A 126,987-nucleotide genomic window follows, 5' to 3' on the forward strand; every position below is an offset into this window, starting at 1 on the left:
CATCTCCAGGTTAGGGTTAGGACTACTGGAGACCAGCATCTCCAGGTTAGGGTTAGGACTACTGGAGACCAGCATCTCCAGGTTAGGGTTAGGACTACTGGAGACCAGCATCTCCAGGTTAGGGTTAGGACTACTGGAGACCAGCATCTCCAGGTTAGGGTCAGGACTACTGGAGACCAGCATCTCCAGGTTAGGGTTAGGGTTAGGACTACTGGAGACCAGCATTTCCAGGTTAGGGTCAGGACTACTGGAGACCAGCATCTCCAGGTTAGGGTTAGGACTACTGGAGACCAGCATCTCCAGGTTAGGGTTAGGACTACTGGAGACCAGTATCTCCAGGTTAGGGTTAGGACTACTGGAGACCGCATCTCCAGGTTAGGGTTAGGACTACTGGAGACCAGCATCTCCAGGTTAGGGTTAGGACTACTGGAGACCAGCATCTCCAGGTTAGGACTACTGGAGACCAGCATCTCCAGGTTAGGACTACTGGAGACCAGCATCTCCAGGTTAGGGTCAGGGTTAGGACTACTGGAGACCAGCATCTCCAGGTTAGGGTTAGGGTTAGGACTACTGGAGACCAGTATCTCCAGGTTAGGGTTAGGACTACTGGAGACCAGCATCTCCAGGTTAGGGTTAGGACTACTGGAGACCAGCATCTCCAGGTTAGGGTTAGGGTCAGGACTACTGGAGACCAGTATCTCCAGGTTAGGGTCAGGACTACTGGAGACCAGCATCTCCAGGTTAGGACTACTGGAGACCAGCATCTCCAGGTTTAGGGTTAGGACTACTGGAGACCAGCACCTCCAGGTCAGGGTCAGGACTACTGGAGACCAGCATCTCCAGGTTAGGGTTAGGACTACTGAAGACCAGCATCTCCAGGTTAGGGTTAGGACTACTGGAGACCAGCATCTCCAGGTCAGGGTCAGGACTACTGGAGACCAGCATCTCCAGGTTAGGGTTAGGACTACTGGAGACCAGCATCTCCAGGTTAGGGTTAGGACTACTGGAAACCAGCATCTCCAGGTTAGGGTCAGGACTACTGGAGATCAGCATCTCCAGGTTAGGGTTAGGACTACTGGAGACCAGCATCTCCAGGTTAGGGTTAGGACTACTGGAGACCAGCATCTCCAGTTTAGGGTCAGGACTACTGGAGACCAGCATCTCCAGGTTAGGGTCAGGACTACTGGAGACCAGCATCTCCAGGTTCGGGTCAGGACTACTGGAGACCAGCATCTCCAGGTTAGGGTTAGGACTACTAGAGACCAGCATCTCCAGGTTAGGACTACTAGAGACCAGCATCTCCAGGGTTAGGGTCAGGACTACTAGAGACCAGCATCTCCAGGTTAGGGTCAGGACTACTGGAGACCAGCATCTCCAGGTTAGGGTCAGGACTACTGGAGACCAGCATCTCCAGGTTCGGGTCAGGACTACTGGAGACCAGCATCTCCAGGTTAGGGTTAGGACTACTGGAGACCAGCATCTCCAGGTTAGGGTCAGGACTACTGGAGACCAACATCTCCAGGTCAGGACTACTGGAGACCAGCATCTCCAGGTTAGGGTCAGGACTACTGGAGACCAGCATCTCAAGGTTAGGGTCAGGACTACTGGAGACCAGCATCTCCAGGTTAGGGTTAGGACTACTGGAGACCAGCATCTCAAGGTTAGGGTCAGGACTACTGGAGACCAGCATCTCCAAGTTAGGGTCAGGACTACTGGAGACCAGCATCTCCAGGTTAGGGTCAGGACTACTGGAGACCAGCATCTCCAGGTTAGGATTAGGACTACTGGAGACCAGCATCTCCAGGTTAGGGTTAGGACTGCTGGAGACCAGCATCTCCAGGTTAGGGTTAGGACTACTGGAGACCAGCATCTCCAGGTTAGGGTTAGGACTACTGGAGACCAGCATCTCCAGGTTAGGGTCAGGACTACTGGAGACCAGCATATCCAGGTTAGGGTTAGGACTACTGGAGACCAGCATCTCCAGGTTAGGGTTAGGACTACTGGAAACCAGCATATCCAGGTTAGGGTTAGGACTACTGGAGACCAGCATCTCCAGGTTAGGGTTAGGACTACTGGAGACCAGCATATCCAGGTTAGGGTTAGGACTACTGGAGACCAGCATCTCCAGGTTAGGGTTAGGACTACTGGAGACCAGCATCTCCAGGTTAGGGTTAGGGTTAGGAATACTGGAGACCAGCATCTCCAGGTTAGGGTCAGGACTACTGGAGACCAGCATCTCCAGGTTAGAGTTAGGACTACTGGAGACCAGCATCTCCAGGTTAGGACTACTGGAGACCAGCATCTCCAGGTTTAGGGTCGGTACTTACGAAAACACAGAGGACCCCAGTATCCCGAACAGCACCACGGACGCAGATAGCTCTTCACGCAGACTTGACGACACCCCTGCAGTTCCAGCTCCCTGCTTCCGATCTGCACCACGTAACTGCAGGGAAGAACCAGAGACCGATCAGAGACCGTCCACGGAGGTGCCCTCGCTCACGGCGCACCATAGACGGTGGGACAGTATTAGTCCATCTTTGCTTGTGGTGAAACCATGAACAGAAGTGTAGACGTTCATTTTGGGGAGAACCTGTGGTTGTGTGATTAGTTCCCACCTGCAGTTGGTGGTTCCGGTCTTAGTGAAGTCCGGCGGGCAGGGGGCGGTGGCGGCGGCGGCGGCGGCGGCACAGGAGGTGCAGGAGGTGTATAGAGCCATTCGGCTCTTGACATCACAACGGCCGGGAGCCTGACAGGGCAAAGAAACATGACCGACCAAACATCAAGCACACGTCATGTTGAAAACACAAATCCAAAGGGAAGTTAAAATGGCAGAAAAGTAGAAGAGAAATTATGCAAACAAAAGTACAGATACATTGGAATCGGATAACAACTCATTGATATTAAAATCCTCTAATTACAACCTTACAGGTGAAGTTGAGCACAGCGCTCTGATCTGCAAAGACTTGTGATTCAGTGCATTTTTCTACAATATTTTCTACAATAAGTGAGGGTGTAACAACTGTAGCTCTGTTGTCAGTGCCAACTGTCGCTCTGTTGCCAGTGCCAACTGTCGCTCTGTTGCCAGTGCCAACTGTCGCTCTGTTGCCAGTGCCAACTGTCGCTCTGTTGTCAGTGCCAAACTGTCGCTCTGTTGCCAGTGCCAACTGTTGCTCTGTTGTCACGGTTCCAACTGTCGCTCTGTTGCCAGTGCCAACTGTCGCTGTGTTGTCAGTGTGCCAACTGTCACTCTGTTGTCAGTGCCAACTGCCGCTCTGTTGTCAGTGCCAACTGCCGCTCTGTTGCCAGTGCCAACTGCCGCTCTGTTGCCAGTGCCAACTGCCGCTCTGTTGTCAGTGCCAACTGCCGCTCTGTTGCCAGTGCCAACTGTCGCTCTGTTGCCAGTGCCAACTGTCGCTCTGTTGCCAGTGCCAACTGCCGCTCTGTTGTCAGTGCCAACTGTCGCTCTGTTGCCAGTGCCAACTGTCGCTCTGTTGTCAGTGCCAAACTGTCGCTCTGTTGCCAGTGCCAACTGTTGCTCTGTTGTCACGGTTCCAACTGTCGCTCTGTTGCCAGTGCCAACTGTCGCTGTGTTGTCAGTGTGCCAACTGTCACTCTGTTGTCAGTGCCAACTGCCGCTCTGTTGTCAGTGCCAACTGCCGCTCTGTTGCCAGTGCCAACTGCCGCTCTGTTGCCAGTGCCAACTGTCGCTCTGTTGCCAGTGCCAACTGTCGCTGTGTTGTCAGTGTGCCAACTGTCACTCTGTTGTCAGTGCCAACTGCCGCTCTGTTGCCAGTGCCAACTGTCGCTCTGTTGCCAGTGCCAACTGTCGCTCTGTTGCCAGTGCCAACTGTCGCTCTGTTGCCAGTGCCAACTGCCGCTCTGTTGTCAGTGCCAACTGTCGCTCTGTTGCCAGTGCCAACTGTCGCTCTGTTGCCAGTGCCAACTGTCGCTCTGTTGCCAGTGGCAACTGTCGCTCTGTTGCCAGTGCCAACTGTCGCTCTGTTGCCAGTGCCAACTGTCGTTGTGTTGTCAGTGCCAACTGTCGCTCTGTTGCCAGTGCCAACTGTCGCTCCGTTGTCACTGTTCCAACCGTTGCTCTGTTGTCACTGTTCCAACTGTCGCTCTGTTGCCAGTGCCAACTGTCACTCTGTTGCTAGTGCCAACTGTCGCTCTGTTGTCACTGTTCCAACCGTCGCTCTGTTGTCAGTGCCAACTGTCGCTCTGTTGCCAGTGGCAACTGTCGTTCTGTTGCCAGTGCCAACTGTCGCTCTGTTGTCACTGTGCCAACTGTCGCTCTGTTGTCACTGTTCCAACCGTCGCTCTGTTGTCACTGTTCCAACGGTCGCTCTGTTGTCACTGTTCCAACTATCGCTCTGTTGCCAGTGCCAACTGTTGCTCTGTTGCCAGTGCCAACTGTCACTCTGTTGCCAGTGCCAACTGTCGCTCTGTTGCCAGTGCCAACTGTCGCTCTGTTGCCAGTGCCAACTGTCGCTCTGTTGCCAGTGCCAACTGTTGCTCTGTTGCCAGTGCCAACTGTCGCTCTGTTGTCAGTGTCAACTGTCGCTCTGTTGCCAGTGCCAACTGTCGCTCTGTTGCCAGTGCCAACTGTCGCTCTGTTGCCAGTGCCAACTGTCACTCTGTTGCCAGTGCCAACTGTCGCTGTGTTGTCAGTGTGCCAACTGTCACTCTGTTGTCAGTGCCAACTGCCGCTCTGTTGTCAGTGCCAACTGCCGCTCTGTTGCCAGTGCCAACTGCCGCTCTGTTGCCAGTGCCAACTGTCGCTCTGTTGCCAGTGCCAACTGTCGCTGTGTTGTCAGTGTGCCAACTGTCACTCTGTTGTCAGTGCCAACTGCCGCTCTGTTGTCAGTGCCAACTGCCGCTCTGTTGCCAGTGCCAACTGTCGCTCTGTTGCCAGTGCCAACTGTCGCTCTGTTGCCAGTGCCAACTGCCGCTCTGTTGTCAGTGCCAACTGTCGCTCTGTTGCCAGTGCCAACTGTCGCTCTGTTGCCAGTGCCAACTGTCGCTCTGTTGCCAGTGGCAACTGTCGCTCTGTTGCCAGTGCCAACTGTCGCTCTGTTGCCAGTGCCAACTGTCGTTGTGTTGTCAGTGCCAACTGTCGCTCTGTTGCCAGTGCCAACTGTCGCTCCGTTGTCACTGTTCCAACCGTTGCTCTGTTGTCACTGTTCCAACTGTCGCTCTGTTGCCAGTGCCAACTGTCACTCTGTTGCTAGTGCCAACTGTCGCTCTGTTGTCACTGTTCCAACCGTCGCTCTGTTGTCAGTGCCAACTGTCGCTCTGTTGCCAGTGGCAACTGTCGTTCTGTTGCCAGTGCCAACTGTCGCTCTGTTGTCACTGTGCCAACTGTCGCTCTGTTGTCACTGTTCCAACCGTCGCTCTGTTGTCACTGTTCCAACGGTCGCTCTGTTGTCACTGTTCCAACTATCGCTCTGTTGCCAGTGCCAACTGTTGCTCTGTTGCCAGTGCCAACTGTCACTCTGTTGCCAGTGCCAACTGTCGCTCTGTTGCCAGTGCCAACTGTCGCTCTGTTGCCAGTGCCAACTGTCGCTCTGTTGCCAGTGCCAACTGTTGCTCTGTTGCCAGTGCCAACTGTCGCTCTGTTGTCAGTGTCAACTGTCGCTCTGTTGCCAGTGCCAACTGTCGCTCTGTTGCCAGTGCCAACTGTCGCTCTGTTGCCAGTGCCAACTGTCACTCTGTTGCCAGTGCCAACTGTCACTCTGTTGTCACTGTTCCAACGGTCGCTCTGTTGTCACTGTTCCAACTATCGCTCTGTTGCCAGTGCCAACTGTCACTCTGTTGCTAATGCACACTGTCGCTCTGTTGTCACTGTTCCAACCGTCGCTCTGTTGTCAGTGCCAACTGTCACTCTGTTGCCAGTGCCAACTGTCGCTCTGTTGTCACTGTGCCAACTGTCGCTCTGTTGTCAGTGCCAACTGTCGCTCTGTTGTCACTGTGCCAACTGTCGCTCTGTTGTCAGTGCCAACCGTCGCTCTGTTGTCACTGTGCCAACTGTCGCTCTGTTGTCAGTGCCAACCGTCGCTCTGTTGTCACTGTTCCAACTGTCGCTCTGTTGCCAGTGCCAACTGTCGCTCTGTTGCCAGTGCCAACTGTCGCTCTGTTGTCACTGTGCCAACTGTCGCTCTTTTGTCACTGTTCCAACCGTCGCTCTGTTGTCACTGTTCCAACTGTCGCTCTGTTGCCAGTGCCAACTGTCGCTCTGTTGCCAGTGCCAACTGTCGCTCTGTTGCCAGTGCCAACTGTCGCTCTGTTGCCAGTGCCAACTGTCGCTCTGTTGCCAGTGCCAACTGTCACTCTGTTGTCACTGTTCCAACTGTCGCTATGTTGTCACTGTTCCAACTATCGCTCTGTTGCCAGTGCCAACTGTCACTCTGTTGCCATTGCCAACTGTCACTCTGTTGTCAGTGCCAACTGTCACTCTGTTGTCAGTGCCAACCGTCACTCTGTTTCCAGTGCCAACTGTCGCTGTGTTGCCAGTGCCAACCGTCACTGTGTTTCCAGTGCCAACTGTCGCTCTGTTGCCAGTGCCAACTGTCGCTCTGTTGCCAGTGCCAACTGTCGCTCTGATGCCACTGCCAACTGTCGCTCTGTTGCCAGTGCCAACTGTCACTCTGTTGCCAGTGCCAACTGTCACTCTGTTGCCAGAGGCAACTGTCGCTCTGTTGCCAGTGCCAACTGTCGCTCTGTTGCCAGTGCCAACTGTCGTTGTGTTGTCAGTGCCAACTGTCGTTGTGTTGTCAGTGCCAACTGTCGCTCCGTTGTCACAGTTCCAACCGTTGCTCTGTTGTCACTGTTCCAACTGTCGCTCTGTTGCCAGTGCCAACTGTCACTCTGTTGCCAGTGCCAACTGTCACTCTGTTGCTAGTGCCAACTGTCGCTCTGTTGTCACTGTTCCAACCGTCGCTCTGTTGTCAGTGCCAACTGTCGCTCTGTTGCCAGTGGCAACTGTCGTTCTGTTGCCAGTGCCAACTGTCGCTCTGTTGTCACTGTGCCAACTGTCGCTCTGTTGTCACTGTTCCAAACGTCGCTCTGTTGTCACTGTTCCAACTGTCGCTCTGTTGCCAGTGCCAACTGTCGCTCTGTTGCCAGTGCCAACTGTCGCTCTGTTGTCACTGTGCCAACTGTCGCTCTTTTGTCACTGTTCCAACCGTCGCTCTGTTGTCACTGTTCCAACTGTCGCTCTGTTGCCAGTGCCAACTGTCGCTCTGTTGCCAGTGCCAACTGTCGCTCTGTTGCCAGTGCCAACTGTCGCTCTGTTGCCAGTGCCATCTGTCGCTCTGTTGCCAGTGCCAACTGTCACTCTGTTGTCACTGTTCCAACTGTCGCTATGTTGTCACTGTTCCAACTATCGCTCTGTTGCCAGTGCCAACTGTCACTCTGTTGTCAGTGCCAACTGTCGCTCTGTTGTCAGTGCCAACTGTCGCTCTGTTGTCAGTGCCAACTGTCACTCTGTTGTCAGTGCCAACTGTCGCTCTGTTGTCAGTGCCAACTGTCGCTCTGTTGCCAGTGCCAACTGTCACTCTGTTGCCAGTGCCAACTGTCGCTCTGTTGCCAGTGCCAACTGTCACTCTGTTGTCACTGTTCCAATGGTCGCTCTGTTGTCACTGTTCCAACTATCGCTCTGTTGCCAGTGCCAACTGTTGCTCTGTTGCCAGTGCCAACTGTCACTCTGTTGCCAGTGCCAACTGTCGCTCTGTTGCCAGTGCCAACTGTCGCTCTGTTGCCAGTGCCAACTGTCGCTCTGTTGCCAGTGCCAACTGTCGCTCTGTTGTCAGTGTCAACTGTCGCTCTGTTGCCAGTGCCAACTGTCGCTCTGTTGCCAGTGCCAACTGTCGCTCTGTTGCCAGTGCCAACTGTCACTCTGTTGCCAGTGCCAACTGTCACTCTGTTGTCACTGTTCCAACGGTCGCTCTGTTGTCACTGTTCCAACTATCGCTCTGTTGCCAGTGCCAACTGTTGCTCTGTTGCCAGTGCCAACTGTCACTCTGTTGCTAGTGCCAACTGTCGCTCTGTTGTCACTGTTCCAACCGTCGCTCTGTTGTCAGTGCCAACTGTCGCTCTGTTGCCAGTGGCAACTGTCGTTCTGTTGCCAGTGCCAACTGTCGCTCTGTTGTCACTGTGCCAACTGTCGCTCTGTTGTCAGTGCCAACTGTCGCTCTGTTGTAACTGTGCCAACTGTCGCTCTGTTGTCAGTGCCAACCGTCGCTCTGTTGTCACTGTTCCAACTGTCGCTCTGTTGCCAGTGCCAACTGTCACTCTGTTGTCAGTGCCAACCGTCGCTCTGTTGCCAGTGCCAACTGCCGCTCTGTTGTCACTGCCAACTGTTGCTTTGATGCCAGTGCCAACTGTCGCTCTGTTGCCAGTGCCAACTGCCGCTCTGTTGTCACTGCCAACTGTTGCTTTGATGCCAGTGCCAACTGTCGCTCTTTTGCCAGTGCCAACTGTCACTCTGTTGCCAGTGCCAACTGTCGCTCTGTTGTCAGTGCCAACTGTTGCTGTGTTGTCAGTGCCAACTGTCGCTGTGTTGTCAGTGCCAACTGTCGCTCTGTTGCCAGTGCCAACTGTCACTCTGTTGCCAGTGCCAACTGTCGCTCTGTTGCCAGTGCCAACTGTCACTCTGTTGCCAGTGCCAACTGTCACTCTGTTGCCAGTGCCAACTGTCGCTCTGTTGCCAGTGCCAACAGTCACTCTGTTGCCAGTGCCAACTGTCACTCTGTTGTCACTGTTCCAACGGTCGCTCTGTTGTCACTGTTCCAACTATCGCTCTGTTGCCAGTGCCAACTGTTGCTCTGTTGCCAGTGCCAACTGTCACTCTGTTGCTAGTGCCAACTGTCGCTCTGTTGTCACTGTTCCAACCGTCGCTCTGTTGTCAGTGCCAACTGTCACTCTGTTGCCAGTGCCAACTGTCGCTCTGTTGTCACTGTGCCAACTGTCGCTCTGTTGTCAGTGCCAACTGTCGCTCTGTTGTCACTGTGCCAACTGTCGCTCTGTTGTCAGTGCCAACCGTCGCTCTGTTGTCACTGTGCCAACTGTCGCTCTGTTGTCAGTGCCAACCGTCGCTCTGTTGTCACTGTTCCAACTGTCGCTCTGTTGCCAGTGCCAACTGTCGCTCTGTTGTCACTGTGCCAATTGTCGCTCTGTTGCCAGTGCCAACTGTCGCTCTGTTGCCAGTGCCAACTGTCGCTCTGTTGCCAGTGCCAACTGTCGCTCTGTTGCCAGTGCCAACTGTCGCTCTGTTGCCAGTGCCAACTGTCACTCTGTTGTCACTGTTCCAACTGTCGCTATGTTGTCACTGTTCCAACTATCGCTCTGTTGCCAGTGCCAACTGTCACTCTGTTGCCATTGCCAACTGTCACTCTGTTGCCAGTGCCAACTGTCACTCTGTTGTCAGTGCCAACCGTCACTCTGTTTCCAGTGCCAACTGTCGCTGTGTTGCCAGTGCCAACCGTCACTGTGTTTCCAGTGCCAACTGTCGCTCTGTTGCCAGTGCCAACTGTCGCTCTGTTGCCAGTGCCAACTGTCGCTCTGATGCCACTGCCAACTGTCGCTCTGTTGCCAGTGCCAACTGTCACTCTGTTGCCAGTGCCAATTGTCACTCTGTTGCCAGAGGCAACTGTCGCTGTGTTGCCAGTGCCAACTGTCGCTCTGTTGCCAGTGCCAACTGTCGTTGTGTTGCCAGTGCCAACTGTCACTCTGTTGCCAGTGCCAACTGTCACTCTGTTGCTAGTGCCAACTGTCGCTCTGTTGTCACTGTTCCAACCGTCGCTCTGTTGTCAGTGCCAACTGTCGCTCTGTTGCCAGTGCCAACTGTCGCTGTGTTGCTAGTGCCAACTGTTGCTTTGTTGTCAGTGCCAACTGTCGCTCTGTTGCAAGTGCCAACTATCGCTCTGTTGCCAGTGCCAACTGTCGCTCTGTTGCCAGTGCCAACTGTCACTCTGTTGCCAGTGCCAACTGTCGCTCTGTTGCCAGTGCCAACTGTCACTCTGTTGTCACTGTTCCAACGGTCGCTCTGTTGTCACTGTTCCAACTATCGCTCTGTTGCCAGTGCCAACTGTCGCTCTGTTGCCAGTGCCAACTGTCGCTCTGTTGCCAGTGCCAACTGTCGCTCTGTTGCCAGTGCCAACTGTCGCTCTGTTGCCAGTGCCAACTGTCGCTCTGTTGCCAGTGCCAACTGTCGCTCTGTTGCCAGTGCCAACTGTCGCTCTGTTGCCAGTGCCAACTGTCGCTCTGTTGCCAGTGCCAACTGTCGCTCTGTTGCCAGTGCCAACTGTCACTCTGTTGTCACTGTTCCAACGGTCGCTCTGTTGTCACTGTTCCAACTATCGCTCTGTTGCCAGTGCCAACTGTTGCTCTGTTGCCAGTGCCAACTGTCACTCTGTTGCTAGTGCCAACTGTCGCTCTGTTGTCACTGTTCCAACCGTCACTCTGTTGTCAGTGCCAACTGTCGCTCTGTTGCCAGTGGCAACTGTCGTTCTGTTGCCAGTGCCAACTGTCGCTCTGTTGTCACTGTGCCAACTGTCGCTCTGTTGTCAGTGCCAACTGTCGCTCTGTTGTCACTGTGCCAACTGTCGCTCTGTTGTCAGTGCCAACCGTCGCTCTGTTGTCACTGTTCCAACTGTCGCTCTGTTGCCAGTGCCAACTGTCGCTCTGTTGTCACTGTGCCAACTGTCGCTCTGTTGTCAGTGCCAACCGTCGCTCTGTTGTCACTGTTCCAACTGTCGCTCTGTTGCCAGTGCCAACTGTCGCTCTGTTGTCACTGTGCCAACTGTCGCTCTTTTGTCACTGTTCCAACCGTCGCTCTGTTGTCACTGTTCCAACTGTCGCTGTGTTGCCAGTGCCAACCGTCACTGTGTTTCCAGTGCCAACTGTCGCTCTGTTGTCACTGTGCCAACTGTCGCTCTGTTGTCAGTGCCAACCGTCGCTCTGTTGTCACTGTTCCAACTGTCGCTCTGTTGCCATTGCCAACTGTCACTCTGTTGTCAGTGCCAACTGTCACTCTGTTGTCAGTGCCAACCGTCACTCTGTTTCCAGTGCCAACTGTCGCTGTGTTGCCAGTGCCAACCGTCACTGTGTTTCCAGTGCCAACTGTCGCTCTGTTGCCAGTGCCAACTGTCGCTCTGTTGCCAGTGCCAACTGTCGCTCTGATGCCACTGCCAACTGTCGCTCTGTTGCCAGTGCCAACTGTCACTCTGTTGCCAGTGCCAACTGTCACTCTGTTGCCAGTGCCAAATGTCACTCTGTTGCCACTGCCAACCGTCGCTCTGTTGTCAGTGCCAACTGTCGCTCTGTTGCCAGTGCCAACTGTCGCTCTGTTGCCAGTGCCAACTGTCGCTCTGTTGCCAGTGCCAACTGCCGCTCTGTTGTCAGTGCCAACTGTCGCTCTGTTGTCACTGCCAACTGTTGCTTTGATGCCAGTGCCAACTGTCGCTCTTTTGCCAGTGCCAACTGTCGCTGTGTTGCCAGTGCCAACCGTCACTCTGTTGCCAGTGCCAACTGTCGCTCTGTTGTCAGTGCCAACTGTCGCTGTGTTGTCAGTGCCAACTGTCGCTCTGTTGCCAGTGCCAACTGTTACTCTGTTGCTAGTGTGCCAATGGTCGCTCTGTTGCCAGTGCCAACTGTTGCTCTGTTGTCAGTGCCAACTGTCGCTCTGTTGCCAGTGCCAACTGTCGCTCTGTTGCCAGTGCCAACTGTCGCTCTGTTGTCAGTGCCAACTGCTGCTCTGTTGTCAGTGCCAACTGCCGCTCTGTTGTCAGTGCCAACTGCCGCTCTGTTGCCAGTGCCGACTGTCGCTCTGTTGCCAGTGCCAACTGTCGCTCTGTTGTCAGTGCCAACTGTCGCTCTGTTGACACTGTTCCAACCGTCGCTCTGTTGTCACTGTTCCAACTGTCACTCTGTTGCCAGTGCCAACTGTCACTCAGTTGCCAGTGCCAACTGTCGCTCTGTTGCCACTGCCAACTGTCGCTCTGTTGCCAGTGCCAACTGTCGCTCTGTTGCCAGTGCCAAGTGTCGCTCTGTTGCCAGTGCCAACTGTCACTCTGTTGTCAGTGCCAACGTTCGCTCTGTTGCCAGTGCCAACTGTCACTCTGTTGCCAGTGCCAACTGTCACTCTGTTGCCAGTTCCAACTGTCGCTCTGTTGCCAGTGCCAACTGTCACTCTGTTGCCAGTGCCAACTGTCACTCTGTTGCCAGTTCCAACTGTCGCTCTGTTGCCAGTGCCAAGTGTCGCTCTGTTGCCAGTGCCAACTGTCGCTCTGTTACCAGTTCCAACTGTCGCTCTGTTGTCAGTGCCAACGGTCGCTCTGTTTCCAGTGCCAACTGTCACTCTGTTGCCAGTGCCAACTGTTGCTGTGTTGCCAGTTCCAACGGTCGCTCTGTTTCCAGTGCATACGGTCGCTCTAATGCCAGTGTGCAACTTTGAGCAGTAAGCGCCGTCTCGTACTTCAAAAGGCGGGCGAGCAAAGTGATGAAAGTCATCTTCAACAGAGCTTCATCCTAGATTAGCTGCTATAGAGCTGCTATAGAGCTACGCTGCAGGGGGGCATCAACATTATCCAGTGAGTGTCCTATTTACTATAACTTAACTATAACTATGTAGTAATAACTATACAATAACGGGTCACTACCATCGTTTGGACATAGAAAGTGGTTAACTAAAGTCAGCTTTTTCCCTCGGTTACAACAGCTCACCGGTCCTTTCAGTCTCCTCATTGGTTTGATTAACCGCACGGATTGTTACTGATTACTTTTGTAATCCTGTATTTGACCCGGTCTTTGTAGGTTTTGACCGTATAGAAACGTAATTCTCGTCAGTTGTGTGAAATAAGACCTGGAAACAGGCGTTGTGGCATAGAATTGTCAAACTGGTTGTATTCACCGTACAAATTGTTACAGATTACTTTTGTAATCCTGTATTTGACCCGGTTTTTGTACCTGTTGACTGTATAGAAACGTAATTCTTGCCATTGTAAGAATGAGATGAACCTGCTGGATCTACTGCCCTTACTTTTTAACAACTGCTGCTTTCTATTATTTTACCTCTTTTCTTATTATTTTATTTCATTTTATTAATTATTTACTGTTTAATTTTTTCTTGCTGCTTTTAATGTTGATGTAAAGCACTTTGATTACCTTGTGTTGAATTGTGCTACACAAATAAACTTGCCTTGCCTCCTGTTTACAAAGCAGCATCAATCCCGACACCCTTGAACCGGATCCACACATCCTGTCTGTACAGAAACCTGGCAGCGTCTCTAACATGTTAGTTTTCTGTAATAACATTTATTTTTTTCTTGTTCTACAAGAACCGGACGTCCTCGGAGAACACTGACTGGCCTGGTGCGTTTAGGTTCCAAATGTTTCGGAGACTTGTATCCCTTTTCCACCAAACCAGTTCCAGTTCTGGTTCTGGTTCACAACTCGTTCAACTAGGAACCAGCTAAGAGCCGGTTGGTTTTTCCACAGCTCGGGTGCTAAGAGAAGCCACGTCAGTTACGTCTCTGCAAACGTCAGTTACGTCACTGCAAACGTCAGTTATGTCTCTGCTAACGTCAGTTACGTCTCTGCAAACGTCAGTTACGTCTCTGCAAACGTCAGTTACGTCTGTGCAAACTTCAGTTACGTCTCTGCAAACTTCAGTTACGTCACTGCTAACGTCAGTTACGTCACTGCTAATGTCAGTTACGTCTCTGCTAATGTCAGTTACGTCTCTGCTAACGTCAGTTACGTCTCTGCTAACGTCAGTTACGTCTCTGCTAACGTCAGTTACGTCTCTGCTAACCTCAGTTACGTCTCTGCTAACGTCAGTTACATCTCTGCTAACGTCAGTTACGTCTCTGCTAACGTCAGTTACGTCTCTGCTAACGTCAGTTACATCTCTGCTAACGTCAGTTACGTCTCTGCTAACGTCAGTTACGTCTCTGCAAACGCCAGTTACGTCTCTGCTAACGTCAGTTACGTCTCTCTCTATAAGATAAGGCCTTGCCCGCCTGGGCAACACATCAGCATTTGGCAGACTGGTTAGTGCAGTTGACTGTGGTCTGGGAAACTGTGGTTCGAGACACGCTCTGGGCACGACTTGTTCCCCACAGTTTTTTCCTTATTGTGTTATGGTTTTCTTTTAATATCTTTAACATTTCTAAACACAAAAACACAAAAGTGTCCTTGATAATTCAATAATACAATAGGTTCATGTTAAGGACATCCGTTTTAATTAGTTCCCCTTCGATTATGACATGTTATTAATGCTCAGTAGGCACATGAGGTTTGTTGTATTGTTATAGGTTTGCCTATGAGGCCTATTTCGTGTCTATTTTTGCACAGTTCACTAACGCATTGAGCTAGGAGGCTCAAAGCGTGTGTATCAGGAGGTGACTCTCATCCCCTGTGCCGAGTTTCAGATCTGTGTGACCTTCGGAAGTATCAAAGGTCACTGTGTGTGGTGCCTTTTTCGGGCCTTTTTTGTGTGTTTTTTGAATAATTCATTAACGCTTTGAGCTGGGAGGCTGATTTTTGACTATGTTGCAATGCAGAAGGCCCTTTGCTAGGATCTTTTGGTCCCGTGGCTGTACGACTTCCACAGAGGTAGTTGGCGTTGCAGAGGGTTCACAGAGTTACGTCTCTGCTAACGTCATTTACGTCTCTGCAAACGTCAGTTACGTCAGTTACGTCTCTGCAAACGTCAGTTACATCTCTAACGTCAGTTACGTCTCTAACGTCAGTTACGTCTCTGCTAACGTCAGTTACGTCTCTGCAAACGTCAGTTACGTCTCTGCAAACGTCAGTTACGTCTCTGCTAACGTCAGTTACGTCTCTGCAAACGTCAGTTACGTCTCTGCAAACGTCAGTTACGTCTCTGCTAACGTCAGTTACGACTCTGCTAACGTCAGTTACGTCTCTGCTAACGTCAGTTACGTCTCTGCTAACGTCAGTTACGACTCTGCTAACGTCAGTTACGTCTCTGCTAACGTCAGTTACGTCTCTGCTAACGTCAGTTACGTCTCTGCTAACGTCAGTTACGTCTCTGCTAACGTCAGTTACGTAGCTGCTTTGGTGCCGTTACAAAAGTTGAACTCCCAGGAAATCTAAAAATGACTAAATCTTACACCAGGAACTCCAAGTCCAGCTTTGGTGCCATTATTTCTTAAAAACAATGATTTTGTCTCAGCTTTGACGTTGGAACTCAAACTTAAAGCCAAACTAAATCATTTTCTCGACAAAGTTGATAAAGCCTTTAATAAATCCACTGTTTGTTTATGTCTGAAGACACTTTCTCACCCTGTTACATCATACTTCCTTCTACATGTCGAGACGGAGTTCCCTCGTCTCATTTCCTGGTTGGAACATCCTCAGTTCCTCAAGAGGAGTTAAAGTGGCTGCGGTTCAATGAATGAAGCATCTTCACTAAAGAGCTCATCGTTTAAAACACATACATTCGGGCAAAAAAGTTCTCCCACTTAAAAAGATGTGAGACGCCTGTAATTTCCATCACAGATTCACTTCAACCACGAGAGACAGAATGGGGGTAAAGAATCCAGGAAATCACATTGTAGGATTTTTACTGAATTAATTCGTAAATAATTGGTATTTTCTTGAATTAGTGGAACCACAGAATTCTGCAAATTACTTGGAAATTAGCTCACGTGAAAATGTAGCCAATCAATATACAGAGAAATTGTGAAAAAAGAGAAAATAAGTATAACTTAAAAGGAACAGAGATCTTTAAAACAAAAACTAAATTCAGGACAAAATTAATAAATTAATAAAAGGTATCAGTTTATGGAACAATCAATGCAACAAAGAACAAAGAATGCAAATCAAAAATTACATTTAGTAAGTGGGTTTTCATTTTTCTCTCTCTCTCGTTTTTCTTTCTCTCTTTTTAGCACCATTGTCATATTTTTTTTCTTTGAATCCAAAAAGAAAAAGAAACTATTTTGTGTTTTTTTATAACTTTGTTGTAGTTTTGGTTTCGTTTTTTTGTTTGTTTGTTTTTTTAATTAGTTTATTGGAGAGTGTTTTTTTTATTGCATAATTTGTAATTTAGTTTTTTATTATTACATTAATTGAAATTAGATTTCTTAGGAAAAAGGGACAGATAAATTAAGCTTAATCTTCTTTCTGTTCCCTTTCATTCAAAGAAAGAGATTTGTTGTAATTCTACTGAACCGTTTTGTTTTTCTTTTAATGAATGAAATAAAGAATGAAATAGAAAAATAGAAATAGAAATTCCTGGGTAAAATAAGTATTTGGTTCCTACAAACGAGCAGGATTTGTTACCTGGATTAATGACCAATGAGCTCGTCAGAAGCTTTGATGCTAAAAGTGAAATGTTATGGACGCTTAAAAAACTAAACTGGGATGATTTTCTTTGGAGCCGAAGAGAAACGATCACAGGTCGATACAGAGATTCAGTCTAGACGCTTAAAAAACCACCAACGAGCCAGAAACCTGGAGGTAGAGACGGATTCAGGCCTGAATTATAACAAGATCAGACTAATACCACCTTAACAAGATCAGACTAATACCACCTTAACAAGATCACACTAATACCACCTTAACAAGATCAGACTAATACCACCTTAACAAGATCAGACTAATACCACCTTAAAAATATATTAACAAGATCAGACTAATACCACCTTAACAAGATCAGACTAATACCACCTTAACAAGATCAGACTAATACCACCTTAACAAGGTCAGACTAATACCACCTTAAAAATGTATAAACAAGATCAGACTAATACCACCTTAACAAGATCAGACTAATACCACCTTAACAAGGTCAGACTAATACCACCTTAACAAGATCAGACTAATACCACCTTAACAAGATCAGACTAATACCACCTTAACAAGATCAGACTAATACCACCTTAAAAATATATAAACAAGATCAGCCTAATACCACCTTAACAAGATCAGACTAATACCACCTTAACAAGATCAGACTAATACCACCTTAAAAATATATTAACAAGATCAGACTAATACCACCTTAACAAGGTCAGACTAATACCACCTTAAAAATGTATAAACAAGATCAGACTAATACCACCTTAACAAGATCAGACTAATACCACCTTAACAAGGTCAGACTAATACCACCTTAACAAGATCAGACTAATACCACCTTAACAAGATCAGACTAATACCACCTTAACAAGATCAGACTAATACCACCTTAAAAATATATAAACAAGATCAGCCTAATACCACCTTAACAAGATCAGACTAATACCACCTTAACAAGATCAGACTAATACCACCTTAAAAATATATAAACAAGATCAGACTAATACCACCTTAAAAATATCAGACTAATACCACCTTAACAAGATCAGACTAATACCACCTTAAAAATATATAAACAAGATCAGACTAATACCACCTTAACAAGATCAGACTAATACCACCTTAAAAATATATAAACAAGGTCAGACTAATACCACCTTAACAAGATCAGACTAATACCACCTTAACAAGATCAGACTAATACCACCTTAAGAACATATCAGTCAGATAACAGAATAACAGTCAGTCTAATCAAATCAAATCAAACTTTATTTGTTAATCACTTTTCATACAAAATAAAAAATGCAACGCAAAGCGCTTTATATAAAACATAGAACTTAGTAATGTGATAAGATGAAGTTAAAATACGCACTAAAAGAGTTTAAAAGTATAAGATAAAATCCTAAAAGTAGGTCTGCTAAAACAAACACAAGAACCACTTAGAACCATAAGAGAATAAAACCTGAACACTCGTTAAAACAAGAGGATACGAGAAAGAATAAAAGGAATCAGCTAAAAGCCAAGTTAAAAAGCTGAGTGTTGAGCTTTTAAAAGCATCAACTTTCCTCCAGCAGGCTGGTAAATACTTATTTTTGTTGTGTTTTTGATATGAGGAATAGAATTCAGCTCAGAGTCAAAAACAACACGCAGGTTTTTTACACAATGTGATGGTTTAAAATCCTGTAGTTTTGGTTAAAGTTTCTCTTTTAGCTTCAGGACCAATAATTAAAACGTGTGTTTTGTCCTGGTTGAGCTGTAGAAAGTTCTTTATAACTAAAACACAGTTAAGAAGGGAATGTATGGTTTTGTGTCTTCAGGAGACGCAGAGATGGACAGTTATGAATCGCCATCGTTTAAAAGACTCACACAGTCGGGCAGAAAAGTTCTCCCACTTAAAAAGATGAGAGACAAAAACATTACTGTTTACTGAACGTAAACTAAATACTTATCCTCTGTACTCTACTGCCCTTATTCTTTATTATTTTACCTCTTTTCTCATCATTGTATTTAATTTTATTTGTTATTTAAGTGTACTCTTAAATTAAATACCTTTTGAAAACAGTGTAAAGTTATGGATAATCCCTGAATGCAGGAATTGTGACGTAGAATTGTCAAATTGGTTTAATTCACCATATGAATAGTTACAGATTACTTTTGTAATCCTGTATTTGACCCGGTCTTTGTACGTTTTAACGTATAGAAACTTAATTCTTACCATTGTAAGAATGAGATGAACCTGCTGGATCTACTGCCCTTACTGACTAACAACTGCTGCTTTTATTATTTTACCTCTGTTTTTATCATTTTATTTGTTATATACAGGACTGTCTCAGAAAATTAGAATATTGTGATAAAGTTCTTTATTTTCTGTAATGCAAATAAAAAAAATAAAATGTCATACATTCTGGATTCATTACAAATAAACTGAAATATTGCAAGCCTTTTATTATTTTAATATTGCTGATCATGGTTTACAGTTTAAGATTAAGATTCCCAGAATATTCTAATTTTTTTAGATAGGATATATGAGTTTTCTTAAACTGTAAGCCATGATCAGCAATATTAAAATAATAAAAGGCTTGCAATATTTCAGTTGATTTGTAATGAATCCAGAATGTATGACATTTTTGTTTTTGTAATTGCATTACAGAAAATCACAATATTCTAATTTTCTGAGACAGTCCTGTATGTTTTAATTGTGTCTTGCCGTTTTTAATGTTGATGTAAAGCACTTTGAATTACCTTGTGTTAAAAAAAAGTAAAAAAAAAAATAAAGTATTTTTGTGCCTGTAAACTACAACAGTATAATAAAATCCTGTAATGACGGCTTTTAGTTTTGTTTCCACCCCAAGAATTTAAGAAACATTTCTGTAGGCGCACCTGCCCGGGAAGTTCAGGAAACACTTCCAGGGTCTCCGGGAGTTTTCCCTGAACTTCCTGGAATCAGAGCAGCGAGACGCACGGCCGGTTTCCGGGTTTGACTCCTCCGGGTTTCTAAACCGCTCAAGACGCTGGAAAACTAGACTCTGTTTGAAAAACACCAGTGAGAGCAGAGCGGTGCCGGGGGGCCGGAGGTGAGTTACCTGGTCCTGACCCGCCGCCTGCAGGCACAGCTGCAGCTGCAGCAGCAGAAGAAGAAGCATCAGCATGGCTCCGTTCCTGGGAGACAGACGTCCCCAGACGTCCACAGACGTCCACAGACGTCCCGGCGGTCCGGTCTGACTGCGTCTCCGTCAGGAGTTGAGCCTCAAACCTGCTGCAGGAACTGCAGGAAACAAACACACTGATAACATCCTCCTCTGCGCAGGAAAAAACCACAACAATCAGAAACAATGGAGGAGTTTTCCAGCAGAAACGGGTCTCAAACAACCTGCAGAAGCGTCTCCCGCTGAGCGGTGGGTTCCAGGTGTGGGTTCCAGGTGTGGGTTCCAGGTGTGGGCAGGTTCCTCCTCTTCCTCAGAGCCCGCTGGTTAACAAACATCCACCGAGTGGCCGTCCTCCCTCGCTCTGGGAGTCCAGACGGAGAAAAGAGAAGCTGGCGCAGCAGGAACCTCCCAGCCAGAGGTCATATCTCCTCCTCCTGCTTCCTTTACCAGCGGCCGGCAGATACTGGTACCAGTGTTTCCCCGTCAGCTGCCACTACAGGAGGAAAAGTAGCGTTTATTCCCACGTTACAATCCCCTCTATGTGCTCGGAGCGGCTGCTCAGACTCCTAAACAGTTAAGACACATACAAACATGCAAACATGTCGTCCTGCTCGGCTGCTGCGGCGGACGGCGTCCCGCCGCTCGACTGGACAGTCAGGCTCAGTTATATTTCATTAGATATTCATTTATTTATGTTTAAATACATGTATATATGTTTATTTTCCTGCTGGTCCATGTGTGCAGTGGGCAAATGCAGTATGGAGAAAAAGCAGTAAGGAAGTATGCAGTATGGAAGTATGCAGTATGGAAGTATGCAGTATGGAAGTATGCAGTATGGAGAAAAAGCAGTATGGAAGTAAGTGTGGAAGTGGAAGTGTGGAAGTGTGCAGTATGGAGAAAAAGCAGTATGAGAGAAGCAGTATAGAAGTATGCAGTATGGAAGTATGCAGTGGGGAAATGCAGTTTGGAAGTATGCAGTATGGAAGTATGCAGTATGGAAGTAAAGTATGGAAGTATGCAGTGTGGAAGTATGCAGTATGGAAGTATGCAGGATGGAAGTATGCAGTATGGAAGTATGCAGTATGGAAGTGTGCAGTATGGAAGTATGCAGTGTGGAAGTATGCAGTATGGAAGTATGTAGTATGCAGTATGGAAGTATGCAGTATGGAAGTATGCAGTATGAAGTATGGAAGTATCTAGTATGGAAGTGTGTAGTATGGAAGTATGCAGTATGGAAGTATGCAGTATGGAAGTATGCAGTATGGAAGTATGCAGTATGGAAGTATGCAGTGTGGAAGTATGCAGTGTGGAAGTATGCAGTATGGAAGTATGCAGTATGGAAGTATGCAGTATGGAAGTGTGCAGTATGGAAGTATGCAGTGTGGAAGTATGCAGTATGGAAGTATGCAGTATGGAGAAAAGCAGTATGGAAGTGTGCAGTATGAAGTATGGAAGTATGCAGTATGAAGTATGGAAGTATGCAGTATAGAAGTATGCAGTGTGGAAGTATGCAGTGTGGAAGTATGCAGTATGGAAGTATGCAGTGTGGAAGTATGCAGTATGGAAGTGTGCAGTATGGAGAAAAGCAGTATGGAAGTGTGCAGTGTGGAAGTATGCAGCATGGAAGTGTGCAGTATGGAAGTATCTAGTATGGAAGTGTGTAGTATGGAAGTATGCAGTATGGAAGTGTGCAGTATGGAAGTATGCAGTGTGGAAGTGTGCAGTGTGGAAGTATGCAGCATGGAAGTGTGCAGTATGGAAGTATGCAGCATGGAAGTATCTAGTATGGAAGTGTGTAGTATGGAAGTATGCAGTATGGAAGTATGCAGTATGGAAGTATGCAGTATGGAAGTATGCAGTATGGAAGTATGCAGTGTGGAAGTATGCAGTGTGGAAGTATGCAGTGTGGAAGTATGCAGTATGGAAGTATGCAGTGTGGAAGTATGCAGTGTGGAAGTATGCAGCATGGAAGTATCTAGTATGGAAGTGTGTAGTATGGAGAAAAGCAGTATGGAAGTGTGCAGTTTGGAAGTATGCAGTGTGTAAGTATACACTATGGAAGTATGCAGTATGGAAGTATGCAGTGTGGAAGTATGCAGTGTGTAAGTATACACTATGGAAGTATGCAGTATGCAGTATGGAAGTATGCAGTGTGGAAGTATGCAGTATGGAAGTGTGCAGTATGAACGTATACAGCATGGAAGTGTGCAGTATGGAAGTATGCAGTATGGAAGTATGCAGTATGGAAGTATGCAGTATGGAAGTGTGCAGTATGAACGTATACAGCATGGAAGTGTGCAGTATGGAAGTATGCAGTATGGAAGTATGCAGTATGGGAGTATGCAGTATGGAAGTGTGCAGTATGGAAGTGTGCAGTATGAACGTATACAGCATGGAAGTATGCAGTGTGGAAGTATGCAGTATGGAAGTATGCAATATGGAAGTATGCAGTATGGAAGTATGCAGTATGGAAGTATGCAGTGTGGAAGTATGCAGTATGGAAGTGTGCAGTATGGAGAAAAGCAGTATGGAAGTGTGCAGTGTGGAAGTATGCAGCATGGAAGTGTGCAGTATGGAAGTATGCAGCATGGAAGTATCTAGTATGGAAGTATCTAGTATGGAAGTGTGTAGTATGGAAGTATGCAGTATGGAAGTATGCAGTATGGAAGTATGCAGTATGGAAGTATGCAGTATGGAAGTATGCAGCATGGAAGTGTGCAGTATTGAAGTATGCAGCATGGAAGTATCTAGTATGGAAGTGTGTAGTATGGAAGTATGCAGTACGGAAGTGTGCAGTATGGAAGTATGCAGTATGGAAGTATGCAATATGGAAGTATGCAGTATGGAAGTGGAAGTGTGGAAGTATGCAGTATGGAAGTGGAAGTGTGGAAGTATGCAGTATGGAGAAAAGCAGTGTGGAAGTATGCAGTATGGAAGTATGCAGTATGGAAGTATGCAGTATGGAAGTATGCAGTATGGAAGTGTGCAGTATGGAAGTAAGCAGTATGGAAGTATGCAGTATGGAAGTATGCAGTATGGAAGTGTGCAGTATGGAAGTGTGCAGTATGGAAGTAAGCAGTATGGAAGTATGCAGTATGGAAGTATGCAGTATGGAAGTGTGCAGTATGGAAGTAAGCAGTATGGAGAAAAGCAGTGTGGAAGTATGCAGTATGGAAGTATGCAGTATGGAAGTATGCAGTATGGAAGTATGCAGTATGGAAGTGTGCAGTATGGAAGTAAGCAGTATGGAAGTATGCAGTATGGAAGTATGCAGTATGGAAGTGTGCAGTATGGAAGAATGCAGTATGGAAGTATGCAGTATGGAAGTATGCAGTATGGAAGTATGTGTGGAAGTATGCAGTATGGAAGTATGCAGTATGGAAGTGTGCAGTATGGAAGTATGCAGTATGGAAGTATGCAGTATGGAAGTATGCAGTATGGAAGTATGCAGTATGGAAGTATGCAGTATGGAAGTATGCAGTATGGAAGTGTGCAGTATGGAAGTATGCAGTATGGAAGTATGCAGTATGGAAGTATGCAGTATGGAAGTGTGCAGTATGGAAGTATGCAGTATGGAAGTGTGCAGTATGGAAGTATGCAGTATGGAAGTGTGCAGTATGGAAGTATGCAGTATGGAAGTATGCAGTATGGAAGTATGCAGTATGGAAGTATGCAGTATGGAAGTATGCAGTATGGAAGTATGCAGTATGGAAGTGTGCAGTATGGAAGTGTGCAGTATGGAAGTGTGCAGTATGGAAGTGTGCAGTATGGAAGTAAGTGTGGAAGTATGCAGTATGGAAGTACGCAGTATGGAGAAAAAGCAGTATGGAAGTGGATTGTTGTCGTCTGTAACCATGACGACAAGCAGATGAAGCTTCAACATTCATAACCAATAGATTCTACATAGAAAACAGATCAGTAAATTACACAAGACCTTTTTAACAGAAATAGAAAACATACCTGATATAAACTATGTACATATTTGTGCTGATTAGTTTAGAGAGTTTAGATTAGGATAGAGTTTAAAATCTTACTGCTGGTCTACGACCAGAATCCCTGCTGGATCTGTTAGTTCCTATGAAGCTCCCAGACCCCTGAGGTTCATCTGGATCTGTTAGTTCCTATGAAGCTCCCAGACCCCTGAGGTTCATCTGGATCTGTTAGTTCCTATGAAGCTCCCAGACCCCTGAGGTTCATCTGGATCTGTTAGTTCCTATGAAGCTCCCAGACCCCTGAGCTTCATCTGGATCTGTTAGTTCCTATGAAGCTCCCAGACCCCTGAGCTTCATCTGGATCTGGTTTGTTGTGGTTCCAGAACCAGAACCGAGCAAGGTTCATCAGCGTTCAGTTATTCTGCTCCTCACCGGTGGAACAAACTTCCTGTAGACCTGAGGTCTGCTCCAACTGTAGATCCTTTAAATCAGGATAAAAACATTACTGTTTACTCAAGCGTACTCTTAAATTAAACTTACCTGCTGTACTCTACTGCCCTTATTTTTAACAACTTGTGCTTTTTATTATTTTACCTCTTTTCTTATCATTTTATTTGATGTATTTGGTATTTAAGCATACTTTTAAATTAAATACTTTCTGAAAACCGTGAATGAGATGTGTACCTGCGGTACTCTACTGCCCTTAGTTTTCAGCAACTTTGTTATTCATTTCATTTCATTTTATTCTTTATTTCATTCAAAAAATAAAAAACAATTCAATACAAATACAAATGTTCATAAATTGTGAATGAAAAGGGAGCAGAAAGAATAAGAATCTTATCTAATCTGCCCCTTTTTCCAAGAAATAAATTCACAAATAACATAAATTAAAATTTTTAAAAAAGAACAACTAAGTAAATACAAAACTAAAATAAAATAAAATTACCGCCGTCTATGGGGATGTCAATCAAACTTAACTAACATTTTCATTATATTTACTTAACATACAGGCTTTAATTGTTCTTTTGAATGTAATGTTTGATTTGGATTCTTTGTTTTCTTTATTCAGATTGTTCCATAAACTGATTCTTTCACAGAAACACAACGTTCCATCAATTCAGTCCTGAATCTTGTTTTTTTTTTAATCTCTGTTCCTTTTAAGTTATACTTGCTTTCTCTTTTTTCTAATCTTTTCTGAATGTTGATTGGTAAAGTTTTTCTATGAGCTTTAAACATAATGCAGAATACTATAATCTACTAATTCATGAAATTTCAACTATTTTAACTGAAGGAATAATGGATTTGTTTGATCTCTATATCGTTTTCTACTTATAATTCTCATGGCTCTTTTTTGCAAAATGAAAATTGACTGAATATAAATGTTTTACAGGCATTTATTTCCCCAAACCTCAACACAGTAGGTCAGATATGGAACAATCAGAGTGTTATATAAAAATGTACTGTTCAATTGTGTCTTGCCGCTTTTAATGTTGATGTAAAGCACTTTAAATTACCTTGTGTTGAATTGTGCTATATAAATAAACTTGCCTTGTCTTTGTCAGAGTGCGCACATTTGTTTAAAGTTCAGTTTTACAATAATAATAATAATAATAATAATAATAATAATAATAATAATAATAATAATAACTAGAAAATTTCCTCGCAGAAATTTGGAGAGTGCCACGGGGGGCTGCTGCCCATTTGTGTGCATCGCTGCATTTTTCAGCAATAAAGGTAAAGGACTCAAAACTAAGTCCGATGACACCACCCACGACTCTCTATGTCAAACCATTCAAAAGATATGGCAGTAATACATTTTATTTATAGGTCCCTTTCAGGACACTCAAGGTCGCCGTAATAAAGGACAATAAAAACAATCAATAAAAACATATTGGTGGACAGGTAGAGCTGTGTGTCATCTGCATAGCAATGAATGTTATATTTACTGAAAATACTGACATGGACTTTTAAATGAACCACAAGCTCTGCTTCGTCTTTCTGGAGACACTTAGACCCAAGATGGATGTCAAAGTAACAACACTGTACAGCACTGCCTCACTATAAATGAACTAGAAACCATTGTGAATCAAGATCTAGAGAGTGTTTCTAGCTGGGTGAAAAATAACAAACTAGTCTTGAATATCTCTAAAACAAAATGCATTATTTTTAAAGTTTGCTTATTGGTGACCCACGGCTGCCTCTATCAATATCAGGAACAGCAATAGAGCAGGGTATTCCAGGAAGCAGGTTCAACAAATTCCGAGTTTAAACCTGGATTAATTATGCAAGTTCATTTTAAGGTAAGATATCAAATCACCCTACCCTCTTATAAATCTGTTTAAGGGAAATATTTGACTTTTTTTTTACTCTCTCTCTCTTTCTCTCTTCTGCTCCCTCCCTCTGCTTTTTGCATTTGGACTTTAACTGTTTGAAGTTAAACTCGGATGTCCCTGTGATATTGTTGCACTGACATAGTGAATAAAATACGTTGCGTTTGTCAGATACGCTTTTTCTGCTCTCTAACTCTGCCGCTTGCTGTCCGTGGTGCAAAAAACGGATCTGTATTGCGTAAAGGCCCATTGGCTGAATTGACGCCACTGAGGGAGGAGACAGAGAGAAACTCAGAGTTTATTGAAGAAAACCTGCTAGCGAGCAGGTTAGCTTCAGAGGCTCAGTTGCCGTAGTAACTGACTCAGAGTTTGAGTTAACTTGCTTCCTGGAAATGAAAACTCCAGATTTCCCTCATCTCAGACTTAACAAACTCAGGATTTTCACTAAACCCGCTTCCTGGAATACCCCTCAGGTCAAGAAAACCAAACTACTTGGTGTTTTTTTAGTTTGGCCTTTATCTGATCTCATTTACCTAGTCTTTTTAGCTATTTATTGTGTCTACTTCTTTAGCTCTTTTATTATCTTTAAAACTTTAATCCATTTTAGTGACTTTTTATTTTATTTTATTTATTATTCATCTTAAGTTTTATATAGATTTCTCTAAAATTTTACTCTTTTAGGCATTTCTTACTTTCTTCTAATCTTTTAGTTTTTAGCTCCAGTGTTTCCTCAGGGGGGTCGTCCACACTGGGAGGTGTGCCTGCTCCGCCCATGGGGGTGTCGTCATGGGGGTCCCTCAGGCCTGGGTAGCTGGGGGAGGGACTCCACCTTCTGTGTGGGGTCTGTCCTGGTCTGTCCGGGTTGGGGGGGTCTCTGTGGCGATGCTCCTTGTGGTCGTGGTCGGTGGAGCCTCTCGGTGTGGACGGCCACCCATAGGTAGTGTTTTTCCTCACCTGGATCGTTAGTGCTAAGCCATGTCACCAGTCCACTTACTTTGTGTGTGTGTGTGTGTGTGTGTGTGTGTGTGTGTGTGTGTGTGTGTGCACATGTATATGAGTGTGAGTGAGTGTGTGTGTACGCGTGGGGGGTGGGGGGTGGGGTCGTATGGAATGTTTTAAATTGTGTTTTTTATTGTTATTTTATTCTGCATGTAAAGCACCATGTGTTGCATTTATATTGTATGATTTGGTGCTATATAAATAAATAAAGTTTAAGTAAGTTTAAGTTTAATGTTGGATGAACTGTTGTCACGGTCTAATCACATTGATGGGACCGTGTCCAAAATGGGAAGAGGCTTAGCATAGATTAGAAAAGTGCTCTCCTTATTTGTTATCCTCTATGATCAGTCAGGTAATACAGTCCTTGGTTTTCTGTCATCTGCAATAAGCTCCGTTATAGAAGATTTGCATTGATGTCACTTCCCCCCTGGACCCCTTACTCGCACTGAGTGGCAAAAACAGCTGCAACTAGTGGAGAAGACGGGATAACAGCCGATTATCGGCTTAAATTAGCATCAGTTACAAAGAACCAGTGGTCCATGGGCATTAATATTTGGTACAGTTACCAAGAACCAGTGGTCCATGGACATGAATATTTGGTACAGTTACCAAGAACCAGTGGTCCATGGACATTAATATTTGGTACAGTTACCAAGAACCAGTGGTCCATGGACATTAATATTTGGTACAGTTACCAAGAACCAGTGGTCCATGGACATTAATATTTGGTACAGTTACCAAGAACCAGTGGTCCATGACATTAATATTTGGTACAGTTACTGCAGCAATCCAGCTTTTTATCTTAAGCTTATTTTTCGTCAGTCTGTAAAACGATAACTCCAATTTCCTGCTAAATCTATGAGTACAGTCGATCGCACAACAGCTCTTTCCCATTTTAGATGTTTTCCAGTTGCTCAAACTGAAAGTTTACGCTGACACTCAGTCTTTCTGCCACTCAGTCTTTCTGACACTCAGTGGGCGAATCCCGCTGTGAAGTTGCATCTGTGACGTCATGCACATTCCCTCTATAGAAACATGGCAATCAATCAAAAACATAAAGTATAACACATAAAACAACAGTAAAGTGCAATAGTGAGGTCATTCCAGTCCCAACATTATTGAGTCTGCATGTCTGAAGAGGTGAGTTTTAAGGCGGGATTTGAAGGTGGTGATACAGTCTGACAGTTGGTGGACAGGTAGAGCTGGGTGTCATCTGCATAGCAATCTGCATAGCAATCTGCATAGCAATGAAAATGCATGTTATATCTACGGAAAATACTGCCATGGACTTTTAAATGAACCACAATCTCTGCTTCGTCTTTCCAGAGACACCTAGACCCAAGATGGATGTGAAAGTATTGGATCACTGTAACATAAGGGGTTTGATGTTGTAAGCAGGTCTCTGAGGACGCTAGCGTGAGCCCTGTCCCACCGCGGGAGGAAGTGAAGACGGACGAGCCGCGTCCTCGTCCCACCGCGGGAGGAAGTGAAGACGGACGACCCGCGTCCTCGTCCCACCGCGGCGCTGCCACCGGGACGGATTTCCCCGTCAGCTGACACGGCTAATCATCTGCTCTCAGAGCCAACAGGAAGTAATGTGACAGAACTTCCTGTCTGACTCAGACGGACGGGACGAGCAGCCACGGCGAGGCTGGCGTGACCGCAGGGGGTCAAAGGTCAAACTGGAAGCAGCAGAACAATCGCAGGAAGCCGGCAGAACGCCGACCTCAGCAGGAATCTGAAACCCTGACGGAGGTTTCAGTCCGACAGACAGACGTTCACACGCAGTCCAGGAACATCACACACCAGCCGTGAAGCTAATATCTACTTTAATATATATATATGTTACGGTTAATGTAGAAAAACCTAATGTGCAAAATAACCGTCAGGGCGGCTAATGTAGAAAAACGGCAGTAGTCGGTTAATGCTGTGGATGTGTCAGACCCCACACTTTTTCAGGGAGTGTAACGTTAGGCTTCTCCAACAGCCATAAACAGCCTTGTCAACGACAAGCATGTGCAGCATATGGGCTTCTTCCATTGGCTGCTACGCACCAACTGACCTGATTGGCGACTGTAAGTGACCGGTTTGAAGCAGGAATTTCCTCCATTCAACTGAACTCTAGGCTATTCTGTAGTAACTGGACTCTATCTACCAAATGAATTACGTTTGCTTAGTTTGTTTTGGTTTCATCAATTTGTGTAAATGGAGGAGGAGGAGAGACCTCATCTCATCATGATTCGGGTTTAGGAGCTTCACCTTCCATGAGAGAGACGCAACAACTGTTTGTCTGTTTTGGAGGTGCAAAGAGAAGGTGGAATAGATCTTTCCTCACAAAGACTGTCACACTGGATATTTACAGTACATTTCCCAGACCTCTAAGGCTGGTAGAGGTGAGTGCACTCCACTGAGCTTTGCCACCTCGGTGGCAAATTAAAATATGCCAAATTAAAAAAATTAAAATATCCCCACGATAAGTCATAATTATGAGATAAAAAGTCGAAATTATGATATAGAAAGTCATTTTATGAGATATAAAGTGGAAATTATGAGATAGAAAGTCGAAATTATGAGATAGAAAGTCATAACCATTTGATTTTTATCTCCAGTACTTATATCTTAAAGTCTGCATTAGGCTTATAATTAGGTTTGACATAATGACTGGTAAATCCATGGTGCTGAAACCTCAAACTTCAGAGGCCGAAGCCAGGCAGGACCAGCGGACCCGGCCCTGGTAAGACACCAACGCTCCCCCACCGGCCATCCAGTAGACGGGGGCCGGCCCTCCGAGCCGGGCCAGGGCCCCATCGTACCTCCACGGGCGCCCCCGGCGCCGCCAGAGCCCCCAGACGGAGGGGGAAACGGTCCAACATCCCCCCATTCATACTAACAACATAAGACATAGACACCTGGGAACCTGGTAGTTTTTACCACCTGAGGGTCTGACTAATACCTGGAACAATCATTACCATCTCATAAGAACCTGGTAGTTTTTACCACCTGAGGGTCTGACTAATACCTGGAACAATCGCTACCTGAGGGTCTGACTAATACCTGGAACAATCACTACCGTCCCATAAGAACCTGGTAGTTTTTAACTCCTGAGGGTCTGACTAATACCTGGAACCAGTGGTGTAAAGTAACGAACTACAAGTACTTCGTTATTTTACTTAAGTAAGATTTTTGAGAATTTGTACTTTTATTGATACTTTCATTTTTCTGTACTTTTACTTTTACTTCGTTACATTTTCAAGGAAATAATCGTACTTTTAATCCGCTACATTTAAAATTGGACACGTCGTTACTCGCTACAAATTAAAGAACAGCACAGCGGGGGCTGATTTATGGTTCCGCGTTACACCGGCGCAGAGCTACAGCGTAGGGCGGACGGGAAGGAAGGGGGGGCGCGTGAATATACCGAGAAGGAGCCGCAGCTCCCGGGAGAGTTGCGCCGCAGAGGCGGGCCGGAAGAACCGCCGAGTCGAGTACTGAAGCCTGAATTATGGCTCCGCGTTAAATCGACGCAGAGCCTTGGTGTAGAGTTGGTGTAACGCGGAACCATAAATCAGCCTTGAGCGGCAGCCGACGCGTGTCCATGCGCACCATTCTTTGATTCCACCCCTTCTAAGGTGGTTTTGGCATTTAAAAGTTCAAAAGTCTCATCCTTTATCAGCTGGGGTTGCTTAATGTTGTCTCTGCATACTACAGGCTGGGGGTGGACCTGTCAGCGGGGCCAATGGGGTACAGCAGCAGTGATGAGCAAAGGGAGAAATTAAAATGGGGTTAATGGAAACAAACACTAAAGGGGTCAGAATAATATCACCATTATTTAGAGTTGTAAGCAAATTCTTGGATTCTTCATTTCTTTGCAATCCTTTTGAAAATAATTTTGTACTTTGAATTTTGTACTTTGTACTTTGTACTTTTTACTTTTTACTTTTGTACTTAAGTACATTTTAACCCATGTACTTTTTGTACTTTATTATATTTAAGTTGAGGTACTTTTATACTTTTACCTAAGTAATTTTCTTAATGGGTACTTTTTACTTTTACTTAAGTAATTTTCAAGCAGAAAATTTGTACTTTTACTTAAGTACAATATTTTTGTACTTTTTCCACCTCTGCCTGGAACAATCACTACCGTCCCATAAGAACCTTAATGGACACAGTGTTGATTCTCCAGGAACTAGGACGGACCTGAGATACCACTTAGCAACGGGAGATCAGTAACAAACAGGACAAAGATTTGTTTCAAAGAATCAAAGTCCACAGATAGTTTCCTAAATCGTTTAATTAAGCTACAAATATTATCATTCAAATAAATAAATGAAAAAAGACGGTCGGTTATCCTAAAGTAGAAACTACTTAAATATAAATGCTACATTTCCATTAATTGTGAAATTGTAAAGAGATACTGGCATGTCCATCATCATCGTTGCATTTGATGGAGTATTATTTGAAGTTTGTGGGTGGATCCTCCCACTGCTTTGTCCTGTACTGATGGAGCCGTCAGCCTGCTGCCCTCACAGCCATGACCCGTCACCAACATGATCTGGACAGTTTCCAGCCCAGAATCAGAGACGACTACAGCCGAGCTCCAGAGGCCATGTTTTATTATTATCATTAGGGCCCGAGCACTGAAGGTGCGAGGACCCTATTGTATTTGTGGTGTTTATTATTATTATTATTATTATTATTATTCTGAGAAATGAATTGCCTTTTTGGAGGCCTTAACATTTTGCACACGCTTCAGGAGTCATGAAAAATTCCGTATTTTATGGGCGACAGGTCATGGGTCCACAAGAATGGGCTCTATAGCGCCACCTATTTTATGTTTTTCGACGAGCCCCACAATATGGTTTGACCTGCAGCAATGAGCGGATTGGCTCACAACTTGGTTTGTACAATCTAGACACATGGCTGACGCTAAATTACGAAGCTTTTAAGTTTTTACCAGAGGGCGTGACCGTAGTGATCCGGCGAAGTTTGAGGTCATTTTTAAGGCTCACCATCAAACATCAATTGGCTGTAATTCAGCAATACATGATTTGATGTGGTTGAAAACGTATGTGCATGATTGTAGGCTGAGCCTGAAGACATCTATGGTGGAATATTCAGGATCGGTTGTAGCGCCACCTGTTGGCACCAGGAATTGTCATGTCTTGTAGTATGCATCTGTGCTCCAAGCGAGATGAGAGGATGTTAAATCAATAAATGTGATATTTAATGGTTTGCATTAATGGGCGTGGCCTAACGGCTCAACAGCGCCCCCTAGAAAACTTTTTTCTGCCATAACGTTTGAATGGTTTGACATAAAGAGGACTAGGTATTGAGTCCTTGACCTTTATTGGCCTGAATTAGCCCCGCCCCTTCTTCTGATTGGTTGTCCCTATTTTCTGCTATAACTTTTGAATGGTTTGACATAGGAAGTCGTGGGTGGTGTCGTTTCTGATATGCTTATGGGGGCGGTGGCCGTGAGTGCAAGGGCCCGTTCATCCGTTCATCGCTGCTTGCAGCTTTATTTATTTCTTTATTTGGTATGGACATCACAATTACATAGGACAAACCAAATACAATGTTTGAGTGTTTTAGCATACATGCTAATTTGCAACACTTGTCCACAGGAGGCTTTTAAAAAAGTACAGACAATAAAATATACAATAAAATTAGAGGATGACATAAGATATAAAGCAAAGACGACATAGTTCCAGAGCAGAACCAGACCTGACCTGTTCATGCAGACCTGGTCCAGGTCCAGACCTGGTCCAGGTCCAGACCTGACCTGTTCATGCAGACCTGGTCCAGGTCCAGACCTGGTCCAGACCTGGTCCAGGTCCGGACCTGGTCCAGACCTGACCTGTTCATGCAGACCTGGTCCAGGTCCAGACCTGGTCCAGGTCCAGACCTGGTCCAGGTCCAGACCTGGTCCAGACCTGGACCAGACCTGGACCTGGTCCAGGTCCAGACCTGACCTGTTCATGCAGACCTGGTTCAGGTCCAGACCTGGTCCAGGTCCAGACCTGGTCCAGACCTGGACCAGGTCTGCATGAACAGGTCAGGTCCGGACCTGGTCCAGACCTGGTCCAGGTCCAGACCTGGTCCAGGTCCAGACCAGACCTGTTCATGTAGCCACTGTTGTTTAGATTTGAGCCATAGTTTGATCCTCTGTTGAAAATATTGCCAAAATATTGCTGCGTTTCTAATTTTAAATTAGTGGGTAAAGAATTCCAGAGTTTTGCACCTTCACAGAAAAGACAGACTCACCAAAAGAGTCTCATACTTTGGAATACGACAATATGGTGGAGGCCTGTGTGGTTACTCTACCAAATAACTACTAACTAATAATAACTAATAACTACTAACAAATAATAACTATTAACTACTCCCTAATAACTACTAACAAATAATAACTAACAACTACTAACTAACTACTACCTAATAACTACTAACAAATAACTAATAACTACTAACTACTACCTAATAAAGACTAACAAATAATAACTATTAACTACTACCTAATAACTACTAACAAATAATAACTAACAACTACTAACTAATAATAACTACTAACTACTAACTAACTACTTCCTAATAACGACTTCAGAGAACAGGGGGAACAGGGGTGTCACCTCCGTGTGCCGTTTCTCCGGTTTCTTTTTATTTTATTTTATCTCCTCTTCTGCATCCCAGTCATCAAAATTGTTAAATTCACCAAATACATTTAAAGAAATGACAAAATCCCTCATGTCTCCGTCCTGCGGTAGCCGGCTCTTCTTCTCTGAATCTCTGTTGCCGTGGTTACCACCTGGATCTGGACCAGGTCCTGGACCAGGTCCACGTCCGGGTCCAGAACCAGGTCCTGGACCTCCGTCTACCCCGAGCTAACTGGAGGTTCGGCGTCTCGTTGGGTTTTATTCTTCAGCTGATTAAAGAGGAACCAGAGAAACTGATGAGTCTCTCATCAATTAAAGTGATTGGTTCCAAACACAGTCGTGTATTCTGGTCATGTAAAGTTATAAGTGAATTTTGTGGAAACTCTGTCAGAGAATTGGAGAATATTTTTTGTGTTTCGTTTGATAAAAATCCACTGGTGTTTTATTTTATTACTTGTAAAAACAGCAGAAGAAATGAAGAGGAAAGAAACTCACTTGTTTTTAGTTTTAAGAGCAGCTTTAATGAAACAAATGACAAGAAATTGGTTAAAGGATGATCATTTAGTTAATTCTAAATGGAAGGATCTTGTAAATGACAAATATGGAATGGGAAAAATTACAATGAGACGTAGAAATCCAGTTTATATTTTTGAATAAAGATGGAAAAGATGGGTGAGTTAACAACAAACAACATTAATGAACAGAACATGATTTAGTGTTTGTTTTGTCTCTGAATACGTCTGTACTTCTGTCCATGTAGTGAATATAAGGAGGAATATATATATATATATATATATATATATATATATATATATATATATATATATATTTATATATATATATATATATTTATATATATATATATATATATATATATATATATATATATATATATATATATATATTTATATATATATATATATATATTTATATATATATATATATATATATATTTATATATATATATATATATATATATATATATATATATATATATATATATATATATATATATATATATATTTATATATATATTTATATATATATATATATATTTATATATATATTTATATATATATATATTTTATGTGTGTGTGTGTTTTATATATATATATATATATATATATATATATATATAAATATATATATATATATATATATATATTTATATATATATTTATATATATAAGGATCCTCAGAATGAAATCTGATACGTATCGACAAAGTGATGTATATGTATTTTTTTTTTCATGTGTGTGTGTTTTGTTGTTTATTTTATTCTGTTGTCCTTATATTTTCAAAAAAATCCAAATAAAATAAAAAAATAAAATAATTATTGATTCCCGATCAAACCAGCACCAGGTTCTGGTCCAGACCCGACTCGTGGACGCGCCGGTTAGAACTTCTTTACAGCTGATGATGAAACTGACGACAACGTAATCCGTCTCATTTAGGTTTAAAAGGTTCCTGGCTCCGCCCCCTCGCGGGTCAGAACCAACGACCCGGGTCAGAACTGAGTCAGAACTGGGTCAGAACTGAGTCAGAACCGGGTCAGAACCAACGACCCGGGTCAGAACTGAGTCAGAACCGGGTCAGAACCGGGTCAGAACCGAGTCAGAACTGAGCCAGAACCGGGTCAGAACTGAGTCAGAACTGAGTCAGAACCGGGTCAGAACCGGGTCAGAACTGAGTCAGAACCGGCTCAGAACCGGGTCAGAACTGGGTCAGAACTGAGTCAGAACCGGGTCAGAACCGAGTCAGAACCGGGTCAGAACTGAGTCAGAACTGAGTCAGAACCGGGTCAGAACTGGGTCAGAACTGAGTCAGAACCGGGTCAGAACCGGGTCAGAACTGAGTCAGAACCGGGTCAGAACCGGGTCAGAACTGGGTCAGAACCGGGTCAGAACCGGGTCAGAACTGAGTCAGAACCGGGTCAGAACCGGGTCAGAACTGGGTCAGAACTGAGTCAGAACCGGGTCAGAACCGGGTCAGAACTGGGTCAGAACCGGGTCAGAACCGGGTCAGAACTGGGTCAGAACTGAGTCAGAACCGGGTCAGAACTGAGTCAGAACCGAGTCAGAACCGGGTCAGAACTGAGTCAGAACCGGGTCAGAACCGAGTCAGAACCGGGTCAGAACCGAGTCAGAACCGGGTCAGAACTGAGTCAGAACCGGGTCAGAACTGAGTCAGAACCGGGTCAGAACCGGGTCAGAACTGAGTCAGAACCGGGTCAGAACCGGGTCAGAACCGGGTTCTACTGCCGAGGACTTGGACCGGGTTGTTTCCAGTAAGAAATAAAACCCGTCACCTCCTCAGCTGCTGATAAACATTTGCAACATGTTTATTAATGTCATAATCTACAGGTGAACGTCGGGAAATTTGAATGTTCGTTTCAGTAAATTCAACTAAAGATGAAACAAATATATTATTTCCCACTACATTCAAAGTGAGAGATTTCAAGCCTTTATTTGTTATAATTTTGGTGATTATGGCTCACAGTTTATGAAAACCCCAAATAAAAAATCTAAAAAAAATTTATATTTTATGAATCAATAAACAATTCAATCATCATAATTAAAACAAATAAAGCTTAAAATATCTTACTTTGCATGTAATGAGACTATGTAATGTATTAGGTTCACCTTTTAAGTTGAATTATTAAAATAAATTAACTTTTACACCATTCTTTACCTGTAGGCTGATGTGGACGTACGTAGGTTGCTACATGGTTGTCTGTCTGTACAGTCATGCTAGTTCAATGCTATTAAAGCACTTTAGACTTTAAATCAAAGCGTTTAGTTTTTTCATATAATATAAATACATTTCTATGCAGTTTAGAAGTTTTGGGGATGTTTTGCTCCTGCGTTGCTGAAATCGAGGCGTCCCTTATTTCTGTTTCTGAAAGGTGCAGATTTATTTAGCACATCAAACGTCGTAACGTTTCAAGTGCATTTTGCTTCTCCAGACTGATTTGGATCTGTATGTTTTATTTTTGCTGTTTCCACCTACAATAGGGATTCCTGGTTACCATGGAGACGACCCAGACAGCAGTTAATCATGTCTGGATATCTGTTTCACATGGGGGGGATCTACGGTGGCCGAGACCCGCCATTGCTGAAAATAAAAGTAACGCTGCAAACAGAAACAAACGCCGCTGCAAATAAAATAAAAAAACGAAGCAAATAAAAAAGCCACAACGGAAGTGAATTTCTCGTTCGTTGTTCTTATTCCTCGCTCTTCTTATTTCTTCCTTTTCACATTTACGTCCTCTTCGTCGTCTTCTTCTCCTCTCACGTAAAAAACACCGGTGCATCAGCAAAAATAGTCCCCGGTAATTCACTTCCGTTGTGGCTTTTTTATTTGCGTCGTTTTTTTTTTTATTTGCAGCGTTTCTTTATATTTTCAGCGTTTATTTTATTTGCAGTGCCGTTTGTTTCTGTTTGCAGCGTTACTTTTTTTGCAAAGCGTTTATTTTATTTGCAGCGGGGTTTCTTTATATTTGCAGTGGCGTTTGTTTCTGTTTGCAGCGTTACTTTTATTTTCAGCAATGGCGGGTGTCGGCCGCCGTAGGAGGATCCTACCTATTGATCATTTGCATGTGTTGCCTCTATATGATGATTTCCATCAATTATCTATGGGTGGACTTGTCCTTTGTCCATATCAAGGATATAAGGAATTGAACTCTAATTTATGAGTAAGTCTTTTTTTTAAATGTGTTAAATCTTAAAAAAAAAAAAAAACCTTGTACAAACTTTAAAATTTAGCCATCCTAAAACTAAGAGGCGCCTTTGTTTTTTTCTTTTTGTCTTTTCATCACTAGACATGTGTAACGGCCAGCTGGTCTGATGTTCCTTTATCTAGTTATAAGATGTTCAGATATCTGGATACATGTGTTCTGTATGTTACATTTTATTCTACACCAGGTGTTTTGATGAATTGTTTTCTACACCATGTGACCACTGGGGAGGCTTAAAATGGGGCGTCTATTGTATCCAAAATCAGTCTGAAGAGCAAAATGCACTGGAAACGTTACGACGATTGATGTGCTAAATCAGGCTCGTCAATCCGCGGCTCTTTAGCGCCGCCCTAGTGGCTCCTGGAGCTCTTTCAAAAATGTTTGACCTCTTGTTCCCTTTTTTTCTTCTTTTTTAAAATTTTTTTCTTCCTTTTTCCTTTCCTTTTTAATCTCGACATTTCGACTTTTTTCTTGCAATTTTGTCTTTTTTCTCAAGATTGTATTTCAACATTAATCTTGACATTTCGACTTTTTTCTCGAGATTTCAACTTTTTTCTCGAAGTGCATAATGAAAAATAAATCTCCCCCCAGTTCTAACTAATATAGAAACATGCAGCATGTGTTTCTTCATTCTAAGGCTGATACAAGACTTCATTTTTTGCGGCTCCAGACATATTTGTTTTTTGTGTTTTTGGTCCAATATGGATCTAAAACATTTTGTGTTGCCGACCCCTGTGCTAAATAAATCTGCACTGGGGAGCAAAGGTCTCCTCTCTTGTTTTTTCCTGCTTCGATGTTTTGAGACCAGAACCTGTTGACATACTGGATGTGCGCGACCAGTACTGGAGTTGAGGGAGGGGTGAAATAAAAACGGTCCAAATCATCCCCCCCTGAAATAAAAACGGTCCAAATCATCCCCCCTGAAATAAAAACGGTCCAAATCATCCCCCCCTGAAATAAAAACGGTCCAAATCATCCCCCCCTGAAATAAAAACGGTCCAAATCATCCCCCCTGAAATAAAAACGGTCCAAATCATCCCCCCCTGAAATAAAAATGGTCCAAATCATCCCCCCCTGAAATAAAAACGGTCCAAATCATCCCCCCTGAAATAAAAACGGTCCAAATCATCCCCCCTGTAAAACTGCCATCCCTCCTTTCCATCCCTTATGTCATTTCATCAATGAATGTGGTTTTACTGCAATTTCAACATTTAGAGTCATCACCAGAAAAATAACACCAGAAAAATAACTTATTTGACAATTTTCACCTGTTTCAAGTAAATTTTCACTTGAAATAAGTAGAAAAATCTGCCAGTGGAACAAGATTTATCTTCTTATTACAAGCAAAAAAATCTTGTTCCACTGGCAGATTTTTCTACTTATTTTAAGTGAAAATCTACTTGAAACAGGTGAAAATTGTTGTTTTTTCCAGTGATGCGTCTTGTTTTAAGTGTAATGAGATTTTTTTACTAAAATGAGACATTTTAACTAGAAATAAGACAAATATTCTTGTTAAGATTGTGAGTTTTTGCAGTGATCCATGTTACTTATCCTGTGAAGGACAGAGTCATATTGATAAGTTCAGAAAAGTGTATTTTATTGTTGTGTTTTGATGTATTTGATGTAAGTCCAGTGGATATTTAAAGCTTACAGAAGGCTGCATTTAACTGCTGCTATGTCATTCCTGCAGTATTTCTGCAGCTGTTTTGGTCACTGCTATTATTTGTAATATATTATATTATTTGGAATCAGTACAAATTATCTGTCCCCATATGATAAAATCCACCATCCCCCCTGATTTTGTTTTACAACTCCAGTACTGGTGGGAACTATTTCCCCCTCCGTTTCTGAACGACCCGGTCCGCTCTAAAAAGCTTCGTCACATCAGTTCTGTCCCCGACAGGAACCGGCTGGTTCCGGTCCGAGCCGGAGCTGAATCAGGAGCTGAGCGGGTCGTTGTTCTGACCCTGGACCGAGCCGGAGACCCGGCTGTGTGGGTCAGATAACAACAGCTCTGCTGAGTCGGCGTTTCCTCACAGAACCTCCGAAAACATCTGGAAACAGGAAACGGGCCGAACATCGTGGTGGCGGGAAAACAGGAAGAACCAGAACCACGAGTCATGAAAACCCTCCAGAACCAGAACCACCGAGGCATCAGAACCCTCCAGAACCAGAACCACCGAGTCATGAAAACCTCCAGAACCAGAACCACCGGGTCATGAAAACCCTCCAGAACCAGAACCACCGAGGCATCAGAACCCTGGAGAACCAGAACCACCGAGGCATCAGAACCCTCCAGAACCAGAACCACGAGTGATGAAAACCCTCCAGAACCAGAACCACGAGTCATGAAAAACCCTCCAGAACCAGAACCACGAGTGATGAAAACCCTCCAGAACCAGAACCACGAGTGATGAAAACCCTCCAGAACCAGAACCACCGGGTCATGAAAACCCTCCAGAACCAGAACCAGAACCACGAGTCATGAAAACCCTGGAGAACCAGAACCACGAGTGATGAAAACCCTGGAGAACCAGAACCACGAGTGATGAAAACCCTGGAGAACCAGAACCACGAGTGATGAAAACCCTCCAGAACCAGAACCACGAGTCATGAAAACCCTCCAGAACCAGAACCACCGGGTCATGAAAACCCTCCAGAACCAGAACCACCGGGTCATGAAAACCCTCCAGAACCAGAACCACGGGTCATGAAAACCCTCCAGAACCAGAACCTGCTGGTGCTTCATCATCTCTCAGTTGTTGGAAACTTCACTGCAAAAACTCAACATCTTACCAGGAATATTCGTCTTATTTCTTATTTCTCATGACCAGAAAAATAACTTATTTGACAATTTTCACCTGTTTCAAGTAGATTTTCACTTGAAATAAGTAGAAAAATAGATTAATGAGATTAATGTTGAAGATTAATGTTGAGATTAATTAGATTAATGTTGAAGTACAATCTCGAGAAAAAAGTCTAAATTTCGAGAAAAAAGTCGAAATGTTGAGATTAAAAAAGGGAAAAAGAAAAAAAGAGAAAAAGGAAAAAAAGAAAAAAGGAAAAAAGAAAAAAAAGGAAAAAAGAGAAAAAAAGGAAAAAAATAAGGAAGAAAAAAGTTTAAAAAAAAGGAAGAAAAAAAGGAAAAAAAAGGTCAAACATTTTTGAAAAGGCTCCAGGAGCCACTAGGGCGGCGCTAAAGAGCCGCGGGTTGCCGAGCCGTGGTCTAGGAGGACAATTTGAGGTCTAGGTGGTGGAGCCTGGGCAGGAAGTGGTCCGGTCGTCCCCTTCGCCTGCCGGTTCTGCTGATCAGCTGATCAGCGACTCCTGGGCCGACGACGACGGCTCAAATCCTGCTGAAGAAGAAGAAGAAGAAGAAGAACCACAAACCAAGAACCAGGAACCAGCTGCTCGTTGGAAACTTTCATTTTCACTTTAATTCAGCGGCTTCGTCCTCCAGACGAGACGACAGAAACGAGCCACGCCCCCCCGAGGGACGGCCACGCCCCCGAGGGACGGCCACGCCCCCGAGGGACGGCCACGCCCCCCGAGGGACGGCCACGCCCCCGAGGGACGGCCACGCCCCCCGAGGGACGGCCACGCCCCCGAGGGACGGCCACGCCCCCCGAGGGACCGCCACGCCCCCGAGGGACGGCCACGCCCCCGAGGGACGGCCACGCCCCCGAGGGACGGCCACGCCCCCGAGGGACGGCCACGCCCCCGAGGGATGACGACGACGTACAAAAACATGGAGTAAAACAAAGAAAAGCTTAAACAAAGTTTAAAAACCTCCAGATAAACTGGAACATTTATATTTATATTTCAGGACAGAAACGTCCCGACGTCGTCGCCGTAGCAACAGAGCTTCAAGTACAGTCCGTAATACTGCTCTTCTTCTGGGGTTGAGATGTTTCGATCGTTGTGGGGAAACGTCTCGTCAGAGACAACAGACAAACAAACAAACAAACATGAAACATTAAAGGACTTTTGGTTTTGAAGCAAATTTACAGACGCAGGAACAAAACTCTTTAGCGCCCCCCGCTGGCAACAACACGCCGTCAGTCTGAGTCAAGTCTTTCAAATAAAAAACAGCAGATAACAACAATAATAATACTGATGATAATAATAATGATAATAATAATAATAATAATAATAATTCCTTTAAAGTGTCTCTTCTCCCTGATCACATGAAAACAGTTCAGCTCTGCCGCAACGTAAATAAACGAGAAAGTGGAAATAAAAGGTGGAAGATTCCTGGAGCAGTCGTCGTCGTTCTTGTTGTTGTTTTTGTTATTATTGTATTGTGTTTTTAAAGCCAACAGTTTTCCGAGTGTAAATGTTTTATAAAAGTCCCCCAGACGCCTCGTCTCAGGGGGCGGAGCCTAATGGAGGTAAATCCCCGAGGGGGCGGAGCCTAATGGAGGTAAATCCCCGAGGGGGCGGATGACTCTGACCCGGGCTTGTGATGTCACAGCTTCACTCACTAAACCCCGACCCTCATGTTGACCACGCCCCTTCGGACTGACCCCGCCCCCTAAACGCAGAGACGAGTTTGGTGGTAAAAACAACATGTTTCAATCCTTCAATAAATGTCCCTTTGGTGAAGGTCAAAGGTCAATCAGAGGTCAGGGGACAGAGTTACAGAGAAATATCTTCTGGACTTCCTGTCACCAGGAAGATTCAAAGCCGACTTGGCTCCGCCCACAAACCCCTCTGGCCCCGCCCCCTCCGCCGTCCGGGGGCCAATCAGCCGGTGAGCTCGACGGGCAGCTCGCGGCTACACAGCGCCTCCCACTGGCGGGCGAGGAGGGAGATGAGCCGCTCCCTGCTGTCGGCCCCGGGGACGAACACGCACCACTGCACCTCGTCCCTGTCCCCGCCCCCCGGGCTCCGGGAGGCCCCGCCCCCGGGGGGGCTGCAGGAGGCCCCGCCCCCGGCCTGGGCCTCCGCGGCGGCGGCGCTAGCCCCGAAGTGGTCCAGGGTGAGGCGGCAGAGCAGGTCCGGGCCCCCCAGCTCGTCAAACACCAGCGTCAGGGCCTGGGGGTAGGTCTGGTAGCCCAGCAGGACCCGGTCCAGGTCCCGGATCCTCCGGGCCTCGCGGAGCCGGTACCGTTCCCTGTGGGGAGGGGGGGGGAGAGACAAACCGTTACACATCAGTCCCCGGGTACTTGGCAATAAACTTTCTGATTCTGATTTTAACTATTTAACTTAATCTTTATCTGTTTGCACTACTATTTTATCTTATTTTTATTTATTTTAGTTCGGACAAGAGGGAAACATACTTTCAATTTCTTGTATTTTATGAAAAATTAACAATAAAGATGACTTTTGCCTTTGGAGGCGGGACCTAACCGTGGAGGGGGAGGGGCCTCCCCTGGAGGGGGCGGGGTCTCACCTGGAGGGGGCGGGGTCTCACCTGGAGGGGCGGGGTCTCACCTGGAGGGGGCGGGGCCTCAGCTGGAGGGGCGGGGTCTCACCAGGAGGGGGCGGGGTCTCACCAGGAGGGGGCGGGGTCTCAGCTGGAGGGGTCTCACCTGGAGGGGCGGGGTCTCACCTGGAGGGGGCGGGGTCTCACCTGGAGGGGGCGGGGTCTCAGCTGGAGGGGGCGGGGTCTCAGCTGGAGGGGGCGGGGTCTCACCTGGAGGGGGCGGGGTCTCACCTGGAGGGGGCGGGGTCTCACCTGGAGGGGGGCTCCTTGGCGAAGTCGGGCAGCGGGTAGCTGACGTAGTCCTCGTCCAGCAGGAAGATGTCGGTGCCGGTGAGGATCAGGGTCCGGGGTTCCAGGACCGGGCGGGTCGGGGGGCCGGACCTTGATCCTGGGGGGCCGGGGGTCTGGACCTGGAACCAGACCAGATCCTGATCAAGTAAGAACTCAAACACCTTAGTTTAGCATCTTTTCACTTTCTGTTTTCAGAGCTATCATTATTATTAATTAGTGCCACGAGACATCTATTGTTATCCTGCGTGTTTTTTTTCTTCACCTTTGTTGCTGAAAAATGCAGCAATGTACACAAATGTGCAGCAGCCCGCCGTGGCACCCTCCAAATTTCTGCGAGGAAATTGTCTAGTTAGTGCCACGGCTGCGCCAAGTGGCACGCCTCCTCCCTAGCTATGCAATAGCAATGGAGGAGCAGTGCCTCTTGGCGCAGCCAGAGGCACTATTGTTAGGTGGTTGGATGGTTTGATCACGAATCGGAATGATTTGAGAACTTGTCAGAAGCCAAAATCTGTGTTTTTCCTCACAGCCAACCCGGAATGTTGTGAAGTCAAGGTTATTGTTGCCCCTAGCAACCAGAAGTCAGCTGCTGAAGTCAGCTATACTTTAACCTGAAAAATGGAGACGCCTAAAAGAATTCTAGGAAATCTGACCCCTAACCTTAGCCGACCCCCAGTCCTGCAGCCTCACGGCCGGGAAGCTGGAACTGGTTCATGGTGATGGCCATTAAATACCCCCCCCCCCCGCACACACACCCCAGTAAATGCTTTAACTTTTAGCCCCGCCCCTTCTTCTGATTGGTCGATATGTGATAGTCCGATAACTTTTACATGGTTTGATATAGAGAGTCGTGTGTGGTGTCATCGGACTTAGTTTTGAGTCCTTCACCTTTGTTGCTGAAAAATGCAGCAATGTACACAAATGTGCAGCAGCCCCCCGTGGCACTTTCGAAATTTCTGCGAGGAAATTGTCTAGTTAGTGCCACAGCTGCACCAAGTGGCACGCCTCCTCCATAGCTATGCAATAGCAATGGAGGAGCAGCCAGAGGCACTATTGTTATTGTGTGGATTTATTCATCATCATCATCTACTTATTCATTTTCCGGACAGATTTCTGTTCGCTACTCCTCCTACAGATTTCAGACGACCGAGGCGCATCATATATCAAAACGTGCGGCTCGATCGGGAATGGTGTGCTATGACTTTTGGTGTTGAAATTCACATTTTTCCCCAAAGTTATTCCCAAAAAACCAGCCGAAAAAACCCATTCAAAGCGGATGGGAAAACGTAAAAAAAAAAAAAAAAAATCCCCTTTTTTCTGAGTCATCTAACTTTCCCATACCTGCACGTACAAATGTCATTCAAACTTCAAAACAGAGCAAAACTTATCTTCTCTCCAAAACATCAGACAGTTTTCTCCTAAAATCTACACTTTTCAAGATATGAGCACTCAAGCGAGGACTGGAAATCACTTTTTTGTCAAATTTAGAGTGGAGCTCTCATTTTTTAGAGTGCGGAAAAGAGTAAAAAAATGAATAAAACCTGAATTTTTATTTCTAACTCGAGCTCACGGCCAAACCGTGAAAAGGAGACCAATAATTTTTGGTCAGAATGTAGACATACGTGTTGGGATTCATAAAATGTGATTTTGACAGGCGGGGTATGCACAAAATTTAAACGGGGGAAGCTAAAGTGGCGCCAATTCCTGCCTTGGTCTCCATTGACTGTAATGTAATCAGTCAATCAAGATTCTCAGAATCTGCCGGGTTCTGTGTCTCTCACGATGTCTTTGTTTTTATGCTAGGAGCTACGGTTTTCTCACAAATCGGATTTATTTGCTTGTCACAAGGCAAAAATCTGGGGTTTTCTCACAGCCATCATTATTATATATATAAATATATACATTTGTATATTATATATACAAATTAGCCCCGCCCCTTCTTCTGATTGGCCGATATGTTATGGTCCAATACCTTTAGAATGGTTTGACATAGAGAGTCATGGGTGGTGTCATTGGACTCAGTATTGAGTCCTTGACCTTCATTGGTGCAAATTAGCCCCGCCCCTTCTTCCGATTGGCCGATATGTGAGTCCTTCACCTTTATTGCTTGCAAAATCAAGCAGTGTACACAAATGTGCAGCAGCCCGCCGTGGCACTCTCGAAATTTCTGCGAGGAAATTGTCTAGTTATTATTATTATTTTATGTAGCCTCATGATACTTCATTTATTCTTTTTCCATATCCTATTATGTTAAAAGGTGGGCAACATAAGTTTTATGCTTCAAGCCCAGACCTTTGCGGTCAAAATAATCACCATGTTGACCAAAGAAAAACCTGTAAATGTTTATTATCTTGCTTATTGATTTTCATGCTTATCGACCGAAATAAAGATTGACTAACTAGTGATGTGACCCGGGACAAGGTTCCCACCTGGAACACCAGCAGGTACAGCAGGATGTTGAAGGAGCCGGCAGCGCTGGCGGCCATGTTGGCGGCGCTGACGGCCATGTTGGCGGGGCTGGCGACCATGTTGGCGGCGCTGGCGGTGGCCATGTTGGCGGCGCCGCTCGTCCTCCTCTCGGCCACGATGAAGGTCAGGTCTCCCATCTCCTCGTCGCTCGGGTAAACGAACTTCACCCTGCTGCTGTGGATCAGCTCGTAGTTCTGCATCTTCCCTGCAGGGGGAGACAGACGTTTGGAGGGCTGCGGGTCCCGGCTCGGTTCCATGGACCCGTCCCGGTTCTCACCTGACCCCCCGTGGGGGAACTGGGAGTAGAAGTCCTGGTCCGACGGCTCCGGGGCAGGAAGTTGCTGGTGCGGTCCCAAAGCTGCCATGAGCTCCTGCAGGAAGACGGCAGTTCCATAACCGTCTCTGCTGAGACAACAGACGATGAGGTCTGGAGAGGAACCTGGGGGGACAGGGGGGGACCACGGTGAGACCCTGCAGAACTGCTGCAGAACCCAGAACTGCTGCAGAACCCGTGTCTGAGTCCTCTCACCTACGATCCTGAAATACTGGTCAAACAGTCCCACGTTGACGGCCAGCAGCTCCGACAGGCGGATGGACAGGCAGCAGCAGAGACACGGGGACGAGTCCCCGGGGTCTCGGGGGTCTCCGGGGTCTCCCGGGTCCCCCAGGTCTCCCGGGTCCCCCAGGTCTCTCAGGTCCCCCAGGTCTCCCAGGTCCAACCCTGACGGATGGAGAGACACGATGCTGATTCATCAGAAACACTTGTTCATCACGGCAGAAGCAGAGCAGAGTCTGATGGAAGACAGGAACTTTCTCGTGAGAACCGACCGGTTGCAGCAGGACTGTAACGGTTCACGTGGAGTTCTACAATCACACAGGATCAGGAGATAACTAGGTTTATTTTTGGTCTGGAGCTGAACTAGTCTTGATACTCTCTGGTCTTGGTAGTGTCCTGGTCTTGGTTTAGGCGGTCTTGACTACAGGTCTACTGGACCCCTTCACTATCTGGTTCTGACTCTTCCTATTTCTAGGAGACAGATCTCCAAACCAAGACACCAGGCAGAAGGATAAACCTGATTAATAAAAGCTCCATAAAAAAGGCTCAGCAGTGTTTTGTCGATGCGTAAAGATGATGTTGATCACCCTTTTCCTAATATAAATATATTTCATTATAAACAGCCTCACAATCTGCCTCAAATGCCAGTTTACTGTCAATAACTAAGATATTTGCACGTATCAACGCCTTCCAGCAATTCAATTCAATTTTATTTGTATAGTGTCGTAGTAGCAGGACCTGGACCTGGACCAGGACCAGGCTCATAAGGGGGGACCCTCCTGCCAAAGGCCAGACTGGGGGATCGGGAAGCAGTAACGGGATGACCAGAGGGGGGGGGGTGCAGGCATGTGGAAGCAGCAGCAGGATGACGGGGGGGGGGGGGGGGCGTAGGCAGGTGGACGCAGCAACGGGATGACCAGAGGGGGGGGAAGCAGGCAGGTGTAAGCAGCAGCGGGGAGCTCCCGAAGCTCCGGCCTGCAAACATGCACAAAAGAGAAAAAAGGGGGGCCGGCACAAGAAACTACAGGAACGATGGACAAAAACGATAGCTATGAGATATTTATAATAAATAAAAATGTAAATGGAGAAGAGAGGAAGGGAAGAGGAGAGGAGAAGAAGGGTGAGAGGCACCGCCCAGTGGATCATGTCGGTCCCCCCTGCAGCATAGGCCTATAGCAGCATATCTACCACCAAGCTATATTTGAGACTAACTATTATAGTCTTGTTCTATAGCTGCAACTATGACTACTGACTCTAACACACTAGAGTTTACACTACCTAGAGATTTACCAACACCAGCTAGAGGTTTACTAAACACTAACTATAGGCTTTACTAAACAGAAAGGTTTTAAGTTTAGTTTTAAAGGTGGAGGTGGTGTCAGCCTCCTTAACCCAGATTGGAAGTTGGTTCCATAGTAATGGTGCCTGATTTTTTTGTACGTTTTTTCGTACGTTTTTTCGTGCGTTTTTTCGTATGTTTTTTTTCATACGTTTCTTTCGTACGTTTTTTTCGTACGTTTTTTGTTACGTTTTTTGTTACGTTTTTTGTTACGATTTTCTTGCGTTTTTTCGTACATCTTTTTGTACGTTTTTTCGTACATTTTTTCGTATGTTTTTTCGTACATTTTTTCGTACGTTTTTTCGTACGTTTTTTGTTACGTTTTTTGTTACGATTTTCTTGCGTTTTTTCGTACGTCTTTTTGTACGTTTTTTCGTACATTTTTTCGTATGTTTTTTCGTACATTTTTTCGTACGTTTTTTCCTACATTTTTTTGTACATTTTTTTGCACGTTTTTTCGTACGTTTTTTCGTACGTTTTTTTTTTCGTACGTTTTTTTTTTTCGTACGTTTTTTTTTTCGTACGTTTTTTTTTTCGTACGTTTTTTTTTTCGTACGTTTTTTCGTACGTTTTTTTTCGTACGTTTTTTTTCGTACGTTTTTTCGTACGTTTTTTCGTACATTTTTTTTCGTACGTTTTTTCGTACGTTTTTTTGTACGTTTTTTTTTCGTACGTTTTTTCGTACGTTTTGGATCATGTCGGTCCCCCCTGCAGCATAGGCCTATAGCAGCATATCTACCACCAAGCTATATTTGAGACTAACTATTATAGTCTTGTTCTATAGCTGCAACTATGACTACTGACTCTAACACACTAGAGTTTACACTACCTAGAGATTTACCAACACCAGCTAGAGGTTTACTAAACACTAACTATAAGCTTTACTAAACAGAAAGGTTTTAAGTTTAGTTTTAAAGGTGGAGGTGGTGTCAGCCTCCTTAACCCAGATTGGAAGTTGGTTCCATAGTAGTGGTGCCTGATAGCAGAACGCCCGCCCTCCAAATCTACATCTAGATACTCTAGGAACTACGAGTAAACCTTTTTTTTCGTACGTTTTTTCGTACGTTTTTTTCGTACGTTTTTTTTCGTACGTTTTTTTGTACGTTTTTTTCGTACGTTTTTTTGTACGTTTTTTTGTACGTTTTTTTTGTACGTTTTTTTGTACATATTTTTGTACGTTTTTTCGTACGTTTTTTTGTACGTTTTTTTTTAGTACGTTTTTTGTACGTTTTTTCGTACGTTTTTTCGGTTTTTTTTCGTACGTTTTTTCGTACATTTTATTTCGTACGTTTTTTCGTATGTTTTTTTTGTACGTTTTTTTTTAGTACGTTTTTTGTACGTTTTTTCGTACGTTTTTTCGTTTTTTTTTCGTACGTTTTTTCGTACATTTTATTTCGTACGTTTTTTCGTATGTTTTTTTTCGTACGTTTTTTTCTAACGTTTTTTCTAATGTTTTTTTTCATACGTTTTTTCGTACATTTTTTCGTACGTTTTTTCGTACGTTTTGGATCATGTCGGTCCCCCCTGCAGCATAGGCCTATAGCAGCATATCTACCACCAAGCTATATTTGAGACTAACTATTATAGTCTTGTTCTATAGCTGCAACTATGACTACTGACTCTAACACACTAGAGTTTACACTACCTAGAGATTTACCAACACCAGCTAGAGGTTTACTAAACACTAACTATAGGCTTTACTATAGCTCCGGTGTGTTCAGGGACTGCAGCGGAGCAGCCGTTCATCCTGACCCAGCAGAGCGGGTCGTCCTACCTGGGTGCAGGTCCGAGGAGGCCGGTTCCTCCAGCAGGAAGTAGATGGCGTCGCTGGACAGCAGCAGGCAGCAGGACAGTTCTGTTTCTGGAGACTTGTAGAGAACGATGGACAACCAGAGGACCTGCCTCAGCTGCTCCTGCTCCGACTGAAACGAGACACAACACAGACCTGACACGGCGTCTACGCGTTGGACCGAGGTAAATTAAATATAAAACCATTTTCAAACTAAATTTAAGACCAAAAAGACACTTTAAACCCAATTTGTCACTAAATTTACCCACACATGCTTGCCTCGTCTCGAGAATACGACTAAGAAACCCAGCGCTGAGGTCCAGGTTGCCAGATCTGACAGGTTTCTGACAGGTTCAAACGTGATGTAAAACCCGCCGAAATAATGAGAAATCAGCCCGAATCATAACATTCTCTATGTTAAAACTGTCAATTATTAAACGTGTAATAAATTTCAAGTCATAAGCAAATGAAGCCAAAAAAGGTTGAGGCTCCAAACAATAACTACAATTGAATTGAGCAGATTAAATCAAATATCAGTGAGTTTATTGTTTAAGTTTCTACTTGTGTCTGCCATAATGGAAACTTTTTTGTTGAAAATTTCTCCTAAATATTTAGTAAAAACCAGGAAAAGTAGCCCAGGTTTTTCAACACGCCCAGTCCTGTATTTTTCAGCCCAATTTGGCTGAAACCTGCCCAACCTGGCAACCCTGACTGAGGCGTCTAACAACCGGTAAACAGGTTTATTTCTGCTCAAAACGATTAAATACACTTTTCCTTTTCAAAGTGTAAGAAAACTCTTTAATGATGATTAAAAAATTAAGACCCTTGGATGGAGATTTCAGACAAATTAGAACATTTAAAAGCCTTATTTGAGGAAATTGGGATTTTTTAGGGCCCCAGACTCACCAGAGCCACGTATTTGTGGAAGTATTTGAGCAGCTGCTTCCCTCTGATCCCGGCCAGGAGCCTCAGGGCCGGGGGGAGGCCCGGCAGGAGGTGGGGGGGCGGCTGGTTCTCCTCCAGGCCCTGCAGGAGGTGGGGGGGCGGCTGGTTCTCCTCCAGGCCCTGCAGGAGGTGGGGCGGCGGCTGGTTCTCCTCCAGGCCCTGCAGGAGGTGGGGGGGCGGCTGGTTCTCCTCCAGGCCCTGCAGGAGGTGGGGGGGCGGCTGGTTCTCCTCCAGACCCTGCAGGAGGTGGGGGGGCGGCTGGTTCTCCTCCAGGCCCTGCAGGAGGTGGGGGGGCGGCTGGTTCTCCTCCCAGCTGGGGGGAGAGAGAATCAGCATCAGCAGAGCTCCGGCTGAATGTGTCAGCGTTGCCGCGGTAACGGCGGCTGGGTTTCAGCGTTGCCGTGGTAACGGCAGCTATGGCTCACCTGCCGGAGGGGCGGGGCCTCCCGTCGCCCCGGCAGCAGCAGGGCGGCGGCAGCGCCAGCACCCTGGGGCCCTCCAGGGAGGCCCTGCGGAGGCTCAGCTCCCCCAGGAAGGAGGCGGCTCCGCCGGCCAGGGGGAAGAGCAGCAGCAGCCGGCGCCTTCCCCCCAGCAGCAGCTGCAGGGCCTGGCCCTTCCTGCAAGACAAGACGCAGGGATGAGACCGAGGAAAATTCTGACTAAATATCGTCGTCAACGAACCTTTATCACCTGAGGAAAACGAGACGAGACGAAAATGCTGGTCATGTGACGATAACAATAATTAGTGCCACGGCTGCGCCAGAGGCACTCTTATTATTGCTCAGGCTTATTATTTATTCTTCCGTATAAACTTCGGCGCGTAACTAGTCCTGCAGCTTTGAGAAAACGCGAAAAGTAAAAACGTAGAAACTTGCGCCCTTATCGGGAATCGAGTGGTATGACTTTTATTAGCGATTGGTGTGCACATTTATGTGCAACGTGCGAAAACGTGCGCTTTTTGGGCCATCCGGAATGCATTGGGAGAAGTTTGGGGCCTCACCACTCGCACACCGTTACTCGAAAAATTCTGAACCGATTTAGAAAGTTGTATGCCCTGAATTTAACTACAGTCCTGTGAATTTTCAGAGCAATCGCACAAATAGTTTTCGCACGAAGTGCAAAAATATTTCCAAATTTTCAAACTAATGGGGAGATTTTCCCATGTATGTGTGTGGCGCGGAATGTCACACTGTGGAAGGGAGGAGGTAAAAAAAAAGCCAAAATTCACCTTTTTTCTGAGTCACCTAACTTTCTCATACTTGCATGTAGAAATATCATTCAAACTTCAAAACGGAGGAAATCTTCTCTTCTCTCCAAAACACCAAACAGTTTTTTCCTAAGATGTACACTTTTCAAAATATTAGCACTCAAGCAAGGACTGGAAATCACTTTCGTCAAATCTAGAGTGCGGATGTCGGTTGCTAGAGTGGCAGAAACAGTAAAAAATAACCCAAATTTTTATTTGTAACTCGAGCTCACGGCTAAACCGTAAAAAGGAGACAAATCATTTTTGGTCAGAATGTAGACATAGGTGTTGGGATTCATAAAATGTGACTTTGACAGGCGGGGTATGCACAAAATTTAAACGGGGGGGATAGAGCGGTGCCAATATCTGCCAGTACCTGGCACTCTCGAAATTTCTGCAAGGAAATTTTTCTAGTTAAATATATAATGCAATATCGTAGAGGAATAAAAACCAGACTAAAATGTAGTTTACAAATAAAAACTCTGCTAAAATGTGTCTTCATTTTCGTTGACCAAAACGAGTCGAAATGTTACGAAAAAGATCCTTAATGTCCATGTTTTAAGTAGTTTCCTCTGTTCCCAGTTCTTTCAGGAAACAGTTCTCATCTTTCTGTCTGTCAGTGTAGAGCCTCTAATGTTTAAGGTGGATCTCAGGAATCATTGTTTTTGTTTTTAACTTAAGCACAAATCACATTTGAATACTTACTTTTTTTTCTTGTTTTTTTTTTTTTTTTTTTCAGTTTTTCTTTATTTGGACCAAAATGAGACGAGATGTTCTACCAAAGATCCTTAATTTCATTGTATTTGTTAGGGATGCTCCAATACCATACTGGTATCGGTATCGGGGCCGATACTGCCCTCATATACTCGTACTCGCAAAAATTCTCCGATACCACGCACCGATACTTCATTGTTGTTGTAGTTACTGGTTAGCGCCACTAGGGGGAGACGTTGAGCTGCCCCGCGGCTCCCCGGGTCCGTCTGCAGCCTGAGGGCTGAGCAGCAGCAGCAGAGCAGCAGCTCTGTGGCTGTAGCTGCTGTTCCATGTTTCAGTAAATTCTATCTTCCTTAATTATACAAACTGGACAAACCTTACTCACAGGGAACTTTATTAAACACTCCACGTAACTCACAGTACGACATAAACAATCCCATTGTTACATTCCGGTTAGCCGCGTTAGCCAGTTAGCCGCGTTAGCCCCGTTAGCCGCGCCGACAGCCCACAGTCTGTCTTGCTTCTGTCTTCGTCCCTTATTTTGAAATATGTCCACCCTGCTGACGTATAACCGGACTGTAAGAATGGTATTGTTTATGTTCTTCTTCTTCTGTTTTATTGGCGGATCGCAACCAACTTTAAGGAGCATATCGCCACCTACTGTACAAGATATATAAAATAAATAAAAAATAGCTAAATTAAATTAATCTTAAGTAAATTCAAGTACGTTAATAAATAATAAAATAACAGAATAAAAAAAATAAATTAAGCACAAGTAGCACAAAATGTCCAGCCTTTGTACTTTTCTTTTTTAACCAGCAGAACTAGAACAAACATGAACTCATAGAAACTCTGTGTGTGTTTGAGTCTGTGTAAATGTGACAAAACATGCAAAAACAAACATTTTCCCCAAAGAATCACCCAGTGATGTCATGAGATTGACGCGTACGCGGATAAAAGGGATAAAAGAAAAGTAACAGCTCAACGTAGCCTAATGTAGCGGAGGAAGAGGAACAGTTTCTTCTTCACAAATCTACTCAAGTAAAAGTAAAAAGTATAGTGATTCAAAACTACTCCTAAAAGTACAACATTTCCCAAAACTTACTCAAGTAAATGTAGCGGAGTAAATGTAACTCGTTACTACCAGCTCTGGTTGTTTCACATGGGCTTCAGGTGAACCACGCACATGCTCAGTTGATGTTCCTGCGATGAGACTAAAGCGCGGAGGAAAGCCCCGCTGGCCGAGTTTTGTTTAAAATTTAATTTCTGTTGCAAATAAAACCTGTCTTCCAATTCAGCCTAGTTATTTTTGTGGTAGAAGTATCGGATCGGTACTCTGTATCGGCGAGTACACAAATTAAAATACTCGTACTCGTATCGGGACATCCCTAGTATTTGTTATTTACTGTTTAATTGTGTCTTGCCGCTTTTAATGTTGACGTAAAACTTTGAATTACCTTGTTTTGAATTGTGCTACACAAATAAACTTGCCTTGACGTGAAAAATAAAACCCAATGTGTCGTCGAAAAAGAAAAAGATTTGGAGAAATGTGGAAAAATAAATATGTTGTAAACTCAAATTAGACACGACTAAAAGGAGACTAAACGAGACTAAAACTAATAACTAAAATGATAAAACTAAAACTAGAACAGAAACAGAACAGAAACAACTGTTGTCACCTGTGTGGGTGCTGGGGGTCGGGGCAGGGCCCCCCCACCCGCGGGTGCAGCACCACGGAGCCCAGGGGAACCCGGACCAGCCGGCCCCAGGACTGGGGGGGTGGGGGGGCGTCGGGGCTCCTCTCCTCCTCCGCCAGCACCCGCAGGTCCAGCTGCAGCACCCAGAGGTGCCGGGGGGTGAGGAAGAGCAGGGAGGGGGGGCCGGGGGACCGGAGGAGGGCAGGGTGGGCCCCCCCCACCCCCCGGCTCTCCTCCAGCTCCCAGGGGTGCAGGAGGGACGGGGGGGGCCCGGGGGGGCCGGGGCTGCTCCGGGTCTCAGAGGGAACCTCCTGGTTCTGAAGAAACACAAATAAAAACATTTAATTTACTTTAAAAGGAGACTTATTATTAGTGATGCACCGAAATGAAAATTTGTGGCCGAAACCGAAAATAATAATAAACACTTGGCCGAATACGGAACATGGTTCTTCAGCAGTTTTTCATTTATTTTGCCAATTTTTTCACCATTGCATAAATCCAATACATTTGATTTAGGCTTTTCAAAGAAAAAAATCTTTTACAAAATTACAAGGTAGAAAATATTTATTGAACATAAAAAAATGACATTTTTTTTAATTTCCAGCATTATGTTGTTTTGGTTCCACCTCCTGGTGAATGTTGGTAAAATTCTTATGGGGTTACTTTTTGGTTGGCCAACGATTTATGTTTGTAGTGCAACGTTACGGGACGGAGCGGCCAGTCTATTTCCTTATATTACAACGCCGTTATTAATTGTTAGTTTTTTTCCCACTTATTCCACCGAACACCCAAAGTGTTTTTTTGCCATTTTAGGCCGAACAATTTCGGTTACCGAACAATCGGTGCATCACTAATTGGTACTGATAATCTAATATATGATTTAACTACAATTAACTGGGACAGATTTCAAACTGAAGATGCCTGGAATTATTTCTATTCTGAAGTCACAAATGTAATCGATAAACACTAATTAAAGGTAAACATCTTCCCTGGATCAACTCTGATCTGGTAAATCTTTTTAAATCATGGGATAAACTGTGGAAGCGATACAGGGAAACTAAAGATGCTGCTGATTGGGAAAAGTATAGACTTTTAAGAAACTAAGACAAAAACACACAAGGCTAAATCAGATTATTATAAGGATCAACTCTCTGAAAACAGTTGTGTAAAAACATGAATAACCTCCTCTCCTCTGACCTGCATCAGTTCCTCCAGTCTGGTTCTGGTCTCCTGGATCTCCTGGTTCTGGGAGAACAGGTACCAGCGGGTCGGCCCGGCGCCGGTGGGCCCGGTCCGGGTCCCCAGGGACAGCAGGGAGTCCGGCAGCTCGGCCCGGGTCCCCGGGACCACCTGGGAGTACGGGACCAGGAAGTCCAGCTGCAGGGAGGACAGCAGGGGTTCCAGGGCCGGACCGGGCCGCTGGTCCGGACCGGGGTTCTGGTCCGGGTCAGGTCCGCCTGAACATCAGGAGATAAAACAGACACGTGGATGATGTAAATGTAAATGTCGAGAAAAAAAGTCAAAAAATGTTTGCAGGCCGGAGCTTCAGGAGCTTTGTGCTGGCCTGCGCCCCCCCCGATCATCCCACTGCTGCTTCCACCTGCCTGCGTGCCCCCCCCCGGTCCAGGTTTCTTCCCTCCTAAAGGGGAGTTTTTCTTGCCACTGTTTGGCTTAAGGCTTTTCTCCCACTAGGGGAGTTTTTACCTGCCATTGTTTATGTAATAATTGCTCGGGGTTTATGTTTATGTTCATGTTCTGGAAAGATCCTGGAGACAACTATGTTATATTAGACGCTATAGAAATAAAATTTAATTGAAATGTCGCGAAAAAAGTCGAAATGGCGAGAATAAATTCGAAATTTCGCCTTTTGTTCTCAACATTTCGACTTTTTTCTCAACATTTCGACTTTTTTCTCGAAATTGTATTTCAACATTAATCTCGATATTTCGACTTTTTTCTTAACATTTCTGCAGTGCATAATGAAAAAAAAATCTTCCTCCTCTAAAATCTTATTTTTATTTTTCCGCTGCCTGGCCCTGATACTCTTCCGTACGTAACTGATAAAAACTTCCTAACGACATTATCAACTTGTCTGCTGAATGTTAGCAACACATGCTAGCAGGGAACGTCGTGCATCGGCATCTCTGGATTTCAATGGCAGATAGATTTGTAGATCATCTGCGTAACAGTGAAATTATATAATAGACCCGAGTGGTGACATGTATAAAGAGAAAAGAATTGGACCAAGAACAGAACCCTGAGGGACGCCGCGAGAGAGAGAGAGAGGCCCTACAAATACAAAGGGCAGATGTATATCTGTTTTAGGAGTAAAACTGTAGAACTCATTAGATAACGACCTTAAACTAGCAAACTCAATAAAAGCATACAAGATATTATTCAAAGCAAAGGTAATGGACACTTACAGAATAAGAATAAGAAAACAAAGAAGAATGCACACATGTGAGATGAAATGACTGATTTCTTTAGCACCTTTTCACTTTCTGTTTTCAGAGCTATCATTATTATTATTATTATTATTACCATTATTATTACTATTACTATTACAGTTATTTAAGCTATCATTATTATTATTATTATTATTACCATTATTATTACTATTATTACAGTTATTTAACCTATTATTATTATTATTATTATTATTATTACCATTATTATTACTATTACTATTATTACAGTTATTTAAGCTATTATTATTATTATTATTATTATTATTATTACTAACTTACTAACTAACTAGAGGCTGATCCTCACCTGCGTCCTGATTGGTCCAGGTGAAGCCCGGCGGAAGGTGCAGCAGGCCCAGCAGCCGCTCCGTCAGAACCAGACACCCCACCCTGGTCTCCAGCTGGTCCAGGTCCTGGTCCTGGTCCTGGTCCAGGTCCAGGTCCACGCGGACGCAGCAGCACCACAGAACCCTGCTGACCCGGACCTCCTCCTGCTCCTCGTCCTCCTCTGGAGGAACGGCCGTCTCCATGGCGACGGGGGGCGACGTGGGGGCGGAGCCGACCGGCTCCTCCACAGAGTCGTCCAGACCCATCTCAAAGTAGCCGTCCCTGGACCCGGAACTACGGGGGAACCAGAACCAGAACCACAATCAGAACCAGAACCAGAACCACAATCAGAACCAGAACCAGAACCACAATCAGAATCAGCTTCTCGTGTTCAGACTCCGGTTCTTTCACTTCATAACCAGTAAACTTCTAAACCGGACCGAATCGGAACCACAGAGCTCAAACAAAATCTTGGGATTGGGATGGGCAGTTATTCAACGACCATCAGCGCCCCTTCCTATTGGTTGATTCATTTATTTATTTACCGTATTTTCTGGACTATAAGCTGCTACTTTTTTCATAGGTTTTCAACCATGCAGCTTATACAAAGGTGCAGCTATTCTGTGGATTTTTCTTCCACCACTCGGGGCGCTCTAACCGGAATTAGAATCAAATCTCAGGGAGCTTTCACCTCTGTCCCGTTTGGAGTAGTTGTTCGGGAACAGGGAGCGTTTCCCCCTAAAGATCGGAACGTTTTGGTACATGTGAACACAACAATCACGCTCGGAAACGGCACAAAACAAGCGAGCTGAGATCCTGGGAGAGGTTAGGGTTAGGATCTCGGCCTGATTCCATTCCAGACCTGAAACGGTTCATATTTTTATTTGTAGTGAGAACATAATCCACACAGCAACCGATACAACTCCATTCATGTGTATGTGCTGCCGCGGTTCAAGGAGAAGAGTGGGTGCCTCCACCTCCTTCTCTCCGAGATGTCGTCCCAGCGCGGCACGGTGGAATTAAAAGATGTTCAAACCGGGCAGGGTTTGTGCAGCGCTAACGCCGCGGCAGACGCCTCTGGCCCGCTGCTGAGCTCTGCTATGCACCGAGCGGTCGCACATAAATTCATGGGTAAAGCCTGATTTATGGTTCCGCGTTACACCAACACAGAGCCTACGCCGTAGGCTCTGTGTTGGTGTAACGCGGAGTGCCCGGGGTGCGGAAGAGGAAACTCCTTTCACGTTCATTTGACCAATCAGAGAGCAGCTGGTTCTCATGGCATTTGTTAACAGCTTTGAAACGGTACAGACGTTTGCCTTGTGAACACAAACTCAACGAACGAGAAAAGGAACAACCGATTCAGCCCCTGAAACGGAACAAAACAAATGGGCCACAGGTCTGAAAGCTCCCTAAGACAAAATAAATGCAAAGAAGAATACGCTACTTCTTCTTTAGCAGATAGAAGTAGAAGCAGATTCAAACAGATAAATAGATAAATAAATACCGGTTATTTTCTCTTGGTTCTGTCCCGTTTTAATCAGCAAAGTTGCTGCCGTGTTAAAAGACACTGTTAGGAAAGATCTATTTAGGTACAAACATGTACATCATTTACAGTTCAGAATCCTTCTGTACATGTAATAAATATCTAATCTAACAACAGAAATATCTGCGGCTAAATATCTTTTTTTTATTATTTTTTTTAAATTAGAGCGGCTTGTATGCAGGTGCGGCTTATAGTCCAGAAAATACGGTTCACATTTTCAGGATTTGTCACCATGAGATGTGCTAAGGTTGCCTTGGCAACAAAGTACCGTATTTTCCAGATTTATTTTCTGTTTTCTCCCTGGATCTGTTTGGTAATTCTACACAATGTTTCTGAAAGCAGTTCTAGTTATTTATATATATATATATATATATATATATATATATATATATATATATATATATATATATATATATATATATATATATATATATATTATATTATTATATATATATTATTATATTATTATATTAATATATACAGTTCTATCAGCATTCTGGGAGCTGATTGGTCCTTACAGCATCATTAGCTGCAATACTTGCTGTTGAATCTCAATATAATACTAGTATTAATATGTTGCAGAACTACAGTCATATCAGATCTTGATAATCGATTCTGAATCTTAAGAATCGGAATTGAATCTTTTTAATTTGAATGGATCCCCAGCGCTGGTTAACACACCAGGCTCGTTCTCAGTTGTGTCATGTAACGTTGGCATACTGTACAATTATCCAGCCTGTTGCCTCTATTTTTATTTTAAATTGCCTTTCAAGATGTCTGTTCTTTGTGTTGTATTTTATCAAATAAATTTCCCCCAAAAATGCGACTTATATGTGTTTTTTCCTTCTTTATTATGCATTTCATGGCTGTGGCGACTTATAGTCCGGAAAATACGGTAGATGCAAGTAGAGACGGTTGGTATTACCTGGGACTGTCCACCTCCGTGTCCTCCAGGTGAGATCGGTCCTCCCTCAGCTCCTTCTCCTCCTCCTTCTCCTCCTTCTCCTCCTTCTCCTCCTTCTCCTCCTCCTCCTCCCTCCTCTTCCTCCCCTCCCAGGGGGCGGAGCCGAGCCGCTGGGACAGCTGGGTAATGAAGTCCTGGTTGGAGGACAGAGAGGACAGACGGGAGGAGACCAGAGGACACCAGGAGGAGCAGGAGGAGCAGCGGAGCGGTACCGGGGGATCGGAGGAGGAAGAGGAGCAGACGGAGCTGGAAGAAAGAGAGAGATGTCAGATATCAACCAAACATCACTAACTACGGATAAGGAGGGGGAGTCGTTACCATGGTAACAACTCCTGTTACCATGGTAACAACTCCTGAATTCTGATTGGCTGGCAGGTGGAGGTTATAAGTGATAACCTCCACCTAGAAAACAAGTTTGGTCAAATTTCCTGATATCTTTAATATCATTGCGCTGGATCAACTGCCAGGTGGTAACCGCGGCAACGGAGATTCAGGTGGTAACCACGGCAATGGAGATTCAGGTGGTAACCACGGCAACGGAGATTCAGGTGGTAACCACGGCAACGGAGATTCAGGTGGTAACCACGGCAATGGAGATTCAGGTGGTAACCACGGCAATGGAGATTCAGGTGGTAACCACGGCAACGGAGATTCAGAGAAGAAGAGCCGGCTACCGCAGGACGGAGACATCAGTGATTTGGTAATTTCTTTTAATTTATTCAGTGAATTTAACTGGGATGCAGAAGAGGAGAGAAAAGAAAATAGCCAAGCTGAGTGGACTAGAATATCTCCCGTTACCAAGGAAACTGAGTTATGAGATTAAATAGTCGCTCAGCTGTGGCTGGTTATAAAACTAATGATTTCCACTGAAAACACATTAAAGCATGAATAACTGATTTAATAGTTATGTTTTTTGGTAAGTGACCGTGGTATAAGCGGATAATTCCCTTCCAGGTGACGTTAACATTAATATATGGACGACGCGGAGGCAAACCCGTGCTACTACTACTATTTAATAATAAAATGTAATAATAAAGTCGTTAGAGTCTGGATAAGAGGACTTCCACCTGTAAGAGAGTCCGGTCCTTCAGAGGAACCTGGTTTTGGGGAACCGGTCCGGTCCTGCAGGTCTGCTCTGATCCACCTGAGCAGCCCCCCCCGACCCGGGAGGTTCTGGTGTCGTATAAAAGCCAGTTTGATGAAGAAATATCATGATCATTGTTAAGTTAGGTGGGTTTTCTTTTTTTTTCTCTCTCTCTTTTTAGCAGCAGTCATATTTTTTTTCTTTGAATCAAAAAGAATACGACTCTCTGTGTTTGACGACAGCTATTTTGTGTTATTTTATAACTTTGTTGTAGTTTTGGTTTTGATTTTATTTGGGGTTTTTTTTAATTACATTTATTGGAAAGTGTTTTAAATTGTGTAATTTGTTTTTTTTATTATTACATTGAAATGTGATTTCTTAGGAAAAAGGGACAGATAAATTAAGCTTCGTCTTCTTTCTGTTCCCTTTCATTCAAGGAAAGAGATTTTTTGTGATTCTATTGAACTGTTTTGTTTCTCTTTTAATGAATGGGATTATGGGATTGATTGATGGATTGATGGATGGATGATGGATTGATGGATTGATGGATGGATGGATGGATGATACTGACCAGACGGACGTGGAAGTCCTGGTGGGAGATCCGGCTCGTCCTGTTTCCTGCAGACGGACGGCAGGTTGTTCTTCCTGCAGGTGAAAACAACAACAACAACAACAACATCAACACAAACAAGCTCCGCCCCCAGGGCACCGGCTCCGCCCCCAGCCCTGCTGGGTAGCTCTCCGGGTTTTTATTTGTCTGGGTAAAGTTAACGGAGAGACTTTATACATCAGGATTCCTGTTTGATACTGTGGCAGGGTGGAGAGGTTGATGGAACACGCGCACCTGTGTCCCATCAACCTGAGTGGCTGCAGCTCTCCACCCTGCCTGCCTTTATAAGGCAGAGCTGGACAGCAGCTGGTGTTAAATGTGGAGAGTTAGTAACAATTGTTACAAAACATTTCTGGAGTCTGTGAATAGGTTGTAAAAAAAGGATATAATTAAATATGTAATTACTCAAATGTGTATTTAATTAATTAATTAATTGTGTAATTAATTAATAAAACTGGCAATTAAATATATCATTAATTAATTGTGTAATTAATTAATTAAATACGTAATTAATTAATTAATTAAATAAGTAATTAATTAAATTGGGAATGAAATATATCACTAATTATTAGATGTGTAAATGAATACATTAATTATGGAATTAATTAATGAAATGCTTAAATGTGTAATTATTTAAATGTGTAATTAATTTTTATACATTTTTTTCTAAAACCATATTGATGCTCATGTTGGCATCGAGATGCTTCAGAATTCTGGTAAATACAAACTTCTGGAGTTTCTTAGAAAAGCCAGGGAGAATTGATATAGGACTATAATTGGAAAATCCAGATGGATCATCAGCTTTTAAACAGTGAGTGTTCAGGTGAGTGTCTGACCTGGGCGGGGGGGGTGCTGGTGGTGACGGTGGCAGGGGGGGGGGGCGGCGACGACTCGGCTCTTTACTTCTGAAACAGGAAACAGAAAAAACACTGAAACCACCTGTCAATAATCTGTCAATCATCTGTCAATCATCTGTCAATCACCTGTCAATCACCTGTCAATCATCTGTCAATCATCTGCCAATCATCTGCTGAGTCACGACGTCTCAAACTAACGGTGAAGAATCTTCAAGCTGCGGTTCAAACATCAGCGGTTTATTATTAGTGCCCCGGGGCTTCTCCACGAGGCTTCACTCCTCCCCATTGCTATGCAGCAGGGGAGAGGAGTGAAGCCTCGGATATCGTTATCCTGCGTGTTTTTTTTTTTTTTTTTTTTTCATTTTCCGGCCAGATTTCGGTTCGCTACTCCTCCTACAGATTTCAGAGGACCAGGCGAATCATATATCAAAATGTGCGTCTCGGTCGGGAATAGTGTGCTATTTTGCTGTTGAAATTCCCATTTTTCCCAAAGTTATTCCCAAAAAAACAGGCCAAAAAACCCCATTCAAAGTGGATGGGAGGAGGTACAAAAAAAAGCAAAAATTCACCTTTTTTCTGAGTCACCTAACTTTCTCAGACCTGCACGTAGAAATGTCATTCAAACTTCAAAACGGAGGAAAACTTCTCTTTTCTCCAAAACAATAAACAGTCTTTTCCTAAGATGTAAACTTTTCAAAATATGAGCACTCAAGCGAGGACCTGAAATCACTTTTTTGTCAAATCTAGAGTGCGGAATGTCGGTTGGTAGAGTGTGAGAAGCCATTAAAACGTACCCAAATTTTTATTTGTAACTCGAGCTCACGGCCAAACCGTAAAAAGGTCTCCATTCACTATAATGTAATCAAAAGTTTTCTTCAAAAGAATCTCACTCTGTCTTCGCACTGACCTTACTCACTCATTTTAAGGAATATCTGAATAAAATTAAGATTGTCAGAATCTGCCGGGTTCTGTGTCTCTCACGATGTTTTCGTTTTTCTGCTAGGAGCTACGGTTTGATCACAAATCGGAGTGATTTGAGACCTTGTCAGAAGCCAAAATCTGGGTTTTTCTCACAGCAAAACCGGAAGGTTCTGAAGTCGAGGTTCTTGTTGCCGGGGCAACCAGAAGTCAGCTGCTGAGTCATTCCTTCAGCCAGAACTGGTCACATGACTCAGTCAATAAAGTCTTCATAATACTTTAACCTGAAAGCTGGAGACGACTTAAAGAATTCTGTGAAATCTGACCCCTGACCTTAGCCGACCCCCAGTCCTGCAGCCTCACGGCCGGGAAGCTGGGAACCTGGGAATAATTAAAACCTGTGCTTATTAATCACAATCAAATCCGCTCCGACCCGGTGTGTCAGTGATCACGGCAGACAGACTGCCGCTTCACCGGTTCACCAACGATGATGGTTGATGTTGATCCAGGACCGACCTGGTTAAGGAGCATCAAACTCTCTCTTATCTACGCGGAAATAACGTTAAGGAGCATCAAACTCTCTCTTATCTACGCAGAAATAACGTTAAGGAGCATCAAACTCTCTCTTATCTACGCAGAAATAACGTTAAGGAGCATCAAACTCTCTCTTATCTACCAGAAATAACGTTAAGGAGCATCAAACTCTCTCTTATCTACGCAGAAATAACGTTAAGGAGCATCAAACTCTCTCTTATCTACGCAGAAATAACGTTAAGGAGCATCAAACTCACTCTTATCTATGCGGAAATAACGTTAAAATATAAAGAAGGCTTCCCAAAGTGTGATCCATGGTGAAATAGGAAACTGAAGATGTGCAGCTATATATAGATGTATGTAGACCAGGGGTCGTCAACCCAAAATGTTTTAGATCCATATTGGACCAAAAACACAAAAAACAAATATGTCTGGAGCCGCAAAAAATGAAAAGCCTTGTATCAGCCTGTATCTATATTAGTTAGAACTGGGGGAAGATTTTTTTTTCATTATGCACATCTAGAAAAAAGTCGAAATTTTGAGAAAAAAGTCAAAATGTCAAGATTAATGTTGAAATACAATCTTGAGAAAAAAGTCGAAATGTTGAGAAAAAAGTCGAAATGTCGAGAAAAAAGTCAAAATATCGGGAAAAAAGTAAAAATGTCGAGAAAAAAGTCGAAATGTCGAGAAAAAAGTTAAAATATCGGGAAAAAAGTACAAATGTTGAGATTAAAAAGGAAGAAAAAAAGTGAAAAAAAGGAAAAAAAGAAGAAAAAAATGAGAAAAAAAAAAGGTCAAACATGTTTGAAAAAGCTCCAGGAGCCACTAGGGCGCCGCTAAATAGCCGCAGGTTGCCGACCCCTGGTGTAGACTATATGCACATTGTTCCCTCCAGTTCTGCAGCGCAGCTTGAAGCCCCGCCCCCTGCAGCCCCGCCCACTGCAGGCGTCCTGACACCACAGGCGATTTTTAACACTTTCAGTGTGAATCCAGCATTAAAGGGAGGATAGAGAGGATTAGTGAGCTGCAGTGATCTGCTGCCCCCATGTGGTCAGAGGGAGAACTGCACAGACTCTGCTGAGCTGGACCGAACTGCTCAGTGGAAACGGGGCCTAAGTGTCAGAGGGTCTCAGAGAAGAATAAAAAGTGGGGATAACAACAGATAAACCCGTTTCTCCTCCTGAAGGCAGCAGCCGGACAGAACCAGAACCAGAACCAGGTTATGGATGGATGGATAGAAACCTCCATCTGTCCAGCTGCTCTCTTCTATCAGTACTATGACCTCCCCCCCCACAGCCCGATACATACTTGGTTACCTTGGCTGGAGGCCTGCTGGGCCGGAGGGGCCGGATGGGAGGAAGAGGAGGAAGCAGGAGCAGCAGCAGTGGAGGAGGTGGAGGAGGAGGACGACAGGTGAGGAGCTGCAGACGGCCTGGTGTCCTCACTGATCTGAGAGAGGAGGACAGAGAGCAGGAATCAGCATCCATGCAGGAAACATCAGCAGCAGAACTTTACCAGCATTTACCGGCGTTTACCGGCCGTTACTGGCATTTACCGGCCTCCACCTGCCTCTACCGGCCTCCACCTGCGTTTACCTGTGTTTACCGACTTTTACAGGCCTTTACCGACTTTTACCGGCCCATAACGGCCTCTACCTGCGTTTACCAGCATTTACCTTCCGTTCTCCGCTGCTCATCCGGTCCTTGACCTCCTTGGCCTTCTGAATGGCCTTCAGAACCTCCACCGTGTCCAGCTCCTTCTCCGTGGTTGCTCTGCAGTCCAGACAGACCTGGCAAACAGAGACGGGTCAGAACCAGGACAGAACCAGAACATCTGGTGCAACCTGATCTCACAAAAATCCGTGAAATGCCCACGACCTCTCACCACTATTTTCCGTGGTACCAACACGGAAAGGGGTATAATTCCGTGTGAGCACCACGGATATTGTACCATGCAAAGTCAATGGGATCCGTGGTCGTGATATATACACGGATTATGACATTATTATTATTTACATATTATTCTTTGTTATAGTGGCTAAATTATGAGTTTTTGTCGCGCAAGTTACTGTTACAGTATTTTGACGGCGAGTATTTAACCGTGTTTTCTAGTATTTAACGTAAATTTGAGTATTTAACCATGTTGTTTACTGTCGCCATGACGACGGAGGTGGCGTAAGTGATGTGAAAATATTATTTTTAGCAAAAACCACAAGCGTTTCCTACTTCTAACCAATCATAGTAGTAGTAGTAGTAGAGTTTATTTCGAATATGAATCATAAAAAAAGAAAGAAAATAAGACAATCGTCTTAACATGAGACATAACAAAGTACATATTCGAAAGGGAGTGAGAAGAAGTAAAACTTATAAACTCTCACCCCCTCTCCTTAAATATGACTAGCTAACACATGCGAACATAACATTATGCAAACATAATAAAAAAAAATATATATATATATATATAAATAAAAATAAATAAAAATGAAAAAAAAAAAAAACAATCAAAACAAGACAATAAAAACATTGTAGCAACATAAGCTACTGACTAGTGTAAGAAAATAAGGATAAAAATAGATAAATACAAAATAAACACTGTATCATTGCACCCAAGCATTTTGCTCATCCCTGTACCTCTGAAAAATAATATCTTTGTATTTTATTTTAAACGGTTTAATATTTGGACATTGCTTTAATTCCATTGAAAACTTGTTCCATAGCCTCACCCCGCTGACTGAAACACAAAAACCTTTCCTGTTTGTGCGTATTAATGTGACATTAAAATTACTTTTGCCCCTTAAACCATATCTTCCCTCATGAATACTAAATAATTTCTGTATATTTGTTGGTAACAGATCATTTTTTGCTTTGAACATTATTTGCGCTGTTTGATAGCCCACAATATCCATACATTTTAGTATTTTGGACTTCAGGAATAATGGGTTTGTGTGTTCCTTGTAGTCAGCATTGTGGATTATTCTTATTGCTCTTTTTTGCATTATGGTTAATGGTTGTAGAGATGTTTTGTAATTGTTGCCCCAGATTTCTGCACAGTATTGAAAATATGGTGAGACCAGGGAACATCTTAAGGCATCATAAGTGATGCCTTAACCTAACCTAACCAGACCTTAACCAGAGCGTCGTCCAGCCACAAAATATCATTTTTAATTGCTTTTGAACCAGGAAGTGGAGACAGGCGATATTTATTGAACAAATTTTTTATTGTTTTTCAACAAAGACACAGAACATACAATTTGCCATCGTGTCAATTGCAGAAATAGATAAAATAAAATAAAACAAAATACAGTATTGCCATCCATCAATTGTTCCAGCCGACCGCCCCCTATACACCCTCACAGCACATATAGGTACCCCTCCCCAAATTGCTCCGCGTACACACAGATTACACCCATTAATGTATTCACAGTCATATCAGTATCCTATGCAGTAAGCAGTGATAAATCAAACTGATTAAAAACAAAACCATATGGTAGTGTGAAAATGCCACACTGCAAACAAGGACACTTAAGGATTCATCTCAGGTGGGCGTGACCATTGTAAGGAAGACTGGCCCCTCTTCACTAGCTGAGTCAATTCGTCAGGTAGGTAGTTAAGCAGAGGAGCCCACATTTCATTAAAGGACCTTTCATTACCCTTCACAACTGCACTAAGTCTTTCATGGGGGAGGACCCGGAATATTTCCCTATACCATAGGGTAACAGTAGGTGGTTTATCAGTGATCCAGTTAATTAAGATGCATTTTCTGGCCAATAATAATAATTTGTCGCATAATTTGAACTTCAAATGGGTTAAAGTCACCTCCCTTGATGGAAGGCCGAGGATGAAAAGGCCAGGGTCCCTCCTCATCCCAACTTGAAAAATACCACTCAGTTCCTGCGAGATTGTACCCCAAAATCTTTTTATCAATTTACATTGCCAGAAATAATGGTAGTATGTTCCAATCTCTCTATGACACTTATTACACAAAGGTGAAATCTGACGGTCCATCTTATTTAGTATGTATGGCGTTAAGTGTAGACGGTGTAGTATTTTATATTGTGTCTCTCTCAGTCTGTTACATGTAAAGGTAGATTTAAATACTTTAATGGCCTCCTGCCAGTCATCTTCAATATACTCTGTGTCGAGATCTTTCTCCCACTTCTGTGCAATGCTTGTGATATCGCCTGTGCTAAGAGAATATAGTAGAGCATAGAAGGAAGAAATAAAACGGTTGAGACCTTTTCGGGAGATGAGGAACCTCTCAGCCTCACTATACATGACTGGATCAAGAGGGGGTAGGGTCCTAGATCCAACGTAGTGCCTGACCTGAAGAAAGCCATAGTGATGTTCTTTAGGGATACTGAATTTAGACTGCAATTGTTGGAAAGTCATTAGTATCATATTGTCGTATAAGTTTCCAATCACACGCACCCCGTTGCCGTGCCACCTGTCAAGATATTGGGGCGGAGACCTGGGGGGAAATCCTGATTCCTCGTCAGAGGGGTCAGGAATGAGGCATAACTTCCTCTGCCTAGATGTTTACAAATTTCCTGCCACACTCTAATAGTGTTGTATATAATTGGATTATTCTTGATATCCCTATGTAGCTTTTTCTTATCGCTCATGACCAAGCTCCATAGCGAGGATGGCAAAGAGGACCACGAATCTAGACAGGGCTTGGATTCAAGATGAGCATGTAACCATTCCCATAGGAAGCGTGCGTGGCATGCCCAGTTGTAATGAATTATGTTTGGTAGGCCTAGGCCTCCTTTGTCAGAGGGTAGCTGTAATGTTTTTATTTTCTGTCTCGGCCTCTTGCCATGCCATATGAATCTAGAAAATGCCCTCTCTATATCAAGAGCGACCTTCTTGGAGATCCACAGGGGTAACATTTGAAGGGGATATAATAACCTGGGGAATACGTTCATTTTAATTAAACTAATGCGCCCCATAAAAGATATAGGGAGGTCGTGCCATCTATCCAGGTACTTCTTTATTTTAGTTACTATGGGAGAAAAGTTAAGCTTCCATAGCTCAGTCAGGTCTGGTGAGACTTTTATCCCAAGGTAGGTGAAGCCTGTGGGGGACAATTTAAAGGGGCAGTTAGCAAGTGAAGCCAGGTCAGTCGGGCTGCCCAGTGGCATAGCCTCTGATTTGCCATAATTGATCTTGTAGCCTGAGAATGAGCTGAACTCCTGGATAATTGAGAGGATAGTTGGGATTGATATGTCAGGTTTTGTCAGGAACAACAAGATGTCATCAGCATAGAGTGCAATTTTATGGGTTGTCTCTCCCATCGTCATCCCATGTACGTCTTTGTGTTGTCTAATAGCCTCCGCTAGGGGCTCAAGTGCTAGCGCAAAGAGCAACGGAGACAGGGGGCAACCCTGTCTCGTCCCCCTACGCAGTGGGAAAGGCGACGACTGTGTGCCATTAGTTACAATACAGGCCTGTGGAGAGTTGTAGAGTATCTTAACCGATCTAAGAAAATCCCCCCCCAACCCAAACCTCCCAAGGGCGTTGAACAAGTATTCCCATTCCACCCTATCAAACGCCTTTTCAGCGTCTAAAGATACAGCAAGTCCTCTATGATTTTCTTTACTTGAGTACTGTATGACAGTCTCCTCACATTTGTGAGGAGAGAGTCTATTCTGTATAAATCCGGTTTGGTCTGTATTTATTAGAGAGGGCAAGAGTTTTTCCAGTCTTGTTGCAAGCAATTTTGATAGCAACTTACTATCCACATTAATAAGGCTAATGGGCCTAAATGAGCCACAAATATCAGGGGGCTTATCTTTCTTAAGGATAAGTGTAATGTTTGCTAGATTAAGCGTTGGGGGGAGGTGACCAATCCCAAAGGAATCCAGATACATGTCAGTAAGTGGTCCGGCTATCAGGTGAGTCAGTTTCTTGTAGAACTCCGGACAGAACCCATCAGGTCCCTTTCCACCCTTAAGGGATGCTATGGCTGCACGGACCTCATTCTCAGTCACTGGTGCCGTTAATTTTTCTTTTTCTTCCTCTGACAGGGATGGGAGGGACACCTTATCGAGGAACTCCTTCCTCCTCTCCTCAGAGAATTCACATTCAGATGAATAAAGCTTCTGATAAAATTGCCTCATTATTTTATTGATGTCCTTGGTTTTGTAGTGTCTAACCTGATTGTCATCCAGCAGTGATGGTATCGTGTTTGACTCCGTTCTACCTCTCGCCAATCTTGCTAAAAGACGGCCAGGTTTGTTTCCTGACTCATAGAGCCTATGCTTTGCAAAAAAGATGGCTGACTCAGCCTTTTTAGTTAGCAGTTGGTTTAGGGCCGAACGAGCTGCTTCCAATTTTTTAGACAGAAATTTAGAGGGTACACTTTTAAATTGTACCTCCAGCTGCTGTATTGTATTTTCTAAGCTAAGTTGTTCCTTCACAGCAGCCTTTTTCTGAGCTGTGGTATATGATATAATACTCCCCCTAAGATAGGCTTTAGCCGTTTCCCATAGCAGAGATGGACTAACATCGGGAGTCTTATTAGTAGCAATAAAAACATTCCACTGTTCGGTAATATAATCAATGAATGGGGGACTGCTCAGTAGCCAGGGGTTCATCCTCCAGTGGCGAGAGGAGGGGTCAGTATAAGGAGGACAAATGCTCAAACTTACATGAGAGTGGTCAGAGAGTGAGCATATGCCAATTGAGCACTCCTTTACCCTATCCAAAACCATTCTGGATGACAGGAAGAAATCAATTCTTGAAAATGTCTGGTGGGGATTGGAGAAAAAGGTGAAATCTCTCTCCCTGGGATTGGTCATTCTCCACGTGTCAAACAGTTCTAAATCATGGCAGAACTCTTTTAGTCTGAGGCTCTTCCGAGGGATTGGGCTAAGTTTAGGTGGGGACTGGTCAAGGCTTGGGTCAGGCACACAATTGAAGTCGCCCCCTAATACAACATATGGGGTCGATACTGATGAGACCTCAGATAAAAGCTTAGGGAAAAAGGCAGAGTCGTATGAATTTGGGCCATATATGCAACCAATGAGTATCTGTTCCCCGTAAAGATAGCCTGAGATAAGGATATAACGACCATCATTATCTTTTATGGTTTTCTCTAAGGTAAACGGGAGACTACGGTGGATCAATATGGCTACACCTCTGCTATTTGTGTTGTAGGATGAGTAAAACACCTGGCCCACCCAGGACCTCCTTAATTTGAGATGTTCCAAATCGTTTAAGTGAGTTTCAGACAGTAAGGCTATTTGTGTTTTCTCCTTTTTCAGAAAAGCAAGGATCTTTTGCCTTTTAATAACATTATTAAATCCCTTAACATTAAGGGAAACTATTTTGAGATCACTCATAGCATAATAGAGATAAGACGTAACATGTTGAGTAATCTAGCAGAGAGCTTTGTGACAGGGCAGAGGGGCTCAGTGTTTTTACCACAAACAGGCTGAGAAATGGACAGCTCCATGGAATATCTTATGGAAGGCTTCGGATATATGATGGCATAAGTAAATAAACATGACTGAAGATCATGAACAAAGTATTCATCCCCAAACGATGAAATCCCAGCAAACACGCAGTTAAAGAATCCCCAGAACACCCCCCCTCCCCAACCCCCCCACCACCCACTATCCCGGAACGGGCCAATAGTGTGGCGCGTTGAACAACTAGCGGGGCACGTGAAACCGAGCAGAAACATCACTGAGAGAGAAAAAAAGAAAAGAGAAAAGAAAAACTTCTCCACTCCCCCGCTCACCACGAGCTAAGAAGATTACAACCATACAAACTAACATGGTTATATTTTGGCAACCAGCTTGAGCCCTCCATCAACATTAATTGTAGTGAATTGCAGCAAAATGTGAGAGGAAAAAACGAGAGGAAAAAAAAAAAAAAAAAGAAAAAAAAAACAGCTAAGAATTAACTTAACCACACAAAGTTTATCTAACACCTTCTCACAAATTATGAAAGATCTGACCATGCCTGTAATAAGCAAAACACACGTATTTTACATCACCTCCAGCTCAGCTCAGTCCGTCCACGTAGGCAAGCGCATCCTTCGGTGAGTGAAAAGAGTGACTTTTTCCTCCGTGGGAGAAACTCAGGGTAGCGGGGAAGCGCATGGAAAACCGTATGTTCATGTCAATAAGTCATTGGCACACTCCGTTAAACGTACGTCTCATTTCCTTGACTCCACTAGCCAGATCTTGTCGGATGAATATGATCTGTCCCTCATGCTTCAGCGGACCTTTCTCCCTGGCCGCGGCGAGGATCCTCATCTTATCCCACGGGTTGTGCAGCTTGATAATCACTGCGCGGGGCCGGTTCGGCTTTGGCGGGCCGAGGGACCTGTGGGCACGGTCAATTTTAATGATGCCCCGCTTGGTCTCCAGGTTCAGCAGTGTAGGCAGCCATTTCTCAAAGAACGTAACCGGCTGTCGCCCCTCCGCGTTTTCTTTGAGGTTGAAGATTAAAATGTTGTCCCTGCGGCTGCGTCCCTCAATATCAATGCTCCTCTCAGTCAGGGCGCACACTTTAGTCTCCAGTCCCTTCAGCCTGGACTCCATGGTCGACATGATGTCCTCCACGTCCGAGACGCGACTCTCAGCTTCGGTGATACGTTTTGTGTTGGACTCCAGTCGTGTAGTAATATTTTCCAATGTGGCTGAGAGATCTCCAAACTTCTTCTCCATCATCGTTGATATTCTCTCAGCGACATATTGTGATATTTCCATAGCGAGGGCTTCGTTGTCCACAGCAGGTGTAGTGACGTTGGCATCCTCGCCAGCTGCCGCGGTCTGGTTCGGTTCTGGTTTCTCAGCAGACATATTTACCGCGGGTTCGGAGGCTTTTTGTGTTCGGTGTGTTGTCTGGATGCTTTTAAGTAAGTTTTTGTGAGGTTGTAATTTTTTAAAATTAGGTTAATAGTGACATATAGCTCAGTAGCAGCGGGAGCTCAGCAACGGACGACTGCTCAGGGTGACGACATCACGTGACTCCGACAGGCGATATTTAAATTAATTGTTTTAACCATTCTCCCATTCCATCAAACACAGGGAATTCCCTGGGCGTTCCCCCTACGTCATCGAGCGGAGATCCTGATCACGTGACCACTGCCCCGATCGCGGATCTGTTTTTTTTTATATAAACTTTATTTAACATTTCAATGGACGTGGAAGTAAACTGTTAAATATATTGTGCTTTTGAACGGTAATATTAAAATAAACCGTAACTGATCAACAAGTCAGAATGAAGCTCCTACATGCCTCCTGCTTTGAAATAATGACCATTGGACCGTGACGCATTTTTAAAGGGTTATAATTTTGCGATAAAATGGACTATAGACATGAAACCAACTGTTATGGAAAGCTCTTAATCTAATGTATCATGCCACTATAACAAAGAATAATATATACATAATAATAATGTCATAATCTGTGTATATATCACGACCACGGATCCCATTGACTTCGCATAGTTACAATATCCGTGGTGCTCACACGGAATTATACCACTTTCCGTGTTGGTACCACGGAAAATAGTGGTGAGAGGTCGTGGGCATTTCACGGATTTTTGTGAGATCAGGTTGTTCTGGTGCGGTACCTCTGCCGCCCGGTCTCCAAACTGGGCCAGGACTTTGGTCCGGTAGTCCGGGATGATGACCATGGGGTTGCTGGACAGGTTGAGCTTCTCCAGACACGGCAGAGAGCCGATGTTCCTGATCTCCTCCAGCTGGAACACACAAATACATTATTATTTATCGACCTGAACTACAGGCGGTCACATGACCTGCTTTTACTCTTTACAAGTGGAATTCTAGTGTAAAAACAAACGTAACACAATCTGCATCCTTGTCAAAATAAGAGTCCCCAGCGTTTCAGTTGGCATTTACATCCTTCAGTTATTGTCATCCTCTCTAAAAATGGAGAAGGAGAAATTATACCAGATGTGATTAGGTTTTGACTTTTGATAACTTGACAAAAATAAGGAGTGGGATCAAAATGTGTTTTGTGATATGATATATTGATATAATCTACAGCACTATCTTTACTCGTTTTCTGTATGTAATATTTAAGATGAGAAGCTACGGAAGCGTATTGCATTCACTTGAGAAAAAAAATCTGCTGTTTTTCTAGTAATAATCCAGTGATTTAATACTGTAATGTTGATACAAGGCAGTAAAAACTACTGTTTCCACTGATGTGAACGAGAGAGACGGCTGTTTGGTCCAACCGGATAAACCCGATATTCTGACCCGGATGCAGCAACGGAGGAGGATGTTTCTGATTGGTCGGTCAGGGACCAATCAGAAGGCTGACTGAGGGTCGATGGGGGTGTGGCCTTTTGATTGGCAGCTGGCAGGAACATCTCATGAATGATGGTTCATACAGTCAATCATCTCAGGCTGCAATAATACTAATGCTCATTGGTCTCTCCTCTAATGTTCATCATCACACTTGAGCAGCCCTGGCTCGTCGGAGCCCGTTGCCGTGGTTACCTGGGCCAGCTGGTTGTGACTCAGGTCCAGGTCCACCAGAGAGTACAGTGGTTACCTGTGGTTACCATGGTTACCTGTTCCAGCTGGTTGTGACTCAGGTCCAGGTCCACCAGAGAGTACAGTGGTTACCTGTGGTTACCATGGTTACCTGTTCCAGCTGGTTGTGACTCAGGTCCAGGTTGTTACTGTGGTTACCTGAGGTTGCCGTGGTTACCTGAGGTTGCCGTGGTTACCTGTTCCAGCTGGTTGTGACTCAGGTCCAGGTTGTTACTGTGGTTACCTGAGGTTGCCGTGGTTACCTGTTCCAGCTGGTTGTGACTCAGGTCCAGGTCCACCAGGGAGTACAGCTTCCCCAGTCCTCCCAGCTGGTCCAGCTGTGGTTACCGTGGTTACCTGGGGTTACAGTGGTTGCCGTGGTTACCTGTTCCAGCTGGTTATGGCTCAGGTCCAGGTCCACCAGGGAGTACAGTGGTTACCTGATGTTACCGTGGTTACCTGTTCCAGCTGGTTGTGACTCAGGTCCAGGTCCACCAGGGAGTACAGCTTCCCCAGTCCTCCCAGCTGGTCCAGCTGGTTTCCTGCCAGACTCAGGGTCTTGATGTTTCCCAGACGGGTGTGAGCCGACTCCAGAACCTTCAGGCTGTTGTAGGAAAGATCCAGGTGGACCAGGTTGTACAGGTGCTGCAGAAATACACAAGAGAGGAGCCGGGTCAGGACCAGAAACAGAGAGAGAGGAGCCGGGTCAGGACCAGAAACAGATCCAGGACCAGGAGGAGCCGGGTCAGGACCGGCAGGGGAAACATCCTCAAGACGGGGAGAAGAGGAAACACTGCCGGACGTCTAGCTGGGGTTAACAACCGTCCCTTGAAAAACGGAATCGTGCAGTAATTATAAACTAAAGTAGTGTCCCGTATTGAGCTGAAAAGTATCAGGGCCATGCAGGAGAAAAAATATTTAGAGAAAAAAGTCAAAATGTCGTGAATAAAGTTCAAATGTTGAAATACAATTTCAAGAATAAAGTCGAAATTTTGTGAATAAAGTTGAAATTTCACCTTTTGTTCTCAACATTTCAACTTTATTCATGAAATTTTGACTTTTTTGTCAACATTTCGACTTTTTTCTCGAAATTGTAATTCAACATTATTCATAGTGCGTAATGAAAAAACATATTCCTCCTCTAAACTAATATTTTTATTTTTCTCCAGCCTGGCCCTAATACTCTGTCCTGTATTACTGTGAGAGTAAAAAAATAGTCATAAAATGTCCCAGCAAACAGTTGCTGCTACCTTGGAACCGGTTCTTCTTCACGTACCTGCAGGTTCTCCACCGAGCTCAGCTGGTTGTAGCTCAGGTCCAGAAACTCCACCTTGGGGATCAGTTTCTGCAATGAGGGAAGATCAGGGTCAGATCAGGGTCAGATCAGGGTCAGATCAGGGTCAGATCAGGGTGAGATCAGGGTCAGATCAGGGTGAGATCAGGGTCAGATCAGGGTCAGATCAGGGTCAGATCAGGGTGAGATCAGGGTGAGATCAGGGTCAGATCAGGGTCAGATCAGGGTCAGATCAGGGTGAGATCAGGGTCAGATCAGGGTCAGATCAGGGTCAGATCAGGGTCAGATCAGGGTCAGATCAGGGTCAGATCAGGGTGAGATCAGGGTCAGATCAGGGTCAGATCAGGGTCAGATCAGGGTCAGATCAGGGTCAGATCAGGGTCAGATCAGGGTCAGATCAGGGTGAGATCAGGGTCAGATCAGGGTGAGATCAGGGTGAGATCAGGGTGAGATCAGGGTGAGATCAGGGTGAGATCAGGGTGAGATCAGGGTGAGATCAGGGTCAGATCAGGGTCAGATCAGGGTGAGATCAGGGTCAGATCAGGGTCAGATCAGGGTCAGATCAGGGTCAGATCAGGGTCAGATCAGGGTCAGATCAGGGTGAGATCAGGGTGAGATCAGGGTGAGATCAGGGTGAGATCAGGGTGAGATCAGGGTCAGATCAGGGTGAGATCAGGGTCAGATCAGGGTGAGATCAGGGTCAGATCAGGGTCAGATCAGGGTCAGATCAGGGTGAGATCAGGGTCAGATCAGGGTCAGATCAGGGTCAGATCAGGGTCAGATCAGGGTCAGATCAGGGTGAGATCAGGGTCAGAAAAAAGTTCCCGGTGAGGACGACGATGACGACAGGAACCAGAGTCTGGTACCAGAACCATCAGTCAGAACCTGGAAACATCCTGATTAAACCTCTGGATGTGAAAGGCTGGCGGACTAAATCATTTATGAGTTTATACGTTTAAATTGTACTTCTAAATCTATATTTCAATGTGCTGAATAATCACTACAATTCTACCTTTATTATATATTCAATTATAACATTAAATTATGTCACGTTGGAAGAGTTCAGTAAACACATAGAGAATATATTTTGTGTAAATATTCCCTTCAAATATGAAGCGATGTATTTGGGTGATTTACAGTTTGGAGTACGGATGATTAACAATTGCTCTGTATTCTGTTGGCAGCAAGTAAGAATTCTGTCACAAGAAGACGGTTAAAAGTAGAACCAGCCACTACTGAACAATGGATTGATGCTGTCTGCCAAATTTACATATAACATATAACATTTAAAAATACTATGAAATGTGTTATGTGGTTGGTTTTATCATCGTGATATTGGTTATATTATTGTACTATTATATTTTTTTAACTGAACATTGTATTGCTCTTAAACTTGCTTGTTTTTATATTCTAGCCGCAGGGACTGCCAATGGGAATTAGCCAATAGGCTACATTTGGTGCATCTGCTTTTATTCTGTAAATGCATAATGCTGTGCACTGTCCCTCCTTACCAAATAAAATAAATTGAAATTGAATTGAGAGCGGCTGTAGCGTGGGCGGAGCCTAGCCCGTGATGTCAGGGCGGTCTCTGATTGTGGGCGGAGCCTAGTCCGTGATGTCAGAGCTGTAACTCACCACTGATTGGTGGATGGAGCTGATACAGTTATAACTAACTCACCACTGATTGGTGGATGGAGCTGATACAGTTATAACTAACTCACCACTGATTGGTGGATGGAGCTGATACAGTTATAACTAACTCACCACTGATTGGTGGATGGAGCTGATACAGTTATAACTAACTCACCACTGATTGGTGGATGGAGCTGATACAGTTGTAACTCACCACTGATTGGTGGATGGAGCTGATACAGATATAACTAACTCACCACTGATTGGTGGATGGAGCTGATACAGTTATGACTCACCACTGATTGGTGGATGGAGCTGATACAGTTATAACTAACTCACCACTGATTGGTGGATGGAGCTGATACAGATATAACTAACTCACCACTGATTGGTGGATGGAGCTGATACAGTTATAACTCACCACTGATTGGTGGATGGAGCTGATACAGTTATAACTCACCACTGATTGGTGGATGGAGCTGATACAGTTATAACTCACCACTGATTGGTGGATGGAGCTGATACAGTTATGACTCACCACTGATTGGTGGATGGAGCTGATACAGTTATAACTAACTCACCACTGATTGGTGGATGGAGCTGATACAGTTATAACTCACCACTGATTGGTGGATGGAGCTGATACAGTTATAACTAACTCACCACTGATTGGTGGATGGAGCTGATACAGTTATAACTAACTCACCACTGATTGGTGGATGGAGCTGATACAGTTATGACTCACCACTGATTGGTGGATGGAGCTGATACAGTTATAACTCACCACTGATTGGTGGATGGAGCTGATACAGTTATGACTCTAACTCACCACTGATTGGTCGATGGAGCTGATACAGTTATAACTAACTCACCACTGATTGGTGGATGCAGCTGATACAGTTGTGACTCTAACTCACCACTGATTGGTCGATGGAGCTGATACAGTTATAACTAACTCACCACTGATTGGTGGATGGAGATGATACAGTTATGACTAACTCACCACTGATTGGTCGATAGTGCTGATACAGTTGTGACTCATGTCCAGGGTGGTCAGGTTCCTCCACAAAGGGATGACGGCGGTGACGGGACAGACAGACTCCGCCCCCTCAGGCTCCGCCCCCTGGGGCTCCCACTGGGAGAACTCACTCGCCTCCGGGACCAGGATGGACTGGGGGGGGGACACGCTCATCAGTACATACTAATCAATACAATCACATCAATACAATACCAATCAATACACACCCATCAGTACATACTAATCAATACAATACCAATCAATACAATACCAATCAATACACAACCATCAGTACATACTAATCAATACAATACCAATCAATACACGCCCATCAGTACAATCACATCAGTACAATCCCATCAATACACGCCCATCAGTACAATGTGGCTTGTTAATTTCTGAATTAGCAGCCAATCAGAATTTCGTTTTTTTCCCTATTTGCTGTTTTTAATTGTTTTATTCTCTTTTCTGCCATGTCTTGACTTTGTATCCCTTTTATCTCTTATCTTGATTTTATTATTTCTGTTTCCTTTTAATTATCAAACTGTAGCACTTTGATATTTTCAGTAATGTAAAGTGCATTATAAATAAAATGGATTGTTATTATTATTATTATTATTTTTTTTTTAATTATTATTAGCCAAATTTTTTACCGTCTGAAAAAGACAGATTATGAGAGCCAATTAATTAATTTGATAATTTTATTAAACAAAAGCTTTAAATTAATCTTACAGTGAAGTAGGGAATTAAAATAATTACAATAAAATTAAACTTAAGTACATACAAAAATTATTATATAACATTTCAATACGGAAGGGTATTAGGTCCAGGCAGGAGAAAAATATAAATAATATTTTAGAGGAGGAAGATTTTTTTTTTCATTATGCATTTCAAAAGTCGAAATGTCGAGAGAAAAAAAAAAAGGTGAAATTTCGACTTTATTCTTGAAATTGTATTTCAACATTAATCTCAACATTTTGACTTTTTTCTCGAAGTGCATAATGAAAAAAATAATCTTCCTCCTCTAAAATATTATTTGTATTTTTCTCCTGCCTGGACCTAATACTCTAATACGTACATGAACCCTTGCAAACTATCCAGGGATCTAATTTGACCAATTTTTGGTACATTAACTCTTTTCTTTTTAGCTAGAAATTTGACGATTTATTTTAATGTGACCCTTAATATACAATAATGGAAATGTTTTACAAATTTCTAAACATGCTTTGGTGCAGATGATACACAAAATTACACGCTAAATGATGTACAGAGAGACTAATAATGAGGGGGATGCTGTAGGTGAAGGTTAAACCTCGTCAGGTCAACAAACCAACATCAGATCGGACTGTTATCCACGTACCATCATGGCGTCGGTGATGGGAGAGTTATCTACGTACCATCATCTTATCAGAGTGTTATCTACGTACCATCATGGCGTCGGTGGAGCGGTGGACGCTCATGGTGACCAGAGACGACCGGAGACACGACAAACCCCGGATCTGCTGGGAGCTGCAGTCGCTGATCTGGAGACAGAGACGGATGTTAGACCTGGATCTAGAACCAGACCCTGAACCAGACTAAAGGCTCATCATACATGTTGTTTAGGCCGTTTAAAGGAGCTTATCTACATAGTATGTTTTTTGTAACACCCAGTAACATCCATTAATATCCTGTAACATCCATTAACATCCATAGACAGATCCCAGGACACTCACCTCTATCTGCAGCAGAGACTTGAAGACGGACAGGTCGAAGGGAAGACTCCTCTCCTCGATGTTACTGGTTCCTACCGGACCTCTGGTCCCCGAGATCTGGGTGATCACAGTGGGAGAGTTTAATATATAATAAAAAGGAAATATTCATATAAGCAATACATCCCGACAGGCCGTGGTTTACGCTCATTATATTACAGCTGAGCGGCGTCTCCGGCCCGACGCAGAGTGATGTATTACTTTTATAAAACGGTTACCAATAATGTAAATATGAAAGAGGAATACACAATCTATTTTATGTAGTTTTTAATTAATCAGAGATACATATTATCCAGTAAAAACATCCCCACTGTGTAAAACAATAGTCCATCTCTCCTGATGTAGCTCCACATGTCGGAGACAGGAACTCCTCCATCCATCCATCCATCGTTAGCTCCTCCCCGCTAACGTTAGCTCCTCCTCGCTAACGTTAGCTCCTCCCCGCTAACGTTAGCTCCTCCCCGCTAATGTTAGCTCCTCCTCGCTAACGTTAGCTCCTCCCCGGAGATCAACGTTTACCGTCAACATGACTCATTAATTGTGAATGAAAATAAAAAATAAACTTTAACACCAGCTACTTTTTGCTACCTGCTGTAACCGTCATAAATCTGTACCAGTTGGTTGTTGTCATGGAAACATTGTTGCTTCCCTGACGTGGAATAATCTGCTGTGATGAGGCTTTTGAATAGAAGCCGTGGTATAAACTCATTATACCACGGTTAACAACCAATCAGATCATTATACCACAGTTAACAACCAATCAGATCATTATACCACAGTTAACAACCAATCAGATCATTATACCACAGTTAACAACCAATCAGATTGCAGGATTTCACCTTTCCGTTTTATAATGGTATTTTTATGTCTCAGAGAGAGCAGGGAGTGAGGGATCATGGGTAGTTGATGTGGCTCTGACTCCGACTAGTTGCCCCCCCCTGCTCTAGCGTTCCCCCCGTCACCTTCAGATAGCGCAGCCGGCAGGTGAAGTCCAGGATGTGTCCCAGGTCCGTCTTGGCGTCTCCGTTGCAGCAGGTTGGTTTGGCCAGACGGAGCTGCTGGGAGACGGAGTAGAGCTGGAGGGGACGCAGGGAGAAGACCTGGCCGTCCTGCAGCAGCTGCTCCCCTAAAGAGACACGGTAGGGATGGTTACCATGGAAACACTAACAGACCTGGCCGTCCTGCAGCAGCTGCTCCCCTAAAGAGACACGGTAGGGACGGAGGGTTACCATGGAAACACTAGCAGACCTGGCCGTCCTGCAGCAGCTGCTCCCCTAAAGAGACACGGTAGGGACGGTTACCATGGAAACACTAACAGACCTGGCCGTCCTGCAGCAGCTGCTCCCCTAAAGAGACACGGTAGGGACGGTTACCATGGAAACACTAACAGACCTGGCCGTCCTGCAGCAGCTGCTCCCCTAAAAGAGACACGGTAGGGACGGTTACCATGGAAACACTAACAGACCTGGCCGTCCTGCAGCAGCTGCTCCCCTAAAGAGACACGGCAGGGACGGTTACCATGGAAACACTAACAGACCTGGCCGTCCTGCAGCAGCTGCTCCCCTAAAGAGACACGTTAGGGACGGACGGTTACCATGGAAACACTAACAGACCTGGCCGTCCTGCAGCAGCTGCTCCCCTAAAGAGACACGGTAGGGACGGTTACCATGGAAACACTAACAGACCTGGCCGTCCTGCAGCAGCTGCTCCCCTAAAGAGACACGGTAGGGACGGTTACCATGGAAACACTAACAGACCTGGCCGTCCTGCAGCAGCTGCTCCCCTAAAGAGACACGGTAGGGACGGTTACCATGGAAACACTAACAGACCTGGCCGTCCTGCAGCAGCTGCTCCCCTAAAGAGACACGGTAGGGACGGACGGTTACCATGGAAACACTAACAGACCTGGCCGTCCTGCAGCAGCTGCTCCCCTAAAGAGACACGGTAGGGACGGTTACCATGGAAACACTAACAGACCTGGCCGTCCTGCAGCAGCTGCTCCCCTAGAGAGACACGGTAGGGACGGTTACCATGGAAACACTAACAGACCTGGCCGTCCTGCAGCAGCTGCTCCCCTAGAGAGACACGGTAGGGACGGTTACCATGGAAACACTAACAGACCTGGCCGTCCTGCAGCAGCTGCTCCCCTAAAGAGACACGGTAGGGACGGTTACCATGGAAACACTAACAGACCGGCAGCTGAACTCTGATGGTTAAAACGTTAAAGACACCCTATGTAGCACTTGGGGGCGTACAAATCTGCCACAACAGCCCCACATATTCTCTTTCTAACATGAAGAATTATACTGCCAGGTCTTTGTTCACCGCTAAGTAGCTAAACCAGCCGCCAATCAAAAGACCACACCCTTAACTATTCATACATTTGTTATTTTATGTAATTTTTCCACATGAGGTTCATAAGGTCCTTGGTTGGATACGGGTTATTAACGTCAGACATCGTTAGTTAACTACTTATGTAGCTGCAAACAACCATCATGTAGTCAACGTTACCTTACTGTAATTACACGTCAACGTTTCAAATCTACATCATAATCTAGCTATAATTAAATGTTGGAATACGACGTTGTTCCAACCTCACACCAACTTCAGGTTCTGCTATCGCTGGCAACGATGAACCAATCAGAGAACAGGACTCTCACCTCCTCCACTTTTTATTCGTGGATTCGTGGAGGATGAATAATTTAAAATGTGAGTTTATTTTTCTGTTTTAGTCACAACTGAATGATATTCTGAGTTATTGTGAATGAATTCGACTTATGTGACTGTTTTGTTTCCCTTTGTATGGGTTTTATCATGGAACTTATAACCCGGTGAGCCTAATGCTCCACAAAATACGGCAAGTTAAATATCTAACAGACTCTAACAGACATTCAGATCAGTAATCATCTCTTTATCTCTGTGTTAGTGGCTCATCCTGAACAATCCTGAACAATCGAGCCGTCAGCGTTCCTGCAGCCGCACAGACGACACGTACGTTCCTGCAGCCGCACAGACGACACGTACGTTCCTGCAGCCGCACAGACGACACGTACGTTCCTGCAGCCGCACAGACGACACGTACGTTCCTGCAGCCGCACAGACGACACGTACGTTCCTGCAGCCGCACAGACGACACGTACGTTCCTGCAGCCGCACAGACGACACGTACGTTCCTGCAGCCGCACAGACGACACGTACGTTCCTGCAGCCGCACAGACGAACACGTACGTTCCTGCAGCCGCACAGACGACACGTACGTTCCTGCAGCCGCACAGACGACACGTACGTTCCTGCAGCCGCACAGACGACACGTACGTTCCTGCAGCCGCACAGACGACACGTACGTTCCTGCAGTTGCACAGACGACACGTACGTTCCTGCAGCCGCACAGACGACACGTACGTTCCTGCAGCCGCACAGACGACACGTACGTTCCTGCAGCCGCACAGACGACACATACGTTCCTGCAGCCGCACAGACGTCACGTACGTTCCTGCAGCCGCACAGACGACACGTACGTTCCTGCAGCCGCACAGACGACACGTACGTTCCTGCAGCCGCACAGACGTCACGTACGTTCCTGCAGCCGCACAGACGACACGTACGTTCCTGCAGCCGCACAGACGACACGTACGTTCCTGCAGCCGCACAGACGAGTACGTTCCTGCAGCCGCACAGACGACACGTACGTTCCTGCAGCCGCACAGACGACACGTACGTTCCTGCAGCCGCACAAACGACACATACGTTCCTGCAGCCGCACAGACGACACGTACGTTCCTGCAGCCGCACAGACGACACGTACGTTCCTGCAGCCGCACAGACGACACGTACGTTCCTGCAGCCGCACAAACGACACATACGTTCCTGCAGCCGCACAGACGACACGTACGTTCCTGCAGCCGCACAGACGACACGTACGTTCCTGCAGCCGCACAGACGACACGTACGTTCCTGCAGCCGCACAGACGACACGTACGTTCCTGCAGCCGCACAGACGACACGTACGTTCCTGCAGCCGCACAGACGACACGTACGTTCCTGCAGCCGCACAGACGACACGTACGTTCCTGCAGCCGCACAGACCACACGTACGTTCCTGCAGCCGCACAGACCACACGTACGTTCCTGCAGCCGCACAGACCACACGTACGTTCCTGCAGCCGCACAGACCACACGTACGTTCCTGCAGCCGCACAGACCACACGTACGTTCCTGCAGCCGCACAGACGACACGTACGTTCCTGCAGCCGCACAGACCACACGTACGTTCCTGCAGCCGCACAGACCACACGTACGTTCCTGCAGCCGCACAGACGACACGTACGTCGTTCCTGAGAACAGTTGGAGAGGAAACGAGTCAGAAATGAAGCTGACCTTTATGGAAGAGTTCCTCAGCCAACGCCCCGGTGATGCCGTTGATCTCCTGGAACAAGAGAGGAGACAAAGACAAGGATTCAACACCTGAACATCTGCAGCTTCACCGTCTCATCAACCCTCCAGGGCCGCCCCCTAAACGCTGTGCATAGGCCAGGGCTCGTCTTCCAAGGGGGGCCATGTTTTACACGAGGGGACGCATCTGCACATATGGATGCGCATCTGCGCTACCGTGAAGCGGAGGAGAGAGAAGAGACCTGTAATCTGATCACTCAATGTTACCAATGTTGACAGTAACAGTCTGTTTTATGTTTTCCAAACAACATAATCTTAGTTTTGCTCAGATTTAGTGACAGTTTGTTTCTATCAAACCATCATTTTAGTTTGTGTATTTCTGTTGTAATTATGTTCAAAATCTGCTGCAGACTCTCCCCCGAACAGAAAATGTTATTACTATAAATGTTATTACTTCCACCAACAAACACTAAACCCTGGAGACTCAAAGTGAGACGGTTGAGAAAATAAACACTTTTCTCCCAGATATATTTTATTTGTGCAGAACAAAAGCAGTAGAAGAATCAACCAGAACATCAGTCATGTCTGACAGTCACATGTTGAGCAGCTGACGCCTCATGAGACGGTTTTACACGGACTGATCTCTGTGGATCCGTTTGTTACGGGACGACTGTTAATACTAGTATTTTACTGAGATTCAACAGCAGGTATTGCAGCTAATGATGCTGGAAGGACCAATCAGCTCCCAGAATGCTGATAGAACTGAAACAGAAACATCATGTAGAATTACCAAACAGATCCAAGGAGGAAACAAGAGACGGATGAAATCGCTTTTAGTTTTTCCCCATTTATGAGAATTTGGTTTTTTAGCATTTTATGCAAATGTAACCCCAAGACAGTATATAAAGCAAAGAAATACACAATTTATACAATGATAACTGAAAACATTAATGTTTTCATACTTTTAAACATGGTTAAAGGCAAAAACATGGCAGCAGTTATTTTTGTGTCCAACTAAACATTCCTTTTTTGGGCATAAACAAAAAAATACCAAAAGTTGCAATGATGAAAAAAAGTCTTGTCTCACATTGATCCAGCGTGTTTAGGTTTAAACTAAATATCCTTCACCTGCTCCAAGTGGGCCAGAAAAACATCTCAAAGTGAGTTTTTCTGCTACTTTTCATTCCTCTTTCTAGTTTCTGACTTGGTTTCAACATGAAACCAAGTTCTGAAAATAAAAAAAATTAAAAAAAAGAGATAAAAACTAAACTACCCAACAGGAACTGACCCGAGTCTGGGAGCTGTTAATGTTTAATTATTAGCATGAAGAGTTTGTGTTTTCTGCTGCTGCAACAGAAATACTCACGTAGAGGTGGAAGTGCAAGAGTGTGGAGGGTTTGTGTTTTCTACTCACGTAGAGGTGGAAGTGCAGGAGTGTGAAGGGTTAGTTTCTACTCACGTAGAGGTGGAAGTGCAGGAGTGTAAGGGTTAGTATTTTCTACTCACGTAGAGGTGGAAGTGCAGGAGTGTGAAGGGTTAGTTTCTACTCACGTAGAGGTGGAAGTGCAGGAGTGTGAAGGGTTAGTGTTTTCTACTCACGTAGAGGTGGAAGTGCAGGAGTGTGAAGGTTAGTTTCTACTCACGTAGAGGTGGAAGTGCAGGAGTGTGAAGGTTAGTTTCTACTCACGTAGAGGTGGAAGTGCATGAGTGTGAAGGTTAGTTTCTACTCACGTAGAGGTGGAAGTGCAGGAGTGTGAAGGTTAGTTTCTACTCACGTAGAGGTGGAAGTGCAGGAGTGTTTTTTACTCACGTAGAGGTGGAAGTGCAGGAGTGTGAAGGTTAGTTTCTACTCACGTAGAGGTGGAAGTGCAGGAAGGCGTTGAGCGGAGCCGGCGTGCTCTCGGGGAACTGCAGCAGCAGCGTCTGCAGGTAAAGCTGCAGCTCCTTCTGCCGCCGCTCCACCAGACTCCGGGAATTCTTCCCCAGGATCTTCTTGGGAGGAAGAAGACGCCGCTCTACCTTCCTCTCCGCCGCCAGCTGCAGGAAAACAGCAGCACAATCAGAGCAAATCGAAGGCTTTTCCACTTCTCCATTTATTGGTGTTGTGACAAAATCAAACATTCTTTTATTCTTATTTAACTTTTGCTCAGCTGCTTGTTGTATTGGGTGTCTCACCTTCTCGTGGAGCTCGTGGAAGTCGCTGTAGCGGTGTTTGATGGTCCACCGGTGCTGTCCGTCCGTCACATCGATGATGTACACCTGAAAAACCCACAGGTGTCGTCACCATGACAACCTCACACACCAGGACTCACCCGTTTAAATCACTAATGACGGATGTGGAGGGAGCTTAAAGCTGCTCAGCAACAACCTGGACACGACATCCCGACTAAAGTGTCCTTCAGCACCGACCGCTCCAGTAACGACTTTAATCACCCCCGAGGGGAATTCTTGCTGTCATAGCAGCCGGTATAAATGAAATAGAAAAATAGAATAAAAAAAACAAGGTAAAAAAAGCACACTTGAAAAAACACAAGATAAATAAATAGGTCCTCTGGCAAGAGTCCTGAATGATGCATATGCAATGCTATACAAACATCGCTCTCTCACATCGCTGTGTGTGTGTGTGTGTGTGTGTGTGTGTGTGTGTGTGTGTGTGTGTGTCTGTGTGTGTGTGTGTGTGTGTGTGTGTGTGTGTGTGTGTGTGTGTGTGTGTGTGAGTACTTTGGGTTATTTGGGTTGTAGAAATTGAAAAGGACCAATAAACTAAACTAAAACAAACTAAACTAAACTAAAACTTCTGTATTAGATCAGTTGTGAGTTCTAGACTACAAATGAAATGAAATTGTGGACTGCTTTTCAGACTTTTTGACGACCTCAGATGAACTCTTAACTGCGCAGTGTTTTTGTTTTGTTCATTTTGTTCATTTTGTGGAATGTCTATGCATTTTTTGCACAGCATTTTTTAATTTGATATTCTCTTTATCTAGTGGAAATGTATTTGGTTTGCTTTTATTATGTTATGTTTTAGCACTGTATTATTTTAAAATGTAAGAAGAGAAAGGTGTTGTCATCCAGGAGCTTCTGACAAGAACCTGACAAGAACCGGGAACCTGAAGGAACCAACCCAAACAGAAAGTGAAGGTGAAGAACATGCAGTCCAGACTCTAGACCTGGACGTGGACCTGGACCTGAAGAGGGTCCAGGTCCAGGTCCAGACTCTGGTCCAGGTCTGATACCTGCAAACGTGCAGGTATCACACCTGGACCTGAGTCTGGACCTGGACCTGAAGAGGGTCCAGGTCCAGACTCAGGTCCAGGTCTGATACCTGCAAACGTGCAGGTATCAGACCTGGACCAGAGTCTGGACCTGGACCTGAAGAGGGTCCAGGTCCAGGTCCAGACTCTGGTCCAGGTGTGATACCTGCAAACGTGCAGGTATCACACCTGGACCAGAGTCTGGACCTGGACCTGAAAAGGGTCCAGGTCCAGACTCTGGTCCAGGTCTGATACCTGCAAACGTGCAGGTATCAGACCTGGACCAGAGTCAAGCCACGAAATACAGAAAAGAAAACAGAACACGAAAAGAAGAACAAGAACAACAAGAAGAAATTCTTTATTCATAAAAATAGATATTTAAACTGATCCCCCAAATTTGTTGTTTTTTTAAATGAATTTGTCTGAATTTAAAATCTTTAAAACTAATAACTGAATCAAAAGCACAAAAAATATATGAAGTGTTAAGACATTTTCCCACTGATTTAGAGACTGATATCCTTACTTACCCCTTATATGATGGACTTTGTTGTATTATTTTACTAAAATGTCATGTATTTCATTTATTTATAATTGTTTGTACCTTATTTTCATATTATATTACTGTATAATTGTCATGGGACATTCAACCTCTACACACTTTATTCTCAGGTTTACAGCGTTAATCTACCGTTCCCTTTATCAACCTCGTTTCACTTACACACACATATATATACATACATATATATATATATATATATATATATATATATATATATATATATATATATATATATATATATATATATTTGTATGAAATGTATATTTACCATTTTTGTTTTATAATGAACCTTTGAAACAAATAAAAAAAAGAATAAGAAGAATAATAAGAATAATAATGATAAGAATAATAATAAGAAGACTAAGAAGAATACAAATAATAATAATAGGAATAATAATAAGAATAATAATGATAAGAATAATAATAATAAGAATATTAATAAGAAGAATAAGAAGACTAAGAAGAATACAAATAATAAGAATAAGAATCATAAGAACAAGAAGTTTTCATCCAGGAGTTTCTCCACCACCTTACAAAAACTAACCCAAACAGAAACTGAAGGTGAAGTTTTTACACATTTATTCAGACTTTTCCTCCCGTTATTCTGTCAGAAACTAAATCATGTTTTAAATGTTCTAAGAGATAAAACAGTTTTACCTGTTTTACCAGTTTCATCAGTTTTATCAGTTTTTAACAGTTTTATCAGTTTTTATCAGTTTTAACAGGTTTTACCAGTTTTACCAGTTTTTAACAGTTTTACCAGTCTTTAACACTGTGTTCTCCCCGGAGCAGCTAACGTGCTAACCTGCTAACGTGCTACCACCAGATCTTACCGTGTAGTTCTCCACCAGCTCGGACCCGACCACCGACACCTTCCTGCCCGACCCCTGCTCCTCCATCTCCGGGAAGGGCAGCGGCTCCATGTCCGGGGGAGAACCGGCCACAGCGCCGTTTAGAACCCAGAAAAACGCAGTTTGTGGAGCCGTTAATGTAAAACATCCATAGCCGAGCTGTCACGGACCCGCGGCCGCCATGTTTGTTGTTCAAAAAAACTTTATTAGCAATCTGTCGTTGACAGTTCACGCTGGGATTAATTATTAGTACTTTAATAAATACTCGATTCATTATACAGCAGAGTTTACAATAACACGAGTTTAAATATAGGCAGTTTTTTTTAATATAAGTTGTTCTTTAGAAAAAAATATTTAGTTGTTTTGACAGCAGTTCTCGTTCACGCACCCGAAGCATCGCGAGAACTCCTGAGACCGGCGACCACAGCTGATTACCGTACTAGTTTTAAGTTTAAGTTTATTCAAAATTAACTTGTTTTTTTACCTGAACTAAATGTTTTTAACTGAACTTAATGTTTCTACCTGAACTAAATGAAAGTGAAAGAGGAAAAAAAAGAAAAAGGGTAAAAACAAAAAAGAGGAAAAAAAGAGAAAAATAGAAAAAAAGAGAAAACAAGGAAAAAAAGAGAAAAAAAGAGAAAAAGAAAAAAGAGAAAAAAAGAGAAGAGAAAAATAAGAAAAACTCCACCTGAACTAAATGTTTTTATCTGAACTAAATGTTTGTTAATTGTTAATGTTTACCTGAACCTGATATGAGGCTTGACAATGCTATATTTTATTTTAAGCTAACATTTTATTGTTAAAAGAGCAAAAGAATATCACATTTCTACCACTTTTAAACACCTGGTTTGTCCAAATTCTGGGAGATTTCTCTCCACTTTTGTCCCTTATTGAGGTCAGGATATTCCTGCAGTCTCGTATTCCACCGCTGCTCACACAGACTCACAGCTAAGATCATTCTTTATTCCATCTTGATCGTCTGATCTACAAGCTGCAAGGTTTTTTTCTCCCTCCACCTCCTTCTCTCCTATTGGACGAGCTGAGATGTCGTCACAGCGCGCACGGTGAAATTAAAACATGTTCAATTGGGCCAGGCAAACGCCGCTTTGCTCCCTCTATGAGACAGGGATTTACTACATATCGTGTCTTTAATAGTTCAGTATCTGCTGCAACAAATCCAGCTCTGGTTCAGGGAGTTTAGAAAAGTCTTATTTCTCTTTATTTTAACTGTTGACTGAAATAAAAACAAAGCAGATTTATTGTAAACCAGCGATGACACACTGAATGACTCTTGCTCTTCCTTCCTCTTCTCCTCCTCCTCCAATCTCCTCTGCTCCTCTTCCCCCTCCGTCTCTACTTCTTCTCCTCCTCTTCCTCCTCTTCCCGTCTCTCCTCTTCCTCCCTCCTCTTCTCCTCCTCCTCTCTCTCCAGCTCCTCCCTCTCTTTTTCGTCGGCCTCCTTCAGTTTCTCCTCCACGTCCTCCGGGATCTGCACCTCCATCAGGTTCTCCATCCCTCGTTCCGGCTCGTCCCCGATCAGAACCTGGAGAACAGACGGAGGACAGACGGAGGACAGACGGAGAACAGACGGAGGACAGACAGACGCTGGAGTTAGTAAGTGTTGAGAAAAAAGTCGAAATGTCGAGAAAAAGGCAAACGATTCCAAGGAATTGAAACAATGAGAACCGGTTCTCAACTACCCCTTTTCCACCAAGCTGGTTCCAGGGCTGGTTCTGGTTCTGGTTCTGGTTCCAGGGCTGGTTCTGGTTCTGGTTCTGGTTCCAGGGCTGGTTCTGGTTCTGGTTCCAGGGCTGGTTCTGGTCCTGGTTCTGGTTCCAGGGCTGGTTCTGGTTCTGGTTCCAGGGCTGGTTCTGGTTCTGGTTCCAGGGCTGGTTCTGGTTCTGGTTCCAGGGCTGGTTCTGGGCTAGAGCCAGACAGCACCAGTTCTTTGGTTTTACAGCCTAAGCACCGGCTCCTGGCTCTCAAAACTGGTGCTACAGGAGAACCAGGTCTGGGCCAGGGTAAGAACCGCTTTACGTCGGGGGCTACGTGCTTACGTCAAGGGCTGGGGACGGTGTTACTGAACAACTAAAGCAGAATAAACACGGAAGAGCGCTGTTTTTAAACAACGGAGCGTTGAAGACAGCGGTTAACTTAACAGACTGTTAAAATCTAACGTTAAAATGGATGTAAAGCAGAAGCAGCAATGGTCAACCTGCTGGATCGCAAACTTTTGCTGTCCAAGAAAGGCTTGAGAAGCAGCAGCAACACTTGGGGTGTGTCCCAATACTCCCCCTCGCCCTAGGCTCTGCGTCGATGTACGCGGCGACGCGCGCCGTACGCCGTCATTTCTTAACAGGCGTAGCTACAACTGATAGATTTCATCTATTAAACCAACATTTATCTTCCTAAATGATTTATTTCATCCAGTGTAATTCTCCACAGAGCTGCAGGTTTCTCCCCCGGGACGACGGCGCAGGTTGAGCTGTGAGGAGCTGCTGTTACCATGGTAACAGCTGCTGCTGCTGTCACCATGGTAACAGCTGCTGCCCCGGGGCTGCCGGCTCTCCAGTCAAATTTCTTAACAGGCGTTATTTGGATAAACTGAGCCCAGGTTGGGGATCTTAAAGGGTTACTTTACCTGAAAAAATATTAAAACTTAATAAAGTGCCATATTAACAGCACTACAGCAGGAATTAAAACAGCTTTTAACTGTCGGCTTCCTCATATGGTGTGACGATCCACGCAGAGCCTACGGCGTAGGTTACGCGGCGACGGGCGCCGTACCCTACGCCGTAGGCTCTGCGTCGATTTAACGCGGAACCATAAATCAGCTCCGGAGCCGGCAGTCAGCCAGAAACACCGAAATTTTCAGAGCAAATTTCTTAACAGGCGTTATTTGGATAAACTGAGCCCAGGTTGCGGATCTTAAAGGTTACTTTACCTGAAAAAATATTAAGACTTAATAAAGTGCCATATTAACAGCACTACAGCTGAAATTAAAACAGCTTTTGGCTCTCAGCTTCCTGATCAGGGTAGGGATGAAAACGAGGGGGCGTGGTGACGTGATGACGTAGCTCTCTGGCTAGCTGCTGGCCAACACCAGCTGTGTAGAAGCAAACGGTTCTTACTTAGAACCAACCGTGAACCGGCTCTAGCTCCAGCACCAGCACCAGCCCTGGAACCGGCTTGGTGGAAAAGGGGTAAACAAGAACCGCTTTCTCGACTCCCATCCCTAGTTCCTACCTCCGGAGACAGGTCCTAGGAACAGTTCCTACCTAGACGGTTCCCGGGTCCGGTTCTTACCTCCACCAGTTTCTGACAGGCCGCTCCCACGTGGACGTCCTTCTCCCAGCGGTGCAGCTCCCTCACCACGGCGTACACGTTCCTGTCCTTCAGCGTCTTCCGTCCCGCTTTGGTGGCCGTTAGCTGTGGGGGGGGGAGTGGAGAGGTCAGAGGTCAGGGGTGAAGGGGGGGTAAAGAGGGGGGGTGAGACCCCTGAGTGACCCCTGACCCCCGCGTGACCCCCGCATGTGTCCGTGTGTCCGTTACCAGCATCAGCGTCTCCAGCAGCATCTTCCGGATGTCCGGGTCCTCCTCCCGCTCCTTGTCCTCCGGCAGGTACTGCAGGTCCACGGGGAGACCTGGAGGTCCAGGAGAGAGAGGAGATGTGGAGATTAATGTGGAAATGTTGAGGAGAGAGAGGAAATGTTGAGGAACAAGTGGAAATGTTGAGATTAATGTTGAAGTACAATGAGAAAAAAGTGGAAATGTCAAGAAAAAAGTGGAAATGTCGAGGAAACAGTGGAAATGTTGAGATTAATGTTGAAGTTTTGGCACATGTAAATCAAGATAGCAAGTTTTAAAGGATGAAATTCTTTGTTTTGTTGTTTTGTTTTCTTAAACTTCTCATGAAGTGTTGTTTTTTTTACATGTACAAAAATAAAATGAATCAAATCAAGTACAATTTCGAAAAAAAAGTCAAAAATGTCGAAAAAAAAAAGTCAAAATTTCGTGAATAAAGTTGAAATGTTGAGAAAAAAGTTGCATTTCAACTTTTTTCTCAAAGTGCAAAATAAAAAAAATCTTCCTCTCAAATATTTTTTTTCCTGCCTGGCCCTGATGGCCCAGAGCAGCCGGGTCAGAACCAGGACCAGGACCAGACCCAGAACCAGAACCAGACCCAGACCCAGAACCAGAACCAGACCCAGGACCAGAACCAGAACCAGAACCAGACCCAGACCCAGACCCAGGACCAGACCCAGGACCAGACCCAGAACCAGACCCAGGACCAGAACCAGGACCAGGACCAGGACCAGAACCAGGACCAGACCCAGGACCAGACCCAGAACCAGACCCAGGACCAGACCCAGGACCAGACCCAGAACCAGAACCAGGACCAGGACCAGAACCAGGACCAGAACCAGGACCAGACCCAGAACCAGACCCAGGACCAGAACCAGGACCAGGACCAGAACCAGGACCAGAACCAGGACCAGACCCAGGACCAGACCCAGAACCAGACCCAGAACCAGACCCAGGACCAGAACCAGACCCAGGACCAGACCCAGGACCAGACCCAGAACCAGACCCAGGACCAGGACCAGAACCAGGACCAGACCCAGGACCAGACCCAGAACCAGACCCAGGACCAGAACCAGACCCAGGACCAGACCCAGGACCAGACCCAGAACCAGACCCAGGACCAGAACCAGACCCAGGACCAGACCCAGGACCAGACCCAGAACCAGACCCAGGACCAGGACCAGAACCAGGACCAGACCCAGGACCAGACCCAGAACCAGACCCAGGACCAGGACCAGAACCAGGACCAGACCCAGGACCAGACCCAGAACCAGACCCAGGACCAGAACCAGACCCAGGACCAGACCCAGGACCAGAACCAGAACCAGACCCAGACCCAGGACCAGAACCAGACCCAGAACCCCCGAGCCCCAGACCGGTACCTTCGTTCTCCTCCTCACTCAGCTCCTCAGGCCCGGCCAGCGGCAGCAGCAGGAAGGGCAGGATGTCCACGCCGTCGCCTAGCAACCAGTCGTGCTGACCTGGGGACAAACGGGGCAGAAACGGGTCCATGCTGGTCCAACAGAACCAGAACCGGGTCCAACAGAACCAGAACCTGGGAGACCAGCTGATGGACCAGAACCTGAACCTAATATATTGTTATAATCATTTGTTTCAGATGTCATTCTGTATAAAAATTGAATCTGGTGTTCAAAAAGTCTTTCTTCAAACTTAAAACTTGAGGGTCGTCTTATAATCAGGTCGTTTTATATTCGGGCCAATACAGTAATATAACATTGTAACTATACGACCTAAAGTTACAACAGATTTGCTTGTTTTTGTCATATTGTTTACATAATCTCCCACCCCCTTCATGAGACTGTCAGCACCATGGAGATCCATCAGAACCATGGAGAGTTCCATCAGAACCATGGAGAGTTCCATCAGCACCATGGAGAGTTCCATCAGAACCATGGAGAGTTCCATCAGCACCATGGAGAGCTCCATCAGCACCATGGAGAGCTCCATCAGCACCATGGAGAGATCCATCAGCACCATGGAGAGATCCATCAGCACCATGGAGAGATCCATCAGCACCATGGAGAGATCCATCAGAACCATCAGCACCATGGAGAGCTCCATCAGCACCATGGAGAGATCCATCAGCACCATGGAGATCCATCAGCACCACGGAGAGATCCATCAGCACCACGGAGAGTTCCATCAGCACCATGGAGAGATCCATCAGAACCATCAGCACCATGGAGAGCTCCATCAGCACCATGGAGAGATCCATCAGCACCATGGAGAGCTCCATCAGCACCATGGAGATCCATCAGCACCACGGAGAGATCCATCAGCACCATGGAGAGCTCCATCAGCACCATGGAGAGCTCCATCAGCACCATGGAGAGATCCGTCAGCACCACGGAGAGCTTTCTACCTGCCTTTTTTGCAGTTTTTTTCCTTCGCACTACTTTTATTTCCATCGCAATGGTACTGTCTATATCTTGTAATTATATATATTTTTTACTTTTTACTTTTTTCCCCCTCCCCTGCATGTGTGTGTTAAGTTACTGCTGCTAACAAGTAAGTTTCCCCATTGAGGGAGAAATAAAGGACTATCCATCCATCCATTATTTATACCCGCTTTATCCTTTGCAGGGTCACAGGGCTCTGCTGGAGCCTATCCCAGCTCATTTCAGGTGAGAGGCAAAATAAAGGATTATCTTATCTTAATATGACGTTAACACTAACAATATTATTTAAGCCCATGTTTACAATAAAGTCCTACTGGATTTAAAACCTGTCTGCAACGGGATTTATTATTTAATAATTCAAATTTTGAATATCGATATCAAATCAGCCGGCGAAGTATCGCGATACCATGCCATATCGATATTTTTGCCATAACGATATTTTTGCCATATCGATATTTTTGCCATATGGATATTTTTCACATGTCGATATTTTTGCCACATTGATATTATTTCCCACCACTAGCTAGCATGTATGGTGACTCACTGTGGTCGAAGCAGCAGTTGCGCAGCGTCCCCGTGACTCCGCCCCTCCTCACCACCGAGGCCCGGTATTGGGTGAAAGGAAGCAGCCTCTGGATGACACACCTGCAACACAAACACCTGGTGAACCGGGTCCCGCCGGCGCTACCGGACCTCCTGACGGTACCGGACCTCCTGACGGCCCCGCCCCCCGCGAGGACAGAACCAAGATGGACGCTACACTGGTGCCTTTTCAGGGCCAAAAAACAGGCTTGAATGAAGGCGCTGCCGAACTAAAGGGCGTAAAAAAACCCTATTTTGAACACAAAAACGCTGTAAAAAGCAGCGCGCTCCTTAAATATGGCAAGCCAAAAGGGCCAATATTTGCCATATTTAATTACAAACTGCTGAACAAAAGATCTTAAAGAAACGCTGCTTTGAGCACAAAAACGCTGTAAAAAGCGGCTTTTTATACAAGTGGCGTAAAAAAAGCGTGCGTTTCTCCTTAAATATGGCAAGCCAAAAGGGCCAAAAAAACGGGCTTGAATGAAAGCGCTGCCGAACTGAAGAGCGTAAAAAAACGCAGTTTTGAGCACAAAAAAGCGCTGTAAAAAGCAGCGTGCTCCTTAAATATGGCAAACCAAAAGGGCCAATATTTGCCATATTTAATTACACGCTGCTGAACAAAAGATCGTAAAACAAAACGCTGCTTTGAGCACAAAAACGCTGTAAAAAGCAGCGTTTTATGAGTTATACGAGTGGCGTAAAAAATGTGCGTTTCTCCTTAAATATAAAAAATATAAATATAAAAAAGGGCCAAAAAAACAGGCTTTTAATGAAGACGCTGCCGATCTAAAGGGCGTAAAAAACGCTGTTTTGAGCACAAAAAACACTGTAAAAAGCATTTTTTCTAGTCCAGCAAAGAGTTGGTGCTACCTTGGAACCGGTTCTTGCTCACCTGTCCCGGTCCAGCAGGTGGTTCTCACCTGTCCCAGTTCTCACCTGTCCCGGTCCAGCAGGACGGTCCGGACCTCCGGCAGCTGGCTCAGGTTGGACAGAACCGGTCCCAGGTAATGCAAGTGGTTCTTCTGGTTGTAGCCGTTGCTGCAGAAAATCTCCACCAGCTTCGCTAACGTCAGCTCCTCCTGCAGCACCTGAAGAACCAGGACAGTTTATTAGTTTTAGTCTCGTTCTCCTTTTAGTCATGTCAAGTTTCAGTCGACTAAAAGTCTGAGAATTTTAGTCTTATTTTAGTCAGAATTGTCCAGGACTATTTTAGTCTAGTTTTTTATTCCTCTACGATATTGCATTATACATATATAATTATCGTTATCGTCACATGACCAGCATTTTCGTCTTGTCTCGTTTTCCTCAGGTGATAAAGGTTTGACGATATTTAGTCATAATTTTCGAGGTGAAACCTGGAGGTGTTTTCACAGCAACAAAGTAAAGTTATGTTTGAGTGTTTGTAGTTTTGGGTCCGATGTGTTAATATTTTGTCACGTGAGGTTTTTCTGGAACAACGAGACCAAACTAGGCCGGTTGTGTGGTAGGGTTGCCACCTTTCAGAAACCAAAATAAGGGACGCCCCGATTTCAGCAGAGCAGGCGCCAAAAAAAGGGACGTCCCCAAAACTTCTAAACTGCATAGAAATGTATTTATTTTGTCTGAAAAAAACTAAATGCTTTGATTTAAAGTTTAAAGTGCTTTAATAGCATTGAACTTGCATGACTGTACAGACAGCCAACCATACTAGCAACTGAAATATCCTCCTATATATGTATGTCCACATCAGCCCAGATGTAGAATATGGTGTAAAAGTTAATTAATTTCAATAATTCAACTTAAAAGGGGAAACTAATACATTACATAGTCTCATTACATGCAAAGCAAGATACCGTATTTTCGCGACCATAAGGCGCACATTTTTTTTTTTTTTTTTTTTTTTTAAATGTGCCGGGCGCCTTTTGAAACAGTGCGCCGTGTCTATTACCTGAATTACGGTAATGTAAGGCCGGCCACCATGAGAACGGTAAAGGGAGAAGGGGGCGGGTGAAGCCCCCGTGAGTTACGACGTGAATGAGACCATCCACTGAGCTGTTTAATGTGAAACAGATGATGAAGACTTTTAAGGATTTGCTTGATGTGTAAAGTGAAATAAAATACAATCAAACTAAGTTTTGCTCCGCTCTATTTAAATAAGCACACTTGTGTGTGCGTGTTCTGCAGAGCGCGTGTGTTTTGCATGTCGGGAACCGAGGATGCACCTGCCGTGGGTTTGCGGGTCCGATCGCCGCATCCCGGGGCAGATCCGGCTGAAATGCCGGTGCTCTTTCCCCGGGAGCCAGTCCATGTGGGCTCCTCCGGTCCCGGCCGGTCGGAAGCGGTCACTTTCCCCGGTTGAAGCCGCGGCTGGAGCAGTGCGGTGATGCGCGCTGCTCCAGCCGACTTCCTGGTTCCCCAAGCGGTCCGATGACCTGGTTCCCGGCCGCTTTAAGAGCAGAGATTTCTGGGGTCTGTCTCTGGTTAGATCAGCTTCACACTCCGAGATTTGCAGCCAAATCTGTCGGTTACAAACCCGGTACCGGACCCCGACGTGCGCGTGTGTGTTTTTCGCGGCGCGACACACACACATTCTCAATTATGTGGTGCTTGCCTGGCGCAGCTGATGGACAGAAACTGTATGGGGATTTTTAAAAGAAAAACTTTGCATAAGACGTTTCCAGCCGGAGTCATTATAAGGACGAATGAAAAGGGGGGGCTGGATGAAGGGATGATGATGATCAAGAAGCTGAGACAGGTCTGGAAATTCGGACTGGCGCAGCTGAATTAGCGGAGCGGAGCTCCTGTCGGATACAACCCGGTACTCTTGTGCTTGGCTGCCACGCTGATGGACAGAAACTGCCGGCTATGGTGATTTTTAAAAGAAAAGCATTGCCTAAAGAGACTTTTCCAGCCAGAGTGAAATGAAAAGGGCTGGATGGATGAGGAGATGATCAGTGGCTGAGACAGGTTTATGTGCGGCGCCCCGATGGTTTTTTTTAATTCTTTAATGCAGAAACAGAATATGAACCTTTTGAAGGGTTTGATTGATGTGAAAAGTGAAATAAAATATCAAACTAAGTTTTGCTTCCGCTCTATTTTTAGCGCGTGTGTGTTTTGCAGCACGTGTGTGTGCAGCTCCGTCTCCGTAGACGGCGCCTTTTGGGTCGGTGCGCCATATGTGTGTTTTAAAACCAAAAATGACACACAAAACTGAGGGTGCGCCTTTCCACACAGTGCGCCATATGGTCGTGAAATACGGTATGTTAAACCTTTATTTGTTATAATTTTGATGGTTGAATTGTTTATTGATTTCATCATATAGAGATTTTTTTATTTGGGGTTTTTATAAACTGTGAAAAGATTTGTGTTGCACTATTCATTGACTTGTCAAAAGCATTTGATACTGATTGATTATAGCATATTGATTGATCATAGCATACTGATTGATCATAGCATACTGATTGATCATAGCATACTGATTGATAAGCTCCACCATACAGGTGTGTCTAGGCAGAAGCATCTTGGTTTGCCAACTATTTGTCTGCTAGAACACAATGTGTTCAGACGTCAGGATCTACCTCTTCCTTTTGGACTGTATCAAAGGGCGTGCCTCAGGGTTCTGTGTTAGGACCTGTACTGTTTTAGTTCCCCAGGGTTCTGTGTTAGGACCTGTACTATTTTAGTTCCCCAGGGTTCTGTGTTAGGACCTGTACTGTTTTAGTTCCCCAGGGTTCTGTGTTAGGACCTTTACTGTTTTAGTTCCCCAGGGTTCTGTGTTAGGACCTGTACTGTTTTAGTTCCCCAGGGTTCTGTGTTAGGACCTTTACTGTTTTAGTTCCCCAGGGTTCTGTGTTAGGACCTTTACTGTTTTAGTTCCCCAGGGTTCTGTGTTAGGACCTGTACTGTTTTAGTTCCCCAGGGTTCTATTTTAGGACCTGTACTGTTTTAGTTCCCCAGGGTTCTGTGTTAGGACCTGTACTGTTTTAGTCCCCCAGGGTTCTGTGTTAGGACCTGTACTGTTTTAGTTCCCCAGGGTTCTGTGTTAGGACCTGTACTGTTTTAGTTCCCCAGGGTTCTGTGTTAGGACCTGTACTGTTTTAGTTCCCCAGGGTTCTGTGTTAGGACCTGTACTGTTTTAGTTCCCCAGGGTTCTGTGTTAGGACCTTTACTGTTTTAGTTCCCCAGGGTTCTGTGTTAGGACCTGTACTGTTTTAGTTCCCCAGGGTTCTGTGTTAGGACCTGTACTGTTTTAGTTCCCCAGGGTTCTGTGTTAGGACCTGTACTGTTTTAGTTCCCCAGGGTTCTGTGTTAGGACCTGTACTGTTTTAGTTCCCCAGGGTTCTGTGTTAGGACCTGTACTGTTTTAGTTCCCCAGGGTTCTGTGTTAGGACCTGTACTGTTTTAGTTCCCCAGGGTTCTGTGTTAGGACCTTTACTGTTTTAGTTCCCCAGGGTTCTGTGTTGGGACCTGTACTGTTTTAGTTCCCCAGGGTTCTGTGTTAGGACCTGTACTGTTTTAGTTCCCCAGGGTTCTGTGTTAGGACCTGTACTGTTTTAGTTCCCCAGGGTTCTGTGTTAGGACCTGTACTGTTTTAGTTCCCCAGGGTTCTGTGTTAGGACCTGTACTGTTTTAGTTCCCCAGGGTTCTGTGTTAGGACCTTTACTGTTTTAGTTCCCCAGGGTTCTGTGTTAGGACCTGTACTGTTTTAGTTCCCCAGGGTTCTGTGTTAGGACCTTTACTGTTTTAGTTCCCCAGGGTTCTGTGTTAGGACCTTTACTGTTTTAGTTCCCCAGGGTTCTGTGTTAGGACCTGTACTGTTTTAGTTCCCCAGGGTTCTGTGTTAGGACCTGTACTGTTTTAGTTCCCCAGGGTTCTGTGTTAGGACCTGTACTGTTTTAGTTCCCCAGGGTTCTGTGTTAGGACCTTTACTGTTTTAGTTCCCCAGGGTTCTGTGTTAGGACCTGTACTGTTTTAGTTCCCCAGGGTTCTGTGTTAGGACCTGTACTGTTTTAGTCCCCCAGGGTTCTGTGTTAGGACCTGTACTGTTTTAGTTCCCCAGGGTTCTGTGTTAGGACCTGTACTGTTTTAGTTCCCCAGGGTTCTGTGTTAGGACCTGTACTGTTTTAGTTCCCCAGGGTTCTGTGTTAGGACCTGTACTGTTTTCTATCTATAACAATAACCTCTGCGAAAATGTATCAAATGCTATGTATCACTTTTATGCTGACGATACTATCATTTATTGTTGTGCGTCATCTATCGTACAGACCTTTGACTTTTTACAATCTGCGTTTGATGTTGTACAGTCTTGTCTGCAGAAACTAAAATTGGTTTTAAACTCAGACAAAACCAAATTCATGCTGTTTTCAAATGTAAGTGAGCTGAAAATGCTGACCATCAACTACCAACAAGGTAACCACCAAACCTTCCTAAACTCTTAACCTTTCAAGGAAGAGAAATTCAATCAGTGTCAAGTTATAAATACTCGGGCTTTCTTCTCCATCGCCAACTATCCTTCAGACCAGAACCAGAACCAGAACCAGAACCAGAACCAGAACTCACCTGGAACACGGTCCTGCAGGTCTTCTGGTGCCGGGTCAGGTTGGACAGGACGGTGCAGACGTGATCCGCCAGGGCGTAGTCCGGGTCCTGGAGGTTCCTGAGCAGGACCGGCAGAACCCGGACCTCCGACACCAGGACCTGGACCGGGGGGGAGACGGGTCAGAACCGGGTCCAGCGGTACCGGGGGCCCGGCACCGGGCCCAGAACCGGTTCCGTTACCTGGTGCTGGACCGGGTCCAGGACCGGGTTCTGGACCCGGTCCAGCAGCGGTTCCGTTACCTGGTGCAGCGTCTCGTCGGCCGACAGGTTGATGACGACCCGGTACGAGTCTTTGGCCACGGCGATGGACGGGTCCGACGTCAGCGCGAACACGGCCGAGACCAGGTCTGGTCTGGCCCGGAGGAACCGGCAGCCGTCCCTGGAACCAGAACCAGAACCAGAACCGGTTAGAACCGGTTAGACCCAGTTAGACCCAGTTAGACCCGGTTAGACCCAGTTAGACCCGGTTAGACCCGGTTAGACCCGGTTAGACCCGGTTAGACCCGGTTAGACCCGGTTAGACCCGGGGGGGAAGAAGACTCTCATTTGAGTTTACAACACATTTATTTTTATCTTTTTCTTTTCCACGTCTCTGTAGGAAAGTGGATCAAAGATCTAAAGACTAAACCAGAGAAACTACTGAAAACATGGACATTTAGGATCTTTGGTAAAACATCCGTCTGGTTTTGGTCCAAGAAATAAAAAAGGAAAAAAAATTGAAAAAAGAAGAAAAAAAATAAGAATAATTAAAGTTGCAGCAGCGATGAACGGGCCCTTGCAAGTGCAATTTTCACCAATAAAAGTCAAGGACTCTAAACCGAGTCCGATGACTCCACCATGACTCTTTATGTCAAACCATTCAAAAGTTCTGGCAGAAAATAGAAACTATCACATATGGACCAATCAGCTACTAGTATCACTTCCTGTTTAACGCTGAAGTTTGACGCGGCGCCACAGAACTTTTCATGGTTAACGTCTTTTGTGTCTCCTGAGTGAGTTTTATGTGGAACGATGATCCTGCTGGGAGGAGTTCCTTAAAGTACCACACGAGAAAATGGTATAGATTGCAGCAAAATTACACGATTAATTCAAAATGGCCGACTTCCTGTTTGGTTTCGGCCATGGCTCCAAGAGACTTTTCTTTAAGTTGTGACATGATACAGGTGTGTAGCGATTTTCGTGCATGTACGTCAAACCGTATTGTGGGGCTTGAGGAACAAAGTTTTATAGGGGGCGCTGTTGAGCCGTTAGGCCACGCCCATTAATGCAAACCATTAAATATCACATTTATCACCAGGCCTGGATTGGTGCAAAATTTGGTGACTTTTGGGGCACGTTTAGGGGGAAAAAAGACCCTTATTTCGTCAGAAGAAAAATAAAAAAAAAACTCATAGCAGCTTAACAGATATTTATGCAGGTTCCTGGAAATGATGGTGTTTTTCTAAACGTAGACGGGGAAATATCCATTTTGTTAAATACCCGGCTACGTGGAAACGTGGCCTAAGATGGTAAAAACCAATCTTTGTTATGTTTTAATTTTATATTTAGAATAAAATTGAGCTTAGAGTGAAAACTCCCGCCCACATTAGTAACTTTATTTGAGGTTTAAAACCCACCGGTGTCCAGACAGTCCCAGCAGGAACTCTGTGGCCGTTCCCTTCACGTCAGCTCTGGAGCCGGAGGAGAGGAAGCTCAGCAGCTCCGAGGCTTCAGCGTCGCTCAGCATCTGAGGGGGGGGGAAACAACAACAACCGTCTGAGGAAAACAACAACAACAACCGTCTGAGGAAAACAACAACAACAACAACAACAACAACCACCGTCAACATCAGATCCTTCCCTGATCTCCAGAGGGAAGTTCAGGAGCTGCTGCAGCTCAAAGTCTGACAACCTGAACTCAGACTAAATAAACGATAAAGATAAATTATCAGTATGAAAAATAAAAAAATAAAGTAAATAAGAAACTGAAACTGAATAAATGTAATATAAACATATTAAGTACAATCCAATAAATAATGTTATACTAATGGAACTTCCTTCCACCTGCGGCGGAAACGCCTCCCGTGACGTTTATAACGACGTCATTACTGGTGTGTAAATAAAAAGGTGCTTTTCTCGGCGTCCTGAGCTGTTAAACTGGTGTTTTACTGAAATACGGAACATAAATAAAGAGTTTCCGGCTGTTTGTGTTGGATGGACAGAACAAACTGTACTGACTCTGTATTATAGTTTCCTATTTCCATTTATGAATTACTGCATTATTGTCTGGTCTGAAACTTATCCAACTTTTCTCAACAATTTACTGATAATCCAAGAAAGATTCGCAAGAACAATCTGAGTCTGGTAGACACCAACCATCTCTTTTTATGAAATATTCACTATTATCCTTCATAAACTTCATGTTTTTCACTCCTGCTTGTTTGTGCAGAAGTTTATTAATAGAATCTTCCTGTCACTTTCCAGCAGTTTTATACTCCCCATTATAAAACACACATAAACAACAATAACAACAGCAGCAGTAACTGACTTGAACTGACTTCAGAGCAAAAACACAATATAGAAATGGATAAAACAGAAAAAGACAATTTAGCATGAAAAAGAAAAACACTGAATTATTGAAAGATGGAAAAATGATGAAGATGTAGGATGATTGCATGAAAAGAAGTAACATTTAACAACTCCAGAAGCGTTTCTAATAAAGAATGATTTTATCTATAATGAAATCCAGACCTTGTATCCATGTTCTCTTTTACCTTTATATCTATATATTTTTTTTAATTTGTTGGAAATTATCTAATTATAAAATTGTGCTAAATAAATAAAAGAAAATGAAATAAATGAAAATGAAATGGGCAGATATTGATATTAAACTGCTGTTCCTCCAGTAAAAATCACTTCTTGTTATTGATTTAAACATTAACGGAGGAAGGTTTGATCTATGTTTCCTTTACAAAAGTGTGAAAGAGAATCCCGAACGGGTTTAAAATCAGCCTCACCTTCACTCCTGGAGGAGTTTATTCCATGTTTATCTCAGTTTGGGATAAACTTCAGACACATGTGGACCATGATGTGGACGCTGCAGAAATCTACTTCCGGGTTTCTTCTTCTGCTCCGAAATGTCGGTAGATCCAAACCTCCGCGCTGCCTCAGCGCCCCCTGGTGTTCATGGCGCGGTAGTGCAGCTTAAAGGACGGACGTTTCCGTCCTGAACCGGGATTAAAAGCTGCAGGAAGGTTCTTTTTATTACAATTATCTTTTCAGAAAAATGTCTAATCAGCTAAAACGTGAAAATGGAGGGAAATATGAAGTTTGGGAAACTGGGGAGGCTTTTAAAGCTTTTCATCACCATGTTGGGACACACATTATTTCGTCACCGATGTTTAGCTGATTTACCTAAACATTCATAAATATGTATGGTTTTTTTAAAAGAAAAATAATGCATTCACATTTTAATAATTTTTTGTAAACATTTTTTATTTAATTTGGATGAACAGTGGATGGATGGAAGGATGACTTGTTTAATTAACTTTTTTTTCCTACATGTTTTTTAATTCATTTATTTATGCACTATTCTCCCTACTCCTGTTAAGTTTACCAAAATTAATAACAATCTTTGTTTATTCTGATGCATTATCTATTTTTAGGATACATGAATATTGGAGCACTTGTCTGTTTTTGTAGTAAATTTCTTCTTGAAAAAAAAAAAAGCTTACGCTATCTACATACTATGACGCTAATTAATGTTACTTTACATTCTTTTTTCCTCACTTAAAGCAGCACTATGTAACTTTTCCACCTTAATCTAATATTTCATCATCATCATTGTGATGGAACATCAACTTCCAACAGGTTTAATGAACCTCTGTCATGGTCTGAGGGGTCTGTATCTCCTTCACTGGTCTATGTAACTTTGAGGAGCATGGTAGGAACCCTGCCACACTAAAAAACTACACATTTTACGGCTTTGACTGCTTTACGGCATACGTCACTTCCCCCTCCTTCCCCATTCGTAGTGGATACAAAGCTGGGCGGGGCGTGGAGCGCAGAGCTCAGCAGAAGCTGGTGTCATGGCCCAAGCAGCGGAAAAACCAAAGTTTTATCGGAGGAAGCGGAAAAAAAGAAAGAGGGAGAGTAACAAGCTAAATGCCCGGACAAGAATAAACATTGTCCCGGCGTTCACTCGCTGGCGTGAGCTGAAAGACGAGGAGGGATGTCCGACAAGAGAGACAGAATTGTTATGATCCAAATGTAAATGTAGAGTTCTATGTTCAATAAGAATCAAAATTAGAATGTTTTCACATACAGGGGATTCGTCTTGGGTTCTAGTATTTTTCCTGAGAATGTAAAATTGTGCAGGGCTGATCTGCAAAACATTCAGTTATTCACAGGTTATAAAGTATTTTTTTATTTTGTCAGTAAGTATGTTGGACTACTACTTTATGACGAAGTCCCTCTAAAAAACGTGACAGGAAAAAGGTGCAGTGTATGAGTTTGTAGGAGCATTATCTCGCTGAAACAACTTAATAAAACCAAGTTGAACTTAGTGATTTTCAACATCGTCATATTATATTGTTTAGCCAGAAATAGATACATTACCTCTTCACTATCCATCCTGCAAACGACCGCTGAAAACAGAAAAGTCGTTTTGAAAGTCCGTCCCGTCTTATTTCATTCACTATCAAAACAAATGCAGTGACGGGGACAGGAGTTTTCCGGCAGTACGCGCTGGTGCTCATGGGAAATGTAGTTCTTTCTGGTAAAGCACTACCGCTTTTGTCCAAAGGAGCCGCCAAACTCAACAAAAGATGGAAGTTACATTGTGCTGCTTTAACATCCATTAATTTGAGGTTTTCTCCTTGGAGAACATCAGCATCCGTCACTGGAAGAACTGACGGAGTCGTCAGAGTTGCTGGTTGAAAACCTGCAGCTCCGAAGGTTAAATAAAATACATCTTTACTGTTTAACCGTTTCATTGTGGAGCGACGTTCAAACCAAGATCACAATCAGACACAAATCTGTCACAAACATATTTATTCATGACTTTAGTGGGTAAATGTCACTTATTAACATATAAATGGGTAAGTGGTTCTACATTGCTGCTTCAGCTGTAAACGTAACGTAGATGTATGTGCAGATAAAATACAGTTTTTACATGAAAATATAGAAAAATCTAACAAAGTTCTGCTAAAGTTAAGTATAAAACCCGGAGTGGTTCATGTTCCCAGAGAATTCAGAGAATTCAGAGCTGCGTTTGTGAGGCGTTTCTTCAAAGTTTGGTCGGTGAAATGTTTAACGGAGGATCAAACAAAGGTCAGAAAGGCAACACGGTGTTACGGTTCCACGGTGTAACGGCAAAACGGTGTTACGGTTCCACGGTGTCGCGGCGTGTCATGTCGAGAAAAAAGTCAAGATGTCGAGATTAATGTTGAAGTACAATTTCAAGAAAAAAGGCGCCACAACGTCACGGCAGTTCTTTCTCTGGTGGAAGACGCTGCAGATAAAATACAGTTTTACATGAAAACAGTGAAAAATCTACGGAAGAGTATTAGGGCCAGGCAGGAGAAAAAATATTTGAGAGGAGAAGATCTTTTTTTTATTGTGCACTTTGAGAAAAAAATCGAAATGTTGAGATTAATGTTAAAATACAATTTAAAATTGAAATTTCGCCTTTTTTCCTCAACATTTCTACTTTTTTCCCAAAGTGCATAATGAACAAAAAATCTTCCTCCTCTAAAATATAATTTTTAATTTTCTCCTGCATGTCCCTAATACTCTTCCGTACGAAAAATCGAACAAAGTTCTGATAAAGTTTACGTATAAAACCCGGAGTGGTTCATGTTCCCAGAGATAGCGTCACAGCGTCACGGCGTAACGGTGTAACGGTGTTATGGTGTAACGGTGTTACGGCGGTTCTTTCTCCGGTGGAAGACGAGCAGCAAAACCTGTAAACCTGAACATTTGGCTTCTGAAGAGGTAAAACCTGGAAGTTTTTAAAAACCAGAGCATTCTGGGAGATGTACGGCGGGGGGGGGGTTCCGGTCCGGCTCCACCCGCGGTTCTGTAAACATCTGCGGGTCCGTCCCCTGAGGATCCGGACCGGTTCTGTGGTCTGGATATGTGTTTAGGTTACACTTGAGACCCCCATGGGGTGCCCCTGGGTCCCCCCCCCCCACCCATGGGTGCCCCTGGGTCCCCCCCCCCACCCATGGGTGCCCCCCTACAGGATGGTGCAGGCTGACGGGTACTTGGAGGTGAACACCTTGTTCTCCACCCCGTACACGAAGAAGCTGAAGTCTTTCCCGTTGTAGGAGTAACGGGCGAGAGTCAGCGGGACGAGCTCTATGGTCTGACGCTGGAGAGAGAGAGAGAGAGAGAGGGGGGGGTGAATGGATGATGGATGGATGGATGGATGATGGAGGGATGGATGGATGGATGGATGAATGGAGGGATGGATGGATGAATGGATGGATGGATGGATGGTGATGGTGAAAAAGACACAGAAATGGTCAGATACACCAGCGTACAGGAGTTGTGACCAGATCCAGGTTGTGTCCATTGTTGTGGGTCGGCTGTGTTGTTTAAAATCCAGGTAGTTTAAAATGTTCATTAGAAATAAGGTCAGACTTGTTATCTATGTGTCAGTTAAAATCACCAGTTATTATAATGTGATGGTGTGAGGTGTAAACTAGTCCAAAAATCCACTGATAAAAGAGGTAGAGAGTTTGAGTGGTCTGTAAACTGTGATGCATAAAATAGGAGGGGAACTAAAAACATGGATGGATGGATGTTGGGAGGTCTGGACTATAAACCCAGAAGGTGAGGTCTGATCTTGTCTGGTCCGGACCAGCAGACCAGACCAGACCAGTCCAGATCAGACCAGTCCAGATCAGACCAGTTCACCTGGGGGTGTTACCTGCTGCAGGATGCGGCTGACGGACGTGAACTTATGCAGATGTTCGTTGATCAGTTTGGTGGAAACATCACAGACTTCCTGGTCGGGGAAACCCTGGATGGGGTAAACCTGGGGAGCAATTAGCACCGTTAGCATTCATGCACGCGTGACCCGGGTAGCTACTGAGTCGGGCTGTGATGTCATCACACTCCAGGGCACCGATTGGTTGGGGGGTTGGGAGTCAAGGCTGAATTATGGTTCTGCGTTAAACCAACAGAGCCGACGCCGTTGCCGCGACGCCGCTGCCGCGACGCCGTTGCCGCGACGCCGTTGCCGCGACGCCGTTGCCGCGACGCCGTTGCCGCGACGCCATCGTGAACCTTCAGACTTCTCCGTCACTCCATTTCTCCACGGTGCAGTTCCCCCCTAGAGCACTAGTTGATACTTTGTTTAGCTTCCGGCTTTTCCAGTCAAAGTGAATCAAAGAGATAAGGACAACTATTGTGCAAAAAAACCAAAACAACCCAAAAAAAAAAACCACACACACGAAGAAAAGAGGCTGAAAGTTCATGACTGCTTCAAACCGGAAACCGGAAATGTGTTGTTACCAAACGAACCAATCACAGCCCTCTCGGTCTGCGTTGGGTCGTAGCTACATTTTTTGCGAGGTGCTCGCAGGCTACGGCGTAGCTACGGAGAGACTAGCGTAGCCGCGTACGCTACAGTGTTGGTTTAACGCAGAATCAGAATTCAGGCTTCAAGGCCCTGACACACAAAGCCGATTGTCGGCCGTCGGGCCATCGATGAGCGTCGGTGCTCGTCTGTCGGGCTAGTTTCCCCGGTGTGTCCCGCACGTCGCCACAGGTCGGCCTCCCGTCGACAAGTCGAATCGGCGTCGGCCGTCGGTCAAACAACTCACTCGGTGATTGGCTGTTCCCAGAATTTCCCAGAATGCTTTTCGTCGTCATTTGCGGACTGAATAAAAAAAAAAACAACATGGCGGACATTTCTAATTTTTAGTGAATAAAATCAATATTTTGAGTTAGTTTCTGCATAAAAATGCGTTTTGATTACATTTCTAGCGAGAAATATATATTTTACTTTCATAATATTCACTCAGTGAATGTATATAATCACTCCCTTTCCCGTTGTTACAAAGTCTTTTTCAAACCTCGCCAGAATAAAGGCTGATTTATGGTTCCGCGTCACACCAACGCAGAGGCTACGCCGTAGGTTACGCGGCGACGCGCGCCGTACGCCGTAGTCTCTGCGTTGGTGTAATGTGGAACCATTAATCAGCTCCGGAGCCGGCAGGCAGAAAATCCCGAAATTTTCGGGGCAAATTTCTTGACAGGCGTAGCTACAACTGTTAGATTTCATCTATTAAACCAACATTAATCTTCCTAAATGATTTATTTCAGCCAGCGGTGTTGTGCTCGCCCATATGCTCATGTGAACTCTGAACTTATAAAATGTATGAACACTTTGTGAATGTGTATATTCAACTTTGAAACTGCTCAGCTGAAAATCGGCTGTAATGTGCCTCCAAAAATGGCCGCCTGGCCATGAACTACAACCCCCAGCATGCCTTGCGTGGGGGGGGTGGCGCCTACAAGCGGCGCGCATCCAATCGCAATGAGGCACCAATGACGTCACCGCAGCGCGCGTAGGATCAAAACGCTGCGCTGCTCCTCCATTCGGTCTCTTTTTCCTTCATTCAACTGGCGGGTCAGCACGTCTTTTTGGCTCCGGGCCAAAGGGACCACGACCCCCCCCCCCCCCCAAAGGGGGGGATAAGAGGAGAGGTCTGCAGCGTGGTCCGACCGGAGGATCAGCGAGGACCCGCGGCGCAGACAGCGGCGCAGACAGCGGCGCTGAATCCCTCTCTCTCCTTTTCCTCTCTCTCTTCCGATCAACCTCTCTTCCTGAGCAGCAGGACGTTTGGCTCCGGGCCAAGGTCCCATCTTCCTTTCTCCCCCCGGCTGGGGGGAGGTGTAAGGCCCCCCATCGGATCGGGCCGCTCCGTTGGACCTGCAGCCCGTTGAAGCCGCGGAGCCGCTCCCATTAACTCGGTCTCAACTTTTCATCCGGAGCTCCGACTCCCGCTTCACGTGTCCCCGGTCCCTGGGAGCTGGAAAGGGGGGGGAAGCCGCTTCGAAGCTCGGCCCCGGCCCAGGGTGAGACCCGTTCCTCTTTCCTAACTTCTCTCTCTCTGCTCTTGAGTTCACCTGAAAGGACCTGTGGCCAGCCTGCCCCGCGCAGAACCGAGACGCATCCCGCCGCCCCGTCCCGGGCCACGCGCTCAGCCCGACGGGCACCCGCACTCTGAAGAAGTGGACCGGCCCCGCGCGCACCCGAGACGACGTGATAGCCTCCGGACCGGAGGGGGAGCGCCGGCTGCTTCACGCTGGCCCCCCCGTCCTCTCGTGATTCCAGAGTCAGGAGGAGGAGCGGGAGAGGCGGGAGGACTCTCTTGGATCGGACTCCGACCAAAGACCCGGCAGGAACCCCTGATCGGCACCCGGAGACCCGAGGAGGCGTGAGGTTTTGAGACCTGGGTGTATGAGTTTAACTGGGAGTGTTACAGAGCTAAATCTGTGGTCAGAGCTGAGATTACATCAGCATCATTATCATGACTGTTGTCATTAATTTGTAGTCACTACTTTCTGCTAGTCATTCATGTTTTAAAGCGCTGTTTTCTGCCGTAGTCACGTTTAAACACCGGGAGTAACATCCGGTCTAGATCTGCACGTGGTTTAAAGAGGTTTCCGCCATCTTTAAATACCCCGGCTTCTTTAAACACCGCAGCCATGTTTTAAACCGTACATGTTCGTGATATCATTTTTATTATTGCTTTGATTTCTTTTTCCCATTCCATGCATTTAACTTTCATTTCATTTTTATTGATTGTTGTTTTCCTAGTTAATTAATTGTTTTATAATAAGTAGTGTGCCGTCAGGATTTATTGGGTATCTATTCACATCTTCTTTGATACCCGTATGTAAATAAATTCTGATAGATTTTTAATGAGTGGTTGTTGTTATTTCATGCAAGATTTGGTCACAAATGGATTTGTTTAAAGCAGAACCAGTGCTCGGATCTCACACCTTCAACTGTTATTTTGTAAGTGATGGTAAGATTTGCTGTTATGCAGGATAATTCAAATCATAGAGACTGATTTTCTGCTGTTTAGTTATCATTTTCCTCCGGAGTAAGGCCCGGGGGTGGTGCCCCGACGAGAATTATTATCATTTTGATAATTCAATTTGATAAATAGTCCACTTTATTAATTATTAATAATTCTTTAATAGAATTATCATTAGCCTTCGATAACTGGACAGCCAAGCTACCTGAGTTGCACAACAGCGGTAATTCTCCACAGAGCTGCAGGTGGTTGTGCCGTCTGGTCGCCGCTGTTTTGTATTGCACATGTGTTTTCTCAATAAAGCTTTGAGAAAAAAAAAAGCGCTGTCCTCCTCCTTGAGCCCCTGAATACAGACTAGCGCTGCCTGCTGGTATGGAGGGGAATTACCTCTCACGCATGCGCAGAACGTACGTGCTAGTTAGCCGTGGGGTATCGTATTTGCGGTGAGTCTAGTGCTTCTTTTTGAGCCTGACCCAGCCCGATACAGGCGACGCGAGGCGACACAGCAGTCGGCAGAGAGCGGGCGACGTCGGGTTGGTGTGTCCTCGGCTTCAGACGTCTGAGTCAGGAAGTGACATCAGAGAAAGAGACTGTGACGGAGATTCTGGTTCATCTGATTCCAGCAGCAACGGCAGCAGAAGAGCTGAGTAGGTTCAAGTGGAAAAGCCCCATGAGTAACGGGGTCGTACCAGAACCGGGCCATACCAGAACCGGGTCATACCAGAACCTGGTCTTAACCAGAACCGGGTCGTACCAGAACGTTCTCATCGATGAAGAACGGGTCTCCCGAAACCTTCTCAAACTTCTGGTCGGGGAAGTCGGGCTGGCGGTCCGGGACGAACACGCTGGCGTGGTTCTTCCTGTGGACAGAGGACAGGTGAGACCAGGACCGGGTCTGGGTCTGGACCGGGTCTGGACCCGGACCGGGTCTGGACAGAATGTGGCGGGGGCTCGGACCATGACACCGTCAGCTGGATGAAGTGCAGCAGGTTCTGGGCTCCGTGGCAGACGGAGCAGGTCTTGTGGCCGTCGCCGCGGCAACTGACACACCTGAAGAGAGAAGGGGGGATGTGAACCGGGTCCAGCAGAACCACCAGAACCACCAGAACCACAAGAACCACCAAAACCACCAGGACCAGGACTCACCTCTTGCGACCCCGACCGTGACAGGTGGTGCAGCGCTTGTTCCTGACGCGGCCGTGTCCATGGCAACGGGTGCAGCGTCTCTGGAGGGGCAGACCATAATGTCAAACAAAGAACCCGGAACCGGGTCTAAAGACCTGCTGGAACCGGGTCATTCTCCTTTTAGTCGTGTCAAGTTTCAGTCGACTAAAAGTCTGAGAATTTTAGTCTCATTTTAGTCAGAACTGTCCATTTTAATCTAGTTTTAGTCAAAATGTCGAAATTTCGAGGAAAAAGTCGAAATCTCGAAAAAAGGTCAAAATTAAAAGTTGAAATTTCGTGAATAAAGTTGAAATGTTGAGGAAGAAAGGCGAAATTTCAACTTTATTCACGAAATTCTGACTTTATTCTCTCGAAGTGCACAATAAAAAAAGTCGAAATGCCGAGATTAATGTTGAAATAAAATTTCAAGAAAAAAATCGAAATGTTGAGAAAAAAGTCAAAATTTCATGAATAAAGTCGAAATGTCGAGAAAACCCGACCTGCCAGAACCGGGTCCGTAGACCTCTAAAGGGGTCCCGGGTCTGGCCCGGTTCTGTTGGACCAGGACTCACCTGTCCTCTACCGAAGCACATGTTGCAGCGCGTCCGTCCACAACCGTGGCACTTGTGGCAGGTCTGGAACACAGAGGTTAGCGCCGTTAGTACCGGTATCAGTACCAGTACCAGTACCGGTACCAGGACCGCGGGGGCGGAGCTCCCACCTTCACCAGCGAGGAGTGCGGGACCCGGATCTTCTGCGAGTTGTCGGTCCAGATCTGGGGCGGCGACACCGGGACGTCCCACGGAGGAGGACTGCTGCCAAACTGAGGCCCGTCCACCACCTGACCACCTATATAGAAATACACATATATAAATACACATATATAAATACACATATATACATATACACATCTGCCCTGCTACTGCTTGTTGTCTCGTCTTCAGAGTCTCTCCTTTTCACTCCTCCCAAACTCTACAATCATGGAATTGATTAACTGGTCTCTCAGCACAATTGACCACATTTTTGCGACAAGAAGTCAGGGGGTAAGGGAGCCCTCCTGCCCCGATGGGATGTTTTTTGCTGGTTACACGATGGATTCCTACAAATACTGGAAACCGTTGTGTTTGGTGATTCTGTCTGTCGAGGACGTTTAAGATGCTTCATAATTGGATTTATGATAGCAGGATTTCTGCTGATCGGAGATGGTGGATTCCTGGTCTATCGACAAACGCGTAAGTCGTCGACAGCTGTTCTGGCTCTTTCAGAGCTGCCGGACGTGGCTGAAGGATCAAGCAAGGTGATCAACACTCAGACTTTAACGTTGGGGGAGCAAAGCTGTAAGCTGGATGTGATTCTTGAACAGAATCTCAGGCTGGCGGCGTATTTGAGCTCATTGGTAAGATGGAGAAGACCTTGGAGAAGTTGGAAGCTCGGCTTGGCGGGAATTGATCACAAATTCGTCTGATTGGAGTCGCCATTGATGAACCAGAGACTGAAGGCAGACAGAAAATTACTGGGCTGCCTGTTTTTCAATATAATTGTTGATTCTATAATCTAATATTTTTGTTAACAATTAATTAGGCATGTTGAGGGTAAACGTTGATCTCCGGGGAGGAGCTAACGTTAGCGGGGAGGAGCTAACATTAGCGGGGAGGAGCTAACGATGGATGGATTGAGGAGTCCCTGTCTCAGAGAAAAAAGACGAGCAAATACAGTTAAAGAGACCAAGCTAAGTCTAATGTTGTTAGTAACAGTATTAGTGAGAGTAAAAGCTGTCATTTTTCATTTATTTATTCAAAAAGGTTAAAATATGTATTTATTCATAATCGGCTATGTATTTCTCATGAATAAAACCTACACTGATTGTGTATTCCTCTTCAGCATTGTCATTATTGTCGGAGAAGCAACTATGTTTCCATGACAACAACCAACTGTTACAGTAGGTAGCAACACTTAGCGGCGGTGTTTTGACGACATTAACAAAAATACTTTATGGTTAATTTTCACCTCCAGGTCGGGTTGACAATGGTAGATGCATTGAACAATGACTTTCTCCTAAAAAAAGCCGAGGAAAAGACGACATGCGGAGCTACATAAGGAGAGTTTTCCAAAGCGGGGGCTATTTTTACCGGATTATATGTATTTCCGATTAATTAAAAACTACATGAAAATAGGTTGTGTATTCCTCTTTCATATTTACATCATTGGTAACCGTTTTATAAAAGCAACACATCTCTTCAGGCCGTGGTTTACGCTCATTATACCACAGCTATGATATAATGAGCGTATACCACGGCCTGGCGGGATGAAGTGATGTCCTGATGCATTGCTTAAATATTAATATTTAATTTATATTAGATATATTAAACTCCCACTCTGTTAAAAACGTCCTGTGTTTATTTTCAGATTTTCGTTTGGCCATGCATTTTTTCCCTGCCATTTCAAGAGTGGATTTTTCAACATGAGCGCTAGCGCCCGTATAGCTCAACGGGTTGAGCAGTAATTTATGTAAACCTTCCCCTGTACAGCGATGCGGTTTTGATTCCAGTCGCAGCATATTTTGCCTCCACTTCCTACGTGTCTGTCTTTCACTGCACCATCAAATGCACCAGGAAAAGAACCACATGCTCTAAGACCAGTGGTTCCCAACCTTTTTTCCTTGTCCCCCCTACTTGTGTCTAAGACCAGCCGGCCCCCCGACCCGTACGTACTAGCACCAAAATAGTCTTTAATTGAAAAAATGAACATTAATTATGTTTTTTTTTATACATTTCTCTTTGGTTTACTCTGTATACATATGACTTTGTCTCCAATGTCACCAATGTATAAAATAGGCACAAAAGGACATAAAAGGAAATAAAAATATTTCTGAAAACAGTCTTTTAATATGAGACCAAAATTTTTAACATTTTTCCTTTAACAACCTGTTTAAATGTTTAAAAGATTAAATGTTGAATAATGATATAATAATAAGGAATGTAATCATTTCCTGTGTTTGTCACCAGTGTATAAAAAACACAAAAAATATTCAAGACATTCATAAATTATTCCTAACAATGTCTTATGAATGATTCATTCGCAAATATAATTTTTACAACTGCATAATTTCAAAGCAGACAAAGTTTGGCCCCCCCAGAGATCTCTGGCGCTCCCCCAGGGGGGGAGAACCCCAGGTTGGAACCACTGCTCTAAACGGTTACCCAGTCCTGGTTCTAAAACCTGGTCCCGGTTCTAAAACCTGGTCCCGGTTCTGGAGGTCTTACCGCGATAGGCCTCAAACTTCCAGGCGCTGGTTCTGGTCTCGGTGAAGGTGTCGAGTCGATACTGCAGGACGAGGAGAGTCGGAACACACACATTAATAGTTCTGCAGTCGGGTTTTATCAGTATTTTGAAACAGGGATCTGGACCTGCAGGACCAGATCCAGACCACCAGGTCCAGATCCAGACCTGCAGGTCCTCTACAGACCACTAGGGTCCAGGTCCAGGTTCCTACCCGGTACACGGTGGCGGGTCTCAGCTCCCTGAACGTCATGTTCCGGGCCGGTTTGGCGCTGTAGTTCCACTTGGACTCCACGAACTTCAGCAGGGCGTCTCTGGCCACGTCCTCCGACACCGACGGGACCCTGCAGGAAGACCGGATCAGGACCAGGACCAGGACCAGGACCCGCCCCCAACACGGACCGTCAGAATAAGAGCTGGAACCAGGTCGGGGTTTACCTGACGCTGGGCACCGACGTGCTGCGGTTGAACTCCGGCTGGGGGGTGTAGGCCGGGGGAGGGGGGTAGAGCGGGTCGCCCTCCGGGCCTGGACAGAACCAGAGATGGAGGTGAAGGAGGGATGGAGACTAGAGGTGGGTGCAATTCATTGATGTGTCGATGCATCGCGATGCGTCACGTGACGACTTGGAATTGATTAATTAAAATTTCTTTTTTTTTTCTTTAGTTATCCTATCCAGATTCCAGACTGAATAAGCTGCTGAATCATTTCATTTTCAAGAATGCACATTTCTTATTGTTCACTGTAAATATGTCAGATATGTTTACACTAAGTTCATATCTTGTTTAATTGAATTAATGAACTCATTAAATCCAGGGCTTGACCGTTTTCAGTGTTTTCCACCAATAGAGGGCGCTCTCATGCAAGTGCAGCTTTCCCTGGTCAAAGTTAAGGAAGTCAAAGAGACAATGTTTACATAGTCATAAAATACATTATTTTGTGTCTTTGAAAAATACAAATGTTCAAAAAACCTTGTTATTTACTTAATGAGTGTTGTTAGAGGAACTGAGTTCATTGATTGGCTATTTACTTACAAATGTAGCCATAGATGAAGACAAAATCAATCTTGTACGGAAAAAAGCATTAAAAATCACAATAATCCAAGAATCGTGGCACCAATAATCAAATCGAATCGAATCGTGAGGTTCCCTTGTTTGCACAGCCCTAATGGAGACAGGGAAGAACCGGACAGACAGACAGACTCACCGTCCCCCCGGTGGCCCTGGTACCCCTGGATGTCCTGCAGCCAGCCAGGCGGGGGCGCTGACGGTCCCTCCTCCGGGATACTCGGGTCCAACGCCCCTGCAAGAGAGAGCAGAAGACCCCGTCTGTAGCACGACTCTGCAGCCCCCCTATTGGTCCAGGACGGTAAGCCCCGCCCCTTTTCTGTCCAGGCCGGTAAGCCCCGCCCCCTTCTGGCCCAGCAAAGAGTTAAGGCTGAGTTATGGTAGGGCTGGGCGATATATCAAGATTTTAATATATATCGATATATTTTCAAACGCGATATGGTACGAAACAATATCGTTTATATCGATTATTAATTTTTTTTTTTTTTTATGATTTTGATATAGCTTACTTTGTGACAAATTGACATTAATGTTTTATTTGAGATCTTCACAAATGTTTTGTTATTTGCACAACTGTCAACCTCAGTGGAAAAGTCTGCCTGTTACTGTCTACATTGTATTAATTACAGTGTATTTTAATTTAATTGTTATGCAGGAAAGAGATATTTGTTTTATTTTATTCAAGAAGCTTTTTTATTCTATATATGCAGGCAGTTTATTTTTATTTCATTTGTTTTATACATGTTGATATTGTGCAGACCTCTGTTAATAAAGGAACCTGTGTGACATTTGGAACGAGGCTTTGTATTAAAACTGACTGTTTTTTTAAGGGTTTGATCAGAAAAAAATGAAGCTAACAGAGATGCTAACAGAGATGCTAACAGAGATGCTAACAGAGATGCTAACAGAGATGCTATGCTATAATGCTTTGGGGGAAACCCCAATTATGGCACAGAAAAAATATGGATATATATCGAGTATCGCCATTTAGCTAGAAAATATCCAGATATGACTTTTGGTCCATATCGCCCAGCCCTAAGTTCTGGTTCTGCGTCAAAATGACGCCGTGCCTACGGTGTGTGCTACGCGTCGACGCAGACCACATGCCGTCACTGACGTCACCTCCCGAAAATTGTAACTACGCGTGGAGGCGACACAGACCACGTGCAGACCGAGAGGCTGTGATTGGTTCACTTGGTAGCAACGCATTTCTGGTTTCCTGTTTGAAGCAGTCGTGAACTTTCAGCCTCTTTTCTTCGTGTATGTGTGATTTTTTTGTTTTTTGCACAATAGTTGTCCTTATCTCTTTGATTCACTGTGACCGGAAAAGTCGGATAAACCATTCAGGAAAAGATCGATAACTAGCGGTCGTGGGGAGAACTGCACCGCGGAGAAATGGAGTGACGGAGAAATCCGAAGGTTCACAACGGCGTCACGGTAACGGCGTCGCGGTGACGGCGTCGCGGTGACGGCGTCGCGGTGACGGCGTCGCGGCGACGGCATTGCGGCGACGGCATTGCGGCGACACGGTGACGGCGTCGCGGTGACGGCGTTGCGGTGACGGCGTTGCGGTGACGGCGACGTGGTGACGGCGTCGCGGTGACAGCGTTGCGGCGACGGCATTGCGGCGACGGTGTCGTTTAGACGCAGAACCATAACTCAGGCTTTAGCGCTCCCTTTGAACTGTCAGGGTTTGGTATTTCCTGTTTTATTTTGAAGCCCTGGTTCTGGTCTGAGCTTCCTGTTTCCATCAGCCTGATCGTCTCCACCTGGTATTGGTTACGGTGGAGCGTCGGGGAACTGCACCTCCGACCCCTGACGTCGTCAGAATCACAACAGGCTGCTTGTTTTGGACCCGAGTGTAACGTTAGTGACTCATTCAGGACCAGAGTGTAACGTTAGTGACTCATTCAGGACCGGGGGGTTTTCTTCTTCTTCACTGGAGGATAAAAATACGAGCGGCGCCGGGAGCTGACGGAGCTGCACACAATACCAGATAAAAATACCAGATAAAAATACCAGCCAGACGCGTTTCCCCCCGAGACGTGGAGGGATGGAGGGATGGAGGGATGGAGGGATGGAGGGATGGAGGGATGGAGGGAACGGAGGAGGGAAGGGGATAAGAATAACGAGGGCGGGGGGGAAACCAGCTGATTACTATGAACTATTACTTTGTTCAGCAGGAGGAGGGTGGAGTCGTTTGACATTTAGTTTGTGAATAAAGGATTAGTGACACATTTATGGTAAATCCAGGTGATTAGATGAAGCTGCTGTAGTTACGGTTTCTATCTTTAACTAGTTGGTAACAGCTGGGTTTATAAGTAATAAAGAATAATAAGAGTAATAAAAAGTAATAGAGCAGGAATAAAGAGCTGATCTGTTCTTCCAAGGTCATCTTTACAGAAAACAGTTGTTCAAATACAAATAGTCTTAAAAATTCACCTCATGGATAAAAATCAGTCATTTCTTCGCGTGCGTGCGTGCGTGCGTGCGTGTGTGTGTTATATAAAACCTCTCTAATTATCTCCAGAAATGTCTCCAGGAAGCAGCATTTCCACATTATTCTCGACGTTTTGACTTTTTTCTCGAAATTGTATTTCAACTAGTCTGAGAATTCACCTGATGGATAGAAATCATTCATCATTTCAGAAGTGTGTATGTATATATATATATATATATATATATATATATATATATATACATATATATATATATAATGTAGGTAAAACGTCTCCATGAAGCAGCAGACGTGTTGACGATGTTCCTCATGTTTCACTTATAAACCAGCTGTTCCAACTAGTTAAAGAATAAAAAGCTAAAGTGCAGCAGCTTCATCTAATCACTGGATTCACCATGAATGTGTCACTAATCCTTTTATTCACAAACTAAATGTCAAACGACTCCACCCTAAACCCCCCCCTCCCCCGTAGTTCTGAGATGAGTCACGTCTCTAAAGTTTATAAAGTTTATAAAACCAAATCCAGACCAGATCTGATGTTTAATCCTGACGCTGGGACGGATCTTTACTTTTGGTTTGATTTGTTTTCTTGTCGTTTCTTGTCCAATGACCTTCAGTTCACGACCTTTTATTCCTGGAAACACGTCTGCTCCTGTCAGCTCCTCGGGTGTAAAGTCGCCCGACTGGTTCCTTAATCCTTCACAAAGCTGAGCACGAGATAACTGAAGAAACGGAAGAAACCTTCATGGATTCAGGAGCCAAACCCCCCCCCCCGATAACGACTATTCCAGCTCACCTACACACCCATCACTCCCATAATTACCACCCTGATAACGACTATCCCAGCTCACCTACACTCCCACCACTCCCATAATCACTCCCATAATCACTCCCATAATCACTCCCATAATCACCACATTAGGGTTAATTATTAATTATTTGTACTGTTTCTACTCAAAAGTTCATATTCACTCACATGTTGAACTGCAGACTGAGACGTTCCAGGTTCATTATACCTAGCTACAGGTGTGGATGACAATAATAGACGTTCTATTCTGTTCATTCTATTTTATTCGATTCCATTTTATTCTGTTCTAGATGATCTAGTGATTTTGTGAATTAAGTGAGATTTTTGTCCAGATGAATTGGCACTAGCCTTAAAAAAAGTCACCTGGTGCAACAATGATTCATGTTAAAATAAATTAATTTCCTTAACATCTTGACATCTTTTGTTTTCAGTATTATAAAAACATTGTTGTTTTTTTAATGGTCGCGCCACATGATATTTTATAAAATGGACATCAGTCAAACTTTGTTTGTATATTATGATGGAAATATAAATGCATACGCCTCAATCCCAGACTAGACGGCTCCAGAGATTCTACCCAAACCCCCACACACAAGAAACTGAAGGTTCTTATGTCGGAGCTGGGAGTGTTGGATCTTTGGAGAGACTTCCACAAACAGGCCCAGATTACACACATTATTCTCATCTGCACGCCGTCTACTCCAGAATCCATTATTTCTTTATCTTCAAAAGGGATCGCCGTAGAACACATCGCTGTGAGATAATGAGGTAATATTGACCTGTCAGATCACGCACCTCTCTCATGGATGCTGCAAATTAATAACAATCCTGGAAATACACTATGGAGGTTAAACTCAAATGTTCTTAATAATGAACAATTCCAAACAAAAATTAAAGAAGAAATTAAACAATACATGGAAGTGAACAATAATGGGGAAGTTGGCCCGGAATAGTTCTGTTCTATTCATTATATTCTATTCTATTCTGTTCTATTTTATTTTATTCTGTTCTATTTTATTTTATTCTGTTCTATTCTATTTTATTCTGTTCTATTTTATTTTATTCTGTTCTATTCTATTTTATTCTGTTCTATTTTATTTTATTCTGTTCTATTCTATTTTATTCTGTTCTATTCTATTTTATTCTGTTCTATTCTATTCTGTTCTATTTTATTTTATTCTGTTCTATTTTATTTTATTCTGTTCTATTTTATTTTATTCTGTTCTATTCTATTTTATTCTGTTCTATTCTATTCTGTTCTATTTTATTTTATTCTGTTCTATTTTATTTTATTCTGTTCTATTCTATTTTATTCTGTTCTATTCTATTCTGTTCTATTTTATTTTATTCTGTTCTATTTTATTTTATTCTGTTCTATTCTATTTTATTCTGTTCTATTCTATTCTGTTCTATTTTATTTTATTCTGTTCTATTTTACTTTATTCTGTTCTATTCTATTTTATTCTGTTCTATTATATTTATTTTATTCTGTTCTATTTTATTTTATTCTGTTCTATTTTATTATATTCTATTTTATTCTGTTCTATTCTATTCATTCTATTATTTTCTATCTATATTTCCGGTGGGCGTGTCCTCAGCAGGCTCCGCCCACTCCCACCCTGATTTAAATGAGTTTGGAATGTGTGAACTTTAAACAATAAAGTAAAATAATAAACCAGTTTTCTGTTTCTTTTATAAAAGTAAAACTGGTTTAGAGTTCAGTTCGGTCCGGACCGGACTCGAACCCGCGACTCTCCGGGTCTCGGACCGGACAGTTTGTTCTGGAGAAACTTCTGTTAGTTCTGCAATTTCAGACCCGAAATCCGCGGAAAAACCGGACCAGAAAGACCCGGTCTGACCCGGTTTGACCCGGTCTGACCCGGTTCCGCCTCGGACCCGGTCCAGAACTCACCCCGACCCGCTCGTGTTCGGTAAAAGCCCAGTTTCTTAAAGACTCACCTGCATCTTCGTCCATGTTTCTGATCAGCTGGAACTGTGAGAGAGCACTTCCGGTGAGACCTTCACGATAAAACTCAGCTGGAACTGGGAGAGAGCACTTCCGGTGAGACCTTCACGATAAAACTCAGCTGGATCTGGGAGGAGCACTTTCGGCGGGACTTTCACAATAAAACTCACATTTATAGATATCTACAGCAGGGGTTCTTAACCTTTCTGACCTTGGGGCCCAATTTTTTCAGTACAGAGTGGCCCGGGGCCCGTTAAATATTAACACTGTATAGCAGGGGTATTCAACTAAAACATTAAGAGGTCCATTTAGAGAAAATTTACTCAAGCGAAGGTCCAGAACATCATTATATATATATATATATATATATATATATATATATATATATATATATATATATATATATATATATAATGTGTGTGTATATATTCAAGTAGCCTCATAGTTGTATCAACATCTGCATCTGACTGTTAGATTAAAAAAAGTACATTTCAAAAATATTTGCCACTTAACATGTGTAACTTGAATTACACATATTTTTTTCTCTTAAAAATAAAATTGATTTTATTTTATTTTTCAAATGCTATCTTATTTTATTTCTCTACCAGCAGTTTGATTTTCCCCTTTTCTTTGTTAATTGTCTCAACACATTTTTATAATAAATGAATATAAACACATCTTAGAAATTGAACAGTTTTGCAGTTTGTCTTTCTTCCCCTTAATCGTATGCCCCCACTTTCTGTCGTTCAGTGAGAGAACTGAGCTCTAACTTCTCCTGCCAGGACTTAAATCTGGGCTGGATGGTGTCAGGTTCTCATACACATGTGAAGGTGCTCATTGGTCAACCTGGAACGATATTTAGTTTTAATTATGTTCATTGTGGAGAAAGCTGCCTCACAGCTGTATCTGGACTCAAACATGGGTGTTTTAAGATTTATTTTATTTAAGATATTAAATTAATCAGTTGTCAGGACTCAGCGTGTCGGGCTTCATCCGAGCCTGATCAGCTGCGACGGGCTGCGACGCGCTGCAGCCCAGTCACTTTCCGATGCTTTTGCAACAACAGTCCAGTCCAGCAGACACTTCAGCCCACGCATCTACCATCCTTCAGCAGTAACGACGGAGCCCACTGCCGCTCGGGCGGCAGCGGGCTCCGCGGCCGCGGGGACGCGTCGGCTCCCGCTCAGTCGGGCGGCTCCTCCCGCTCTCCGGCCCGCCTCCGCGGGGCAGCTCCCCCGGGAGTCTCGTCTCCTTCTCGGCTGCGAGCCCCAGGTCTCGCCGTCCGCCCCAGGTGTCCCGCCCAGAGCCGCCGCCGGGCAATCACTGGCAAATCATGCCCCCCTTCCCCCTTCTCATGGTGGCTTCAATTACGTCCGCCTTAAGCCTGAATTATGGTTCCGCGTAAATCGACGCAGAGCCTACGCCGTAGAATCCCTGATCCTGGTCGATCTAAACCTACTCTGTGCAAAATAAATGATTTTTTCTGTAAATACACACCATTTCTCTTACTATTACACGTACAGCTAGCTGAGTGTCTTCTCCTCATTTGGTCGGGAGTTGCTATGCAGTCCCGCGGCCCTCGCGGCCCACACGTACAAAACTGAATTCTTTTTGCGGCCCTCTAGAGGGCGCTCGCGGCCCAACGTTGGGCCGCGGCCCTATGGTTAAGAATCACTGATCTACAGGACTGTATCGGAAAATTAGAATATTCTGGGAATCTTAATCTTAAACTGTAAACCGTAATCAGCAATATTAAAGTAATAGAAGGCTTGCAATATTTCAGTTGATTTGTAATGAATCCAGAATGTATTACATTTTTGTTTTTTTCAGAATCAGAATCAGAATCAGAATCATCTTTATTGGCCAGGTTCGAACATTGTCCAACAAGGAATTTGACTCCGGTAGTTTCGCTCTCTATGGTCTTAAAGGTAAACAATAAACAAATAAACAATAGACAAATGTGGAATTTCTATGTACAAAAATTCTAAACATTTTAAGGTGCAGCAGTGTGAGGTAGTGAGAATAATTATGACCTATTTACAATTTCTACAGAAAAGAATTATGCAAAAGTACAAGATAAAAAATTAAAAATTTTACAAAAGAAATAAAAAAGTGAGAGGTGCAGCAGAGTGAGGCAGCATGAATATTAAAGAGGGGTGCTGGATGATTTATTTATATTTTGATGATTTATTTTTTTATTGCACATGTTTGGTTACTCTGAGACTTTGTTATCTGTGAGAGTTCATCAGAGCAACCGCTTGCGGGAAGAAACTGTCCCTGTGTCTTGAAGTCCTGGCGCACAGAGCTCTGTAGCGCCGTCCAGAGGGGAGGAGTTGGAACAGGCAGTGTCCCGGGTGTGAGGGGTCTGCAGAGATTTGACCTGCCCGTTTCCTGATCCTGGACCGGTACAGGTCGTCGATAGATGGGAGGTTAGTCCCAACTATCCTCTCTGCAGTCCTGATGGTCCGTTGCAGTCTGTGCCTGTCTAGTTTGGTGGCTGATCCAAACCAGACAGTGATGGAGGAGCAGAGAACAGACTGGATTATGGCAGTGTAAAATGTGATCAGCAGCTGCTGTGGCAGGTTGAACTTCCTGAGCTGCCGCAGGAAGTACAATTGCATTTTAATTGCATTACAGGAAATAAAGCACTTTATCACAATATTCTAATTTTCTGAGATAGTCCTATACGGGTCAATGACGAATAAGGATTTTCAACAGGTCAATTTTAGAATAATAAAAAAAGAATATCTATTGCAGTAGTTCAAACATTAAGAATGTTGTGTACACATAAATTCATATAAAAATGTTAAATTAAGTGATTTCAGAGTTTTTGTCCAGATGAATTGGGCTTAGCCTTAAAAAAGGTCATGTGGTGCAACCATGATTCATATTAAAATTAATTAATTTCCTTAACATCTTGACATCTTTTTTTTTTTACAAGTTTTCAAAAGAAAAAGGTAATATCAATACAAATGTGTTGCAATCTTACACACTACAAGATACTTGGAAATCATGCCAGATAGAAGCCATAGTCCATAGTTAAAGCAGCACAATGTAACTTTCAGCTTTTGTTGAGTTTGGCGGCTCCTTTGGACAAAAGCGGTAGTGCTTTACCAGTAGTGTGGCAGGGTTCCTACCATGCTCCTCAAAGTTACATAGTGCCAGTGAAGGTGATACAGACCCCTCAGACCATGACAGAGGTTCATTAAACCTGTTGGAAGTTGATGTTCCATCACAATGGTGATGATGAAATATTAGATTAAGGTGGAAAAGTTACATTGTGCTGCTTTAACTCGCGATTAATCGCATATTAATTGCGCATTTTTTGCTGTCCTAAATTACCTTTAGATATTTTTTAAATGTTTTTAATACTGTTAACAACATGAGAAAGGGAAAATATACTACTTTATGCCAATGTTTATTCAAATTTCCACAAAAAAAAGCGTTTGACCTGAATGTAAAACAATGAACCATATGCACAGAGCATGATTAACGCAAAGGCAAACTAGGCATGTGCCTAAAGCCTGATTGGCAGGGGGGCCCAGACAGAGGAAAAAATAAATAAATAAAAACATTAAGTAAATAAAAATATATGTCCTATCTACAATTTATTTCAGTGTTAATATATCAATATTTATTAACTAATTAAAAATAATAAGGTTGTTTACTTTAACGTTACGTTACGTCAAATTAACGCCACTCAGTTAAATCCGATGGGAGGACTAAGCGGGACAATTAAGCTATCAGGCTGCAAGGTCTGGTTTATTGTTGGACAGTTTCTAAATGGTCTTGATAAATGTGAAGGGTTCATGTTTGTCTTCTTGTTCCTGTACTTAATCACAGGTGTGAATATGGGCTCCAGGTGAAGGGACTAGAATTTTTATTCACCCAATTCAGGCTCGTTTTCCTTGGCTGTTTGAGCAAATCAGAAAAGATAAGTGAAAAAAAAAGTGTTCTTGGTTCAAACATAAGGTATGGACCAAATTATTTAATGATTGCTTATTTTTCTACGATCTTTCTGTGATTAAATCTGCTTTTAGAATGCAGTCTAGTAAAGAACAGAGAACATAGAGAACAGTGATTAGAGGTGATGCTTGTCCATGAAAATAAACATCTTTACCACTACAGCACACTTTGTCTTACTGCAAATTTTATTGGTCTTTGTATATTGGACTTCTTATTTAACTATTAAATTTAATCAACACATTTAATTAAGATTTTCTGCAAAATGCAATAGCCTACAACATTTATCTTACTTGGTCTGTTTACATAGCAATGCTGACACCTATAGGTCATTTACTGGTACTACTGCCTTAACAATGACACTCGCAATCGATAAGATAAGGATAATTTAATAGCATTTAATAGAGCGGTGTAATAACCTATAAATAATAAAAATCAAAAAATAGTCTGATAGACTGTTTACTATACAACACATGACTTATTTTGGAATACAAAAAACTGACTTGACTATGACTATGCTATGTAAAATGTGAATTAACTTTTATTAGTAACTTTGGAAAGTTTGAGATTTCAATTCATAAATAACATCGATGGAGGGGGCCCAAAAATCACAGTCTGCCTAGTGTAGTCCATTTATTCAATCCGGCTCTGCATATGCATCACAAACATTGTACAAGAAGTGCATTGGTCAGTTAAATTCTCCATGTATTTATGTCTAACCTCATATGGAGGAAAATAAAAAATATCCCCTTCTCCTAAGTGGGATCAAAACTTGTCCAAGTATTTGATTTACTCTAAAAGTCAGGCTAGTGCAGCTGAAATTGTAGTTGATGCCGAAAAGGCTTTTGCCCGGGTGGAGTGGCGGTTTCTCTTTGCAGAAATTTGGCTTCGGGAAAAGGTTTATATCATGGATTCCTCTCTTGTACAGCTCTCCTCAAGCTAGCATACACACCAACAACAATTGCTCTGAGTACTTTCCGCTCTCACGTGTGACATGCCAGGGTTGCCCAGGGTTGCCCAGGGTTGCCCAGGGTGGCCCAGGGCTGCCCAGGGTTGCCCAGGGTGGCCCAGGGTTGCCCAGGGTGGCCCAGGGCTGCCCAGGGTTGCCCAGGGTGGCCCAGGGTTGCCCAGGGTTTCCCAGGGTTGCCCAGGGTTGCCCAGGGTTTCCCAGGGTTGCCCAGGGTGGCCCAGGGTTTCCCAGGGTTGCCCAGGGTTGCCCAGGGTGGCCCAGGGTTGCCCAGGGTTTCCCAGGGTTGCCCAGGGTTGCCCAGGGTGGCCCAGGGTTGCCCAGGGTTGCCCAGGGTTGCCCAGGGTTGCCCAGGATGGCCCAGGGTTGCCCAGGGCTGCCCAGGGTTCAAGGGGATGATTCTATGTGTTTTTTTTTGGTTTTTTTTTCTAGTTTTTCAATTTTATTATATTCCTTTTGGGGTAATATTGTCTATTGCAGTTTTTTTTGTTGTTTTTTTTACCTTTATAATATATTATTGTAATATGTTACTATTTTATATATGTATGTATATATATATATTTGTGTTTTGGGTGTTTTGTGTTTTGCGGGGTTATAAAAAAGAAAAAGGATATTTGTATTGTCCTCTACTGTGAGCAATGCTGTACAGGATTTCTTTTTGAATAAACAAATCTTTAAAAAAAAAAAAACTTTCCCAGGTGTCTTTTCTGCAGCTGCTGTCCAGCGTTGTCTGCGTTTAACAAGGAGGGGGGTTGATATTACTGCATCAGTCCAGTGTATTTCAGACTCAACGAGCTTCCATGGGAATTTATTGCAAATCCACATGTAAATAACTTTAGTCTTGTCCAGAGAACCATCTGCATCTTTCTGAAAGTGAACTAGCCGCATATAGAGAGGGAGAGAATAACTCGGATAACTGAGAGTCCGTTACCATGGTGACAGAATCTG

General features: G+C 44.4%; 4 protein-coding genes across 4 annotated transcripts in view; all 4 read right to left on the reverse strand.

The window, feature by feature from the left end:
- Window positions 1–19,830, reverse strand: part of stab1 (stabilin 1) — a 172,371-nt gene extending 152,541 nt beyond the window's left edge. The window contains exons 1-4 of the mRNA XM_061726572.1: window positions 19,700–19,830; window positions 19,413–19,594; window positions 2,616–2,746; window positions 2,328–2,443 (exon numbers count right to left, since the gene is read on the reverse strand). Of these exons, the coding sequence (XP_061582556.1) occupies window positions 2,328–2,443; window positions 2,616–2,746; window positions 19,413–19,478 (313 nt within the window). The 5' untranslated portion in view covers window positions 19,479–19,594; window positions 19,700–19,830. The remainder of the gene's footprint in view (window positions 1–2,327; window positions 2,444–2,615; window positions 2,747–19,412; window positions 19,595–19,699) is intronic.
- Window positions 19,831–40,539: 20,709 nt separating this feature from the next.
- nisch (nischarin) lies at window positions 40,540–88,372 on the reverse strand. The gene is made up of 28 exons (XM_061728211.1): window positions 88,150–88,372; window positions 85,679–85,762; window positions 85,358–85,540; window positions 83,489–83,537; window positions 80,074–80,237; window positions 79,076–79,171; window positions 78,788–78,883; window positions 77,346–77,513; window positions 74,693–74,761; window positions 73,876–74,061; window positions 72,486–72,614; window positions 64,574–64,687; window positions 64,207–64,347; window positions 62,691–62,745; window positions 61,426–61,490; window positions 60,551–60,624; window positions 58,857–59,141; window positions 56,369–56,682; window positions 54,794–55,053; window positions 53,579–53,913; window positions 50,365–50,556; window positions 49,901–50,252; window positions 48,980–49,127; window positions 45,840–46,031; window positions 45,588–45,749; window positions 45,271–45,515; window positions 42,806–42,963; window positions 40,540–42,241 (listed from the first exon to the last, which is right to left on the reverse strand). Exons 1-28 carry the CDS (start codon window positions 88,237–88,239, stop codon window positions 41,872–41,874), a joined length of 4,776 nt encoding a protein of 1,591 aa, XP_061584195.1. The 5' UTR covers window positions 88,240–88,372; the 3' UTR covers window positions 40,540–41,871.
- A 496-nt stretch (window positions 88,373–88,868) lies between these two features.
- hgh1 (HGH1 homolog (S. cerevisiae)) lies at window positions 88,869–103,428 on the reverse strand. Its single transcript, XM_061726568.1, has 10 exons — window positions 103,329–103,428; window positions 101,950–102,059; window positions 100,574–100,712; window positions 100,295–100,432; window positions 95,693–95,844; window positions 94,716–94,816; window positions 93,134–93,232; window positions 91,719–91,810; window positions 91,473–91,595; window positions 88,869–89,709 (listed from the first exon to the last, which is right to left on the reverse strand). The coding sequence occupies exons 2-10, from the start codon at window positions 102,057–102,059 to the stop codon at window positions 89,521–89,523; spliced, it is 1,143 nt and encodes a 380-aa protein (XP_061582552.1). The 5' UTR covers window positions 103,329–103,428; the 3' UTR covers window positions 88,869–89,520.
- A 1,924-nt stretch (window positions 103,429–105,352) lies between these two features.
- LOC133448228 (protein SSUH2 homolog) lies at window positions 105,353–121,159 on the reverse strand. The gene is made up of 12 exons (XM_061726569.1): window positions 121,103–121,159; window positions 116,017–116,112; window positions 115,251–115,338; window positions 115,027–115,156; window positions 114,797–114,857; window positions 112,255–112,382; window positions 112,106–112,168; window positions 111,516–111,595; window positions 111,327–111,419; window positions 111,124–111,229; window positions 107,246–107,353; window positions 105,353–106,684 (listed from the first exon to the last, which is right to left on the reverse strand). The coding sequence occupies exons 1-12, from the start codon at window positions 121,116–121,118 to the stop codon at window positions 106,550–106,552; spliced, it is 1,104 nt and encodes a 367-aa protein (XP_061582553.1). The 5' UTR covers window positions 121,119–121,159; the 3' UTR covers window positions 105,353–106,549.
- Between the last annotated feature and the right edge of the window lie 5,828 nt (window positions 121,160–126,987).

This window comes from Cololabis saira, chromosome 8, assembly GCF_033807715.1.
Source record: "Cololabis saira isolate AMF1-May2022 chromosome 8, fColSai1.1, whole genome shotgun sequence".
Taxonomy (NCBI): domain Eukaryota; kingdom Metazoa; phylum Chordata; class Actinopteri; order Beloniformes; family Belonidae; genus Cololabis; species Cololabis saira.

What these genes read in the sequence shown, in the direction of transcription:
- nisch (XM_061728211.1), bottom strand. Translation starts at nt 88,239, where the DNA reads ATGGAGCCGCTGCCCTTCCCGGAGATGGAGGAGCAGGGGTCGGGCAGG. An exon ending in TTGGAGACCGGGCGGCAGAG is followed by an intron (nt 64,688 to 72,485) that starts GTACCGCACCAG and finishes TCTGTTTGCCAG; the next exon opens with GTCTGTCTGGACTGCAGAGC. An exon ending in ACGGAGGTGGACAGTCCCAG is followed by an intron (nt 56,683 to 58,856) that starts GTAATACCAACC and finishes GTTCCCCCGTAG; the next exon opens with TTCCGGGTCCAGGGACGGCT.
- hgh1 (XM_061726568.1), bottom strand. Translation starts at nt 102,059, where the DNA reads ATGCTGAGCGACGCTGAAGCCTCGGAGCTGCTGAGCTTCCTCTCCTCC. An exon ending in CCGACGAGACGCTGCACCAG is followed by an intron (nt 100,433 to 100,573) that starts GTAACGGAACCG and finishes CCCCCGGTCCAG; the next exon opens with GTCCTGGTGTCGGAGGTCCG. An exon ending in CAACTGCTGCTTCGACCACA is followed by an intron (nt 93,233 to 94,715) that starts GTGAGTCACCAT and finishes GTTTGTCCCCAG; the next exon opens with GTCAGCACGACTGGTTGCTA.
- LOC133448228 (XM_061726569.1), bottom strand. An exon ending in CCAGGGCCACCGGGGGGACG is followed by an intron (nt 115,339 to 116,016) that starts GTGAGTCTGTCT and finishes GGTTCTGTCCAG; the next exon opens with GCCCGGAGGGCGACCCGCTC. An exon ending in ACGTCGGTGCCCAGCGTCAG is followed by an intron (nt 115,157 to 115,250) that starts GTAAACCCCGAC and finishes GTCTTCCTGCAG; the next exon opens with GGTCCCGTCGGTGTCGGAGG.